Below are 144,179 nucleotides of genomic sequence, written 5' to 3'. Positions count from 1 at the left end.
GGATATTCTATGGTTTGGTTGATCGATGTTAAAGTTTGTTTTAAAAGCAGCTCCACTTATTTTGAAACATGTTGCCGTGTACAATAGTAGACAACACAACTAATTTAATTAAAATAATTTGAAATTATAATAAGTACATAAACAAAAGGGGAAGAACGTTTAGGCTGGTTGTGCATTACGATAAAATCTCTTAACATAAGCAATGCTCGTTGTTGGTTCTTGTGAAAGGATCAACATGTTCGGCTTAACGAATCTTATTTTAAATATCGAATAACACCACATGCAGTTGAACAAAAAGGATGTGATTACAATAGACTTTTGATATTTTCAATTCTGAACCACCGCAAAAATAAATATTGGAAATCAAAATTCTCCTGAGAGGGATGATGTGGTGGAGGCTCATTCTAATTATTATTGTCGTTCAATTATGGGGATAAATTAAAATTGTTATTGTTCTATACATACTTACTTATTATAATTACCTGTAAATATTGATACAGCACAATTCAAGTATTTAAATATCAAATAGCAAACATAGATATGGTCAGTGTTCAGACAGACTGAATCAAGTGTTTTTTTTAATCGAGTAAGAAAAATGTACCCCAAACATGTGAAACATCAAAATAGTATAGATATTTACTGTAATAATGAAACTTATCTATTTGATGATACATTTGTATCAAAATAACATGGAAGATTTAAAATTGATGGAGTTCTTTACGTATCCTTAGAGCTCCAAAATTCATCTAGTCTGGTCTGTCTAAACACCGACCATATGATCCTCAAAAACTCATGAGAATGGTATTTTACTCTTTGAACTGTTATTCAATTTGGAAGTGCTTAAAAGATTTATAAATTAAATTTATTATTGATGTTACGAGCTTTGTCTGCAGTGAAACTTAATGCTTCACAAGAAATATATTTGAATCAGAGTATTTTTATAAGGTACAGTGGGGGAAGTGTATCAGTGGGGTAAGTGGATCATTCATTAATATTAAGCATAAATACTTGAATATATTGAATGTTTTCGCACCATTGCTTCGTTTTAGGTTATATTCTTACGCCCACACTGATACTATTGTAAAACTGGTACTACACGTACACTAACACAAGCAAACTTGTTAGCTGCAAAAAATAATTAATTTCAAAATTGTTTTCCATCAATCAAAAATCCATTGTATTTCTGTCTAAAATCGAATACTATTAGTTTTTTCAACACATGGTGAGCATTTCAGTTCTGATTGAATGAATCACAATGAGAAATATGTGATTTTTATGAATAAATACAGATATAGTGTACATGGTACACTTACCCCTACTTTTTAATAGGGTGGGGTAAGTGGATCAAGTATTATTATCGTTTATTGGCAGACTGCTTACTAGAATTTGAATAAGTTTTAATATCCGCAGATGTTGTTTTCCTTTAATTTTCTTCTTTCTTTGCTTGAATTTATCAAATTGACCATAGAGAATTTGAATTAATCCACCTAAAAATTTGTTAAACTATATAAAAAAAATAATTTCAAAACTCACACGAAATTTTTCGTGGTTTATCTAAGCTGAGTTGCAAAAAAAATATACTAATTCTCCAATTGAAATCATATTATCGTGTCTTTTTTGACCATATAAACTATTCTAGACAGATGATACAAACATATTCATAAATAGAATAAAAAGATTTAAGTTTGTTATTCAAAAATAAATGTTACTAATCTTTGAAACCACGAGTGTTTATTGAAAACACCGTTAGGAATAATCGTACAATATTTCTGTATAACGTTTTTGTATAAATGGATGAAGTTTCTCCAAATTATTCTAGTTTCAATGTTTTTTGTAGTTCGAATTAGTGTAAACTAATATATACATGTTTTTCAATATATTTTGATTAAATAAAGATACTTTTTAATTTTAAAGTGTTAACATGTACCATTACTAGCACTAATAACAAGAACGAGAGTAATATCATTCTTACTATACATAATTACAGCACATTTGTTTTGAGAACAGATTTTTTCTATTGGTGATCCACTTACCCCACCATGGTGGGGCAGGTGGATCATTTGGCGCAAATATTTAAGTCTCTCATACTCAATACATAACAATCAGAAAAATCGAAATAATCGATGATTTGAAGTATATTAGTCCCTCATTTGTTATCCACAGAAAAAAGTTTGAATTACATTATTCACGTTAGCTGTACATAACAAAGAAGTTGACTATTGATTTTTCTGTATCCACTTACCCCACGGTACCTTATATAAATCATATGAAAAAAAAATTGTTCCAGAAATTACTCTAGAATTCTTTGGCAGCGTCTCCCGGGATTCTTCCTTAAATCACTCATGAATCCTTCAAATCCTCGCTGGGATTGTTCTGAAAATCTTGAGATTATTTCCGAATTTTCTTCCAGATATCGCTTTGATATTCATCCAAAAAAAAACGTTACCATTCCGGTATTACTTCTGAGATTCTTCCGGATATCCCATTGCGATTATTCTGGACATCTTTTTGGATTTTTTTGCAGAACTCTGTATGTGATTTAGGATTACTTTTGAAATCCAGGAAATTAAATTCTATGAAATTCTTGAAAATTGTTTTCGAAATACTATGGAAGATTTTACCATAAATCCTGATGCAATTCATTTGGATATTTAAAGAGGATTTTATCAAAAAATGTACGACTCTACTTGAAATTCTTCGAGAATTCCTCCGAAAATAACTCTAGATTTTTTTCCGGAAATACTTCTGGTATTCTTATGAGAATGCCTCTGATATTCTTCCGAAAATGACTTGAGATGTTTTCGGAAATCTTTCTGAAATTCTTCAAGAAATTCCACTGAGATTTTTACGCCAATATCTTTGAAATACTCCTGGGACTCATACAAAAATCCTGTTGGAGTTTTTTTTTCGGATATCTTTCTATTCTAAATTTTTCAATAAATTTTGCTGGGATTGTGCTGTAAAACCTGCTAAGATTCATCCAAAAATACGACTGTCATTCTTCCGGATATCATTCAAGAATTCCACCGGAAGTTTTCGTGAGATTCAACCGTAAATCGTTCTGGTATTTTTCAGAAATTCCATTGAGATTCTTAAAAATATCCTTCTGAAAAATTTTCTGAGAATTGTTTTGGGATTATAGAAGGATTTCCAGAAGAATTCCAAGGCGATTCACAGAAACATCACTTCTGTATGAAGGATTTTCGTTAATATCTGAAATAATCCCATGAGAATCCTAAATCCAAATTACAGTGATATTCAAAAGAATCCCAGAAGTTATTTCGCCAGAATCCCTGAAAGATTTAAAGGATATTCACAGACATCCAGAAGATTTCATGAATATTTTCCAGAATAATTGCGATATCCAGATGAACTGTAGAAAGATTCATGGAATAATTTCAAACGGGATTTTCGGAATCATTTGAAAGTAACTTTTAGAAGATTCTCAGAAAAAGAAATCAGTAATCAAAGTAATCGAAAAAATCTCATTATTTCAAGCAATGCTCGTTGGTTCATGTCGAAGGATCAACATGGTCGGCTTAACGAATCTTATTTTAAATATTGAATGACACCACATACAATTAAACTAGTATGTGATTACAATTCTGAATCACCGCAAAAAAAAGATATTGAGAATCACAATCCTTCTGAGAGGGATGATGTGGTGGATGCACATTCTAATTAAAATTGTCGTTCAATTATGGCGATAAATTAAAATTGTTACTGTTCCATAAATACTTGTTTATTATAATTACTTGTAAATATTGATACCGCATATAAAAAGACATTGGTCCAGAAATTACTCCAGAATTCTATGGAATTTCCCTCCTGGGATTCTTCCTTAAATCACTTATGAATCCTTCAAAACCTCTCTGGGATTGTTCTGGAAATCTTGAGATTACTTCTGATTTTTCTCTAAGTTCTTCTGGAAATCACAGAATACTTCCAGATATCGCTTTTGGACTCATCTAAAAAAAATTGTTAGCATTCCGGTACTATATCTGAGATTCTTTCGGATATCCTTTGTGATTCTTCTGGACATTTTATTGGAATATTTGCATAAATCTGTATGTGAGTTTGCGTTTATCTCCTTAAGGATTACTTTTGAAATCCTGGAAATCAAATTCGAATCGAAATTTTCGAAGATTCTTTCGGAAATTCAATGGAAGATTCTAACAAAAATCCTGATGCAATTCTTCTGGATATTTTTAGAGCATTTTGCCAAAAAATGTACTACGACTCTACTACAAATTCGTCGAGAATTCCTCCGAAAATAACTCTGGCCTTTTTCCGGAAATACTTCTGGGATTATTATGAGAATACCTCTGGTATTCTTCCGGAAATCACCTGAGATGCTTTTGGAATCCCTTTAGAATACTTTCGAGGATGCTTCCGAAAATCTTTCTGAAATTATTCTAGAAATGCCACTGAGATTTTTACGTCCATATTCTTGAAATTTGTCTGGGACTCTTCCAAAAATCCTGTAGGAAATCTTCCAGATATCTTTCTAGCATTCTTTCGGGAAGCCTTCTGGGATACTTTCGAAAATCTTTCTGAGGATCCTTCAAATGCTTCTGTTAAGGATTCTTGCAGAAATTCTCCCCGAATTACCTCTAGACTCTGGGAGTTTCCTGAATTTTTCAAGAAAACTGTTATTATTTCGACTATCTCTCTAGGATTCTTTCGGAAATTCTTCTACAATACCCCCAGATTTCTTTCTGTTATCCTGCTGGAGGACTTCCAAACATCTTTCAAATATTCTTCCAGAAATTTTACTGGAATTTTTCCACCTGCCGAAATTCATCCGGAAATACGACTGGAATTCTGCTTGAATGATAAGCATTCAAGAATTCTACCGGAAGTTTTTGTGGGATTCAACCGTAAATTGTTCTGGTATTTTGTTTAATTACATTGAGATTCTTAGGGAAAAATATACAGGATTCTTAAAAATATCCTTCTGAAAATTTTTCTGGAAATTGCTTTGGAATTAAAGGAGGGTTTCCGGAAGAATCCCAGGTCGATTTACAGAAGAACCATAGAGAAATCACTAAAATATTATCAGGGAGATTTCTAAAGGAATTATTTTAAGGATTCTCGTAAATTCCTGAAACAATCTCAGGAGAATTTCGGATGGATTTTGAATGTTTTTTTTACAGTGATATCCAAAAGAATCCCAGAAGTTATTTCGCAAGAACCCCTGAAGATTCAATGAAAAGTCACAGACATCCAGACGATTTCATGAATATTTTCCAGAATAATTACGATGTCCAGAAGAGCTCCAGAAAGATTTACGGAATAATTTCAAATGGAATTTCCAGAACCATTTAAAAGTCACTTTCAAAAGATGCTCAGAAAAAGAAATCAGTAATCAAAGAATCTCATAGGTATTTTTTTAAAGTCCCAGTGGCTGTCCGGTAGTTTTCTTGGAGGATTTCCATTTGAAGTCAAGAGGGATTTTCAGAAAATTCTGCCAAGGATTTAAGAAAATTTTCAAGGAAAATCAATGATAAATCACGAAAAAAAATCAAAAACACTTCCTTATGAATTTCCAGAAGAATCTCAGAGTTTTTTTTCTCAAAAAATCTTAGAAAAAAATTCTAAAGAATCACGAAGGAATTTTCGGAAAAATTCTGGATATACAAAATTATCTCAGGCAGAAACAATAAAATCAATAGCAATAAATCTGTAAGAATATAAGAAGGATTTCTGTAAGAATATAAGGAGGATTTACAAACAATTACAGAGGAATTTTCGGATGATTTCCATAAATAAAGATTTAAAAAAATCCCCGTCATCTGGAAGATTCTTAGCAGGATTTTCGGAAGTATTCCACAGGGATTTCTAGGAGAATTCCATTGGGATTTACAAAAGAATTCCAGAGGAATTTCCGAAAGAATCCCAAAAATTTGCACGGAAGAAAGTGAAGTGAAATAATAGATTTTTTTGATTATAGTCTCAGGCGTCTTTCCGAGAGTATTCTAGAATAATAGGTATAATCTAAGACATTTTTCGGAAAGAATCTCAAAGGGATTTTGAAGAACTTTCAAAGAGTTTCACGGAAGAAATACTGAAGAATTACGAGGAAAATATCAGAATTTAAATAATAATTTCGATTGGATTTCCAGAAGAAATTCCGAGAAATTTTGTGAGAATCCCCGAACCCAGATTTTTAAAATAGATTCCATTACACTGGAAAGCAATCATTAAATCATTTTCGGCAGAATTCCAGAATTTTACGGCAGAATTCCAGAATTTTACAGCAGAATCCTGAAAGGGTTTCCATAATAACCCAAGATGGGTTTCTGGGATAGTCCAATAGGAAGTCCCAAGGAGGTTATTGGAAAAATCAGAGCGATCAAAGAAATAACTACATATAATAATTTCAGAAGGGTTTCTGAAAGAATCTCAGTGAATTTTCAAGATGTCCTCTAGCACCACAACTAATATATACTAATATATACAACTCAATACTTAATTATAAATTGCGTTAAGCTGAGTGTACGCCATCCAGTTTGGGGGCGGATTGACGGTATCGAAGTGGATTAAAAACAATTATAGGAGAACGTGTGGAAAATACATATGAACTGCGCAGAATACATCAGACCGATTTACCATTGCTGACAATGATCATCAGTTGATTTTCCGCTATTGTTTTTTTTAAATCACAATTGTTATTTCTTTCCGTGCACGCGCTCGGGAAATGAATCTGGCCATGGTGCAACAACCGCGCTACACTCGATGAATCCTATGCGACAAAAATTGTCGGCGCTATCCGTCAAATTCGCTCACCAAAGCTATTTTGGTGACTTTAACATCACAGCTATGATCATGTGAGCGAAACCGTCATAAAAACGGGGGGAAAATTGAGGGAGAATCAGTGAGAGAGCAAAATGTCCTACATACCGCTCAACGTTTCCCCTCCTTGTGTTGTTACATAGGACACATAGGCAGAGCGGAAGAAGTGACGTCGTGGGATTGAATGAATCAAAACAAAACACAGCTGGTGTCTCCGATTAGCACACCGCAACAAAATGTCGATATTTTCAGTGTCGCTCTGCCTCGCAATATTGAATACGCTCAAATATTAATATTAATATTAATATTAATATTAATAACAAAAAGAGAACGAGGTACACAAAACTGTATTTTGGCACGGCAGCAACACGAGCAACGTGCATGCGCGACTTGCGCACATATATTTGCAGAGCAATCATTCACCGAAGAGCGGAGAAGCTGTATGTATTTGTTTGGCATTGGTTTCCTACAACACAATCGACGGCACCGTCATCGTCATCATTTCCCACCGCTATTTCTTGTTTGCGCCGACGGCTGGTGCCGAATGAACACAGTCGTCACCACCCGTCGTGCATTGGGTAACTCACACACGAACAAGTGTGGGTGAAACCAGCATTGAAACGGGGGGAAGATTGAAAGAGAAACAGCGAGAAAGCAAAAAGTCCCATGTACAGCTCAACGTTTCCCCTCCTTCTGTTGTTACATAGGATACATAGAAGGAGGGGAAAAAGTGACGGCGTGGCATTGAATGAATCAAATTGTTGTGGTTTGTGAGGGACTTTAACCCGAAGGTCATTCGTTCCTTCTTCAAATGAATCAAAACAAAGCACAGCTGGTGCCTGCGATTATCACACTACAACAAAATGAGCAGTTCAATTTGCATGTTAAAGCAGTTCAACGCACGTGGATACAAAATGAAATAAAACATGCTTGCTGTGTGCTCAAATCAAAATGTCCGATGTTACTATAACTGAAACAAAATGACCGAAGTGAATTTCCAATGTAACAATTGTTGAAACAGAACGACCTATGTGATTTATCCTATGTACATATTTTTGGTCAAAACGTCCTATCTGATGTTTTTATAGATTTCAGTGTAATTTCCAAATAAATTGACAAAATTTCATTTCTTACGTTGAACTCTATTACACTGCTTCCCTCTACAAGCAACACAGTGGGGAAAAATTGTTTCATTTTGATACAGTTTCAAAATATATTTTCACAACCTTCAAGCTCGATTTACTCGAAATGTGTGAATTGTTAGATAGGCCGTTTTGAAAAGTTACGCGAGAATGATTCTCTAGTCTGCGGTAGAACTTTGACAGCTGCGGTCGAACTTGGCGGCTACCGCAGAACGGAAAATTTTCAAAAGAACCGCAATACCACAAACAGTTGTTTTGATGTAATACAACATGGATCTCAAAACACATTATTATTTGAAACTGTTTAAGCGACCCATACCAAACATTAACAGAATACCATACTGTTCAGAATCCGTTCAACAATTTGGAGATGTCATTCTAAAAGAAATGGTGGAAATATTTCGCTACCATTTGGCAAATGGGTTTTGTTTTAATTTGTGCAACATACTAACACATGTACATTTTACTTTATTTTACCAATGCTCAACAATTTGGCCGATAGTTACATATGGTATTTGTTGAACGATGTAGATTTACAAATTATCTTCGTCTCATAATAACTCTAAATAAATGTTCTTGAATTCAAGGGTTCACTCTGGTAATTAAAAAAATTCTATTCTGTACATCTTAACCAAAAGAGCTAAACAACCTGGGCGCAGCAATACAAATTTGCAGTAGTTACACTTTTTAATCGATAGAGGAAAATTTTTTTTTCACTTATATGTGAAATTCCAACCACAGTGTGAAGCTTCTTGAGCGTGTAATGTTTACGTGAGTTTTTTTTTTGTTTTGTTTTCTTTGCCAATGTGAAATAGATTCAGAAGTCCAGTAGAAGTTAAACAAGTTAAGTTCGTTTAAGACAGATGCACCAAGCAATCCAGTTAACGGAAATATTCCAGCAGCACCTCGAAGCACACCCTACCCTCACCCCCAGAGGATGATTCCTGAAATTCCTCCTGTGTCGAACGTGACGGCTCGCCTTCAAACTTTCCTCCTGTTGAATGTCGATCCGGAAGCGCCACTAGGATTTTCCCGTTATGTTTCAATACCAACCACATGCCCGGCGGGTGGCGTCCAGTAGCAGATGTTTTCGAGCGGCGAAGTGCGGCATCCGTTGGGATGCCGGCGAAAGAAAAGAGGATTACTCGGAAGCCCTTTCGAAGTTCCAGATTAACCACTAATCGACCGATGGATAGTGAATGGTGTATAAGTGTACAGCAGTAGAAAATATAATGGTACAGTATGAAGTGGACTCGTAATGAAGTGTGTTAATAAATAATTTGTTTTAACTGATCAAAAGAGAAGAAAAATAAAGAAAATCGTAGCCATAATAGACCATTTCCGTCAGACCTTACCCCCTATTTTTATATTTTTTTTCGAAAGACGATTATTTTTAATGATTATTGACGCTTTCAGATCTAATTTATATGCACTCCTGATTTTATTGTAAATTTTTGAAAATTCGAGAATTCACCACGTTTTGAGTAGTGCGGCACAGTTGTTTCAACCCTGTGGGTAAACAAAGTGGAGATTTTCCCACAACTTTCAATCTCACCCCTGCGCTGAGTGTTTGTAGATATGACGAAATGTCAATGTCAAATCAAGCACACGAGACGACACCACTGACTAAACTGACGTGGTGGCTAGAGCATTTTGCTTCATGAATAATAGCCAAATATTTGAATGAAAATACGTTGGAACACTAACTCCACCTGGTGGTTTTTGTAAAGAAACACTTTGACGGACAAATCTTTAGCAATCCGAGGAAAAACTACACATGTTCGGGTAAAAATACGAGGAATATATTTAATCATATTTGGGAAATAGAGAATACAAAAATCTAAGCTTTCCTTTACGAAATAAAATTTTCTTGACTCAAATATATTGCTTTAGAATCAGACTCACATGATTGTCGATAGTTTTGACAAAACTAAAATGCATCATACGAAATTGATTTAGTTTATTTTAGATTTAGTATTTTACTCATACCTTACTAGTTTGAAACCAGTGTGTATTGTTTGGTTTGACTGATGAAGATGCTCGTTGTATAAATGTCACCTTCGTACTATTGACGTATGCATCAGTTTGACATTTGCGACCACTCATCATTTGAATTGACCGTTGCATATTTTCGGTTACCGTCTGCAATCGAGAGTCCCGTCAGTTTAGTCAGTGACGACACGACAAAATGGAGAAATCTGAGATTCAGAACGGCCAGCCATTAGGGTAAATAGGTATAATGCGCCCCAACCGGGCAATACGCCCCACTTCATTTTCAAGGGATTGAGGCTTCTTTAACACGTAAATATGATTACATATCTTAAATATCCGCAAAAAAAATGATGTTGCGCATATAAGATCTTTGGGAAGTATAAACATCCAATAGAAATACCAAAAATATTGAAAATCAGCTTTTTGGCGTAAAATTTTGGGTCCGATGGACAAGCCTCGTTGTAAATGAAGCCCATCCTTTACTATTGTACTTGTAACAAAAACTTTTACCAGAAGACGACTGCTAATAGACCGTTTTAAGCTTAGCAAGTGGTAGAATTCTCCTTGGAAGCATTTTTACAACGCTGCGGAACGTTTTCTACAAGAGGGGCATATTGCCCGGTTTGTTTTGATTGGTTTGGTTTGTTTTGTTAGGTAAATAACACTTTGACACCAAAAACTGTATAAGTAATGGATTTGCCACTGCGATAGAGCAGTTTTTCCTTAGAGGGGGGGGGGGGTATTATACCTGTTTACCCTACCGTTTGATATCTGCTGCTTATGTCGTCTGATGGAATATGCAATGCTGTTTCCTCTCCGTGCAGTATTCGGTGAGTGGTAACCAAGGTGGCAACCCTGAATGCTACCCACTGCACCGTCGAGCGAGCGCGCCAAAAGCGCATCATTGAGAAGGAGAAGGCAAAGCAACAGTGCAAAGTACAGTTGATTTTTTCATTCATTCGTTACTATTCAACCCGAACAGAAGTGTATTAAAGTTTATCTCGTTTCATTCACACAAGTGTTTCATTCCAAGCCCGGTTCCTTTTCTTCGGTGTTTCGCTTCCGTTGTGCCGTGTCCACCTCTGCCCAACAGGTTATGGGCCCAGAGGAAATCCGAAAGACAATTTCCGGATAGCGTAGGAAGAAAGTGTGAGAAACTGTTTTCCTGTCTCGGGTGTTCGCGCCGCGTGTGATTGGATTTTGTTTCCTGCTGTGGTGATTCAGTTCGGAAAACAAAATGGCGGAGCAGAACAAGTTTGCGTTTGCCAGGTTGAGCAACCACAACTGGCAAATCTGGAAGTTCCGGATGGAGATGCTTCTGACCAGGGAGGAGCTCTGGTATGTGGTGGGCGATGTGAAGCCGGAGCCGGTTACCGATCAGTGGACGAAAGACGACCGGAAAGCTCGTGCCACCATCGGTTTATGTATCGAGGACAATCAGTTCGATTTAGTGAAAAACGCGAACAGTGCGAAAGCTTTCTGGGATGAGTTAAAAGCATACCACGAAAAGAACACGGTTACGTCGCGTGTGTCTTTATTGAAGAAACTATGCAGTGTGAATCTCGCAGAAGATGGTGATCTCGAGTGCCATTTGGTAGTGTTAGAAGATTTATTCGGCCGTTTGTCGAATGCGGGGCAACCGCTGGAAGAGTCGCTGCGGATCGCGATGATCCTGCGCAGCTTGCCCGACTCCTACGGAACTTTGGTGACGGCCCTAGAGAGTCGTGCCGATGCCGATATCACCATGCAACTGGTAAAATCGAAGCTACTGGATGAATTCGAGAGGCGGAAGGAACGATCCGGTGATTCGTTTGATATGAAAGCGATGAAAAGTGCAATGCAAAGTGTGGGTGGTGTTTCACAACGAGTGTGCTATTTCTGCAACAAGCCTGGCCATGTGCGTCGGAATTGCCGGCTTTATCTGGCGAAGCAGAAAAGCGGCGAAGACGAGAAGAAGCCAGAAGAAAAATCGAGCGGCAGGCAAAATGCGAAGAAAGTGAAAAATGAAACCTGCAGTGCCGGTGTGTGCTTCATGGTGGCTGATGATGGACAGCGTGAATGCTGGTTTATAGACAGTGGAGCGAGCTGCCACATGACAAGTGACAAGAAATTTTTCACGACGTTCGAGGAGAAGGCTGGTCCAAATGTGATTTTGGCCGACGGCAAAGTTGCTGCCACAGCTGGATGCGGTGATGGTGTAGTGTTGTGTGTAGGTGGAGATGGAAATACAATTGAAGTAAAGTTGCGCGATGTGTTGTATGTTCCCTCCCTTACCAGTGGACTTGTATCTGTGGACAAGTTAACCGCGAAAGGATTTGTGGTGAAATTCCGAAAGGATGGCTGTTCCATTTGCGATGTCAGCGGTAAGGTGATTGTTGCCGGAGAGCAGACTGGATCCCTGTACAAGCTGAAGCTGGCGGAAGTCGCAAGGAAAGTGGAAGGTAAGATGCACAATCATAATTGGGTCCTAAAATGTTTGATAAAATCTTGTTTTTATTCAACAACACGAAAGAGCATGTTACTTCAATTACTTTAGCAATTTTTCCCGCTCAAATAACGGCTATATCATGTTTAAACATTAAATTTAAAATTGGGTTCATAAATGAACCTTGACACTTGAGATCATGTTTGACGTTCGCTTAGTCGACAAAAACACCACAGGGGTTTTAGTTTTACCACTGGGGTTATTCCTATCTGACATTTCGGAAGGGACACGGAAAACAAAATACACCCAAAATTTGAGTTTAAGCCAAGGAGTGTGACAAAATCTAAAAAAATGTTTTTTGAACTCAAACCAACGAAAAACATTAGAAAATTGAGTAAACATGTGTTATTGGCCTAAACTTAAGCGTTTGGCACTAAAATTGGGACAGGGCTTTAGGACCCTATTGTCAACATCAGTGGCATAAGCGTTTCGGGCACAGAGACCCGGCAGTATTGTCGAAGATTGTCGATGGCAAATTGGGCGTAGGCGTGAAGGTCACGGATTGCGGCATCAGACAAACTTGCGAGCCATGTTTGGAGGGTAGGTTGTCGCGGAATCCGATTCCGAAAGTAGCGGAAAGAAAGTCAAAGCGTGTTTTGGAGTTGGTCCACACAGATCTCTGTGGTCCAATGCGAACGACGACGCCTGGTGGAAAGCGATTTATGATGACGATGATCGACGATTTCAGTTGATACACGGTCGTTTATTTACTGGAGAAGAAATCGGAGGCTGCTGGTAAGATAAAGGAGTATGTCAGGTATGTGGAGAACTTGTTTGGACGGAAACCACAAGCGATCAGATCTGACGGCGGTGGTGAATACGCCAACGAAGAGTTGCGACGATTCTTTGCTGACGAAGGTATTAAGGCACAGTATACGACTGCGTATACGCCTCAGCAAAACGGAGTGGCGGAAAGGAAGAACAGATCGCTACAGGAGATGGCTACAACGATGCTGTTGGATGTTGGTTTGGATAAGCGTTACTGGGGAGAAGCTTGCGTTGCTGCTGCATACTTGCAGAACAGGCTTCCGTCCCGGTCAGTGGATACGACACCGTACGAAAAGTGGTGTGGTCGAAAGCCTGAGCTGGGGCATCTGAAGGCATACGGGTGTCCGGCATATGTTCATGTTCCAGGAGTGAAACGTGGCAAGTTCGAAAGCAAGGCGAGGAACCGAAAAGCTAAACATTACATATAATTTGCAATTGGATTAGATGGACAAATTGATGTGAAGATTTGCGAAAAAGTTACACGTCTTCTCAGTGAGAATCGAACTCACGACTCCCCGATCTCTAGTTGGGGCGCGTTAACCACTACGCCATGAGAGGACTCATGAACGCAGAAGTTAACCTGAATTCGATTTCAGCTCAATAATCACGTGGTCCTCTTTCGCAAAGTGCACCTCTTTCGGAAGAATTAGATGCCCATCCAAACACAACGCTTTCTATATATATCCAATGCCTAGCCCGAGAGCGCATTGTTTTTTAGATATAGGAATAGCACACTACACTAACCAGCAACTGCGCTGGCTGAGGTTTCTATTGTGTGGGCTTCCAATGGGTCGCGACGTTCTCAAACGACCGGTTACGGAACATGAGTCCGTTGCTCGATAAATACTTGTTTTAATTATGAATCGTGGTTTACGGCCAACCAGCCGAGTGGAAGTTTAACAACTACCGAAAAGCTAAACATTACATATAATTTGCAATTGGATTAGATGGACAAATTGATGTGAAGATTTGCGAAAAAGTTACACGTCTTCTCAGTGAGAATCGAACTCACGACTCCCCGATCTCTAGTTGGGGCGCGTTAACCACTACGCCATGAGAGGACTCATGAACGCAGAAGTTAACCTGAATTCGATTTCAGCTCAATAATCACGTGGTCCTCTTTCTTCTGCGTTCATGAGTCCTCTCATGGCGTAGTGGTTAACGCGCCCCAACTAGAGATCGGGGAGTCGTGAGTTCGATTCTCACTGAGAAGACGTGTAACTTTTTCGCAAATCTTCACATCAATTTGTCCATCTAATCCAATTGCAAATTATATGTAATGTTTAGCTTTTCGGTAGTTGTTAAACTTCCACTCGGCTGGTTGGCCGTAAACCACGATTCATAATTAAAACAAGTATTTATCGAGCAACGGACTCATGTTCCGTAACCGGTCGTTTGAGAACGTCGCGACCCATTGGAAGCCCACACAATAGAAACCTCAGCCAGCGCAGTTGCTGGTTAGTGTAGTGTGCTATTCCTATATCTAAAAAACAATGCGCTCTCGGGCTAGGCATTGGATATATATAGAAAGCGTTGTGTTTGGATGGGCATCTAATTCTTCCGAAAGAGGTGCACTTTGCGAAAGAGGACCACGTGATTATTGAGCTGAAATCGAATTCAGGTTAACTTCTGCGTTCATGAGTCCTCTCATGGCGTAGTGGTTAACGCGCCCCAACTAGAGATCGGGGAGTCGTGAGTTCGATTCTCACTGAGAAGACGTGTAACTTTTTCGCAAATCTTCACATCAATTTGTCCATCTAATCCAATTGCAAATTATATGTAATGTTTAGCTTTTCGGTAGTTGTTAAACTTCCACTCGGCTGGTTGGCCGTAAACCACGATTCATAATTAAAACAAGGCGAGGAAGTTAACGTTCATCGGTTATTCGGAAAAGCATAAAGGCTACCGGTTCGTGGATACTAGAACGGATATGGTGACGATAAGCCGAGATGCAAAATTCTTGGAAATGCAGGATCCGAAGTGTTCATCACGGGAGAAAGTGAATGAAGGTAGTGAAGTTGAGTGGTTCTCGGGGGCACAGCCTACCGAAATGGACAATTTCGATGGATCAGAGTTGGACAGAAGTGAAGAAGAAGACTATTTTGATTTGGACGATACGAAAGAAGAACAAGATCCGTTGCAAGTGAAAGAAGAAATTCAAGATTCGAGTACGGACGAAAATCCTGAAAACACGCGTCGATCCAGGAGGAGTAATCGGGGTGTTCCACCCGGTCATCTGTCGGAATACGTTGTTGGCATAGCAAGAGCCGACGGCAGGAGCGCAAGAAGGCAGAAGAGCAAGAAGTCAGGAGGAGATATTCCGAGGAATGCAGCGAGGATCAGCATTGAGGAGGAGTGATGGAATATGCAATGCTGTTTCCTCTCCGTGCAGTATTCGGTGAGTGGTAACCAAGGTGGCAACCCTGAATGCTACCCACTGCACCGTCGAGCGAGCGCGCCAAAAACGCATCATTGAGAAGGAGAAGGCAAAGCAACAGTGCAAAGTACAGTTGATTTTTTCATTCATTCGTTACTATTCAACCCGAACAGAAGTGTATTAAAGTTTATCTCGTTTCATTCACACAAGTGTTTCATTCCAAGCCCGGTTCCTTTTCTTCGGTGTTTCGCTTCTGTTGTGCCGTGTCCACCTCTGCCCAACATCGTCAAGCTGTTCCGGAACCATATGACCAATGAATTATCCATGCTTCTCCATTTTACCACTCTCGTAGGTCTCCCCGAAAAATCCTCCACGTCCACAACATATGTCCCCTTCATCTTCTTGCCGGAAGCCTCTGCCAAGTTCCGCGATAGTTCTCGAAAAGGGTTCTGATCCCCTTCGGTTCTGTGCCCGGTGGCAATCTGGGGACGAAGATTTCATCGTGCGACGGCGTACTGTTTCAATTACTCGATTCCAATGAAAGCTGCTGGAATCCTAAGAGAATGATGTGCCAAACAAGAATCTCTTGCAATTTAGAAAAGGCGATCTTCCGGATGTCAGCAAAATCTTCGCAACCCTCAGCCAACCACAAAACCGAGCAGGAGCAAGCAGAGCACCACAGTAGCCACAGGCGATGGAAATGAAAATAATTCCTGCCGTTGTCATGAAAGATTCCATCGTGCCCGATCTGTTCTACCATCAAATTAGTAGAACTACGACGATGGGAAGTGCTCGAGCAGTCTCGACACAAATAAAAACGGGGCAATTATAATTGCGCACACAATTACCCTTCAAATTCCGGTGGGGGAACCAAAGTTAAAACATTGACGCCCAGCAGCAGCACCAAGATGGTTTCCGGGATGGGTTTGTTGATTTCAGCCACGGTGGAAGTGGCGGATAAAAACATAATTAAAGGTATTATGATTGACTCGAATCAGATGATCAAATATTCACCACAACGTGGAGACAAAATTCATAGGAGAAAAAGGGGTCGAATCCAGCTTTTTACGCTAGCTATAAAACAGCAAGGGGTGATTCGGATTTGACATTTTTTGGCAACAGATTTTATAGTTTGGTCTTAGTAGGCAAACTTTTGCGTTTGTTGATTGAAATGTCAAAAATTTTCATACGAATGTTGTGATGTGTTTTTCGTAATTTGATTTTTATATACTTATTACATATATTCGTTTAAAATGGTTCCTATCTCATTTTAGGTACCTAGTTCAGAGAATCTTCTTCCTTATGAGCGCAATAAGGCAAATGTTTGACGCAGCGATGGAATTTTTAATATGTATCTGAAAATATTGGACGATTCCAGCAGATTAATTATTTACTATTGGGTCAATGGAGAGCTTCGTCAAAAAATGAGTTGACAAAATTGCTTTTTAAACAAGCTTTTGAAAAAAATGTTGTGAAAAGGTCGTATTGACTAGACACATTCTTACTAAAACTAACGAGAGGGAGGATAGAATTCATAAAATCCTGAGCATGAACCTACCTCAATACTGAGAGGAATCCTTGAAGAGGAGGAAGAAGTCTCGCAATGTCTTGGGAAGGATTTTTACGCAAAAGTAGGCAGAATTCTATGACAATATAGAACAGGAGTCTTTGTAGCACCATAATTCGACACAAAAATCAAGTAAAAAATCAAGATCTTACAAAATTTTGCGCTGAACTTTTACAAAACTCTAGATTTATGTAGTTCTACGAAAATGTTGATAAAGCCGAATTGCTCATACACTCAATTTGTTTATCCATCCGACAACATTCTTCTAAAGTTTTTACTGCGATTCGAAAACGTTTGGCAGGCTTGTCCTGGCTACTTACTGAATTGGCTTTTGCGAAGTTCAAGGCTAATCATACCATTTGAAGGACATTGTAACATTGAAGGACATTGATTTGTAGCATGGAATATTAATTTAAAACAATTCATCCATTAGTAATGGCTAAATGATGCTATGCATTGAGTTGCTGAGGGGCTACTGCCGAGTGAAATCTTAATCTGAAATCAATTACTTAATTTGTCTTCATCTAATTTCAGTTTAGATCGGCATTCCAGTTAGTTAGGCACCTATTCCCGCTTCATGTTAACCTAAAATAGATAGAAAAAGTATTAGAAAAATTGGTAGTAATTTTGGTTTTCAGACAACAAGAGTGGAAAAACTCTGACATCACATCGTCAACATTAGAAATTTTCAATTTCCCGTAGCTTACTAAGATTGAGCTATAAAAATTGTAGTGTATGCTAGACATGTCAGAAAGGGGTGTTCCAAATATTATAGCAGGCTAGCGTAAAAAGCTGGATAAAAATCGGAGAAAAATAAATTGTAGGGGACCGTGGGGCGTATTGTTGTGCCGCAAGTTTTTCATTGTTTTTCAATAGTTAGGGGCTTCAAAACATATGGGTTCCTTGGGAAAGTTTATTCAGTAAATAGACCATTTCCGTCAAATCTTACCCCCTATTTTTATATTTTTCTTCGAAAGTCGATTATTTTTAATGATTATTGACGCTTTTAGAACTAATTTATATGAACTCCTTATTTTATTATAATTTTTTGAAAACTTGGATATTCACCACTTTTTTATGTGGAAACTGTCGTGCGGCACAGTTGTTTCAACCCTGTGGGTATACAAAGTGGAGATTTTTCCACAAATTCCGATCTCACCCCTGCGTTGAGTGTTTGTAGACATAATGAAATGTCAGTGTCAAATCTGATACACGATAGAAACGGAGAAATTCATGTTCTGAATCAGCTCAGGTGACGAAGACCATGGATACGTGCCACTAGTTTTCTTTTTTATTCTTCCGCTATGCTTATGCTGAGCAATTAGTGACGTCACTGTTCGCTCTGCACAAGTGAAAGAATAAAAGAGAGAAATAGTGACACGCAACCATTATCTTTGACACCTGAATAAATCCAGAACATTGCGAAGAAATTGGTGGCAAGCTCAGAAGTATTTATGTGGCCAAACGGTCGCCGGAACTATAAGGCCGCATCCCCGTTTATTTACTGGGACTATAGGCGCTTCCCTATTTGACTTACTTCTTTAATAAATCTCCCTAAAGAAATGTAATTTTCGCAGTTGTACAATCTGGTGGTCCTCCGTCACCACGAAATTCTTCACCAGCAAAACAAAAATCCTCTTCATCTCCCCGCCCGCAGCTGCTGCGGTGCTCCACGATTGTTCATAAAAATGGTTCTGCTCTCCGGCGAAATTGTGATAGAGACGAAGATTTCTCCTCCCAATCGAGGACCTCTTGCAGTCTTCCGGTTTTCCAGTTTGGATAAACCAGCTTCAAAAACAGTATACTGTTGTATTACGCCGTGAATTCCTCATCGCCATCGACCACAAACCGGAAGAGAGCGGAACTCCTTTTATAAATATCCAAGGAGCATCACAGCAGCCCCAGGCGAAGGAGATGGTGGTTGCAAAATGTTTCTTCGTGATCTTTCCCTTTCACTATCATCAAACCAAAACGGCATCCAAAAAATAATAATAAAGTTGTGACTGCACAGGAACAGCTTCTCTTTCCTCTTGGTGAAGCTGCTGCTTGTGATCAGATGATGCCAAAAAAACAAACGCTTCTATCTGTCATGATTGATCCAAACCAGCTGATCAATATTCACCACGATGAGGAGAAAAAATCATAGGGAAAAATGGGGTCGGATAAAAATCGGAGAGAAATAAAATGTAGGAGACCGAGGGGTAAACTAACGTGCTGCCAGTTTTTCGTTGTTTTCCAATGCTTAGAGGCTTCAAAACATATCGGTTCCTTAGGAAAGTTGATTCAGTAAATTGACAGAAAGCATATAAGCCAATAAAAAAAATTCACGGAAATGGTCTATTGGCAGAAAGCATATAAGCCATTAAAAATTTTTTACGGAAATGGTCTATTCAGCTTCCGAAAAATCCAACTAGAAACCAGCTGTGGGAAGAGAATGGGAATAATCAAATTTTACATTGTGTGTTTTAATTGTATCTTTTATATTGAGGATTTTGCCCTCTAATAGACTCACACCTAAATAATTTTGTCACACCAAAATATTCTCCCACCATGTTTGCCATATATTGGATGGTGTCGTAGCTAACAAAACTAACAAGTAACGCACATGTAATGCATTATGTTGGATTGTACATTGAATGCAAGGTGCGTGCTTCTACAAGGGGGAGGTCACTCTACGCACTTCATTCGGCACAGCTGTGCCTTTCAGAGTGCCGAGGTGCGCCAAGCGCGCCGAACCTGCTATAACATTACATGCCATAAAACTCATAGAACTGAAATTATGGAAAAACTTGCTTAGCAAGCATTGACATTCTTGTTCGCCACTTGTTATACAAATGTAAAATGCGTTGAATCTTGTAGGTATTACTTTCCCGTCATGTTTATGTAAAACTTCAAATGGGAAGGTTTGAGAGACGGCGTACACTAATTCCAAGATAATACGGGAACTACGGAGCGTCAACGGTTTTGTACGGGAGCGTGATGGAAAGGAACGGGGTACGAAAAATTTGGAGAACATTACGATGGAAACACAGAGAAACAGACGAATCAGCTAGAACAATAATCAGTTTTGGTTTATTACAATTCCGAATCGCAAACATTAACACCCAATAATAAAAATAATGTAACGCCACAGACAAACAGACGTCACACTCTGATCGCTGTCCATCGACCAACTTTTTAACGATCGATTCGAATATCTGGTAGGTGGTCAATCGACCACCCGCAGCGCTTGCGTCGTTTTTGTTCGTGTTTGGCGTTTACACACTACCTCCACCTGTTGGTCCATCGGCCAACTACAGTGTTTTTAGCATTGGGCGTACATGTTTTCGCGACTATGTTTTTGATCGCGATTTGTTCTAAGTGTTACTTCTGTTTCTCTGTGGTAACGCGTTTTCTAGACAAAGTAATCGATTGAAGAAGATTCCTTTTATCTAAGTTTAGTTTATCGAAAAAAAAACCAAACATTTGTGAATACGGTCAAAAAGAATTTTCAACCCTAAATCATGTTTCAAAACACTTTTCATTTCTAAAGCGGACCACTGTGGAGGGTACGGACATTCTGCAGCCATTCCGCTGTCAGGACTTTAATCTTAGGTATATGAGAGGCTGCATAACCTTCAGAAATAACCTTTTCTTTCTTAAGTTTCTTAAGATATTAAAACTTTTTGCCCTAACGGTTCTTCGTTTTGAAGCTCGAGTAAGGAGTGACATTGATTCTCATATTTTTTTATTCGCTCAGATTCCCCTACATTTTTTCACTCGTTTCTGCGCCTTAGAGTTTGCTTTGAGCTGACAACAAGTTCGACGTTGATTTTGAATTATTCAATATTGAGCATGAAGCAAAGCTGATTCCATCATCTTCAGTTCGGTTCTGCTGGTTTGGTGCCACTCTATAGATTCATTCTGAAATAAAATAAAATATAAATGTAGAGCCAACATGTTGAATAGTGTTGGGAAATTCCTGCAGATGCCAACGTGAAAATTTCGCGAATTCATGTTTGACATATAGCAAACAACTCAGGTAACTCAATGGTTGCTGAGATGGAAATTTCAGTTCACTGTCATTTTATAGCAACCCACATAAGAAAGGTGTGCCAGTCAGTGTGCCGAAATGTGCCATAGCTGCGCAAGGCACATTGCGTAGAGTGACCACCCCCTTGTGCTTCTATGAAAGTGCCATATAAACTGACGTGTGAGTATTTATTTTTTCACGTTGAAAATGTGCACGAGAATCTATTCCTTAACTAAACGAACAATAAGAAACAATGAAACAAGGAAAAAGTGTTCACATACTTCCTTGTTTCATTTTTGTCTTGTTTATTCAATTGGCTTGTTTAGGGGTATCAATTTTCTCACATATTCTGAATCTACGTTAAAAATTAAACTAGAATCCAAAGTTTCACAATTTTCCGTTGCCTGGAACTATTTTTAAAACACATTTGAAATTAGTATGGAAATCACTTTTGAATCACCCCTCGGCAAATTTTACTTCGGGACGAACTGTCATTGTGTAAATTGAAATGTCATTGATTCGACGGATTGAAATTTTGTTTAATCATTTATAATATCAACATTGAGATATTGAAGTGCAATAAAATCGTGTTATACTTAGAAAGATGAGCTCTTTCGATCAAGCTGGAACAAACAGTGAATTTTTCTTCACTAAACAACCCAATTTGATTCGCATATTCATTTCTTATAATATAATCACAACATGACAATACAGTTTAGTGTAAAAATACATTAAAGAACCGTAACCTAATAATTACTCATACGTTATTTGTTTTTCTAATAAATATATCTCGCATAACCTGTGACCTCGCCCTAAAAGCCATTGGTAACCGAGTGTGTAGCTGCTTGTTTCTAAGCAAATGATGAATTTAGCAAAAAATGGATAATAAAGCTACCGTTTGCAAAATTGTCGAAAATCGAAGATTCTGAATGGTTACATAACTTAACCGCCTATTCCCCACATTGTTATTTTCCTATTTACTGTTTGCCGAATTGTGAAAACCGTTTTCCGTAGGGTGGATAACAATATTCAGCAAATTAAACGAAATGGTTCAGATACTATTGAATATGGTTTAGGAAGCTATGGGAAACAGTACTGATACGGTTTATATTTATTAGGGAGGTCACACAAATTTGGATTATCCGACGGAAGAGCCGAATTGTGTCAAAAGAAATTAAAGTTGGGTTGATTTGTGGCTCCGTGTAATAAAAATATTCTCGAAAACTTAATCATACAGACTCAAGTCAAAAAAGTATACAAACTTACTTTATCGATCCTACACGGAGAACTTAGAAAATACTAATTAGGGTGTTAATTATTACAGTAGTTGCATTTTTTAGTTTTATGCATTGCCCAGCATATGAAATATGCACCATCCACATATGTTTTATACTTCGCCATGCATTTTAGAAAATTATTATTTGCGATGCTTTTCGACTATTATAAGCAACACATGGGACTTGGCCATTTTCTTTAACAGTTTCAACTCGTGCTGCTCGTGTCGAAAACAAAATGTGGCTACTTATTCGAGATTTTTTCGTAGAATCGTTGGTGATACGATACATTGATGATTCTACATACTCCAGGGTCCCACAAGTAAGTAAGAAAAACTACAGTAAATAATAAGAGACCATGTAGGAAGCATTGGATTCATTTCAGGCTTCCGGATGTGATCCCCAAGCCAGACGAAGCAGACGCTCCCGAGGATGTTAGCGGATTTTATCTTCTACTCTGCAAATCATCCTTGACTGGCAAATTAAACTAATTGGCGAATCCAGATGAAGGTCTACCAACGCCCTTGTATACCGGGAAGCGAGCCGGAAGGTATTGAATACTCACCGGGACTCAGTCAAGGATTCCGTTCTGATTACACCTAGGATACACACACGCAACTGTGGGTTCAATATATGTAACGTCGGAACACTGCATTGTCGTTGGACTCAAAAAGCGATAGTGTACTGTTATTTAACGAAATAAATATGTTTTTTATCAATCTTATTTTCACTTGATGTGATTTTTATATTCCTGGCTTTCGGTTTTAAATGTAAACAAAAATAGCGGCAACTAAATTATATTGCCCCATTATGCATTACCATTCTTAAATATCGTTTATACTTTGAAAGAATAAAGGAAAGATATGCATCTCATGGGGTGAATGGACCGAATATGATTTTAGTATGAGTTTTAAGCATTTCAGTATTTTTTTATTTAAGCGTGTACGTGTTAAGCAGGCGGAATTCTACACGTACCGCTCTGTACCAACTCAACTTTTCACTTTTAGAACGTTTAATTTCCGGATTTACAAAACGACGAAAGTAAGATTTTCAACTTTCGCAACCTAACCACTACTTTCGCCGCCCGCTGTATGGAGAGACAAAATTACTTAACCACGAATCAAAACAAAACACTACTTGTGTCAATTTTACACTGGTAGAAAAACGTCGCAAGTAACTGAATAAAATGGCTTATCATTTTGTCATAAAATTCTTGTGTGAAATAATAGGAACTCCATAGTTTTTAAACGCGAGCTCATTGTATGCAAAATTTAAGAAATGTACACGTCGAAAAAATGTTAAAAAGGTGATTTATTTTAAAAGAAGACAGGTTGTAATTCTTCCGAATTAATTTTCTCAAAACCGTATGAAAGTTACTTACGTCGATTTGAAAAAGTAATCGAATATTATTGTCACGCGCCCACCAAATCGGAACGCGCGTGTAAGACACGCGACGTGTGACTCGTTCCCGACATAACTGTCATAATGACATGTGTGGCGCTGCATTCTTACGATGTTTATGAACACAGCGCACTATTCGATTACTAGTCGCGACGTTTGGAGATTGAGAAAAAATATATTTAAAAAAATGTTTGTCCTTATTTCTGTCGGATCCATAATAGTATGAGAGCGCTGTTCTCACAAAACTGATTTTAATTATTATGACCTTAAATTATGGTTTTTTATTGTTTGTTCAATACCATGTCATTGTTTTCATTTTTATAATTAATTTGACACTTTGAGGCTTGGTACTCACGCTGTCAGTTCGTGGCAAACTATTGACTGGTGCGCTGGATATGATACACCGCGCGGCTGTTGTAAAGTTTCCAAAAACGCGCATTTGCCCAAAATTCCACGTGGCGAATGGTCCAGGCAAGGAACAACCGCGTTTGATGAAATACCGCAATGTTATCTGCCATAAGAATGAAGTAAAAAGGAAGCAAAACCGCGATCGTTCCTTTCCTTAGGGGAACGCCGCGTGTCCTTTTGAGCAAATGCGCTATTGCGGCGCTTGTATTAAATCCACATCCAGCGGCGGCGGTAACGCACAGAATATATGCGCGCAATTCAAACGCAATGTCAAAATTCAAGTAGGCTTGGATTTTTTCGTCCTTCAAGGACACAAATGTTTCAAATTTGCCCAATCTGCAACATTTGGTGATTTTCATTATCACTGCGACGGTATATCGACATTTTCAGATAATCACATTACGTTGATTTATCTTGCAGAGCACCCAAGCCTACACGCTAAGAAAATAAAATACTAGATAAATTAAATACCACTCTAAAACCATATTCGGCAAGGGGTGGATCACTCCTGATGCATCTGATATTTCGAAAAAATTGGATGCATTCAAATGCATTTAACTGCCCACTTCCAGTAAATTTACAAATCATGGCTTGCTCAAAGGTTTGACTGTTGTTGTTGTCAATGTGTCAAACCTATCATTTTACAAACACGAGAAGAGCTGCTACCTCATCCCAAAAATGTTCAAATACAGGTTTTGAAGCACTTCCAGATTATAGGTATTTGAATTATAACTGTTAATACTTGGAAAACGATGTTTCTTATTACTTTGTAGACAGTTGAAAGGCTGAGAACGTGTGGATGGAGGAGCGCGAGTGTCTAAACTATGAAAACTGCTAGAGTAGTGGAATTATTCATTGACTTATCCAACGGGGAATTGGTCCAAGAATTTTCGTCCCCGCGTACCTAAAATGTAATTACTTTTTCTAGATAGTGACAATGACAGTGATCCTCATCTTGGCCTATTCAAGTGAATCTGAAGACCCGGTATCGTCAACTCTCGTCAATCTGATGGTTGGCCATACACTTATTCCAGTCAAGGATCTTATCCGCTGACCAAAACAATTCATGAGGCAAGTTCGAGACAAAGTTTGGTACGGAGAGGTCATAATAAACCCTGGTGCAAAAGGAATAGATTGTGTTGTGGGCATGAAGCAATATGTAGATCTATACACATTCTGTAAAAAAAAAGTTCTATCCGCCTCACGATCATATCTTCAGGTGAAGAAAACGATAAATAAAAACTTTAGCTTTAGTATCCCTCGTTTTTTTAACTACCATTGAAACAAATAAAATTATTTATTTAGCCAAAAAAATCTAATTTTGTGTCTTGTTCTTTTCCATCCACCTGAATGTGATTTCTATAGTATGAAACTCGATAAAATAAAGCTGTTGAATTCAGACCTCTTTCGGTGAGGCGAAGTCGCTTTACAAATAGACCATTTCCGTCAGACCTTACCCCCTATTTTTATATTTTTCTTCGAAAGACGATTATTTTTAATGATTATTGACGCTTTCAGATCTAATTTATATGCACTCCTGATTTTATTGTAAATTTTTGAAAATTCGAGAATTTACCACATTTTGAGTAGTGCGGCACAGTTGTTTCAACCCTGTGGGTAAACAAAGTGGAGATTTTCCCACAACTTTCAAAACCCCTGCGCTGAGTGTTTGTAGATATGACGAAATGTCAATGTCAAATCAAGCACACGAGACGACACGACAAAATGGAGAAATCTGAGAGAAATCTGAGGTCCGATGGGCAAGCTTCGTTGTAAATGAAGCCCATCCTTTACTATTGTACTTATAACAAAAACTTTTACCGGAAGACGACTGCTAATAGACCGTTTTAAGCTTAGCAAGTGATGGAATTCTCCTTGGAAGCATTTCTGCAACGCTGCGGAACGTTTTCTACAAGAGGGGCATATTGGCCGGTTTGTTTTGAAACGTCAAGAATTGGACCGTTTGCAGATTTTTCGGGGAGACCTACGAGAGTGGTAAAATGGGGACGTATGTATAATCCATTGGTCATATGGTTCCGGAACAGCTTGACGACATAAGCAGCAGATATCAAACGGTAGGGTAAACAGGTATAGGCCCCCCTAAGGAAAAACTGCTCTATCGCAGTGGCAAATCCATTACTTATACAGTTTTTGGTGTCAAAGTGTTATTTACTTAGTTAATCATGCTTTGCATGCAACTTTCTCTTGCCAGGTAGCTTCTAAAGCGATTACAAGACGTTATCTGCAAACGGTCCAATTCTTGACGTTTCAAAACAAACCGGCCAAAATGCCCCTCTTGTAGAAAACGTTCCGCAGCGTTGCAGAAATGCTTCCAAGGAGAATTCCATCACTTGCTAAGCTTAAAACGGTCTATTAGCAGTCGTCTTCCGGTAAAAGTTTTTGTTATAAGTACAATAGTAAAGGATGGGCTTCATTTACAACGAAGCTTGCCCATCGGACCTCAGATTTCTCTCAGATTTCTCCATTTTGTCGTGTCGTCTCGTGTGCTTGATTTGACATTGACATTTCGTCATATCTACAAACACTCAGCGCAGGGGTTTTGAAAGTTGTGGGAAAATCTCCACTTTGTTTACCCACAGGGTTGAAACAACTGTGCCGCACTACTCAAAATGTGGTAAATTCTCGAATTTTCAAAAATTTACAATAAAATCAGGAGTGCATATAAATTAGATCTGAAAGCGTCAATAATCATTAAAAATAATCGTCTTTCGAAGAAAAATATAAGAATAGGGGGTAAGGTCTGACGGAAATGGTCTATTGCGGGCATTCCGAGAAGAAGTTTTGAACTACTCCAGCTTGCAGGTAGTTTCGTTTCTGACAAAAATCAGAACAAGAAAGGTGATTACTAAACGAAACCAAACTTTGAATTTCCAAGTGCATAAGTCTGAAAAATCTGACAATCGTTCGCGTTGAAAATCGATAAACATTCTTGCTTGTTGGTGGTAACCAATTGGATAAATTTTCAACGCGGAGCGGTCGGTTCTCGAGACTTGTGCTCTTGGTTTCGTTCTTTAATCATCTAAGACAAAAGTATTCTTTAACTCTATGCCCCGGAGATCCAGTTAAAATAATTACTCGATCATCTGAAACAAATAACAATTAGACAATGAATAAGGTAAATAAGTAGGAACAAACGATTTTGAACATTCACAACAAATAAATACACGTTGCTATAGGACGATTGGTTGATAAGGTGGTGTTGTTAACGCCAAAGCTAAGTTGATGCGAATGTTGAAAAAATGCATTTGATGCAAATTGATGTACATTCGATGTGCATTGAACAAGTGATCCACCCCTTGATATTCGGTCTATTCACTCATTGTGATGCATTTTAAAGCATTAAGCATTGGCTAGTATAAACGGGATTTATATCGCCAAATGATTTTTTGGAAATTATACATTCAATGCATAAAGATCAAAAATCCTATACATTGATTACAATTATCCATTTTATTTGATTTGTGAAAACAAAAACAAAAGAAAAATGAAAGAAAAAAAGTTTTTGGTTTGGGGCGCATTTATTTTATTTGAATAATATTCGGGTCTGTTTAACAGTTCAAAATAAATTGCCGTTGCTGTTCACCGTTGATGTTCATCAAGTTTTGTGCCGCTTCAAACAACATCAATTCTCCTCATGCTTGTATCATTTTGCCACAGTTTTTTTTCCTAATTTGCTAACGACAAGCGCAATGAAGCCCTCCCATATAATAAACTGGAAAAAGATTGCCATTGAGATCAAATTTCAAGAGGCGTTGGACAAACGAGCTTACCTTCATATTCATTAGTATCCGTCTCAATTTTTCACCATCAAATGCGTTTTTTGTCACTTCCACATTTCCAGATTGGCGGGAGGTGGCGTTTTCCCACATTTCTTGTTTTCTAGGGTTTTTACTCAAGTGCGGTATATGATCAGGTTGAAGTTGAAACAACTCAAACTCTTTAAAATTCGTATTGTTTGTGAAAACGCTGAAGACTGTCGAAAGAACGCGTTTCGATTTGATCTGAATAAAGAAAAATATATTTTGTACAAGTGCCAAGACTGGCATTATTTCTTTCATATGCACGGCAAAAAATATATCGTGGAAAAGCATAACAAAGTATAAAATGTATCAGTTCCGTGATTATTTTTTAAGATTCTCAACGAATAATGAAGGATAATGTTGACAAAATATTAAACCATACACTAACTAGTATAATTGATTTTCTCCGTGTACTTGAATTTTGACGTTGCGTTAATAATAGATGTTGGTAACACGAACAGCAGCGACATTAGCATTCTTAAGGCTGGTCCACAATGGTGTGAGCGGCAGGTTTTGACAGAAAATGTATGGGTTAACTCAGAGTCTATATACAGAGAGTTGCGCGAAGAGACTTCTTTGAATGATTGTTCTTCTTTGTCTTCGAAAATAGCCCCTATCTGTTTTGCTGGTCTGCTCGATAGGTAGACAATTTGACAGTTCGATAGGTAGATTTGGTTTCACTCTTCGCGCAACTCTTCATTCATAGACTCTGGGTTAACTGTCAAATCTTGCCGCGCCGCGTTGCCGCTCACATCATTGTAGCTCAGCCTTTAGGATAATGCTTCTACTCTCCGTGTAGCATATTCCCACTTGGTCTAATTTTTGAACGTCACACGACACACCCCTGCCGAAGCGACGCCACCTGCTGTCAGATTTTAGCCCACTTTTGACAACTTGTGACGTGCGTTGTCTGATGCGTCGCGATCAGACGAGTGAAAAAATAAAGAAGAAAATCGCTCGCGACGTCGTCAAAAGGTGTGTGTGGAAAAAAAACCTCTCTACCACTAATCGAAACGGGTCATTCGAGGAAAGAAAAAATGTTTCAATCCATCGCGACGAGCTGGAATCGGTTTTAGGAAGTTCCGTTCAAGTACTGGCCAACCCGTCGGGAGTTCCGTTTGCGTGCGTAATCGTGGTTCGGGGGTTTTGAACGGCTTTCCGGAAGTTTTGAGGAGTTTGAGGCTGTGAGTTGCAACTTTTTTTTTTTTCTTTTCTTTCTCTTCGTTCCATTTGTGGAGAGTGTAGTGAAAACGCAAAGAAAAACCGCTCCCCAGGGCCTCCTCTGATCGCGTCTCTGCTGCTGCAAGACGGATCATTTTGGGAGTCTTTTCTCGGTGGTGAAACAGCTAGTGAATGAAACGCGAATAGAGAAGAAAAAACGGTGAAGAGCCGCAGAAGCCAACATCTGAGAGTCCCACTGTGTGTTTTTGGTGCGTCAGCAGCGATTCTTCGCTGCTGCTTTTCCTCCCGCTTGCTTCTGCTGCTGGCTGCTGGCCTGTTTCCGTGCTGAGCTTCTTTTTCTTCCCATCACCCCTCCCCCCATTTCGGAACAATACTGTGCATTTTTCGGGGGAGGCAATCTTCGGAAGGATTCGAACATCTTGTAAGGAATTTTGTGGATTACCCTGCCAGGAATTCCTGCATCCACCACGAACACAATGGAAATCCTCAACTCGTCGACGACGTCGCAAGTCAACGGAATAACCGCAACGACACCCCGAAAGAAGGATATCGATCCGAAGGAGAACCTCTGGTAAGTGATGATGATGAATCAACAACAATCTGCAGCAGCATCTTGCTGAATTGATAATCGCAATCTCAGAAAATAAGGGGAAATTGAGCACCATATGTCAAACGTATAATTAGTGATGAATGTTGCATTCCTTTGAATACCTACAGTTGTGTTCAGAATAATAGTAGTGAAAGCCGATTTTCATACAAAATGCTCAACTTTGGCATGCTGTAACTTTGTTTCCATATGAGCAATCGGCATGAAATTTTGGCAGTGAACTACAAATATTCTCAATTTCATTATCACAAAATTTGAAAATTTTCACACTACCGGCTAAAAATTTAAGCACCAGGTGAAATCGCTCAAAATAATAGTAGTTTTTCTTTTGTAAATTTTTGTTCAGCAACAATTTTGTAAAAAAATGTATTGTTTATACATTTGAAGCTTGGGTGGAAATGGTTGAAACAATGAGTAAAGAAAAATTCAAAAACTCAAAATACAGCAGATATTGAAATTATTAAAACTACTTGTTCCCGAAGGGAAACCAAAATTTTCCAGAAGCAGCTGACTGGTTTTCAGCAATGCTCAAACTAAAATTTATTAAATTTCATTTAGTTAATTTCTATTAATCTAATCTACATCTACTCACAATAAATTGGTTTCGTCTTGCCGTTCAATTTCTTTCGATCCGTGGTATTGGTGTCCAACTATGGTCCAACTACCCTAACTGTTTAAGCGGATTTCAATCGGTATTTTTGCTGTTAAATTTTATCATGAATGAAACTATAATACTGAAATTTTTCTTAATTCACTGATTTCAATTCTACTTACAGTCTAATTTGCAAAAACGGCAGTTTTAGCACGGGTTTTCGTGGTGGACAATTTGGTTTCACCGAGCCTGCAGGAAAATACGATAAACGTTACATATCATTTCTCACTCATTTCAACTTTCTTTTTCAGGTTGCACTCACGGATTCCCCTTTGCACTCTAACCGTCGATTTATCCAACTTAGACACTATTTAATTTTTGAAAATACTAAGTTTTTGGAAAATAAAACTTTCTTCGCAAATAATCTGCTTTTCCTTCAATTTGCAATGGCGAGATTCTTCTATTTACCTATGCTCTTTATTTACTTTCTACCATCGACAGGTTTGTTCGCCATCTCTCTCCTTCGCCTACCACTACAACTATGCGAACTGTCATGTTGCGGTTATGCTCGCTACTAGACCAGTTCATTTCTTAGGCTGGTCCAAAACGCGTCGCAACACCCCGGCCCGTAACATCCGGCATTCCCGGATTTACCTTACCTCCAGCGTCGCCAGGTTTACTACGCCCCGTCTCTGTACCTTACCGTCAGCCATCCTCACGTCCGCTTGCCGGACTCGGCCATCCGAGCCCTTGATCACCGCTTCGACGATGCCCCGTCTCCAGGACTTCCGATTCTTTCCGTCGACTACGAAGACCAAATCGCCCACTTCGAGCGGTTTCTGATCGTCGAACCATTTCGACCGCTGGTTGATCGTCGGAAGGTACTCCTTCGTCCATCTCTCCCACATTCGGTCTGCTAGGAACATCGACCGCTTGTATACGTTCCGCAGAGCCTCTGCGGGAGCCGTTGATCCTCCGTCCACCTTCAGGTCTGCACCAGACACCGTTCCTCGTAGGAAGTGGTTCGGCGTCAGTGCTTCGCATTCGCTCGAATCCTGTGGCAAGTAGGTCAACGGACGCGTGTTGATCATGTCTTCCGCTTCAGCCAGAGTTGTCACCAGGATCTCATCGGTCAACTTTCGTCCGTCGTCGAGTGCCCGCATCGCTTCTTTCACCGACCGTACCATCCGCTCCCAGACACCACCCATATGTGGGGTTCCAGGCGGAATAAAGTGCCATGCGGTAGTTGAACTGCAGACAGCTTCTGCGCATTCCTGGTTTATCTTCTCCATTCTTATCATCTCGTTACTCGCTCCTCTGAAGCAAGTGGCATTGTCAGAGAATATTTGCTGTGGCTTTCCATACTTGCTACTGAAGCGCGTGATCGCCATCCGGCACGATTCCGTGGTAAGGCTGTGCACGACCTCGAGGTGCACCGCGCGCACCGACAAACAGGTAAAAACTGCCACCCAACGCTTCTCTTTTCGACGCCCCACCGTGACTTCCACCGGACCAAGGTAATCCAGACCGATGGAACTAAAGGGCCGATGTTGAGTGGTGACTCGTTCGACGGGAAGGGGAGCCATTCTCGGTGATCTCGGTCGACACTTGTTGACTTTGCACCAGATGCAATGTTTCACCACCTGCTGGATCGCCGGACGCATTTTCGGAATTTGAAACCGCTGCCTCATCTCGTTGAACACGGTTTCCGAATTGGCGTGTCCGAACTCTTCGTGGTAGTGCTGTATCAACCTTTGTGTGATTTCGTGAGCCCGCGACAGAATAATTGGATGCTTCTTGTCGAAGGAGCTCTCATCCGAATTGGCAAGTCTGCCATCCATGCGCAGCACTCCGTCGTCGTCCAGTACCGGAGAACTTTTGTAGATCGGGCTACTCTTCTTGATGTTCTCCACCGGTTTGCCCGGCTGGCGCTTGAGGTTGTTGGTGAGCGCGCTCATCTCGTCGGGAAAGCTGTCCCACTGTGCCTGACGCCAGAGCAAGGTTTCTGCTCGCTGAAGCTCTTCTCGCTGCAGTGGTGCTTGCAGCGCCGCGTAATTCGCAGCTGTCGCCTCGATCATCTGCCGCTGCTTTGCCGTAGCACGTGTAGCAATGATCGGCTCTCCTCTTTTCTTCCGCCGGCAGTTGGCGATGAAGCGCACTACGCTGGCTGTGACCCGCAACAACTTCGTCCAGCGTGATATCGGTTCGACGTCGATCACTCCGTGGAACAATACAACGCCTCTCGCTTCCTCGTTGGTCTCTTCGATCGTCGCTTCTTGTGTTGGCCACTGCTCTTCCGGCCGGTACAGGAACAATGGTCCGTTGAACCACTCGCCGTCATTTTGCAGTGGAGGGCCTTGTCCCCACTTCGTCAGCACGTCCGCAACGTTGAGCTTCGTTGGTATCCACCGCCAATCCGTTACGTTTGTCCGCTCTTGGATCTCGCCGACGCGAAAGGCAACAAATTGTTTGTAGCGGTGTTGATCGGAGTGCAGCCAACTATAAACAGTGCGGGAATCCGTCCAGAAGACAGTACGGCAAATCCGGTACGAATGCATGTCGAGTACAGTTTGGCTTATTCGCGCCCCCAGGACCGCGCCCATCAGTTCCAGCCGGGGAATCGACTGTCGTTTTATTGGCGCCACCTTCGCCCGAGACATCATCAAACTGCAGTGGACCGCTCCGTTGATAACCGCTCGCAAATATGCCACACATCCGTATCCATGTTCGCTGGCATCGGTGAAGATGTGGAGTTCCAGCGAATCAACATCGGCAGATTTAGCGCCACCGATGTAACAGCGGGGAATCCGGATAGCTTCAACTACCGGTAACAGGGCTGTCCACCGCTTCCACAGCTGCCAGGAGTCGGGATCGATCTCTTGGTCCCAATCGCAGCCGGATCGCCACAGATACTGTATGACGATTTTTCCGTGGATGGTAAACGGCGACAGCAGTCCCAGCGGATCGAAAAACCCCATCACGCAGCTGGCGACAAGTCGTTTCGTCGGCCGTTTGCCTTCATAGAGGTACGGCAATAACTCCTGGCGGTGGGTCGTTGAAAAGGCAAACTGGTCCATGTCCGGATCCCAGATGACTCCCAACACTCTCTCATTCGACGTTTGCTTGTCACGGCCGAAATGCACCGGCGCCGCCGGTTTCTCCTCTCCCAGACTCCGCAGCACTTCTGGTGAATTCGACACCCAGTTCCGGATCTCGAATCCTCCTTTTTGGTGGACCAGTCGTACCTCCTGAGCTCGCTTGACAGCTTCTTCCTCCGTATCCACGCTATCGAAGTAGTCGTCGACGTAGTGTCGGTGAATGATCGCCGCCGATGCTTCTGGGTATTGTGAGGCGAATTCTTCAGCGTTTCGATTCTTCACGAATTGAGCCGAGCAAGGAGAGCTCGTCGACCCGAACGTCGCTACGTCCATGACGTAGATACTCGGTGGGTCCTCCGAATGTTTCCGGAAAATGAACCGCTGCTTTTGTTTGTCTTCGGCGCGAATCTTCAGCTGGTGGAACATTTCCTTCAAGTCGCCGCCGAAAGCGATGCTCCATTCGCGGAAACCAGCAAGAACTTTTACCAGCGGAACTAGCATGTCCGGTCCTGCTAGCAGTTGCGAGTTCAGGGAAATTCCTTGTACCGTAGCCGCGGCGTCCCATACGAGGCGAACCTTTTCCGGTTTCTTTGGATTTTGGACGACGTTGAGCGGGAGGTACCAGACCTGATCGGAGGCAGTACCGTTCAGCTCTTCCGCGGTGGCGAGGTGTGCATACCCCTTTTGCTGGTACTCATCGATCTGTCTGCAGACGTTTTCTCGCAACTTGTCGTTTTTCTCGAGTCGCTTCTCTAGCTGCATCATCCTCCGCAAAGCCATTGGGTAACTGTCCGGGAATCGTGGGTCATCCGTTTTCCACAGCAATCCAGTCTCAAAGCGATCGCCAACGCGTTTGGTGGTGCGCTCCAATATTTCCCGGGCACGTTTCTCCTCCGCTGTTTCCTGCGGAATCGCCACGACGGACTCTTCCAACGCGTAGTGGCTTTTCAGCAGCTCGTGCAGATCATCGTTGGTGATTCTCTGGTGGTAACCAAGAAAGTTGCCCGATGCAACCGTGGTGCTTTGCCTCGGCCCGTACACCGTCCATCCGAGGTTAGTTCGGACTGCGATTGGCTCCATTGTAGTGCCTATCTTTGCCTCCATCGGAGCAAACGAATGGATGTTATTCGCACCGATGAGCAATTGCGGCTGTCCGTCGTAGGATTCGATAGGCAAGCCTCGCATGTGCCCGTATTCAGCGGCGAGCTCCTCGCTGTCCAGCTTCTGACGTGGTAGCATCAATTTACCAACCGTATGAACCGTGTGCAGGAGCATCTTGTCGTTGGCACCGGCGTTTGTGCTCGATATCCACAAGCTGGTTCTGCGGGTTTCCTCCACTCTCGATACGTTTCCCGTCCACCTGATGGTGAGTCGCTCTTGTATTCCGAAAGCACCCAGGCGATCGGCGAGCTTTTTCTCCACCAGCGTGACGGAGGCACCTTCGTCGAGAAATGCGAGCACCGTAGCGGTTTTTCCACCGCAGTGGAGTTGTACCGGTACGATTCGGAATAGAACCGTGCAGTTGGTCCTGATGTGTGCACTTAATCCGACCGTGTTTTCGACCGGGTGCATCAGCGGGTTGTGCGGTTCTCTGCATTCGCCGACATTACAGCGAATTCTAAATTTGCACTGCCCGTCGTGCTCGTTGAGGCAAACATGGCACAGCTTCTCTCGAGTCACCAGTCTCAACCGGTTAACGTATCGCAGCTTCTTGAAGTCCGCACAGTGTCGCAATCGGTGATTGGTTCCCTGACACATTTTGCACGGTTTGAGCTTTTTCACTTCGCTGGACGTAGCGGCTGGATTACTGGCTTCGTTGTGGAGGTATAGTCCACCCTTCTCCTTGTGCAGCTTCTTCCCGGATTGGGGAACTGCCTTCGGCTGCTGCAGCGGCTTGAATTCGACGTCAACGTTGGCCTCGCAAGCATCTGCCACGATGTCCATCAAAAAGTCCGTCAGCGTCCGCAACGTCGTTTCGCCACGGCCTCTTCGGAAGTGGATCCACTCACGCTTCTCGCGATCCGGCAGCTTATCGACCAGTGACTTGATCAGCAGTGGGTTGACAAGGTGTTGATGAAGTTCCGCGGCCTCCAGATGACTACAGAGTTGCTCCACCGTGTTTCCGAATGGAACGAAGCTCCGGAGATTATCCGCCTTCGGAGATTGCAGACGATTCACCTTATCCAGCAGACTCTCGAGTAGTTGTTCTGGGCGGCCGAAATGCCGACGCAGCTTCTCGATGACCCTCGGGATTGATTGAGGGAGCAGTAATTGCCCGGAAACTAGCTCGAGGGCATCGCCTTCCAGCGCTTCATGCAGTCGCATAAGGTTTTCGTGGTTCATGTAACCACAGGCCTCGTTAGAAGCTTTGTAGGCGGCGTAGAACAGAGGCCACTGCGCTGGTTTGCCCGAGAATTTTGGGAGTTTGTAGGTTAGTCCCTTCCTCGCGGCTAGCTGCGCCTTGGTCGGTCCAGTCCGCTGTTGCTCCTGCCCGTTTTGGCTCATTTCATCCACCTTCTCCATGCCTTTCCGCTTGAGGTGCCTAGATGGCGGAATGGGACATTCCTCGTCCGACGATTCGGAAGATTGGCTCGACACTTCGGATTCTTCGTCGTCCTCGCTATCCTCGTCCAAGTCATCGTCGTCTGCCGCTAGCTTCTTGACGTTCTCCTTGCTCAGCTTCAACACCTTTTCGTTGACTTTGCTGGCACGACCGTCGCCACCGAGTTTTGACGCCGATGTTGGCCCCTTTTGGATCGAAAACTCCGCCAACTGTTTATCCATGGCCGCCATCTTCTTCTCGAACGACTCCTGGTTCGCCTTCATCCGCTCGATCTGTTCCGCCTTCTTTCGGAGCATTTCCGCTTGCCAAGCCCTTTGCTCCTCTTCTTCTTCGGCACGCATCTGCAGCTCCAACTCCATCTTCTTTCGCTCGAAGGCACGCTGCATCTCCCTTTCTCTTTTCCGCAGCTGCAGCTCCGCTTCCATCTCCTCATACTGCCGCTTTTGACGTTCCTCTAGCGCTCGGACCTTTGCTTCGACGCTAGATGCGCCTAAGCGGGAGTTGACGCTGGATTTGTCCGACTCGTCGACTTCCTTGCGGCTGCGCTGCTGCTTCCTGGCTTCTCGTTGCTTCCGGTACTCCTCAGCTTTCACCTGGCAGTCTGCGTTTTGGCAGAACCACTTTTTCGGCAACTTTCCGGACACCACATTGACACAACGGGAATGAAACCACGCGGAACAACCATCACAACCAATCATTTCTTCGTCCTGAGTCGACGGACCGCAGATACCGCACGGAGTTTCCGTGAAATCAAGGACGCGTTGGTTGACGGAATCGGAATCGGAAGCCATATTTGGGGCAAGATTGGCTTCTCACAAGGACACAATCGTATGTCAATTTATTTTTGAGAATGTTCCCGAAGGGAAACCAAAATTTTCCAGAAGCAGCTGACTGGTTTTCAGCAATGCTCAAACTAAAATTTATTAAATTTCATTTAGTTAATTTCTATTAATCTAATCTACATCTACTCACAATAAATTGGTTTCGTCTTGCCGTTCAATTTCTTTCGATCCGTGGTATTGGTGTCCAACTATGGTCCAACTACCCTAAGTTTCACCGGATTTCAAATGGTGTTTTTGAGTTTATATAATTGCAGAACTACAGTCTTAGCACGGGTTTTCGTCGACAATTTTTGGTTTTACCAAACGGATTCCCTGTTCAAACTCTAACCGTCGATTTATCCAACTTAGACACTATTTAATTTTTGAAAATACTAAGTTTTTGGAAAATAAAACTTTCTTCGCAAATAATCTGCTTTTCCTTCAATTTGCAATGGCGAGATTCTTCTATTTACCTATGCTCTTTATTTACTTTCTACCATCGACAGGTTTGTTCGCCATCTCTCTCCTTCGCCTACCACTACAACTATGCGAACTGTCATGTTGCGGTTATGCTCGCTACTAGACCAGTTCATTTCTTAGGCTGGTCCAAAACGCGTCGCAACACTACTATTATTTTGAGCGATTTCACCTGGTGCTTAAATTTTTAGCCGGTAGTGTGAAAATTTTCAAATTTTGTGATAATGAAATTGAGCATATTTGTAGTTCACTGACAAAATTTCATGCCGATTGCACATATGGAAACAAAGTAACAGCATGCCAAAGTTGAGCATTTTGTATGAAAATCGGCTTTCACTACTATTATTCTGAACACAACTGTACGTATCAAAATCGCATACCGAACTGTCAACGGTGGTGGTAGATCGGCCACCGAATGCAACCTGAATAAATAGATGAAAGAAGGCAGAAGATAGGGGCACTTTTGCATAATTAATTCCCACCCGTGCCATTTTTGCTGGTCTCTGGTATGACCAGAGGTGTAGCCAGAAAATCGCTCTGGAGGGATTTTTTTTTAATTCTTGCGTAACAATTCATAAAGGCTTTTACTCAGATTGTTGGTTCTGAGCAGGAAGGGAGAAACTGATACAAAATTTGTGTACGTCAAAGTGAGCCAAGATTCCGCTGTCACAAACTGTCAGGGCGAGCCTCCTAAAATGATGCACTAACATGATAGAAGCGCGTAATTGAAAGTGACAAAAAGCAGATAAGATTTAGTTTAATCTTTGATTTAAATTAAAAAATAGTTAAACACGCATCTTTTCACTCTTTTTTTGATAAAATTTAAAATTAAATGCCAAGAGAAATGTGACCCTTTTTCAAAATTTGTCCTGAAAAATAGAAGTTGCACAACTAAACGAAACTAGTGATTTTCACCAATCCTTGATTGCCGTTGGCTAGCTGAAACTATCTTGAAGTTTGTTTCATATTTCGTGTGTATTATCGGTTGCTCCCTCCCAGGTTCTGAGAAAATTCGAACATTGTATTGAATATTGTTCACCACATTTTCAATTCCTGTTTCTCAGTATGTTAATCAATCAATGTGATTTCTTGCTCGTCGGGGGCTGTCCATTAACACACAAATTTTTGAAGGAACTACTGGAAGTATTACTGAAGGAACTCATGGAGGAATCCCTGAAAGAACTCCTCGAGGAATTTCTGGAGTTATTCCTGAACGAACTTCAAGAGAAATTCCTTGAAGAATCCCTAAGTAACTGCATGAGGAATTCCTGAAGGGACTCCTGGAGCAATTCCTTAAACATTTCCTAGTGGAACTCCTGTAGGAATTTCTGAAGGAACTCCTGGATGAATTTCTGAAGGAACTCCTGGAGCAATTCCTGAAGGAACTTCTGGAGGAATTCATGATGATACTCCTGGAACAATTCCTTAAGTAACTCCTACAGAAATTCTTGAAGGAAGTTTTGGGGGAATTCCTAAAGAATCTCCTGGTTGGATTCCTGGAGGAACTCTTGAAGGAATCTCTAAAGGAATTCATTAAAGAATCCCTAGAATAATTCCCTTACAAATCGTTGAAAAAATTCCTTCAAGAATCCCTGGAGTAATTCCTTGAAGAATCCATAGATAAACTTCTGGAGGAATCTCTAAGGAAACTTCTGGAGGAATCTCTAAAGAAACTCTTGGAGGAATACCTAAAGGATCTTCCAAAGGAACACCTGGAGGAACTCTTGTAGAAATTTATAACTCTGTTAGTCTTAATCACATTTTTTTTAAATTACTACCAGAAATCGAGACGCCAAAGGGCTGCCAGATTCGGTAAACCCGCAGCTAATCTCAAAACTACCCGTGGCATCTACATTCTCAGTGAATTTACAAGAATCAGCCCAGCAAGTCACTGTTTATCCATGAAATTCTCCAACAACCTGAATTTCCAGTACGGGTGATACATATACCCAAACTTTTACCACCAACTATAACGGCCTTCAAGAGTATTTCTGAAGAACATCTAGAAATATTTCTAAAGGATATTTATTTGATGAGTGGTTTTTGAAATTTTTTTGGAGAATACCTGTTTATGACGGGAACTCTGGGAATGTTCCTTGGAAAATAAGTTAAACCATGCTAAATTTCGATGGGAAATTCCACAAGAGCAAGTGGAAGAATTTATGATATATATTTTAATAAATACAGAGCTCCCATTTGACTTTGCTAGTGAAATACAGAAGGTTTTCTTGGATAAATCATCCGGAAAACACCTCTGGGAACACCGGGAGTATCTGTGTGCTTTTTTTCTAGTAATTCTGGAGACATTTCTTTATGGAATTATTGGAGTAATGTGTAATATCCCAAAATGATCCGGTGGCCGTATGCCACACTGAACTTGATTCCTGAAAATGATGCAAAATGTTTGCATACAAATTTCAAGCGCAGTGTCCACACTGTAGATGAAATCGATTGCGCGCAAATTTTGAACAGTTGTCTGTGATCCCAAATAGACCCGAAAAAACTTTGATGTGGTTGGATTTAATCAAATTTGCGCACTAGTGCTCATAAAACCAAGGAATACTACACTCGCAGCTGGCTTTGTTCCAGTTAGTGATCCTTTGTAACAGAGATACGCGGAAGTAAAATGGAATGATTTGGCAACAGTCCGGTCTGTTCGTTTGGAGCAAGTGTGCCATAGGACCAGTTTGGTTAAAATCTACACCATTTGGGGCAAGTGTGTCACCTATTTGGTAAACGGAAATTGTTGAAGTGAAATTTTTAAAAATGTAAACATCATCAACAAAATCATAATAATAAACCAAAATTAGGCACCAGTAGTGGTTTCTGAAGTGTAGAAGTTGAATAGCTGACATTATTGCTCCCAAAGTGATTTTTTTTCTACAAATATTCAATAACAACATGTGTTTCGGCGTATAAAGTACTGTTTTACTTATCTACATCGATATTTCACCGTTAATTAGTGCTGATCTATTGTAATAACTTACGTATCCGCCGGAATAAAAGTATAATGATGATGATGATGATGATTTGGTTCTACCATCTATTGTAGCAAGGCATCTGCCTATAGCACTGGAATAATCTGAAAAGCGATTTGATCAAGATTATGCTGTTGTTCGTAAGCAGTCAGTCTCCTGTATGAAGGGCCAAAAACGGATGTGCGGACCTGCAAGCAGAGACACTTGCACGAAACCCGCGGCAGGGAAAAAGAATCTCCTTCCAGAAGAAAGTTTTCACGAACAATTGTACAATCAAGCCCTCGATTGACAGAATACTCCCAATAGATGGGGTCGAAGAGCTCGCCCTCAATCCACGAAATGTTAACAACAGGGAGGAGGCAGTCCCAAGCTCCCTGTCCAAGTCGCTTCATTCGGGTGCCCTGGTGTTCCCTCCCAACCCAGTTATATATCGTCCCCTTAATGCTACAACTAGATAACTCGAAAATTAAAATTTTGAGAAGTGCAACTTTGAAAATATAACCGCTTTACAAAGTAATGGTTAATCGCAGAGAATATGATTGGAAAATAAACTTTAACTTATGTTTTTTTTAATCATACGCTTATGAGCTGTAGATATTTTGCAGATCTAATTGAGAATAATGTTTTGAGAATAATGTTTTGAAGTCAAATATATCAAATTCCGAGTTATCTAATTGTAGCATCAAGGGGACGATATGATATAAAAAGATAAATAAATACAATATAAATTAGAACAATCTCACCAAGTTAGTTGGAATCCCATGCAGATTTGTAACACTTGATGAACTGGATGAACTCTCCGATGATCAATGATGGTTTGATTTTTCTTAAGGTTTCCAATTTACACTATAAGCTATACTGCACTCGCGAAACATTTAATTAATGATTGTGTTTACTTCACGCAAAATTTAATAAGATTTCCGCCGGAATAAAAGTATAATAAGCATATATCGTATTGCATGGGTGGCACACTTGCCCCATAGTGTTGAAAAATAGGTTGTTTTGCATGATTTGAAAAGCTCCATAACTAATACTTTTTGAAGTTATTTTCTTTTTAAATGGCATAGTGCTTATGATGAGAAACTAACTTTTTGAGGCTAAATTGGTGGGTTTTATAAGCTGTAGACAAAATCAGAGAACAATTTTCTTAAGGTGGCACACTTTTTCCAAATTCCGCTACTGTGCAAAAGGATAGGACAAGACACGGTCAAGGAATGATTCCGCAATCGAAATTACTAGCTGTACGCTGCTGAGAAGTAGAGCTAATTTCATAACGTCGATAACGCCTGCCGTACAACTCAAAAGGAGCTATCACTTTTCCGTACGGAAAATATGTCGCTCAATTATTCCGCAAGTAAAAGTGACACTTTGCTCATACTGGATCAGCTGTCAAAATTACTTTCGTAAAAAGAGAAATTTTACTTGAGTGGTTTACGTTTCAGGTGCATACCTCGCATAAGACGTTAGCGATCATGAGAGCTCATTGTACGTATAAACAATGAGCTTGGAATTTCACTAGGCAACCCCAAAGATTATGACTATCACAACCACGGTATACAATATTAAGAAGATGATTTGATGATATGGTACTACCATCTATTGTAGCAATGCATATGTCTATAGCACTGGAATAATCTGAAAAGCGATTTGATCAAGATTGTACTATTGTTTGTGAGCATTCAATCTCCTGTATGGGGGGCCAGATAGCCGTAGTGGTAAACGCGCAGCTATTCAGCATGACCATGCTGAGGGTCGTGGGTTCGAATCCCGCTGTTCGAGGATCTTTTCGTAAAGGAAATTTCCTCGATTCCCAGGGCATAGAGTATCTTCGTACCTGCCACACGATATACACATGCAAATATGGTCAATCGGCAAAGAAAGCTCTCAGTTAATAACTGTGGAAGTGCTCATAAGAACACTAATCTGAGAAGCAGGCTTTGTCCCAGTTGGGACGTAACGCCAGAAAGAAGAAGAATGAAGGGCCAAAAATGGATATGCGGACCCGCAAGCAGAGACACTTGCACGAAACCCGCTGCTTTCTCCTTCCAGAAGAAAGTTTCCACGAACAACTGTAAAATCAAGCCTTCGATTGATAAAATACTCCCAATAGATGGGGTCGAAGAGTCCGCCCTGAATACATGAAATGTTAACAACAGGGCGGAGGCAGTCCCAGGCTCCCTATCCAAATCGCTTCTATCGGTGCCTTGTCCCTCCGTTGCACCGTTATTTATAGTATTTTTGTATGTAATATGCGATAAATTACAATTCATATTATCTTTATTTGTGTACCTCACGTACACCACCAAGGAAATTAGAGGATAGGCAAATTTGAAAATCTATGTAATATTTTCACTACAAAAAATAATAGCTAATAAAAAACACACTTCAATGAATAACTTATAGTTGAATGCAAAATGAAGAAGAAATCTATTAGCACCACTCCAATAAATTTGGACACCCCCTACTACTAATTTACTCTGACACTTCCTATTTTCCTTCTTGAACTTTTCACCTCGTTTCCGTTACGCTCCCTGTTTAGGGTGACTCCTCCTGTGCAACGATCGTTGAAACTTCATTGGCTTCCTCACCTTACTTGATTCTTACTCGATTTGCACAGTAGACTCCAACTTTCATTTCTCAGATTGGCCGCACTCACATTTCTATAACCATCCAGGCTGCAACTACACTTCACGACTCAGATCTAGCTTATCTTCCTTCCTCTATCCAATTTTTACGGTTACCGCAAATCAAAATGCTTAGAATCACCTGCCGCTAGCTCGACGCTATCAGCTCCGATTTATTCAATTTATTTTTACAATTCTTTATTTCCGGAAAAAATAGACCATATTTTTCTCCACTTACTTATTTTTCTTGATGGAGTATCGCGAATAGCTAATGAAAATGATCTATTTTATTTTATTTTTTTTTCATTAAACTTGATATATATTTGTCTGGTAATACCCCATTCAACCAATACTTTAATTTAACATGCCACAATGAGCTTCTGGTCAAAATTTCAGTCAATTCGGAGTAAATTTTTGTCTGCTTTAAATCAATTATGTATTTTTAGGCTATTTTCAAGCTTTAAAAAATCATAACTACCGAAAGGAACAACAAAACTTATCGGAAATACCTGTACACAGTAGTTTATCCAATCCTACAAACTTTTGTCGAACACGATTTTATGATTGGAGCATGTTTGAACATAGTTTAATTGAAGTTTGTGTTCTTGAAAATTTCTATTTTTGGGGAGTGTTTTCTCTGAAAAGCATACCTGTATGAAAATTTCGGATTTTTAATTTCCAGACATGATGAATATGCAGCATATCAAAAAGTCAATTTCGTTCAAAGTTACCATTTCGAAAATAAATTGAAAAAATAGTTAATTATGAAGCACATATGTAAATCCGCTAAGAGTGAGCCAAAAGCACCACCGGGAGCTTCAAAGAATATAAAAAACTGAACACGTTAGCACTGTCTTTTCTCAGTCGATGATGATGATTGTTTTCAAATCGTTCTAAATGGTCAGTGAAATGCGATCAAAACAATCATCACTTGGAAAAAGCAATGCTAACTTGTTCAATTAATTCATTTGTCGGTACCGCAAGGACGCCATTCATCGCTAATTGAATTATTTAATCTGAATAACTTTTCGCAATAAAACTCATCAGCATTTATTAGTATACCAAAATGGATTGTATCAGAATGAAATTCATATGATTTTATATTATATACTATTTATAAAAAACAATTTTAGGCTGTTTAATACGGTAAACATGAGTTGAACAATGGTTTTATTATGGCAGATCGAAAAATGCTTTTTAGCTTCCACGGTTTATTATGTTGTCGTACTATAGTGAGCAATTCTCGCTGAAACTAGGCCGCCATCGGCACCCATCGTTAGAATTCCAATTTTATGTCACTGATCGCTAGTTTTCGATAAAACTTAAGGGTGGTCCTTTCTGTTTTCTCGAATTGGTGGACCCCTGTACGCCAGCTAGCTGAACAGTTTGCGAAAAAGTCCATTTTTTGATAAATCTTGGGTATTTCTTCACGGGATATGTCTCATATTTCGCTTGGAACATTTGAATTTGGCGGCCTGGAACGCCAAAATTTGGCGGGCATTTTGAATTTGGCCGCCATCTTGAATTTTGTTAGAAAAATCGATTTTTCACCATTAGCGCACCGCTAGTTTTGAATTCTGAGATCACCATCAGAAAGCTGAGGAAAAATTGCGTAAGATAGGCTACAAAAACTAGGTGAGCAATGGTATTTACCCTATGATATGAACGATTTTCTAAATCATGTTCTACTATTTTGACGTATATGGCGGGTGTAATCAATGCAAACATAATTTTTTGTACAACAAAGAAACAAGTTTTCAATTGTTGGTGTATTATTTGAGACAAATGAAGAATAGGAGTATTAATTTGAGTGAAAAAATTTGGCGGCCATCTTGGATTTTGACGCCATCTTGGTTTTAAGTAGTAGAATGAGTTTTCACCTTGTTAGCACTCAACATGTTGAATTTCAATGCTACCGTTACACTTATTCTTCTTCTTGTTCTTCTTTTTCCTCACGTTACGTCCCTACTGGAACAGAGCCAGCCCTTCAGCTTAACTAGTTTTAAAAACAAATTATCAAATAGGATTTTTTAACGCTTATTTGCTACCTGAATGATTCTTCTGCATATCTTTGAGTTGTAAAATAGCATTATTTCTTTCATTTATTTGGTCTAAAACCATTGATACAAATGAACAATCTGTTGAACAGCTGAGATAAGATAAGAAAGATAGAATCTGATTGTTTTTTTTTTAACGGAGGCCTTATAATTCAACATGATGAGCACTGAGATAGTAAAAAATCATGCAACTGCTAAAAACCAAGATGGCGTCGAAAGCCAAGATGGCCGCCAGTTTTTCTAACATCGAAATTATACACCTGCCTTTCGGCATTACGTCCACATTAGAACAAAACCTGCTTCTCATCATTCAATTTCGCTATTTTTCACATGCATGTTGGGCGGTACTAAAAACGATACTTTATGACTTAGAAATTCAAGGATGTTTTTTGCTTCAAAATTTAAGACTTTCATTATAAATTAATGCACTTTTGTCAATGTTTTACGTTAGAACTACAGATATTACTACAAGGCTTACTAATGTCCCGACACGCAATCTATAAACTTCATACAATGAACAACAATACATAGGGTAAAAAAATGTTTGTTTAATACAATCAATGTTTTTTGACGGTTTTCGTTTATTGAATTTATTTATTCATTATTACTGAATTCAAAGATATGTCGAAGAATTATTCTGTTGTCAGAAATCGCATTAAAAAAGAAAATTCCTGTTTAAGAACCTGGATTTATAACTAATAAAGCTGAGTATCAGGCTCGGTTCCAGTAGCGACGTAACGTCAGAAAAATTAAGAATAATAATAAATTCGACATGCTGAGTGCTATTAAGGTGAAACATTATTTCTACTACCTAAAATAAAGATGGCGTCAAAATCCAAGATGGCCGCCAGATTTTTTCACTAAAAATAAAGTTCTTATTCTTTACTCGACTCGAATAAAACACCAAAGGTTGAAAACTTGTCTCTTTGTTGTACAGAAAATTATGTTTGTATTGATTGCACTCGCCATATACGTCAAAATTGTATAACATGATTTAGAAAATCGTTCATATCATAGGGTAAATACCATTGCTCACCTAGTTTCTGTAGCCTATCTTGCGCAATTTTTCCTCAGCTTTCTAATGGTGATCTCAGAATCCAAAACTAGCGGTGCGCTAATGGTGAAAAATCGATTTTTCTAACAAAATTCAAGATGGCGGCCAAATTCAAAATGGCCGCCAAATTTTTTTTAAATTTAAATGAAAGCTATATCCTTTCTTTATACGATGCCACTAAGTTTGCTATGTGTTCCAAGCGAAATATGAGACATATCCCGTGAAGAAATACCCAAGATTTATCAAAAAATGGGCTTTTTCGCAAACTGTTCAGCTAGCTAGCGTACGAGGGGTCCACCAATTTGAGAAAACAGAAAGGACCACCCTTAAGTTTTATCGAAAACTAGCGATCAGTGACATAAAATTGGAATTCTAACGATGGGTGCCGATGGCGGCCTGGTTTCAGCGAGAATTGCTCAGTACAAAGATAATAACCAGCTAATGAAAGAAAATTCATTCCAACTAGTGGTGTATAGAGCTTCATACTTAGGATGAGCGGTGTATGGCGCCCTACACAAGTATCATTGGCATACATATTATTCGGCACCGTTGTACGTTATTCACATTTCAACTTGTTTCCTACAAAAACAAATGTTTTATCTTGTGTATAGCACAAAAAGTTGCGAAAATATCGAAAAAACGATTTTTGACAGATTTTAACATGTTGAAATGCTGTTAAATGAGCGGTGAATGGCGTCCTTACGGTACATGTGTCAAGCACGATTCAACTTTCATCAGGTTGCGTGTGTGTTTTCTATACCATATATTGAGAAAACTGTGATTTCTGAGTACTGTGGCCAACAAATCTGAATCAAACAATGTACAACTCAATTTAATCTTATTAGCGTCTTCAACAAACTTTAACAGAATAAAATTAACTTTCAAATAGTGGTAAGAGCAAGTTTTTTTGATTTCCCACATGTTAGTTATGATTTTTCAAACCTTAAAATAAGCCCAAAATACATTTTTAACTTGAAGCATAACGTAATCTTTATCAAATGAGCTGGAAATTTGACAAGACGTTGTTCTTAGCATGAGAGTTCAGAATAGTGCTTGAGCGGAAGATTTACAGACATTTTTTTCAAACAGGTCTAATACAGAGCTATGTTGTAGTCTATGTTGATAAATTATAGCACAAATGTCATCTCTAAGCATCTTTTGATATCATTGTTAATGTTAAGAAAATGTTAATTTTATAGACTGCAATCGAATATCAAAATGATAGCGATTCGATGGATGATCCTTTTTCCCGAATGAACGTTATTGAAGTGAAAAACATGAAATGTCCTTTCACCTATACGCGAACAAGAACTATCCGAAGTGCCTCGTAATTTTTCGGGTTTTGTATGTCAAGTGTTTTATTCGTTTATGCTATTGTGCAAGAGAAATCCACGGAATGCGTTTATCTGAAAATCTCGATATACCGTCGCAGAAATAATAAAAATCATCAAGATGTGGCAAATTTGAAAACATTTGAGTTCTTGCAGAACGGAACAATCCAAGCCTACTTGAAATTTTACGTTGCGTTTGAAATGCGCGCATATTATCTGCGCGTTACCGCCGCCGCTGGATGTGGATTTTAAATGAGCACCGCAATACTAGTCTGAAAAGTGATGTGTAATATTATATGAATCAATTCCAAAATATGAGTCAAGTGTTTGGTTTTAAAAAGTCTTATCTTCCGAAGGTCGTGCTGGAATGCTAATCAATACAATACTTTTCTAGGAGAGATGACTGTCTATGTTGCCATCTTGTAGTACCGAATCCAAGTTGTAGATAATAAATATGAGAAGAAGTATCCAATCTAAATGTACTGTAAATATGTTTTTGCAATTTCTTATCGTAATAGGCTGTTTTTCATCATTCCGATATGATTTCTGATACCCTCAAGTAGTCTTTTACGAAATTGCAAAAAATATTGTACGTAACTCGTTGCAGAACTTGATTTTTACAGCACTCGGCAAGCCTCGTAAGATACATTTACGACTCGTGCTGTAAAAACCATCATTCTGCAACTTGTTCCGTAAACTACTATTGGTTACCTCAGTTTAATGTTAATACGATCCGTGTCCGTACTGATCTATGTGGTTCGGCTCCTACCACGAAGTTTGATACATACGATAGATTATTTGCTTACTCGTGATGGTGTTGCTGTTAGTTGCACATGAAAAGAAAGAAAGATAGCTTTTAGTATTAGAATTAAACAGGAATTAGTGAGTTATTATTGAATTACGTTTGATAACATCGCTGATTATAGTCAACGACATCGGAAACTTTGTGGTCAGTATTACTATAGGTCCTTTTTAACATGTTTATTAGTACTCGAACAAGTTGAATGTTTTAAGTTCACTATTTTTGCCAAGTTGGTCAATAATTGTTTTGATCAGTTCGTTTTATATAACTATTTATATTTAAATCTGGTCTCGTTTGTTTTCATTTAGAATCGTCGTAAACGAATTTCTATGTGTTAGAAACTATACTAGAGATAAGAAAGAAATAGAAAGTCATTTATTTTTGTCCGGATCCACTTTTCGGTGACAAAATAAAGGTTCATCGCGCCTAAGCCCTATCTATTTATTTTTTTATTATAATTTTGCAAGAATGAAGTGGTTGTAGTTTTATGATTCCAACATAATAAATGTGGTTTTTTATTATGATTCTAATAAGAGAAGCATAACAAATTAACATTTGTCTCACATTCTACTAGATGTATCCTTAGTCATTCTCCTTATTAGTCAAGATTATAATCATACTAACAAAATCTAACCTATCTGCATCTAAGCGTGGCTTCTGTTGCCCCGAAGCCTGGTAACAGGATAACCGTTGGATCACATCCGTAAGATTGATGCGTCTATGCCAGATGGTCGATAACGCGGAATTGAACAAATATATCCTGATGTGATACCACTACGACTGGACATGTCTTTGGTTCCCTTGTAAGCGCTAATTGGGTAAGCCCTCCCATCGCGTTAAGATTACACGTCCTAGGGGAGGGGGTTCTTCAGTGCTAGGATTATGGATCAAAACGGTATTTGGCGTGACACAGTTTGTGTGCCATCCCTAATCCTAAAAGGCTATGAGAAGTATTTTTTTTCAAAATTTGGACGGGATGTCATACCAATAGTAGTTTGTTTCAACATTTTTGACTCTGGTGAGGGTTTAATCGTAAACCACCCCTCCCCCTGGCTACACGACTGTAACCAGTGCATACCATACGGCCAGCCACATGCATATCGGTGACCAGGCACGCAGACAGCTTCAGCCGTTTTTCGCGATCACAATTCAATTGAATTTCTCTCTCACCTTGCCACACATTAATCTGATCGTTTGGCGTTCCGATTGAATTTATATCTAAAGGTGAAAATTGTAATTTGTTGTGCAAGCAACACGATTGGATCTGTAACAGTGGTGTGACCATACAACACACTGAAGCGTGTAATCGAATAGCGTGCTGGTGTAGGTCACACGATGAATCATTGCTTGTTCACGACAAATTTGCACGATATCCTCCACCACCCTTTCCTCCCCCTTTCACGTGTTGAGCTGGGGTTTGCCCTACAGTTGCGCAGGAACAGCTGCTTTGTTGATCGATGCTGCGAACAAGTGTGATGATAACTAGTATGTAGGTATAGATAGGAGGATGGCCATCGCTTAAATTAAAAGATGCTATTAAACTGGTATTAGTAATAAGTGCAATGCGTAAACATTTTTGTGTTTATAGTTCATGGTATGCTGTTTTGTTTCAATCGGAAAATTGATGGGACATATTATTATATCACTCTATTCGGTAAAATTTGCTTGGTTTTTGAACTACCGAAAATGTCAGCAAAGTAAGACAAATTTTCAAAAAATGAAAAACTGATATTTTATGATAATTTGCGAAAAGCGATTTCTTTCTATATCATTTACCGATATAAAATAAAACACGATAACAAGAGCCATTCAATTACGCGTGGTGATAATTTTCATTTCATTTTCTCGGTAGTCGGTTGTACAATTTTACCGACACCAGTAATCTAATCTAACTGTGTAGCGTTGATCCATGGCGCCCTTGGCGAATCTCCATTTATGCTCCCTCTAGACGAAGTCAATGGTTATCTTCGTTCGTCTTTTCGTGGAACAAGTTTGCGTTAAGGTGAAGATGGATCGAAGTCAAACCTCAAATTTTCAAGAGCACAAATTCTTCTTCTTTCTGACGTTACGTCCCCACTGGGACAGAGCCTGCTTCTCAGCTTAGTGTTCTAATGAGCACTTCCACAGTTATTAACTGAGAGCTTACTATGCCAATGACCATTTTTGCATGTGTATATCGTGTGGAAGGTACGAAGTTACTCTATGCCCTGGGAAGTCGAGAAAATTTCCAACCCGAAAAAATCCTCGACCGGTGGGATTCGAACCCACGACCCTCAACTTGGTCTTGCTGAATAGCTGCGCGTTTACCGCTACGGCTATCTGGGCCCCATACTTAGAGTGCAAGAGCACAAATCTAGAGAACCAAACATCCATTTAAGCTGAAAACTTAACCGATTGGTCTTTTGCTGGTGGTGACCAATCGATTAAGTTTTCAGCTCAAGCGGGTTTCGGCTCTCCAGATTTGTGCTCTTGAAAATTTGAAGTTTGGCTTCGATTCAACTTCACCTTAAACACCTTAAAATGATTCTTTTTGAACTTCTATAACAATTTCAATCAGAGCTCGCCACCCATATTCTCAAAAAATTTCGCTCAAAAGCTCAAATATTTATTAAAATTTACGCTTAACTACCTACTGGTAGAAATGTTTGTTCCAAATTTCAGTAAAACGCATTGAACAAAAATAAAACACTAAAAAAAATCATTATCGTTTTTGACTACCTGTGGGGTAACTTGCAACAGCAAGTTAAATCTCAATTGCTTGATTTTTCTTGCCTCTTGTCATTAAGAACACATGGAAAAGTAAAATTGTTTGTACAATCAAATTGAAATTATATCAAAATCAATTGACTATATGCCAGCTGAGATGTACCCAGACAAGCTGAAGTTGATCGAAGATAAAAAATGAGACACACAAAAATGATCACCAAAAATTCTTTTTAAACCGGATAGTTCCAAAATTTGCAGGGACCACATTAACGCCCTTCGCTTCGTACCAATTCATAACAGGCTTGGCGTAATGGCATGAAACGAGATCTGGCCAGAGCAGCGTGAGACCACAGTGAGAGCGGAGGAAGGGCAGCAAGCGCTTCTGCAAGCATTCCTCTCGATAAATCTACCCGATTTTGGTGCCGGTTGTAACGAACGGCTTGCTTTACCGTCCGCAATCGCAGATCGTCTGCCACAACAGGTACTGCTTCAGAACCTTCATGCGGGACGTACCGACAAAAAACTCGAGGCCGGAGATTTGTTTGGTGTCGTCCATGACGAGACAGCCAGAATTGCGACCAGCCACTCGCGGTACAGCTTCCGCGCACGAAATTTGGCCACCGTGTTTTGCTTGTCAGTCCGCTGGACGACCAACTTCGACCAACTTCTTAAAGTATTGCCTTATATTCCACACCTTCTCTGGGTATTACGTTTTCGGTTTCGGCCGCTTCCAGCGTGCCGCTCGATAGTCTTCGTCTCCTGGAACATCTTCACAACGCGGGCCACGGTGGAATGGTAGATGCCAAGCTTTTTTCCGATCCATCTGTGCGACTGACCAGGATTATCGATCACCGCGCCCAAGATTTGCTGGCGTAACTCTTCTTTTTTCGAATGCATCTTGAAAACTACTTGACAGATCGCGATTTTGCACACATAGACACTCCAAACTAGTATTACCCAAAATTTCGTTCATTTTTACCCATGCGATAAAAAGTTACACCCAAAACAAGGTGTCACATTTTTAGTCCAATCTTTATCTGTGCAAGCTCCTGAAGAGCTACTTCATATCGTACAATCTTGGTGTACGAAACAAATGAAGGGGAAAAACCAATGCAAGTGACAGCGGGCATCCCTCAACGCTGGAGAGAAGTGGAGATGTCGGTGATGGAAAAAATTATCGAGGCATGGATGAGCGAAGTCAAACTGCAGATAGCTCACCACAAAACAGAGATTGCACCGAAGCGCGTATTGAAGCATCTGGGAGTAATGATCGACGAATGGATGAATATTAACAGCCACGTTGATTACGCTGCGAAAAGTCCGAGAAGGCAATGAACGCAATAGGGAGAATCATACCAAACCTTAGCGGATCAGGCAGCAGTACGGGGCGTCTGCTAGTTAACGTCTCGTCATCGATACTGAGGTATGGATTTGTTGCTTGGGGCATGGTACTAGAAACAAAGCGGATCCGCGCTAAGTTGAACAGAGCTTTTCGGCTGATAGTAGTACGAATCACGACTGCGTTTGACATTTTGACGGAGGGTATCGAGTGTTACCAACGAAGTGACATCAGAAACTTACGGCAGATGGTCAGAGTCGGATCTATGGCTAGGTGGCAGAATGTGGAACTTCGCGGAGAAAGTTAGATGGACCTACTGGCTCCCAAACCTGCCGACGTGGATGAATAGTAAGCATGAAGAAGTGAACTTCTACCTGACACAGTTGCTATCAGGTCATGGATGTTTCAGAAAGTGTCCCTATAGATCCGGGCACACAGAGTCGCCACACTGCCCAGACTGCCCAAACATCGCAAACACGGCTCGGAAGTAGCGACGGAGATTTAAATCCCGGAAACATCGTGTAGAAAATGTGTCTACAAGTAAGTACGTGGCACGCGGTGAACAGATCGATAACGCATATCATGTCGTCGCTGTAACAGAAATGTCGAGAAGACTAGAGGGCGTCGGGTCGCGATCGGGGTAGGCTAGATCCTCCGTCGGGAACTTGCCCGAGTAGTTCGAGCCTAGGGGGTGCGAACTAGAATATTTGAATTGTTCAAATTGAACACAATCTTTTCCGCAAGTGCTAAACGTTGTTTGTATGCGTGTCTCGCAGGAAACCACGTCCAAAGTGCACTTTTAAAATGCTTCACACAAAGTATCATCAATTCAATGCTGACGATTTTCCCAATGAACAGACTTGATCAAAAAGTTTCTGGCCATGTGTTAAAAAGAAACATATTTAAGAAAAGTTGTAAAAGAGTTCTGCATAACTTGAACCAAGCACAACTTTTTTTTAACAGTTGGCAGTCTTTGTGTAATATAAATTACATAACATTTGTTAGCGTGACGAAATCATGACCGAACATTCCTGGGCATACTCGGATCATTTTTACGAAAAGTTTTGTTTGATAGCAGCCTGGCTGCTTGTTGATTTTCAATTCGCATCCCACGTAGTATCGTCGTAGCGCCAGTGAACCGGAAGCCATCCTCCAACCGGAATCGCTGGGACGACTTCGGCACTCTATCGGCCAACAACGGAGTAAGAGCAACATGTAACATTACCGGTTTCGGGAGATATTCCTCCGTCGGGAAACTCTCCATCGGAATAGGCTAGCTTCACGGTTGGGAGCTACGCCGATTAGTATCAATCACGACGAATCGTCGGCTTTGGGTCGTCAGGGCGCTTTCGTACCAGAAGTCACCCCTCACCGGTAAGCTGGGGGATTTGAGATATCTTAAGTGCCATACAATTTATTTTTTAGAGAGGGGCGTATATATGTCCATCAAATTTACATAGAAAAATCTTTTATGCCATGTTATATAAGAAAAAGGAGAGGTTTCTGCAACTCTCTTAAGTACGTTTTCAACTAATCACAAATTCCAGTTGTTGCTAGGACGTGGCCAGAACAACTCTCGATTGTTGAAGGATGGGCCAATCTTGTCCAACAGACCATGCTAAGTTTGAAAAGTCCAATTTTATAATTGCATAAGAAGGAGTTAAACTTTATTGAATCATACATGACTTGACATCTACCATATATCGTAGATGCTAAATATTAACAAAATGTCGAAAATTCAATTCTGAGGCTATTAAAAAGCATTTCGATTTCTTCAAAATATGTATATAGTTTATATTCGAAACATTTTGAAAATTTAAAAAAATCAATTTTTGTGTGTTGATAAAAACGGAATAATTTGTTGACGAAATCGGAACGTGACAAAATCGGAACGTGATAGAAACGGAACATACCTGTAATAACATGAGCGGAACATACCGGGAGAACATCGGACTTGTGGCCCAAGCAAAATAAAAGTGGCCAAACAGCCAGACGTCCACTCTTCTTCTTATTCTTTTTCTTCTTGAAATTAACGTCTTCACTGGGACAGAGCCTGTTTCTCAGCTTAGTGTTCTTATGAGCACTTCCACAGTTGTTAACTGAGAGCTTTCATTGCCAAAGTTGCCATTTTCGCATTCGTATATCGTTTGGCAGGTGCTAGGGAAGTCAAGGAAATTTGCGTTACGAAAAGATTCTGGACCGCCCGGATAAAGATAAATTATTCATAAACGGTAAGAACAAGAAAGTGCTTCTTGTTATATATATGTGTAGTGGCACATCGTCGAAAAGAGCCTCGAGCGTAGCCGTGTGAGTCATAGAGAACGCACCAGACATCGGCATTAAGCACATCCATAGAAGATGACTCAATTTTGATTGTATTGTTCTCACTTCGCCCTTTTGCCACCACACAATACATCCATATGCCAATATTGGTCGAATAACTATTATGCGAAACTATTTGATACACTTGGGTATGAGGCCCCAAGTTTTACCAAAGGTTCGCCGGCACTGACCGAAAGCCATCCAAGCTTTCTGGGTTCTGAATTCAATGTGAGGTGTCCAAGAAAGTTTAGAATCTAGAACGACTCCGACATAACCTGATCAGTTACATTAATCTCAGTGCCCAAAAGACCTAATGGTCGAATGCCATCGCGTTTTCGTCTTTCCGTAAAAAGAACAATAGATGTTTTATTCAGGTTAACCGAAAGGACATGTTGGCGACACCAATTATCGACTACCTGAAGACGAATAGGGTGCCTATGCACATACCAACTATCAATGCTAGATAGTCGTCGGCAAATCCATAAGTTGGAAAACCGCTATTATTGAGTTGCCTCAATAGCGTATCTGCCACGAGATTTCACAAAAGTGGTGATAGACTCCCACTTGGGGGCATCCGCAAACGCTCCTTTTTGCGAATCGCAGCCTGACGCAATGTCGAGAAGAGATGTCGGTTTCTGAGCATTTGATCAATCCAATTGGTAATCATTGTAGGTAGCCCATGGTTTCGTACGGCTTCCAATATGGCATCGAAAGACACGTTCTCAAAGGCACCCTCAATATCCAAGAAAACACCCAAGCAGGATTGCTTCTGAGCGAATGCTTTCTCGATATCGTATATAACTTTTTATAAAAGAGTCACAGTGGACTTTCCAGATTGATAAGCATGTTGATTCACATGAAGAGGATTCACATGATCACGGATGTGATGATCGATAAAGCGTTCCAGACATTTCATAAGAAAAGAAGTCAGACTGATTGGTCTAAAACTCTTCGCTTCCTCATACGACGCACGTCCTCCTTTCGGGATAAACTTTACAGTAATATCACGCCAGGATCTGGGAATATACCCGGTAGTAAAACTGCATACAAGTAGCTTTTTCAAAACATGTTTGATAAACTCAAATCCCTTCTGGAGCAGAACAGGATAAATCCCATCTGCTCCTGGAGATTTGAAAGGAGCAAAACTATTGAGTGCCCATTGAATCGATTCAGTAGTTACGATACTACGTGTATTGAATAAACATTCTAAAACTTCTTCATCAGAAGAAGTTAAGTCACCATTAGGTAAGCGGATTTCGTTCACTTGGAAATCCTTAGATTTTGCAAGGATTTTGTTCAGCAGACTAACTTCACTCAAGCTGGAAACATTTGTACAAAGGTTTTTCCAGCCGGATCGTTCAGCAGAACGAAGAGCCTTCTTGTAAGCCTTGCGAGCCGACTTGAACGGCTCTGATTCAGCTGAACGGCATTTGTTCCAACTCCTTCTACATTGTTTCCTGAGCCAAAACTAAGCAGGACTAAGGTTTTTGCATTCCCAGCACGCAAAAGACCAGCAACGAAAACACCAGATCGGTATCTATTAAAAGTCGCCAAAGACAATAAAGCACAGAATACACTGTGTAAAACGCATAATGCGAATAGTTGTTAATTCAAACTAAATAACAACGTATTCATAATCCCATCTTTATTTAGCCTCAGGCTCAGAGAGACTGAAGAAGGGGAGCCGATTATCTCGGAGGAACACAATGCTCCGGGCCACAATACTGTGGAGGGCGCCTTGGTATTTCACATGTTCCGTTAGCGGTTAGGTTTTATTTAGATCCCTTCAACGCTAACCATAACCATTCATTCCTAGGCACGGTACGCATCACACCACCTTTTACCACCGGAACAGGTTAATTCTCAGCCAATTGAAATAATCGCTAACGACACTACGCTGCTAATCAAGGCTGATCGGGAAAAGGAGGTTAATATTGCTGGATAACTCCTGACGTGCCCAACTAGCCAAGAACAGAACGATATGGACAGATGCCGCCAGGAACCGAGCATTGTGGCCCTCAATTGTTGATTCAGTATTGTTGTAGTGTTGATTATTCAAATGCCCGAATTCAATTAGCTTCAAACATGAGTCCAATATTCTAAAGGAACTCATTTGGTCAGCCTATGACAGACCATTATCAAGGAACGTGCAAAGGTAGTCGTTAAAAGCAGCATTTCTGAACCGTTATCAGTTCTACTGGGTTACTAATTCACTTCAGAAACAATTTATATTTACAAACGCTCCGCTCAGACGAGATTAAGCGTGATCTTTGTCGTTAAGCTGCCCACTGTATGAACACGAGTCTGCCTACTGTACAAAATGTTATGATCTCAGAGCTGCGTCTGGTCATCAGGTGAGAGGAACAAGCTTGTCTACCTGAGATAATTTATTCGACGAAGTTTTTACAGCCCCCCAATCGATCGGGGCACGCGTTCCAATAATTTCACGTGCATGACGTAATGCTTGCTCCTTTGCTAGCCCGTATTATTCATCCGCATCTGTGCTTTGGCTTACCCGCATAATTATGAACTATACTTGTACTGTTTCCGAAACTGTTATGAACCACTTCGAACAATATCTGAATAATTTCGAAAAACATCCATATTAACAATAAACGCACCGTACCATAGTTGGTTTTGACAGTTTGGCAAATAGTAATCGAAGAAATAACAATGTGGGGAATAGGCGGTTAAGTTATGTAACCATACAAAAAAGCCGATTTTGTCAAACAAAATTTTTCGTTTACCGTTTACAAGATGGTAGATATATTATCCATTTTTTTCACAATCCACCTTACGAGAAACAGTTACAGAACAGTATAACAATATGTTGAGAACAATACACGTTCACTCTTTGTGTAATTATTTAATTATGGTTTCAAATGGTTCCACAACCGCATGCGATACTGTACATTCGTGATTAAAAAAATGAAGACACAAACAAAACAAATAAAATATTTTAGCATTACATGTATTTAAACGATCTAAAGTCAACATTTTAACAGCCAAGCAAAATGAAACAAAATTATTTCAGCTGGGCTCGTCTCATTCAGCGGCAAGGTTTCCTATCTCCGGAACTTTATTGCGTCGAATGAGCCTCACCAAAAACATCACTGCTCAACTGCTGGAAGCTGCGAATCGGTCTAAAATCAAGTTCAGCGATCCATTTTTTGCTCTAAGGCCCAGCATCGATAGACGTAATAATGTCCCCGCAGAGTTTTGTGGCATTGTTGTATCGTATTTATGGAATTCTGAAAAGAACAAATGAAAATTTGTCAACTCTTATCCCAGCAAAAAATGAAAATTTAACTCACCTGAGAATATTTTGCAACAGCTTGCTGGAGTCAAGTAATGTTCCGGCACCCATAAAAACACAGAAAACAAATTAAGAACGTTATTTAGACGCAATATAGGATGAAATATCTCACCAGGGACTCCCGAAATGCTTTTCGAAGAAATGAAAACAAATATGACAACGGACTGGTGAAAAAATTTCACCGAACTAGCCAAACGCACACAAGTGCCACATAACCATACCACTTACGGTATGTTTAATCTGAAACCATAAAATGTTCAATGTATGTGTGGCAACTGTTTCAGTTTTGTGAACAGTATGTAACCATCCATGAATGTTTTCCCAAAATGTTACCATTTGTGATACAACCCACATATGTTTTTATATGATCGATTTGTTCATAATTTTCAAATGTGGATTATATAAAACTAATTGATAACATCAAGCTGTACGTTAACCGGTAATGGAATAGTAGATGTAGGGTGGGATACAGTAAATAACTGACAAATATTTATAGTCAAACAAATAGGCTACAATAACGGAAACAGTTAACGTATAACTTATGTTTTACATATTGTTTGGACAACCTATCAAAGCGTTTTTAGCTATGCGGGTATCTTTTAGCTACGAATGTCTTGGCATTGAAATGCTCCTCCAATGTAGCTGGCGACAGTCCAACAATTTCTGCGAGCGACAAATCATATTCACAGAATGAATTGGTCGGCGTTGCGGTACCGTATTGCATTTTAGTTGTTTGGTTTGGTGCGAATTGATTCTACTTGAGAAATTTGAATTTAATGGCGGCACCTTGCTTGTCGCCTAATTCGCGTATAGAGTCAACTTACGGTACCCAGTTGCAATTTTCGCGACACTTGGCATGGGTGGAGTGGTTGACAAAATGACATCATTTTTGCTTTGGATTCTCGCTCTCGCGAGTATAATGGGTACATTGAACAAACATCGCAAACATCAGCTGTGCAGCAAAAAAGCTTCGATTTTTTTGAGTGATGATAGTGGTGCTCAATATTAGGGTAAGGATTGGCAAGATGGGTCACCTAAGAAATGGATTCCCATGACTTTTCTCATACAAATCGGATTGATCTTTTTCTCAGACTTTTTCGCACATAGGGTAAAAGTTCCATATGGGGGCCAGGCGGTAAACTCGCAGCTATTCATCAAGACCAAGCTAAGGCTAAGGTTGGCGGGTTCGAATCGAATTCAACCGATCGAAGATCTTATTGTAATGGAAATTTTCTTGAATTCCCAGATCATAATGTATTCTTAGTGCTTGTCATACGATATACCCATAAAATAGTCAATTGGCAAAAAAGCTCTCAGTTAATTACTGTTGAAATGCTCATAAGAACACTAAGAAGCTGAGAAGCATGTTCTGTTCCAGTTAGGACGTAATGCCAGAAAAGGAAGAAGAAGTAGGCTGTATCGTTTTGTCTCATATTCCGAACCTTGACTTTTTATTTCAGATTTTCAAGTTTCTGCCAGATGGTCAATTCCTCTTTGATTCACGTCCTCTATAATTAAAAGTTGTGAAACTATTAATTCTTATATTTGAAATTGCCACCGTTCGGAATTCGAGACAAAACGGTACATCTTAAAAAAAAATATTTCGTTAAAATAATCCTAAGAACTTACATAAAAAGCTTTGCTTCAACGATGAATGTCACAGAACAGAGGTTCAGCAGAAAATAAAACATTTCAAAAATATTACTAAAATTCATATAGAAATATGGTAACGTATCCTGGTTCATTTTCCAATTTCGTGTTTCAAAGCATCAAAACGCGCTTCTTTTTATTTCTTTATTATTATGGTAAAATTATTATCAAAGCGGAAAATGCACCTGTTTTTCTAAATAGAGATACTAAAAGAAACTTTTGCCGCTAATTCCAATCAGCCAAAAAGGCATTGTTCCTAATTCAACTCACATAACAACAATTTCCATCCGTACTGTATATTTAGATGGACGAAAACAGGGCGATTCTCTATAAGAGTTACCCACTTTTGCGTGAGATATTGTTTGCCTGAACCGGACAAAGTAACTTCCTTAGTGGGGATTATTCGAACAGTTGTCAGATAGAATATTTGTCCAGGTTTTTGTTTTCCAAATCTGCATGCTATCCTTCCACAACAAAATATGTATGATTCAAAAACAGCAACCCAATGTTTTGGCAGTGCACTAGGAACTCGAACTGAAATTTCCGGATGAAATTCTAGAAGCAAGTTAATCCATTTGAGACCAGGAAATACTTAATGCATCACGCATGCCTAAGTATTTGTGTTATTCTCTCTCTTTCCCATGGTAGCACAGGTGATCCACCGATTTACGACGAATGCTAGACAAATCGTTAGCTCAATAATGATTGGAATACATTTATGCGCTCATTTGTCTCATCAAACATCGAAATAAGTGACCTGAGGGTCAAACTATTGAAAACAATCAACTACCTCTTGAAAAACAATTAAAAAAAATTATAATGATTTTGAACAATTTAGCTGATTTGCAATGACTTTTGTCCCATCACTTTTTTTTTAGAAATGCCATTGTGATTTTTAGAAACGACAAATTTTCGAACTAAGCTGTGGGAAAGAAAGGGTTAAGAAATCCCTTCCTTGCATTTTCCAGCCATCAATGAACACCTCGTTCCTCTTCCTCCTTTTTCAGAAGTGTTTAGTTCTTCCGATTAGGTTTATAATTCTGTGATTCTCCAGATTAAGTTGGAATATTTTTTTGATCACCGTTCAATTGGCAATTCCGTAGAGTTTTGCCGTTTCCCAAAAGAACATCCAGCTTTCATCTGTTGCACAAATGTAAATTGTCTTTTTTCGTGAACCGGTTTGAAAGAAAAAATACAGTGCCTTAGACCTAACTTGATTTTCATTTTTTACTAGTTTCTACATACATTTTTTACTAGTTTCTTCTTACATGAATTGAAAAGTAATACCATTAAGGTAAAGCTAATGTTTTGACGACTTTTAAAAATTGACATAAAAATATTGAAGCTTCATAGTATTTTCTGCAAACTTTAACATTTAGACAAGATTATGTCTTCAAGACTTTTTTTTGTGTAGGACCAGGACCGCATTTATGAGGCCACCACTAATTTTATTTCACTTATTTAATCTTCTATTAATATCTTTACACCGCGAGACAAAAATGCAAAACTACTTTTTAGAAAGAGTCACATTTTTCCACCTTATCCATGGATGACATCACTGATCATAGGTGATTCTTTTTCCCCCTTACTAAGGCGGCATCCACAAATTACGTAACGCTCGAAGAGGGGAGGGGGTAGGCTCGAACGTTAGACTCATACAAAAATTGTAAAATTTCCATACAAAAAGCGTTACGGAGGGGGGAGGGGGTCGAAAATTTCCAATTTTAGCGTTACGTAATAAATGGATGCCGCCTAATCAACACCCTTCCCATGGTGATTGTAAAGATGCAGAGGTATTCTCGGTCTCTAGAAGCAACGTTCAGTACACACTAACATTTCTTCTCCATCCCAGCTAACTGTAAGGATTTGGCCGTCGCCGTTATTGATCAATAATATGATATCTACTAAAATATTCACTTGAAGAATAAGCGAACAGTGCCAACCCTTATTCATTTGGATCGGAGCGAAATTTTACTAGCTCCAAATTAATCACGGCGTTGCAACCAATCAGCCTATGCTATGCTATGTAACAAAGGCTTTTTAAGACAATTCACACGGCTTTCAAACTTTGGTTAACAGCGAATAGAAGGATTTTCCTTTCAAAATAGCAGTATGATGTTACGTTTGATGAATGGGCCCAGAGTATAAATCTTGAAACATGTTAAATCTACTATAATTTTAAATACATGCACAACCATAATCTTTTCCTAAAATCAAACACCATTGCATTCAAAGTTTTGAAATTTTATGATTCATTAATATCTAAAAGCAACTATTTTTTTTTTTTACTTCTGAGCTCAAATTAAACTGATTTGTGGTAGGATAACCAATATATTTTGGACCCCTTGGGCCATTTTCCTGCAAACTTCCTAGTTTAAATCGAGAGACCAACTCAATTTGCATGTCATTTGGAAAGATAGGACTATCCCGCACTTGCATCAACCGTTTGTACATTGAAAATGTGTTTATTTTATCTGAAATTAATTTAACTTAATCCATGCAACCGTTACAACACGTTACACACAGAAATTGAAGCTATCTATCTAACTATCTTTTAGTCTATTTTACAGCAAAATAGATATCTGAAAAGGCCCTCGCAAATGTCTGGCCCCAGAGCCCCACATTTGTAAATCTCGGCCCTATGTAGGACATACATATTTTGAGATAAATCGTTCATAATTTCTCGCCAAAAACTTCACTTTTTAACACGTAAATGGAAGCATGACCTCAACATATATGCTGAAATTCAAATTTCTTATGATCAGCAGAACTTTGCGAGTAACAAAAAAAAAATTTACGAGTAAGAAACGCATAAATAAATAAAACTAAAATGCAGCTCTCGTCATCTACCAAAATTATCTATGACACCAAAAATATAAAATGCGTTTCATAATGGCTCTGACCAATTTTCCCCCTGATTCATCTTGTACCTTCTTATCCTATACTTTATTTAGCAAATAATGATTTTTTTTTCTAATTTTCTTTCCTCCAGGTCGGCAATTCTCAGTGAAGTACAAACACAGAGTAGTACCAAACTTCCCTCAAACAAATCAGTGCTCGTGTTGGGTGACAATGCGAGCGGCAAAACGACACTGATTGCAAAGCTCCAGGGCGTTGAGGATCCGAAAAAGGGTTCCGGCCTTGAGTACGCCTACATAGACGTCCGGGACGAATACCGAGATGGTAAGTTGTTTTGCACCAATGCACCTTTCCTGTCAGTAATATCTGATCCGTTCCGTTATACTGCAGACGTCACCCGGCTCGGAGTGTGGATATTGGATGGCGATCCCGGGCACACCAACCTGCTCAAGTATGCACTAAACGAGACCAACTACGCACACACACTGGTCATTCTGACGTTATCGATGACGACGCCGTGGAGCTGGGTGGACCAGCTGGAACACTGGATCAAGATGCTGGACGACCACATAGCGGGGCTGAAAATCGACCCGGGTGAGTGACGGTCATACACGTTCGTTGAAACATTAGATCGTTGGTCTAAACGTTTCGTAAACCTTCCAACGTTTGTCTAAACAAGTTGGATCATATTTCAAATTTGTTAGGTTTCACATTTCGGTTTCGTTTGTTACGGGCACTGTTCACTTAAAATGTGTTTTAGGTACACTTCAGCTTCTTCTTACAACGGTTCCTTTCTCGGGTAGAGGAGAATGGCAAATAGTTATCAGATCCCACCATTAAAATAGAACGTTTCAATGTTAAACATTTGTTCATTTGTTTCAAATAAGCGTTAAAATAACATATATAGCTGGAATATATGCTATGCATATATAATAACTCAGCTGACAGAGGCGAATGACACAAGTTAAAACCTGTATAATAAATAATAATAATATAAATAACTCAGTTTGTATGGCATAAAATCTCAAGAACAATTTATTTTGCCATTGCGATAACGAGCCAAAAGCAAAAAAGAGACAAAATAACAGTGATTAAAAAATAATAACTACCTAAATGAGTTCTTCAATTGAAAATCGAGTTAAGAGTAAATTTAGCTATTTATTTTTACTCGTCGGTATAAATACACTACCCGTCATAAATACGGACTCACTGAAATAAGTATTGCAACACTCAGCTGAATAATGAATCACCCCCGAAAAGTTTAGCATCACCTCAAAACAGTTAATTCACATTGCTATATCTCGAGATCCTTACGACTTGCAAAGAAGCGATCTTCAGCAAAGTTGTTCATGGGATCAAGGACATCCGGAAAGCGAACAGTTTAGTTCGCGATTTTGCCGCTAGGTGGCGCTAGTGAGCATGTAAAATTGAGCATTTTGAACTAGTTCTAGCTTGTGATCCATAAGAGATAGAAAGTTCGGGTCTTCGGCAAAGTTGCTCAGGAGTTCAAGGACATCCAGAAAGTGAACATTTTAGTTTGCGATTTTACCGCTAGGTGGTGTTAGTGAGCATGTAAAATTGAGCATTTTAAACTTGTTGCGAAGCAATTTCGCGACTTAGTAGGAACAAAGCTTCCTGTCAAACCTTTTTGTAATAAGAGGAAGAACAAGTTAGAGAAACGACTAAAAGTCACTTAAAGTCGACAGTGAAGAAAATATCATAGGGAAAAGAAGTCTAGTAAAGTTGAATTGAAATCATATTATCTACCTTAAACGAATTTAAGTAAGTACTAATCCTTAAAACAATTATGTAATTTGTGACGCATCTATTACATCGGCAGACACTACAAGATCCAGCAAAGCTGAAGCCATTCGATGTTTGTCGAAAGATAAGGGAATAGAATAGAAGGTCGCACTGAGAAATTGTAAGGAAGTGAGTTTGGAATTGCACAGAATTGGAACTAATAAATCTTGTTTTAGCTTTAGCTCATCCACTAAACAAAACACCTTTGATTTGCTGAAAGAAGCTCAGCCTCCGACTCTACGCCCTATCGTTCGGCAACAAAACTAGTTCTAGCTTGTGATCCATAAAAGATAAATTGTTCGAGTCTTCTGTGAAGTTGTTGAGAAGGCCAAGTACATCCGGAAGACAAACAGTTAGGTTGTAGATTTCCCCGCTAGGTGGCGCTAGTGAGCATGCAGAATTGAGCATTTCAAACTAGTTCTAGCTTTTGATCCACATGAGATAGAAAGTTCGAGAAGTGTAGAACTAGCCCTCGTGCGTTAAAATACACTCAAATAAAGATTTAAAAAAAAAAAAAAAAAAAAAAAAAAAAAAAAAAAAAAAAAAAAAAAAAAAAAGAAAGTTCGAGTCTTCGGCAAAGTTGTTCAGAAAGTCAAGGACTTCCGGAAGACAGATAGTTTGGTTCGAGATTTTGCCGCTAGGTGGCGCTAGTGAGCATGTAAAACTGAGCATTTTGAACTAGTTCTAGCTTGTGATCCACAAGAGATAGAAAGTTCGAGTCTTCGGTAAGTAAAGAACAGAAATAAAGTAAAGGACATCCAAATATCAATTTTTTTGGTTCCTAATTTTGCCACTAGGTTGCACTAGTACGCATATTCAACTTAATATATGAAACAAATTCTATCTTTCGAGCCAGATGAGATAGAAAGTTTGAGTCTTCCGCAAAGTTGTTCGGAAAGTCAAGGGCATCCAGGAAACAGTTTACTCTGGAGGGATGACTGTACCTTAACATTATGAGTTTGATAAGATAGAATTTCCAGAACGCTGTTCAGAAATCCTTTGACATTTGGAAGTTGAAGTGATTAGGGATGGAATCATATTAAATTAAAGTGATTAAGTAATTGAGTGATGTATATTCAAGTGTATCATATCTGATTCATATTCTAGTGATTCTGGTATGACTTACTCCATGTGCGAGTGACTTAGTCAGGACTGTTCCCTTTCCGTATGTCCTTGAACCCCCGAGCAACTTTGCCGAAGACTCGAACTTTCTATCTCTTATGGATCAAAAGCTAGAACTAGTTTGAAATGCTCAATTTTGCATGCTCACTAGCGCCGCCTAGCGGAAAAATCGCACTAAACTGTTCCTTTTCCGTATGTCCTTGAACCCCCGAGCAACTTTGCCGAAGACTCGAACTTTCTATCTCTTATGGATCACAAGCTAGAACTAGTTTGAAATGCTCAATTTTGCATGCTCACTAGCGCCACCTAGCGGCAAAATCGCGAACTAAACTGTTCCCTTTCCAGATGTCCTTGAACCCCTGAGCAACTTTGCCGAAGACCCGAACTTTCTATCTCTTATGGATCACAAGTTAGGACTTGTTTGAAATGCTCAATTTTGCATGCTCACTAGCGCCACCTAGCGGCAAAATCGTGAACTAAACTGTTTCCTTTCCGGATGTCCTTGAACCCCTGAGCAACTTTGCCGAAGACCCGAACTTTCTATCTCTTATGGATCACAAGCTAGAACTAGTTCAAAATGCTCAATTTTACATCCTCACTAGCGCCACCTAGCGGCAAAATTGCGAACTAAACTGTTCGCTTTCCGGATGTCCTTGATCCCCTGAACAACTTTGCTGAAGATCGCTTTTTTGCAAGTCGTAAGGATCTCGAGACATAGCAATGTGAATTAACTGTTTTGAGGTGATGCTAAACTTTTCAGGGTGATTCAATATTCAGCTGAGTGTTGCAATACTTATTTTAGTGAGTCCGTATTTATGACGGGTAGTGTATGTCTTCTTGCACAAAAAAAAATATATGCCCTGGGAAGTCGGGAAAATCGGGAGAATCAGATTGATATAAGTGACCGCTTCTTTTAGACCCGGAGAAATTTCCATAATACTCTGATGAGTATCCATAGTGACAAAATATTTTCGATATGTAGGTACTCGCAAGTCCATTCTAGGAAGCCATTAGACCATACTTTAACTTTTCCTATATTTTGGATATGTGATTATAATATCAATATAATAAGCTCATTTCTCTCCTTTCAGAGGAACGACAGCAGTGCCGCCAGAGGCTGGTAACGGTGTGGCAGAGCTATTGCGACACGATCGACGAACTGGACCCCGGGTCCCCCATCAAGCGAACCAATCGTCTCTCGTCGGTGGACGACGACCTGGATGCGCTTCCCCTTCCCGAAGGTGTACTAACGACCAATTTGGGCTTAGATGTAGTAGTTGTTGTGACGAAAGTACGTGTCCCTCTATTTTCTTCCTCATCCATTTTTTCGATCTATGAAAGTGCCACTAATAGCATTGAATGCTTGATTGTGCCGATAAAATCCAAACTTGTCTTCTAATTTGTACTATCCTATTTTACTTCTTCGCTGATTGCATCAGACCGACTACATGACCACCCTGGAGAAGGAGCTCGACTACCGAGATGAGCACTTTGACTTCATGCAGCAGTGGATCCGACGGTTTTGTCTGGTGTACGGTGCGTCGCTGTTCTACACCAGCGTGAAGGAAGACAAAAACTGCGACCTGCTCTACAAATACCTAACGCATCGAATCTACGGGTTACCGTTCCGTACACCGGCACTCATCGTCGAGAAGGATGCCGTTCTAATGTTAGTGCTTTCTCTCTCTTATAATCCTTTTACGTACCTATTTCAAATCGATATTTTCCCCCCTATTTTCAGACCCGCTGGCTGGGACAATATGAAGAAGATTAACATATTGTACGAAAACATGCAATCGTGTAAACCGGATGATTACTACAATGATATTATTGCACAACCGCCTTCTAGAAAGGTAGCTTCATCAATCACCTTTCCACGAAGGCATGACCTCATTCTAATCATCCTCACCATTCCAGACTGTGTCCAATCGAGAGATTGAAGTTCAGACCGAGGAGGAGCAGGCATTCCTCAGCCGGCAGTTGCAACTGCTGCAGCAGGGCCAGACGCCGACGCGCGGTGAGTCGCCGATGCGGTCGCAGAACAGTGCGAGCAAAACGTCCCCACGGACGCCGGGGTCGGCCGGTGCGCAAGGATCTCCCAAAAAGGTACGGCTCATTAGATTGGGTTTTTGATGTTGTTTTTTCTTGAGCGTCACAAGTTACAAGCTTACGTATTGTATAGACACCAAAACACGTCTGATTTCAATGGTGTTCTAAATAACGATCTTTTATTCCAAACCTCTTATGTCACTCTCAACATCCATGGCCTACTCTTAACAGTACGATACTACATCTCTCCTTTTTTCTATAATTTTAAAATAATTTAATCTAATGCATAGACCTGAGATTATAAACTAGAGAATAAGGTGAACTTTTTTTCTTTAAACTTATTACGGATGTTTGATGGTACGACCGTGTTGAGCAAATCATCCACGAGGTCTTCATTCTTGTACTGTTGTTGTCTCTATGCTATTGTAAGTATCCCGCCACACGATCTCCTGTCTCTAAATAAAAGGAAATCAATTAGTAAAAACATATCATCAATATTTACAGTACCGATACGTCATCATTTATACTTAGCTTCATTCAGATACCTTTCTCTCCTCTTTAATCGCTAAATGATGTGCCCTTTTTTTCAATCATTACCGATTGTACTTTTGTTTCCATTGAAATAAACATTTTTCTTGCCCATTTTTCATTCTTGAAAATCGTTTGTCGTATAACAGTATTTTCCAAAATTTATTCAAATATTTCGTGCCGCACCTAAACTACGAGAAATGTATAAAACATATAAAATTAATGTTTAAACGCATTTTATGTGAAGTTCCCTTTTGCATAAGGGGAAAGGATCAAATTTAATACCAATAAACTCTAGTTGTGGGTTTGATCACCAGTTATCCTACAACTGGATGTTTTCCTTTTTTTATGGAAAATTTAGATGTACTTATCGTACATTTTATATCTCATGAACAACAGGACAGCCAGAAGGACTGACATGAATCTTAGTTTGCAGACTGAAACTTTGTATTTCCTTTGCATAACTTTACAAATTTCTTTTTTTCCAAGAAATTAACCAAATGATACGTTTTCAAGTTCTTTTCCAGAAATGGACCAGAATTATTTAATCCGCTTCATTTCTTAAGGAGAAGTAGACCAGAATCAATAAAAATGTTCTCTTTACTCTCTGCTAGTTGACTAATAGTGAATTGGAAATTTGGTATTATTTTTCTTTATATATATTATTATGACTATTTCGAATCGCTCCACTTCTATGTTTTTTTTTTTCACAGAAACGGACCAGGATTTTTTTTCCTCTTCGTTTCAAATGGAGAAGTTTTCCATGTTCTCTCGAACATTTTTTTTTTTTTTTTCAAGAAACGGACCGGATGATATGTGTTATTCCTACTGTATAGATTTTAACAGGACCGAATTTTCACATTCTCCCTACGTTCTTTTTCCAGAAATGGACCAGGATTATCTTTTCCTCTTCATTTCTAATGGAGAAGTAGACCAGAATCTTTCTAGATGTTCTCTTTACTCTCTACATATTGACTAAGAGCGGGCCGGACGATTTATGTTATTCCTTCATTTCTTTCTAGAATGGACCGAATTTTCATAAACTCCCTACGTTCTTGTTACAGAAACGGACCAGGTTTTCTATCCTCTTCGTTTCTTTTGGAGAAGTAGACCGGAATTGCTTTTAGTATTCCCTTTACTCTCTACTATATATTAACAATCTGGAAATCCTTTCATTTCACACCAGAAATGGACAGAATTGTTTCATCTGCCTTCCTCTCATTTGCAGATACTAACAAGGGCTCTAGTACATTTGTAGACCGCGATTACTTTACGAGTTCTTTTCATCTATATTTGATTAATGTATGTATGTTTATTTATTTTTAATGATAACCTATTAATTTTAAACTTTTTACAAGGTCAAGGAAGCATTATTCATTATAATTTTCAATCTATACTCTCATCTGTACTAGCTCCAAGTTATTTTTTTTATATGATTATGATTTACCGTAAAATGGGGTGTTAAGGACTCATGGGGTTTTAAGGGATTGAACTTCTCAATCAAGTTCGACAAATCACAGAAACCTAGAAAGTCGATATATAAGTCATCTGAAATGCTAGATTTGTTCAGAGGATTGTGAACTGCATTATGTAATAGGAGCCGTCTATTAATATTAAGTATTGTGGTTTCTAGAAATTGAAAACCTGTCAAAACATTTTTGTTTGAATTTTATGGTCTAAATACATTTATCTTCAAAACCATGAAATATATTTGAGAAAAATTCGCGAGTAAGGTAGAAGATAAGGAAATTTAATTGAGATCATAGTACAGACAAAAACTTCTTAAAATTATGTCTGGGTTTCGATTTTTAGAAACTTTTATGAAAAAAGTCCCGTTTTGAAAATAAGTGGGGTGTTAAGGAATTATCTATTCTAACTTTTCTAAGTAACTAAACTCATTAAATTTATGCCGTAATATATTTCAATATAGTTTTGAGTTGTTCCGTGAAGATGAACTGCAATGTAAAGTTAAGGGATCTATTTAGTAAGTCAATAAATATCTCCAAAAATGACTTTTTTCAAAATTTGGTAAAATTGGTATGTAAAATGTAGATAAAAACTGATTAATGTGAATATGGGATTTCATGATAATATTTTCAAAAGTTGTTCACATAGCTGTAAAGTTTGCATATAGGAATGATTTTCTTATTTGGGATGGTTTTGGAGCTATTAATTCTTTTAAGTATTTCCTAAGTCGTAGATAAACAATTATAATATAAGGTTATTTCCGAGCTCTTTTTGGAAAATATATAGTGTGCGGTATAGTGTGAGCGATTTCAACTCTATATTGGAAACTTTTTGTTAGGATTTTTCCCGATCATGCCACTGGGTGTTACATGCAAATCCGTTATTTGGTGCAGAGTTGCTCGCTGTCACTATCAACGCTCAACATTTGCTGATTTGTACAGGCCGACTGCGATACAATTCGGATCATTCCATATCACATCAACATCATGCTGTTTACTCCACACCAGTGCATTGATGGGTTAAGTTTGGGCTTAAATTAGGCAAATAAAATAGCAATTTATCAGTATGATTTTTTTACACCACTCTGATTTGGTGTGGTGCTCTATTTCAAAGGCAAATTGGACACTTACCCTCAGGGTTGGGAAAAAATCTGAAATTAACTCTACAGTAGCCAAACAAAGCCAATCACAGTCAGCGCTGTCAGTGAAACTCACGCCCATCGCTGCTGCAGACAATAGCCTTGAAAATTGCAAAATACATGTTGCTAAGGGCAACCTAAAATTACTGTAGAAATTTGTTCTATTTCCCGCATTTAGAGCCTTCAATGACACTAACGATTTAGAAGATTCATTCACCCAACATACGCTACTTGATGAGATTCGCGTTTTTGAACTACTGTACTGGGAAGAGCCACGTGATTTTCGCGAAATTCAAGCCTACTACTATTACCATTCCCAGCACTGCTTACCCTATTCACATTTAAAGCTTGTTGAAATTTTCCTTCTTTTGACAAGTCATGACCAGAGTTGCTTAATATCAATCATATCAGCTGATGGCTGATGGTCTAAAACTATCAATATCACTTGCGAGCTATCAATATCAATTTGATTTGACAACCAACAGCAGTGATGCGACATCGCACTCTAGATTAAAATCACTGCAGAATGAGTGATCACGTGGTCATTATCAATGCTACTAATGTTTTTCAGTGACCAACACATAGTTTCAATCTATCTGCAACACTGTCGAAAATATCGTACTGATAAATTGCCATTTTATCTGCTTAATTTAAAGCTAAACTTAACCCATCAGTGATATCCATAGTCTATCGCCTTCAATGCACTGGTGATGGAGTAGACAGCATGATGTTGATGTGATATGGAATGATCCGATTTGTATCGCAGTCGGCCTGTACAAATCAACAAATTTTAAGCATTGATAGTGACATCGAGCAACTCTGGTCATGACAAGATTGCTCTGCACTGTTTTAGGTAACGAATACTGCATATAAGTATAAAAATCTTTTCAAGACAATTGTGCGATGCACTGATAGCTTGCTTGAAAATAGAATCAATAGGTATGAGAGACTTAGCAGTTAAAATAAAACGGTTAGCGTTTCATGAGCTCCAACTTAAATTATATTGAAGTAATATCACCTTTAAATTGAATAAGACCTTAACAGTTGAAGAGACACATCAACGATGTTGACCAAAATAATATTTTTTTTTGCTGTTGGCAAAATATAGTTTTATATACAAAGCTCAAATTCCTTAACACCCCCTTTTGCATTTTCGTCAAAAAGCACACTTTTTTATGATTATCTCAGAAATCTGCCGCTCGATAATATTCGCATCTTTGTGCACTTGATACAACTCGTGATTCATGCGTCTGCGCCACACACCATTTTCGAGTTTCCCACCAAGCATTGTCCTCTGCATTTTACGCTCGAAAACACCGAAAGCTTTCCGGTCTGCCTCTTTCAACGTCCACTCTTCGTGCCCGTAGAGAGCCATCGGAAGAATCAATGTTTTATACAGGGTGAATTTTGTTTCCGTTTGCAAGCTGCGGGACCTAAGCTGGTTACGTAGTCCGTAAAAGCCCCTATTCGCAGCCGCAACACGTCTTTTCAACTTCGCCGGAAACGTCTTGTCACATGTCACAAGTGTTCCAAGGTAAACAAATTCCTCAACAACTTCAAACACATCCCCATCAAACACTACCTCAGCACCTACACCACCAGGCCTGACTCTATCTACCTTGTGATAATAGCGTCATTTCTCTGCACGAACGACATCTCGTCTGCCATCCGAACACTTGACTTCGAACCATCCAGCGTAGCACGTATCAGCCTAATTAGTTCCGCCGGAAAACCATGTTCAGACATTATCTGCCACAGCTCATTTCTTTTCACTGAGCCGTATGCCGCCTTGAAATCAATAAACAGATGGTGAGTCTGCAAGTTATACTCCCGGAATTTATCTAGGATCATTCGCAAGGTAAACATCTGGACCGTTGTCGAACGGCCCTCACGAAAACCAGCTTGGTATTCGAGCGGTCTCAGTCTGTTAAACAGGATGCGCGACAGAATTTTGTACGCTGAATTCAGCAGGGTAATTCCTCTGTAATTGGTACACTTCAGTCTGTGCCCTTTCTTGTAGATTGGGCGTATGAGGCCATCCAACCATCCGGTGGGCAATTCTTCGTCCTCCCATACCTTCAGAAGTACTCGGTGGATCGACTGATAAAGCTGCTCACTTCCGTGCTTGAGAAGCTCGACCGGGATCTCGTCCTTCCCAGCAGCCTTACAGTTCTTCAGCTCGCTGATAACCTTTTTAACCTCTTCTATGGTTGGTGGGTCCACAGCTTGATCGTCATCACCAATGTTCATCCTGTTCCACGCTACATTTTCATTTCCACCGTTCAACAATTGCTGAAAGTGCTCCTTCCACCTGGCAGCCACCGCCTATGACATCTGAGAAATGTCGCCCATCAACCAGCACGTGGTCTATTTGGGAGCATGCATCGCCACTCGGGTGTCGCCAGGTGTGTTTGCGGATATTCTTTCGTGCGAAGTAGGTACTGCTGATTGACATCCCTCTAGCAGCAGCGAAGGTTACTAGCCGCAGGCCATTATCATTAGTAACGGAATGGAGGCTTTCCGTTCCAATGACGGGTCGGAAGACATATTTTTTCCCGATCTGCGCATTTGCGTCGCCGATGACTCTCTTGACACCTTGTTTTGGGCACTCTCCGTAGGCCTTATCCAGGCTCTCAGAGAACTCGTCGCTCATGTCATCGGACTTATCGTTCGTTGGCGCATATATGCTGATCAGGCTGTAGTTGACGAACTTGCCCTTCATTCTCAACACACAGATTCGGTCGCTTACCGGTTTCCACCGAATAATTCGCTTCATCTGCTTCCCAATCACTATGAAGCCAACTCCACGTTCTGCTCTGTCGCCACCGCTGTAGTAGATGTGGTACTTGAATGAAATGTTGGTGATGGGGTTCACCGCTCGGAATTCACGTTCTCCGGTTCTCGGCCAGCGTATTTCCTGAACGTGGCACGCCGACAATCCGCAGTTCACGAGCCAGGATACCAACACGCGCGGGTTCATTCAAAGTTCTCACGTTCCAAGATCCAACTTTCCAATCGTTGTCCTTTATTCGTTGCCGGGTCTGTTGCCGTAAAATCAATCCCTTTGCTCTATTTTTGTCTTTCTTGGTTGGTGAAGAGTCTTCGATAGGCTACCTAACCAGGGTTGCGCTACCTACATCGTGCTAGAAGGGCTGCCTCCTTGGTGCTGACACGATACAGCAATGTCCGTTTGTTCTTTACATGATGACCACGGTCATAGCCATCACAACCATCCACCTTTATCAGGGCTTTGGACCTGTAGCTCTGGTTCTCAATAGTTTCAAGTTCTTTCGGACATGCTACTATGGTGAGTCGTCATACGCTAGCGATTATTAAAAAAAGATTTCAATCCATCGACTCAATGACATTTCAATTTACAGTGACCCCACGCAGTTGAATCACCCACAATTTATGAATCAGCTGATTTCAAAAGACAAAATTATTATCAAACTTGTCACAAAACATCACAGAATTATTTCTACACATAGTTTCTTATCAGTAAAAATAATTCTGTGATGTTTTGTAACAAGTTTGATAATAATTTTGTCTTTTGAAGTCAGCTGATTCATAAATTGTGGGTGATTCAACTGCGTGGGGTGACTGTACATAATGACAGCTTGTTCCGAAGTAAAATTTTCCGAGGGGTGATTCAAAAGTGATTTCCATACTAATTTCAAACGTGTTTTAAAAATGGTTCCAGGTCACGTAAAATTGTGAATCTTTAGATTCTAGTTTAATTTTTACCGTACATTCAGAATATGTACGCATCTTGATAGCCCTAAACAAGCCAATTTGAAATCGTATGAAATGATTGAATTTGACAAAAAACCTTTTTTCTTTGGAATAATGCAGTGATGCCTTGTACTTACTCCGTTGGTGCATTTTACACCTATTTCTCGTATCATGTTTAATGGAATTGTTAGAATATTACAAATCCTTCCTTGGAATAAACCTTAAGAAGGGCTAAGCTTAAGAGCATACCTTAAGAAGAGCTAGCTTGCTAATGAATTTCGAAGATTCCACCATACGTTCAGCACTTTTATCGACTATCCCTTAAGGCGGTCAACCAGCCCCACTTTCCCCTATATTTGAAGTGTCCCGGGGAATTCGAAAATTGTCACTTGTAGGATGAATCAAATGCAGCACACATGGTTATCCAATTTAATCGTTTCCCAAAAAGATCAAACTGATGTGTTTTTTTAATTGTTCGATATATTGGCCACAATATAGTCAATTCCGGAAACCATGTGAACTAAACTTTGGCTACATACAGTGGCACACAACGACTCCCCGAAGAAATACCGTATGGTGGTTCCGGGGAGATAAGGGTCTGAGGCCAAGGGTAATGTCGATGCACTGTTCACCACTTGAGCAATTCTAAAAGAATTGCTCAAGCACAGTGCATAGACTAGTTTTAGCGGGTCGCCGTTGGTGCGTCATCCCCGCATTCCCTGAGTTACCTTCTCAGGGGCAGTGTTGTTCAGACTCATTTCCCCGAAAATAACATTTTCCGAACTACGAAGCCACGAACTACTACAACCATGCTCTATCCTCCTAAGATAGAAAAGCAGATGGTTAAGCTTGAGTACTGCACACAAAATCGATCAATTTTGATCCCAGAGAGCCACAATTCAAGTTTCGGTGAAATGAAATGAGTGAGTGAGTGAGTGCGAATCATTTCACCGAAACTTGAATTGCGGCCCACCGAGATCGAAACTGTCGGATCCCATGTGCAACACTCAAGCCCAACCACCTCCCCCTCCATCTCAGGAATACAACGCACAGTTATAACAGTTCATGGCTTCACAATTCGAATTTCGGGGAAATGAGTCTGTTCAACACTGCTCAGGGGATCTGTTTGCAGATTTCCCCCTTGTAAAAAACAAAAAAAGGGGCACACAACGGGAAGCGGGTCATTTGCTATAAGGTTGCTTGGCATAACCATAATTATACCCCTTCTTTTTAAAGATGCCTGTTATTCATGAAAAAGTGTTATGCCAAGTGACGTTGTGCCAAATGACCAGACCCCACAAAACCACAGCACCCTTCTCACCCAACCTGACCCAGTGACCCACCGGAGTAACTCTCGAGTTCCTGTGGCCACTATTAGAAAGTAGTGCCACCATTTGAAAGAAAAGAAGAAACCATTTTTTATAAAAGTTATAGCCTAAACTTATTTTCAAATTCCCATTTTTCCTTTCAGGTCGATGGCAAGCTCAACCCAGGCACTCCCAGCGGCGAGGGCGTGCTGGCCAACTTCTTCAACTCGTTGCTGCATAAAAAGTCCGGCTCGCCAGCCGCTGCCAGCTTAGCGGGTACCGGGGTATCTCCGAGGGCGACCAACGGCGGCGATATGGTGACGGCCAGCGAGAAAATTTCCATGCGAACTGACGCTGCCATGGAGTTGGACCGTTTGGCGCGAAGCGTCAAGAAGGACCTCGACTTTCCAGCACAGACCGATTGTTAAGTTGTAGAGCAGCGAAATGAAACCGAAAACTGTGGATAACCTTCTATGAAACCACACATACACATACACACACATTCACCCACGTGGTAACATACGGTGATATAAATGTCAAGCCTTTTGCGCTAGGGTTTGCGAAATCCTTATCAGAGTGGGGGGAAGATCTGTGCACGTCGTGTGATATTTTGCTTTGATTGGCTTGAAATCGTACGAAGCAGTGGGATGTGGTATCGTTACAGCATGCAAGGAAGGACGGATAGCGGAATGGACGGGATTGAAACGGGAACTGGAATGGATGAAAGAGTTGGTTAGGATTTGATAAGGCCGAGTTGGAGTGCGTATCGATTCTATACTCGCTCTCTCTCTTGAGTGAGCAAAAGTAGCGTATGTGTGTGTTTGGGGGGGAAATGCTTATCAAAAACCACTTTTAGTAGTAAGATAGGCCGAGCAAGTGTAGCGAGATTAAGTTGATAGAGAAAGTTAAATAAAACAAACTAAACAGAACACTGGATGAATGTCTCTTTCTGCTTCCGCTTGTTGGTGCTCTCACAGAAGACATCTTATTTCCCAAGTGATGTGGATGTACCAAAGTTTGGGCTTTCATGAGTTGTGGATGAACAAATTTGATCTTTTCCGAAATGATTGGCTTTCAAAAGCTTATTGCACGCTTCCAGTTGATTTTAAGCTAGTGGCATTAACTTGTGGGCAGCAGAAAGAGAAAGTATCCTCGAGAAAGAATGCGTAACGCAAGTGAGAGTAATACATTACTATTAATTAAAAAAAAGAAAAACTAACTTATATCGAATTGATAATAATTTGCAGCTTAGAGATGGTTAAACAATTAAAAATAACTTAACTTATAGAACAAGCAACATTTATCCATTGTAATTCCTCATTGAACAAAATCAAAAAAAAAAGAACGATAATGCAAATCAAGCTAATCGCGAGAAGCGTCTTTCCTAATTTTGTCCATTCGTTGTTATCTAATGTGTACCAATCCAAGGGACAAAATCTTTTTTGTAATAATCCGTTTCACACTGTTTTTTTTAATCATTGATTCCGTTGGAACTCAATCGTACTCCCTAATTATTTCGAGACCCAGTACCAAGATTTTTAGTTGTTGTAGGAGAAGTTGGGGAAACCATTTGTGCAGTATTTATAAATGTTACACTAGCGAATCGTGAGAGTAAACCCCCCATTATACTGTCCATTATTTTTTACGGAAGCAATTTTCGCCGGCGTGGTTTTGTTGTAAAAATTTCCAATTAGCTCAAGGATGAAGGATTCGTTTATATTAATTTAGAGCAGAGTATTTTTATCGATTTTTTGTTGAAAACAAAAAAATACGTTTAAAAGATCCGACACACTGCTAGGGCGGAGCAGTCGTACCGATTGTTCTTATTTATGTGACTTTACAGCTTAAATGGAAATTAGTGCTAACTTATACTGAGGAGAGCTCATGCTAATAACTCACAAACAGACGTAGCATTGTAACACACTGTTTTCCTAATAGGAAAACGTATCTATTAGTAAACTCTACTACCATACTGCATCAAGAGCAACGCAGCGAAGGGAACCAATTGGTCTTACATAGAAAAATAAATCCAAGAACACTACTAAGGTCGTGTAAAATGAATTATTGCAAAAAAGGGAACAGAAATCTGCGTTCAGCTGTGGTCATTTGTCCGAAAGCTCCATTTTCTAAAAAAAGCGATGACTGTTTGGAAATTATGTGAATTCAAATATTTGGGTCTATTCTACTAGTGGCGTGAAGTGACAATGGGTTACATGCATGCCCTGGTTCGCTACTCGCCACATAGTAACACACTTGCGCTAGTGTCTATGCACGAAAAATCGCTAAAAGGTAACGCGAAAAATATTTGTATGGCGAAATTCATCTAACGAATTATTTCTCAAAATTGGGAACTACAGTCATCCCTCCATGAGTCGATGTTCCACTACTCGATATCGACTCATGGAACCATACTAAAAACATAAAATCATGGTTACTATGATGGTCCCTTCAAACGGCTTTCCATAGCATTGCTGTTCCATGCAAGGTTACTGATACTCGCCTCGTGCGACTCGAAATCGCTTGCCGCTTATGAACGCGTTCGGAAAAACGAGAGCAAAGCATTATTCCCGAATGAATGAACCGATAGCATCGTCGGGAGGCTTGTGAGAGCCTTCTGCGGGGAGAGTGTTTGCGCATTTTGCCACTCAGTCTGGCTCGATTCTAACAACTCTTCGGAGAATGTGGCGATCGGGGAAGAGTGCAAGCAGCAATGAAAGCTCACTGCGAGTTTTGACTAACGCTCGCCGCGAGTCGTTGGGGACCGGCTCGTAGGATCTTGGAAAGAAAAAATGTTGCTGCCGTGGAATGAAGGATAGCGCGTTGCGCACGTTGCGTGTGGGTAGAAATGCTAATTTGTGATTAAACGTGCGGGATTACGCCTAGTCGGATTTGGTGTCTTCACCGCACTTGTTCAACATGAGATGACAAATAAGTACGGTGAGGAAACCAACCGATGCGATCCCGCAATTTTATCAACTCCGCAAGCTATGTCTAAACCGTTCGATTATAAAAATCGAACGTACATCGGGTTTTTTTTCTCACTAGAGCACAGTGTTTGGGTTGTATTTTCATAATCAAAAGGTTTTAAAATATTCCACTGGTGTTTTTTTTTACTTTTTAGTGATTTTTCATGCTAAACCCCATGGAAATCCTGTTTTTAGACGCATTTCAGCCCATACAAAATGAATGGAAACAACATTACCGATAGAATATTTTGAAACCTTCCTATCGTGAAAATATAGACCAAATACTGATCTCTAGCGAGAAAAAATTCGATGTACATTAGATTTTTATAATCGTCTGACTCAGACATAGCGTGCTCCGCACTCTATAATATTATAATGTTAGCCTCTAAAACTCCAATTTGTTCAACAGGTTCTGCTAAACAAATGTCTGAATTTAATCAGTGCACAGCACACCGTTTCAACGATGTAGCGGAGAGAAGTCAGCATTATGTTAAACCAGTATGAGGCATACTGAGTCCTACAGAAGGCAAAATATATAATTTAAACAGTAAAAGACGGACCGCCAAAAATATTGCAACATAAAGAAACTTAAAACATCGAATGTGATGTTTAAAACCATTGGAGTAGCTGAAGTTATCGGTTTCTTTCATTTTTGCTAATAAACTGGACAGGTAAATTTGTCACCATTATTTCAAAAAAAAGTTAAATAAAGACCACAATTTATTCATAATGCATTGGGAAATCCAACAATCGACTGTGCTTCGAGTGATTATCCAAAGAGAAAATCGGTTAAGTCTTTTCGATCACTACAGTTACGATATACGAATACAATACTGAATGTGATAAAAGAAGGAATGTGTATAATTAAAATATTTAACAAAATCCGACCATAATGTTTGCAGCATAACAGCTCGAGAGAACAATTTATGTTTGTTTGAAATGAAAAAAATCAGATTAAAACCTTCCATAGCTATAATTACGAGGACAGTTTACACGTAGATAAATAGTTTACCTAAATTTTGATTATACGTTACCCAAAATTAAGTATATCGATGATACTTAAACCTAAAATTCTCTTTCTTCCAATAGGGATACTTTGGCCCAGTAAGCCAAATTTGAGCAAAGCAAACTTTTTTCAAGCTTGGGTTGTAAAAACTCAATTTTGCGGTAAATTAACACTAAATTGAGAATATTTTTCTAATGGAATTGGCCAAAACTGAGTAATTGGGCTCAACTACGGAATTGCGTTGAAACAACCCAAAATTGAGTTGAGTCCTATCTCCGTGCATACTAAATAAGTCGAAGCATACCTTAGATAATTTTAGAGAATAGGATTGTGAGATAAGGTATCTTTTTTGTACCAATTCATACCAAAATAAGCCTGAAATCGTCAGTGGAGTTCAAGAGAAACGTGGAAATGAATTCTACATAAAAAAACTGTTTTTTTAGACTCTTTACGCCAGTGGTCACCAAACTGCGGCCCGCGGGCCGCATGCGGCCCTCGAGAAGGTTTTGTGCGGCCCCCGAATGGATTTTGAATGTTAATGTGATGCGGCCCGCATGTTATAATTTTTGTGTAAATTTTGAAATTTATTATTGCTTTTAATTCGTAAAAGAAAATAAAAGTTACAAATATATGTTAAAATTCAAGATATGTTGAAATTCGATATGAATCGATCCATAAAAAAATAGAGAAAAACCTCTAAAGTAGACCATTTTGTATTATTAATCGATTTTACTGATCATTTTTGATTTGAGTATATTAATAAAGCTCTGTTTCTAGCTTTAAAAAACTTTTTCAATGTGAGTTTTTTCGTCATGAATTCTTTTGTATTAGCTAACATAGTTTATTAAACAAGGCATTTTTTCTGTCACTTATATCTTTGCTTCCAAACCCCTTTGCTTCCCAGAAATGTATTATCCGTTCTCATAGAAATAGTGATTCAAAGTGAGCTGTTAAAATTAATCATTATAAATCTTGCGGCCCGCGACTGATTTTGAAAGAGTTAAGATGGCCCGTGTAATCGGTTAGGCTGAGGACCACTGCTTTACGCCAAACGACTATGTGTGTGTGTGTGTGATCCATCTAACCCCCACTGTCCGGCAGTGGTATTATGGAAAAAAGTTTTCAGCAAAAATGTAGTACATTTTTGCAAAAAGCTTCAGTCCGGGAGTTAGAAGGTGATAGCTCTATTGCAGATCCAGTGACCCATTTCAGAATGGCTGGAGAGACACGTCCATTCAGAAGCTACTTTCACTAACAACAAGCCCCGCATGTATGTATAACCGTTATCAAATGGATAGTGATAATACATACACACTTCCTGTTTCGAAGATGTTTACTTCGAAACTGGCGTGTATTTAATTTTTAAGTAGCAATAAATATGTAATCAGAACAATCTCACCAAAATCCATCCAAGGCGGCGGTGTCATCAAATCCAATCAGCAATCGAATTCTTCTTCTTCTTTTTCCTCTGGGTGGCATCCATTTCCTTCTCCTTGTGACGCATATACCATTTGTCGTTGCCAGATCACATTTCGAACATGTTTTATCACCACCATTTCTAATTCTTACTTTCACTTATTTTATATAACGTAACCACTTAACATCATTTGTTTTTATTCTCGGACCATCTGTCCTTGAGACGTAGTGCCGTCGGCCGCGATACAAGCGCGACGGCAAAAAAAAAACACGAGGGTGCACAATGTTAACAAACCCAGTAAGAATCAGCCAAATAACATCACTCTGAACGTGCCTGGAAGGATTATTAACGTTGTTTTTCCAATATATACTTCCGAATTGAATCCGGATGGCGTGGCACCAGCCAAATCATTGGCCAAACCGCAGGAAAAAAAACGAGAGCACGAAAAATAACGCGGAGCAAAACAAAACACGACCGTTCGCGGGTAACGCCTACTGCGATCTCCACTGCTTTACGCCAAACGACTATTGACCTTTATTCCAATATGCTTCATGGCATATGGCCTTATACCAAACGACATCAGGCCAAATGACTTACCACCAATTTTGAGAATGTACTTTATATCTAGGGAATACAGTAAACCGAGCGGTTTCGATCTTGGCAAGAAAAACGGCGGTAACGAATGTAATGTATGTAATTCGACGGTATCGGTTGTTCAAATCAATATAAGTTGGCGTGAGAAGCGTGTGTTCTAACCACTATATCAGGTCCGTCCCCTTACCACCCCACATTGTCACTTCACTGCTATAAGTGTATAACGAAACCAATTTTGTGGAACTGTTGCTGAAAAAAAATTTTCAAAACGGAAACGAATTCACCTGGCGTTTTATTTCCCGACCCTTCTATCTTCAAGGTATAACAAAATTTACCATGAAATGTGTTGTTCTGTGATAAAAATTTCATCCCAATTTTCTACTAACAAATTTACAGCATATCATACAGATATCATTTGGTTGACTTCTTATTTAACGCTTCAAACCTATAACCATTCGAACGACCAGCCGCATCGCAGTGAACGCTCGTCGCGAGTGGTAAATTGCACTCTTGACAAACGGAACTCTTCCATAAGGAGTCATCGGGTAGATCGGTCATAGTAAAAATCATGCAATAACGAGCAGCACGCTGAGTGACGCATGTTCGGTTCGCCAACGGCGGTAACTCAAAGAGCAGCGGGAGAATGTGAAAGATGCAAAAAACAGAATGATGGTTTCCCTTTCGCGAGAGAGAAGCTCTTGCGTACGAAAATAGAACTGCTACCTTGTAGTACTTCTCCATCTCCGACGATGGAGCAACACAGCGATTTTCGCTTCGTTGTGATGATACGCAACCTTGGTTCCATGACTCGATATTTCCATGAGTCGATGGTCCCTTCAATATCGACTCATGGAGGTTTGACTGTATTTTCAAAAAAATATTTGGTACCGGTTGTGCGCAACGTTGATGGCTATCACGTCTACCAAATATTTTTTCGATTAATGCTTTCATTTACGAGTTATTTAAAGTTAGATGCCTTTCCCCATACAACATGAAACGAGAAAACTTCTGCTGATCAACTGTGGGCAAGAGCAAAGCAGGTAATCCATTGTCGGTCTCGTAAAGCGAGGTGACTATACTCGACTCGAGTGAAGTGACTTGCCGTGCAAATCAAATCAAATCCTATTCATCCACGTCGATAGATTAGAGATGAGCCGGTGGGTCCATCTTCTTTTGTCCGTGCAGTCCCACTCGTGCTGGCACCTCGCAATAGATCCGACTCTGGCCGTCTTCAATACATTTCTGACGTCTCTTCGTTGGTAGCATTCGATATCCTCCGCCAAACTGATGCAAATTGAGATCATACCGGCTATAACGCATACAGCATCTGACAATATCGTTCTATACGCACTCGCGACTCGCAGTGCCATCAGCCGAAACGCTCTGCTCAGCTTTTTGCGGTTCCGCTTTGTTTCTAGTGCCTTGCACCAAACAGGAACTCCACACCTCAGTATCGATGACGAGACGTTAGCTAGCGAACGCCTAGTGCTGCTGCTTGGACCGCCCAAGTTTGGCATAATTCTCCCTCATTGCCTTCTCGGACCTTTCACATGCATACTTAATCAACGTGGCTGTTGAAATTCAGCTGATCGTCGAGCATTGCTCCCAGGTGCGCGCTTTGGTGCAATTACATACCTTCCGACGTTGACCTCCATCTGCTGAATCGCCTTGCAGTTGCTAACCAGCAGTACCTCTGTTTGTAGTGAGCTATCTGCAGTTTGACTTCGCTCATCCAGCTCTCGATTGCGACAATTGTTTCCATCACTGACATCTCCACTTCTTTCAGCGTCTCGGCCATTACCTGTAACAAACGGTATCATCATCCGCAAAATCAACAATCTCCACCTTCCTGGTTAGTGGTTAGCCGCAGTGTCAAAACTCCGTCGTACATCCCGTTCCAAAGAGTTGGACCGATAATGGAACCTTGAGGGACGCTCGCTGTCACTTGCATGAACTTCAGCTCTTCATTTGTTTCGTACACCAGGATTGCTCTGGAAGTAGCTCTTCAGGATCTTGCACAGATAGTCGAGATCCCGCATTCTGTGCAGTGCTGTGGCGATGGCCTCCCAGCTGGCGCTGTTGAATGCGTTTTTCACATCTATCGTGACCACGGCGCAGTATCGATCTCCTCTTCGTCGGGTCTTTTTTTTTCTTAGCAATGGGGGGATAATCTGCTCAACAGACACCCGGGCCCTGAAGATCCAGGTGTGTGGGGTTGTGTGGGATTACTACATGCAAAGCAGCACGACAGGACTACATCCCCGACCCACTAAACCATTCCCATTGCCGCCTAACCGTTCGTCTCTCCGGGACCACCAAGAAGGCATTGCTTCGAAGAGTGGCTATTGCACATCGCAACCTCAAGGTTAGCTACGTAGCCATGCAGTTGCTGCATGAACATCGATGACACGCTTAGGGGGGGTCCACCAAGGTAGCATGCTAGCGCTTTGCCAGCTTCCCGGGTGGTCCTTACCACTCCCATTGTCCTCTGAAGGCGGGCAGGGTCAACCACAACGCCCGCGCCCAGCTGTTCTGCAAGTATCAAGACTGATACTGCGTGCTCCGCTATTTGACCTGTTGGCCATATCAGCTAGTACCAGTTGGGATTGCTGACGAAGGGGGCCTCCACCTGCCCCGACCCTTATGAACAACCAAAGGCTCGGATCCAACCCAGTAGACCGGCGTCACGACAGCAACGCTACCAGGATGTTCTCCCCGTGACCACTTAATCGCTGTAAGGGTCGATTTCGACCGTAGGGCACCGGTATGACCTACGTAGCCGACTGCGAATCCTTGGACCACCTGTTGTTTAGCGTCTGCATTAGCCACTCCTCGAGTCCACTCGCCACCTTCTTTGTAGTTCCAAGACGATGTGGGTGATAGCCGATGAAACGGCATTCCAGCCAAGCTCGTCTTTACACATCCTCTGAACCAGATTGTCTGGTGTGGCGTCCCCACCGCATGTGGCAAGTATGTGGTCACGCATTGTGCGGAAACGCGGGCACACGAACAAAACGTATTCCGCCGTTTCCTCTAAACCTGCACAAACTGGCAGTGTTGTGAAAAACTCAATTTCTCACAACTCACGCTTGAGATTTTTCATGCGTAAGTTGTCAATCACGCAACTCAGCAGTCAAAAAATCATGGATGAGTTGGCTCACCTTTTTAGCTCATTGTCTCGTATTTCCACAGTTTACTCACACACGGCAATAATTTTTTGTTAGTCTGATAAAATTATAGTAATCCTTTCTAACGTAAACAACAACATTCGGGTTTCATGAGTTTTTGCCGGGTTTTGCGATGGAATCATTTTTTACGGTTTGAGTTGATTGAGTTAATTTTGCATCAAAATCTCAAGCGTGAGATTTACGAAGTAGATCTCTAATGAGTTTCCCCTGACGGGAGAGCGTATTGATTGAGATTTGAGTGTGAGTCTATCAACACTGCAAACTGGACATTCGGGAGAACCCGCATGACCGAAACGGTGTAAATACTGTCTAAAGCAACCATGGCCCGAAAGGGCCTGTGTCAGGTGGAATATTAGTTCCCCATGGCGCCTATTGACCCAGATATCTACCCTCGGAATCATCATGTGGGTCCACCTTCCTTTGGTGGAACTGTCCCACGCACGCTGCCATTTGACCATAGAGGCCAGTCTAGCAGTCCTGCGTATGCCTCTTGTGCCGCGCATTTCGAAGCACTCTATGTCCTCCATGATGAGGATATCAATAGGCACAATACCAGTGATGACGCAGACGACACTGGTCAGAAGCTTACGCTTACTGGCGTACACCGCAGAGCTATTGGACATCATCCGGGACAGTACCACAATAGCTGTGGAGGCTCTCTTGCAGGCATAATCGACGTGGCTACCGAAGGTAAGCTTATCGTCGATCATCACCCCCAAGTGTTTGACGAAGCGCTTCGAAGTGATCATGCAGTCGCCTACACTGATCACCGCTTGCTGCACCGATTTTCGGTTGTTAACAACAACCACCTCAGTGTTGTGGTGAGACAATTCCAGTTTCCTGGAGATAACCACTCCTCCACAATTGCGATCGAGTGAGCTGCAGTCAATTCCACTTTTTCGATCGATTCACCGTAGACCTCCAGCGTAATATCGTCGGCAAAGCCAACAATGACCACACCCCCTGGGAATCTTAATCTCAACACATTGTCGTACATGACATTCCATAACACCGGACCCAGGATGGAACCTTGAGGGACTCCTGAGGTTATGTGAAAGCACTTCCGACCCACCTCTGCGTCGTAGACTAGTACCCGATTCTGGAAGTAACTCCCGAGAATCTTATACAGGTACAGTCCAATTTCGTTCGTTGCACTATCTTTAAGTGGGCTACGTCTCAATTGGGCTCCCGTTAGTTGGGCTATAGCCCACCTAAAACGAAGGCAAACGTCACTTTCTGACATAAGGCGCAATTTATCAATGTTGGTAGCTCTGTTTTTCTTTTGTTCTATGTTATTTGACAGCTCGAAACTCAGCCCGATTAGTGAAAGTCTTTCACTAAGTGGGCTACAAGTTTAGTGCAACGAACGAAAGTTGACTGTACTCGGGTATCCCCAGACGCAGGAGCGCATCAGCAATAGCCGCCCAACTAGCACTATTAAATGCGTTCCTTACACCCAGAGTCACTACTGCGCAGTAGCGAATCCCCGTCCTCTTACGCTGGAGTGCTATCTCAGCGGCTTTTTTTTAATCGTCAAAATAGCATCTACGGTCGACCTCCCTTTCCGGAAGCCGAACTGGTTGCTTGAGAGACCATTTACACCCTCGGTGCACCTCAACAGTCTGGATGATCTTCTCGAGCACATTCCCCGCCGTGTCGATCAAGCATATTGGTCTATACGCCGACAGGTCACCGGGTGGTTTTCCCGCCTTTGGCAATAGTACCAGGCTCTGCCTCTTCCACACATCTGGAAATACTCCCTCGTCCAGGCATATCTGCATAGCAGATCTGAACATCCCGGGAGCCTCCAAGATTGCGATTTTAAGGGCCAGGTTTGGAACTCCGTCCAGGCCTGGTGCCTTACCTATTCTAAGGGATTTTGCGATCCCTGCAAGTTCCTCATCGGTTACCCTCTCCTCATCACCAGCCCTAGTCTCCAGCTGTCCTACGAAAGGAGGCCAAGGACTAGGGTTATGGCGCGGAAAATGCCCCTCGATGATCCCCTCCAGCATCTCTGGAGATTGCCATAACGATCCTGTAGGCATCGCCCCACGGATTCGCAAAGCAGGCCTTTTTGCTTGCCCTTATCTCGGACTTCAGCGCGACTTTGGCAGCAGTGAATACCACCCGTCGTTCATCTCGCTCCTCCTCAGTACGTGCTCGCTGCATCCGCCTCCTGGACCGTAGGCAGGCTCGGCGCAGGTTCGCAATCGCTTGAGTCCACCAGTACGCCGGTGGTCTCCCATTCCTAGGGTGGACTTGCCTAGGCATGGTCGCATCGCATGCACGTGAGAGCACCGCTACCAGCTCGTCCCCGCCTCAGCCGAGTAGGTTACGCTCACGGCGGAGCGCTTCTCCAAATACTTCGTCATTGAAATACGATGTCTTCCACATACGAGGGCTTGGCCTTGATCTAGCCTCCGCTTCCTCTACACACTGCCTGCTGTTGTTGTTGTCGATACTGTAGCGAACCGCCAGGTGGTCACTGTGAGTGTAGGCATCGTCTACTCAACAGGTCGAACTACTTGTTAGGCCAGGACTACAAAGAGTAACGTCGATAATCGACTCCGCTCCGTTTCGGATAAAGGTACTTTTAGTACCAACATTAGCCAAATCGACATCTAGCACGACCAGTGCCTCTAGCGGGATCTGACCCCGTTGGTTCGTGAGACGGCTTCCCCATTCCACGGCCCAGGCATTGAAGTCACCCGCTATTACCACTGACCTTCGCCCTGTCAGCACGGTCGTCATACAGTCCAGCATCTGCGTGAACTGCTCGATCGACCAACGCGGATAGCAGCTACAGAAGAAGACCCCGTTTACCTTGGCGATCACGAAGCCCTCGTAAGTAGTAGACACCAACTCCTGGACGGGGTATTTACCCGTCGTCCATATCGCCGCCATTTTTCCGGATCCATCCGCGACCCAGTTGCCGTTACCATATGATGGCGATATCCATCCCCCACTCAGCAACTGCCTGATACAGCAATTGCTGAGCTGCATCACTGTGGTTCAGGTTCAGCTGCGTTACCTGCACTGTGACTTTTCAGCTATGGCTCTTTTGAAGGTCGGGCACCTTGAGCTTCCCGTTGGATGCTTGTTGTTCACAGACTTCCCGGAACAAATCAAACACTTGGGAGGATTTTTGCAGCCTCGTGCCTTATGACCTTCCTCACCACATCGCCTACATAACTTGGTCCTATCAGGGCCTTTACCGCCCCAGGACTTGTGTCCCGGTTTCCTACATCTGAAGCAGATCACCGGTTGCTCGTGTATGGTCAATGAGCACCCAACTTAATCTTCCCTACCTTAGCGGACTTATTATCATCCGCCACAGGTAGCTGTACTAAGACCACCTGAGTTCCTGCCGGACCTTTCCGTAGCCGAACGGCTGCGGTAGGCACCTGTACCTCGCACTGTTGCCGCAGTGCCGTGACGAGCTCTTCTGCGTCAGTGATCTCTTCTAGATTCATCACCTTCAGAGTCACTGCCGGTGTTAGAGCCCTCACCTCGACACACAGACACACCTGTACGAGTGCGTCTAACACTGCGTACGTCGACTCCTAGATGTACGAGCTTCGCGTCGCTGCGCATCGCCTTCAAGACTTCCGAGTACTTGGACTCTTCCGTCTTGATGATGATCGCATCACCCTTTTCGCGCTTGATACCTACCCTTCTACCTTTCTTTGGCCTGGTATCCCTACGCTCCTGCACTTCATGCTTCTTCTTTCTCGTCTTTCGCTCCACAGTTGTCCATGGGGCGTCCTCCCCCTGATCCGCCCTAACCTGTGGTGTTTGAGAACCTCTCAATGGTCGCAACCCCCTATTTCCTTCAATCCGTAGGGGGCCAGCCTTTTCAGGCCCACCCTTCCCAGCTTTCCGGGACGCCTGGCTGGGGTCCGACTTTCCGGCACTACTGCCGACTTTCGGGGTTAGTAGCCGCCTAGCCTTGCGAGCGCCGCCTGGTAGCTCCTCACCTGACGGCTGCCTCACACGCTTCTGCGATTGCTTGTTGTAAGCATTCGCTTCTGCACTTTTAGGGCTACCCGCAAAAACGCAGGGCTCCGTCTGGGTAGACTTCGGAACCTTCAATTGGGTCCTAAAATGTTTAATGAATTCTTGTTTTTATTTAATAATATGAAAGAGCATGTTCTTGCAACTACTTTAGCCATTTTTCTAGCTCAAATAACGGTCATAACATTTTTAAACTTTAATTTTAAAAATGGTTCCAAATATGTACCTTGACACTTGTGATCATGTTTGACATTCACTGTTTCGACAAAAATGCCACAGGGCTTATAGTTTTAACACTGGGGTTGTTCCTATCTGACATTTCGGAAGGGACACGGAAAACAAAATATACCCAATATTTGAGTGTAAACCAAGGGGTGAGACAAAATCTCAAAAATCATAAAAAAATGTTTTTTGGACTTAAACAAATGAAAATCATTTAAAAATTGAGTAAACATGTGTTTTTGCCCTAAATTTAAGCGTTTGATACTAAAATTGGGAGAGGGCTTTAGGACCCTATTCCACGGGTTCTGCCGCTGCCACAGTCGCCATGGGTTTAGCATGGTTCTGCTTGGCCACCATCAACGACTTACGAAGTCTCATCAGGGCCTGCTTGAGGTCCTTACTGATGTTGGACTTCGAGGACGCAAAGTCAATGATGGAGTCAAGCTGCTGTGCAGCCACTTCCATCGTAGAGAGCCCATATCTGCTTCTATTGATGGCCCTCATCAACCACGCTCTATCCATAACCTCACCCGATAAGTTAGCCGGGGATGAAATATGGTGTCCAACATTGGCACTATGTGCGCAGCTGCCTCCTCCTGCTTCCGTTCTCCTCAACGGAGACCTAGCTAACCCAATTCTTGCGAAGGGGTTCACTTCTCTATTACCGCTACCTACGATACTACTGTTGTTTTGATTTACGTTTGTACTCATTTAGAATCCCACGAGTTGCACGGGAAAAGAGGTCCACCACGCCAGAGCCCTGCGTTAACGCGGTAAGGGACAAATTACTGTGAGGGGTGCCCAGGTACCCCACAGGCTCCGTAAACCATCGAGCATCTTTTTCACCCCCTCGACCACTCATTCCTTGGCACGGGTCGCTTGACAGCTTGAATTGGGGTTACCCTCTGGCCACGTCCTAGCAACAATGGGAATTTGTGATTAGTTGAATACGTACCGTAATTTCGGGTGAAATTGATCATTTATCACGATTTTTCTAGTCTGTTTTCTACAATGTTGACAATGTCAACCAACTAAATGCAAGAAAACAAGTACGAAGTACGCTTCCTTGGTTGAATTTTTCTTACAAATGTCACTTTAGTGCTAAGAAACATATCTAAAATAAAAAAAAATGGGGGGATCTCATTTCAGGGTGAAATTTATCACTGTCAATGGGATGAATATTACTTTTCAAAGCAACTCCACATAATAAATTTGAGCTTACTGCATCCGAATATGTTTGCTAAATTATTAACAATACAATATTCATAGATATAATGAATAGTTAAATTGCTATGCTGAAATTGCTCAAACTCGATGGCATTGCACAAATTATAGCAAACAGCGATTGATTAGATCCTGTTCCAAGATGTAGGGAAAGAGGTCCAGCAAAACTAAGCACTGTATACAAAATTTTGGAATCTCCATATAATTAGTTGGCATCGAAGAAGAGGACAATTTGAGAAAGTTTTGATACTGGACGTTCCCACGTCACGCACGTTGCCATCCAAAATTTACTGGGATCTTGATCTTTTAGCAGGCATGAACTCCTTCCCCACATAAAGACTAAAAGGTTAATTTGGAGTCTTATAGCAACAGCCATATGCTTATTCATAAAACTTTACAAAAGAGTTTCTTACTAAAAAGTTCTAATTTGGTGATGCTTGTTCTAGATTTTGTACAGTTTTGTGTTTTTGTTGAACTACTATATAAATAAAAATGGAATAGTGTAAGTGTTTCACGAAATGGCTTAAAAAAGGGCTAAGTCAAGTGTTGGTCAAGTGTTCTGACGTATTTGAGTGAAGTTAACGATTTGGAAAATACTCTGGAATAACTGGAAAAACAATTGAAAACTAATCTGTCGTTTTGTATGGGAAATTGCATGCCATTTTCCAGCAGCTTACTTGATGGCAAAACGAAAACGGGACTACTAGTATTAAACATTATTTTTACTAAACAAAAACTAGAACTTTAGGTTAGTTTATTGCCAGTCTATTCGTGATCTAACGTAAAGCTAAAAGGCGATGGTGACGCTGTTCTAGATTGGCAATTAGTGCATCCTTGTCGATGTTGGTAGTAATAACTTTAGAAGAAATATCATCACAATAATTTTATTGGTAAGATTTTGACAATTCAAAGCACAGGAAATTGTGAATATTCGTTTCAATTTGCAAAAGTTTCGAAACTTAATTCCACATTTAATCGCCAATCGCCAAAAATGCAAAAAATGTATTGTTGGTTTAGTTGAGGAATAGATTCTCGTGCACATTTTCAACGTGGAAAAATAAATACTCACACGTCAGTTTATATGGCACTTTCATAGAAGCACGCACCTTGCATTCAATGTACAATCCAACATAACGCGTTACATGTGCGTTACTTGTTGGTTTTGTTAGCTACGACGCCATCCAATATATGGCAAACATGGTGGGAGAATATTTTGGTGGGACAAAATTATTTAGGTGTGAGTCTATTGGAGGGCAAAATCCTCAATACCTTGACAAAAAAAGCTCTCAATTGATAAGTGTTTATAAAAACACTAAGCTGAGAAGAAGGCTGTTTCTTAGTTGAGATGTAATGCCATAAAGAAGAAGAAGCAAAAGGATGAGGATGACCTATAAACAAGAAAATTTATGATTTATTACAAAATCATATTGATTGATAGGAGTCTGCAATCAACGCTCGTTACAAACCTATAAGAATGGACAATCTAAGTACGCCTCACAACACCTAAACATAAATACTGTGCATTTATATGATGAAAATGTGTATTATCCTGACAAAACTGCAATTTTCTTTTCAAATTTGTAAAATATTTTGTCTAAGAAAATTATTCCGTTTTTGTCACGGTTCCGTTTTTGTCAACTGAAAATTGCCGATCGTGTTGATAAAAACGGAACATACCTGTAGAATATTGGTGGTAAGCTTCATCGAAGTCAATACGCCGATCGCGTATTATCCTCGATTTTATTATAGTAAAATCGAGGATAATACGCAATTGGCGTATTAACTTCGATGGAGTTTACCACCATATGAGCATTGATGACCATACAATTCGTAGTTGCTACCGTGATCGGCCAGAATATTCAAAATTAAACAAGGAATCGACAGACTGAGCTCGGAAGTAGCTCACAAGGGAAGGTCACGATGGTGTTACACGGGGTTTTCAATCGGACTATTTTTGTTGGATTCTACATGTCGAAATATGAAAAACCCCAAAGCCTTTCGGGTGATGGACCAGTGGTGTAGCCAGGAGGGGCTCTGAAAGGGTCGATTTTGTACGAATATAATATTATTGAGTCGATTGACAATTTTTCAAAAAGATTTTTCTCAGTATTTATTACGATAGTAATGAACAGAAATGACATTAATGTATGTTTATAATGTATTTTTATGCCGTTGGCGTAACTAACATGGAATATGGATACCAAAACAAATTTGGTTTTATTAGAATAGTATACCAATGAGAAACTCATCCCGATTGCGCCTATGACATGGAAACAATACATTTTAAACATACATTAATGTAAATTCTGGTCTCTACCATCACAATAAATACAAAAAAAATATTTTTGTCAAATTTCAAATTAGCTTAATAATATAATATACGTACAAAATTGCTCCTTTTAGAGCCCCTCCTGGCTACACCACTGGTCCATCACCCGAAAGGCTTTGGGGTTTTTCATATTTCGACATGTAGAATCTAACAAAAATAGTCCGGTTGAAAACCCCGTGTAACACCATCGTGACCTTCCCTTGTCAGCATTCTCAATACCGTTTTGATTCATATTACGGACACTTAAGGCCTCAGTGAAGTATAACCCAGCATGGACCATACAAAATAAATCATTCTGTATGATTTTTTAGCGTTATCGAGCGTCGGAAGCCCTTAACTTTCGGATGGTGGGTAAAGAATACGCATCCGCATCTTGAATAATTTTAAATAAATCAAAACGTGTGGCCTTTTCATGATTCTTATTCCGGACGTTCCCTCACTTTTGCCTCATATTCCGGACGCTTTGATTCGAATTACGGACAGCTCATGATAATCATTAATGGAACAGTCAAATCATCAATTGAAATCGTTCAACCACTTAAGGTGAAACATCTCAGAATCCAAAAATGGCCGACACAATGGCCGACTTGTGCCCCTACTCACGATTTCAAAGGCACAAAACTGGAGAAATAGTTGGCAAACGTTTCTGATCTTCTTATTTTAAGCTTTCTGCTAGTGCATAAAGCCAAAATAAAAAGTGCACGGTTGTTGGATGCTTTCTTTGCGAGATTTGTGCCTTTGAAGTTTTAGTGCAATCTTAAAAGTTGATTCAAAACTGTTTCACCTTAAGAGACGTCTAAGGTAGTTGGCCATTATAAATTTGCAATGATATTTATTGCGATTTTTTTCACCACTTAGACTTTAGTGATCTGAATTTCGTCTTTCTCAGATTTCGCCTTCGATTTCGCTGCCCCTTTTCGATCACCGCCGCCCATGCAATTATCCAATAGAGGTAATAAACTATAGAGGAAGAATGTCGCTGGCGTCACTGTCGGAACATCTCTTGCTGGCGGAGATAGGCGGGGCTATAAATGTCAACGCGAAAATATATGCAGTTTGACATTTATGTACCCGACATGTTTCTGAGCGAGAACAAAGGGAACACCAGCGACATTCGTCCTCTATAGTTTTCTATCTCTATTAATTATCCTGATATTCATGACAGTTTTCTCCGGCCAGCTCAGTGTTTACCATTTCTGGAGCTCGATTTGAAAAGGTCGTAAGTAACAAAAGTAAATAAATCATGCTAATTTCACCATTAGGTAGATTCTACTCAGCTTAATATGTGGTTAAAATATCATTTCGATATGATATTTCTTCAAAAATAAATTAAAAGTTAACACTTCGACGTAATTAACGAAAACTAGAAACAGTGCAAATTTGTTCATTCGTCCTATTGCGCATAAGGTCGAAAGTAGCAAAAATGACTAAACCCGAAAAATCGTGTATTCGACCTTTTGTCGACAAAGGTCCCATGAGCGACAGCTGTCAAAATAAATGGAAAAGTTTATACGACGCACCTGTAATATTGATTCTGCCTCGTTTAACAGTTTTTTTGCACCATGTTAATCCACCCATTCATTGCTTGGTAAGTTTCTCATAAATAAAACATTGTTTCAGTGTAATAATGTTTCTTTTACAGATGCTGCGATTCTCCGAAAACAAACCGTTTGGTTTGCCTATGGAAAGACCTCAACTGAAGACCCGCCAGATCGCAGCTTTGTTATCTCTTCACTTGATGGTTCCAGTGGAGAAACAGCATCGGGATCGATTCCATGGATGAGAATGAGCATCCATTCGCCATCCAACCTTCAAGCGAATCAGTGTATTCCATGGCAAAATCGGTCCGCACCGGCTTGGCACCTGGAAACATCAATGGATCATTCTTCCCATGCCAATCAATCCCTTCGTCTTTCCTGACACGTCTTCATTCGTTGAATCACCAGCTTCGTCAGACGATAGCCCAGGCCTTGAAACCGAGTCCATAAAAACGAGTTATGGAGAGTTGACTGTTGTACTAAATTCGGTTTTTGTTTACTAACTACTAAACAGCTCGAAGATTTATTATCAAAAACTATTTTTTGAAATGTGTTAACTTATTTCTAGAGGGCCGATAGTCTCTTCTATTTTCTGTTTCATATTCCGAAAGCTTGCAGTCAAACCTCTGTAAGTCGATATTGAAAGAACAATAGACTCATGGAGCAGTGGTATTCTATGGGAAGCTGTTTGAAGGAACCATCATAGTAACCATGATTCTTTTGGTTTCACGATTCGGTATCGACTCATGGAGGTTTGGCTGTTTGGTCTCATCGTTCATGAGGGATTCATTTTTCTTTCGGTTTCTAATCGAGCGGATATCAACGATGCATAACTTTTGATGTCCCCCAAAAGATCCTCCCTCGATGGATCCACAACTACTCCATGGAGTTGGTGCAGTAACTGGCAGACTTCGATGTATGGTACGCGAATTCGACATAGTAGCGTTCCACAAGGCGAACAGCAAACGTTTAACATGGCAAAAGCGAAATGCGTTGTGCTAACTGCAAATTAATCGGAGAAATTCACTATTATATTGAGATGAGAATACAACGGTGGCCGGTGGGTCGTATGTGCTTCACTGGCCATCATTCAGTCCGATCGTATTTTGACGTATGGACATTTTCAGATGTCAAACGTCTGAACGTGTCCGTACGATGTGCAATGGTGACAAGCGTTAGGTCGCATCGATTAGGTCGAATGAACTTCAAACAATCTCAGATAGACGGAAAACTTTTTTATGCACGTAAATAAAAAAATGAGTGTATTTTTATCATTTTGTTCAATGGTTTAATAGAAGGGATTACGTTTTGTGTCTTGATACGTATATTATGTACTTTTTAGCTTTTTGTTTAAAATAGGAATTGAATTTCGTTTGAAAAACTTCGTGGTGAGTTATCTCAGATAGTCAAAAATGTCACATTCGACCTTTTTGAATCAAGCTCCAGAATTTTCTCTTTGTTCTCGACTCACCAGCTGGTCTTATTTACACAACAAAACCAGCTGGCCTTCCGATGTTTACAGTCGTCGTCATTGTTCTCATGCTCCAGCTGATCATGTTCTCATGTCAAAACCAGCTGGTAGTGGCTGAAATCAAGGATGAAAGGTATATGGTGTTTGAAAATGTACCATCAGTACATTATTGGCAGCTTCTCAATTTCGTCATGAAAGTCTAATCATTCGTGAAAATCACAATATGGAAAAAAAACCTAATAAAACGAGCCTCGAAAATGAGAACTTTTGGACGGCGAAAATTGAAACATTTCGTGTGAAATGTTTCCCATACAAACGAGAGTGTCCGGAATTTGAAGCTGTCCGTAATATGAATCAAAACGGTATATAAGTTTGTGCTTCGAATTTTCAATAACAGCGCCAGCCACGTCCTTACGGCCATCGGGAAGGAAAGGAATGTTAGTGTGACATCCATTGTTATTAAAGACCGAGTATACCACTGCTTATTCATGGTTGTCACGGGAAGGAGTTTTTATTTTTTTTTACTTAACTCGTTTATTTGAAGGAGTTTTTATTAGCGGGCAGAATTAAGAAGCTAGATTCACCTTCTGGTAAGTGATGCGATTCATGTAACATCAATTAAAAAAAGTCATTTATTTGCCAGAAGAGTATCCAACGGAATATCAAGTCCATAAGCATTTCAACATGGTTCAATCACAAATTGAAGGATAGGGGACCTGGCCCCGCAGCCTACTTATGCCAATGAACAGCATTGAACAAAAGAACCCCAAACAGGCGAACACCTACTATCGCACTATCGCTACTGTTTACCTTCGACTGAAGAGTTCAAGCGTTGCTTCCCTGACGTGACGAACACTCGCTTAACGACCACTAGACGGTGACAACTGATAAGACCGATAAACAGATAACGCTCATTCGGTCGGTTGTCGTTATAGACAAAAAGCCTAGTTCCAGCTCCAGGTACGTGCCAATCGCAGGGCTGGTAGCAGGTCTCTTTCTAGAGACTTGTTCTCTATTTCAGTGTCGTAAAAATTCAGCCGAATGATACCCGATCAGTGCGAAAACGAACAAAAACAAACTCCGCTAGCAAGAAGCCAATCTGACTTCGAGTGCGAATGCGACGAGAAAGAGAGTGGGTGCAACACACGCACACATTCAGTTTCACCCACTGTTGGTGTCATTTCAAAATTCAATTTCACCTAGAGGCACTGAAATTGAAAATTGAATATAAAAAATTACAAATGAATTTTATATTACTGGTGTAAGGAAACGGCAATGTGATGCCTCCAGTTGATGAATCATGATTGTCTTTTAATAAAAAAAAAATACAACTTTTGCAATTTGCGGATGTTTTTGTGGGGTATTCTGACGGAAATGAATTTTTTCACTAGCGAAATTGAATTTGCTGCCAACGAATGTCAGTAGGTGGATGATAATCAGTGTAGAAAAAGTAATTGAAAACTGAATGCACGTTCTACCAGATTCGTGCATGTATTGTCAAAAAAACATTCACACAAAGAAGAATTCAACGATGACGGATCTTACTGAGGATCGGCATTGTTGACTGTATATTGAAATATGCAGACACTGCTCTATTTTAATGCAAGGCTTCAAAAAGTCTCTATTTTTAATGGAAGATCGTTAAAGTCTCATTTTATTCTAAATCGTCTTTATACTAATTTTTTTAAGTGCACTTTGGAAGCCCAAGCCCAAGCGGTTTCGTGTTTTCACCACCGGAGTGGACGTTTGTTTGTTTTTCGGTTTTCGCGTTTTGCTGGGCAGTACGGAGTGCTCCATGAAAGCCCAAGCGTTAGTGTTTTTTTGTCATCTGAGCGATTTTTTTTAATGAAAAGTAAAAGTGTTATTTTTATCGCGTGTTCAGAGTGATTTTTTTTTTCTCAGGTTCCTTTACTTTGATTTTTGTAATTAAAAAAAAGTTGAATGGTTCGACAATATAAGTGTAGACTTGCAAAAGGTTCACATTATACAACAAACTTTGAAAGTGTCGTGACTGTAAGTGTCGGCATGAAAGGGTTCTGTGATGGACCATCAAGTATTTTTCTTTTCATATGATTATCATTTTTAATATGATAGCATATGCTTTCATCGTGACAGCTGTAAGAATGTTGCGTTTAGCTATTGTGCATTCAGATTAACTTTAGACCGAAGTTCATTAGATAAATGGAATATCACGAACAAAAGTTCTAACGAAGTGCTACGACGACAAAAGCTTTCTTTAAGCGTCGGCGAAGCACTAAATTAGAATACCGACGCCGAACTTTGCCGAAGTTTTGGCTGCCGAATTTTTAATTGTCACTCAAATTGTCAATATTCGTTCAACGAACTTTGAATGGTTCGTCACTTCAAGTGTCGACTTGGGAATTTTTCATATCAATTGAAAATATTATATTTATAAGCATGATTATATCAACACAAAGCCATGCTGAAGGTGTCTGGGTTCGATTCCCGGTCGGTGCAGGATCTTTTCGTAATGAAAATTTCCTTGACTTCCCTGGGCATAGAGTATCATCGTACCTGCCACACGATATACGAATGCGAAAATGGCAACTTTGGCAAAGAAAACTCTCAGTTAATAAATGTGGAAGTGCTCATAAGAACACTAAGCTGAGAAGCAGGCTCTGTCCCCGTGAGGACGTCAATGCCAAGAAGAAGACGAAGCATGATTATATCTCAAAATAATTATTCATCATAGTCCAATCGCTTATCAAAGTGAATCCTGTGACCCAACGATCCTTCCTATTAACAAACATCCCTCCCAGTAACCTTTCAGAAGATGCAGAGGTAAATACGATCTCCAAATAGCAACAACACACTAACATTCCTTCCCCCAATCCCACCTGACTGCAAGGACGTGGCCGTCGCCGTTATTGACCCTGTATAAATAGAGGCACACTGAAGAAGATTATGGCCAATCCCAGCCGAACTTCTGGTTGATTCTTTGTGCATCTTCCCTGACTTCGGTCAAAGTCTAAGCTAAGCTGAACTTCCAAATCCGAAATTGATTTCCCTAACTTTCCTTGTTTTCCAGATAGTCAACACCCGGCGAGGTGAGGTCTCTAAAGCTCCCATTTCACAGCCACTCAGTGCGTACCAGCCCTGTAACCGCGATACGACGCTGCAGATGACGAGGGATGTGTTGGTGGCTGCCTCATTCCGCCATAGGCCTGAAACCTTACTCGCGCTCTGAATGCATCCAACACTTGGCATACCGTCGTGCTCGAAAGACAACGACGTACATCGTGTCTTCGTCTTCGCGATAATGATGGCCTGCAATACGGTCCCTAGCCAGTGCTCGTCGAACGGTTTATCTGGGCTACGCGCGCGTGCGGAAGTGCTACATATTACTAATCGGAACCCATTCTCGACGTACGAGTCCCAATCACTGAAGTTCGACCTCCCAAAAACAACCGGAACACCGATTGCCGTCTCCGAGTTCGGTTGCGTTTCGTTCGTTATGTAACTAGTTGGGAGTAGATGTGTTGGGATCGTGAACGCGTGACTTCGTGCGTACAGATTTACAGATCTCTGACGACGCAAAATGGAAGCCTTCATCAACGAGATGGTAGAGCCGAGGGTGCTAGATTTGCTTGTACTGATTCTGCCCAAATGGAAGCTACTGGTGTACATATTCATGATGAATGTAAGAATGAGTCCATCGTTCATAATTTCTTGTGATTTTGCCGAAACCATCTATGGGCTCATGTTGTTGACAAGTTAGCGTGAAGATTGTATAGATAAGAGAGACTATGTCTCAATCAAATGTGCTTATTCTGCGCGGCGTGTGAGTCGAGACGAGTCGCTCTCACCTCGAGTGACGTGAGACGACTAATGTTAATCAAATGGGAGCGAGTCGACAATTGTCACCTCATTCGACTCGTCTCACCTCACACGCCGCGCAGAATAAGCACAAAAGTTAAATGTTTGCTCACGCTGGCGACAAATGTGTATAGAACTTTGATTCATAACTAGGGTGTTTAGCCCATTGTTGGGGAATCAATTAATGAAACGCTGCATCTTGTTAGCAGGAGCTGCAAGCTGAAATGTATTATTGAATAAATACTATCAATGATGGGCTCAACTAACAATTTCAGTCCTTATATATCAATTCAAACGATGATGTTATCTTCGATTGAGTTATGTTTTAGGCTACGAATAAACAGTTGAAATAGTAATGATGGTAATTTAAGTAATAACTGATGCTCACTTCTTACTGAACGGGGTTATTTTAATTCCCACGAAACGATTCTCATAGAGTGAAAAATAGGTTAGCTATCTTCGGAGTTGGACGGTCCAGTATAGGATCTAAAATATGATATAGAGGTGTGATTTTCATTGAAACTATTGGGCAGAGGATAGAGAAACACGTCTTGTCTCGCGTGTGGACGGAATTAAAAAGAAGTTTATTTTACAAAATCTTATTCTAGTTTACTAGTCATAGCCCGGTCAACCAGCCAGTGATTTTCGCTAGCGATCTATATCGATTCGTTTTGAATCGTTGGCGATCGTCATCGCTGGATAAAAATCTATAAAGAAATTGTAACACTGGTTGATCGGGATGTTGCTTCGTATTCTGCTTCAATATTCCTCCTCAATCTACTGACTCTGGATTCTCATAGCCGCTCGCTGAAGTTCGATCTTCGGTTTCGGAAGCGGCTTCTTCAAGCAGTCCGTCAGTGTTTATCGGTACTGATATAAACGATGTCTACATCACCACGCTGCACAACATCCCGAATAAAACAATGACGGATGTCAATATGCTTGGTCCTTGGATAGTACCCGCCGTTTTTAGCAACTGCAATAGTGCTTTGATTATCGCAATTGATCTTCACGGCTTCATCGATGTCGTACCTTGCTCTCAGACGGTTCCACCAAAGCGCTTCTTGGACGGCTGCCGAGTGTGCCATATACTCGGCTTCACATGTCGAAAGTGCCACTGTCTGCTGACGTTTGCAGCACCATAAAATTGCCCCATTGTAAGTCAAAAGGAATTTCGGAGTACCTCGCAAGTACCTCAGAAGATGCTTGACGGCATTCCAGTGCTTTTCGGGATTCTCATTGAATCGGCACAGAACATTGACGGCATGGCAGATGTCGGGACGTGTACACTGCGCTAGGTACATAAGACATCCTACAGCCTCCTTGTACGGAACTTGTCTCATTCGCACGGTCCTATGACCTCTGTCGACGAGTTTACTCACCGAGAGCAAATTGACGGCCAGTTCCGGTGTTAGTGGCACTTCGTTGACGTCGATCGATGATTCCGAACACCTTGGATGCAATGCACACCCTTGTTCGCAGCGAAAATTTGTCCATCGGCCTTGTGTACGTCGCTTAGCAACGACTCATTCCTTAGCTGTGATGTTAAAGTCACCAAAATAGCTTTGGTGAGCGAATTTGACGGATAGCGCCGACAATTTTTGTCGCATAGGATTCATCGAATGTAGCGCGGTTGTTGCACCATGGCCAGATTCATTTCCCGAGCGCGTGCACAGAAAGAAATAACAATTGGGTCCTAAAGCCCTGTCCCAATTTTAGTGCCAAACGCTTAAGTTTAGGCCAAAAACACATGTTTACTCAATTTTCTAATGTTTTCCGTTGATTTAAGCCCAAAAACATTTTTATTAGATTTTGTCACATTCTTTGGCTTAAACTCAAATTTTGGGTGTATTTTGTTTTCCGTGTCCCTTACGAAATGTCAGATAGGAACAACCCCAGTGGTCGAACTAAAACCCCTGTGGTGTTTTTGTCGACTAAGCGAACGTCAAACATGATCAAAAGTGTCAAGGTTCATTTATGGACCAAATTTTTAAATTAATGTTTAAACATGATATAGCCATTATTAGAGCGGGAAAAATTGCTAAAGTAATTACAGTAACATGCTTTTTCGTGTTATTAAATAAAAACAAGATTTCATTACAAATTTTAGGACCCAATTGTGATTTAAAAAAAAAAACAGTAGCGGAAAATCAACTGATGATCATTGTCGTTCTACTATTATCGAACATTTTAATAAAAATAAAATGCTTTTAGAAGTGCGCAGCAATGCTAAATCGGTCTGATGTATTCTGCGCAGTTCATATGTATTTTCCACACGTTCTCCTATAATTGTTTTTAATCCACTTCGATACCGTCAATCCGCCCCCAAACTGGATGGCGTACACTCAGCTTAAGGTGATTATAAAACGAAGCCAAACAAGGGCACAAGACTGGAGAATCTGACAACAGTTTGCGTTGAAAACCAATCAATCTGCTTGCTTGCTGGTGGTGACTAATGGGATAAATTTTCTGTTGGGATCAATCTGATCACCTTTAGTTGAGTGTGTAACTTACATTACCTGAATTCATACACACCTTGAACCGTTTTGATATTATGTATTTTACCGTGTAATAAAACCATTCCAATCTGAAAGTCAAACTATACAGACGTGTTTGTGTTTTACTCCGCTCGTATCCCTGACTCAATCATCTCAGGTTATGGGCCCAGCGCTACGCCCTGCCGGCGGGAAGTTTCTTTGAAACCGCGTGTGTGCGATCGTCAGAAGAAAACGTGTGCGAACGTGTTTCGTCGGATCGAAGTGAAGGGATTTTGTTTTTTTTTTTTCGGTCGAGTGAGAGTTTTTCCACGATGGAAGTGGACAGAAAGGTGTATCTGTTCGACGGGAGCAATTTTGCTAATTGGAGCTTCCGGATGGAGGTCCATTTGGAGGAGCTCGGGCTTCTCTCGTGTATCGAACAGCCAGCGGAAGATGTGCCGGAATATCGTGTTGTTGCGACCGACGCAATTGAGGTTAAGTTGGAGAAGGAAAGGTTGCTGGCGGAAAGAAGAGTGAATGACGTGAAGTGCAAATCGGTCTTGATTCGGAACATAGCGGACTCGCAGCTTGAGTACGTCAAGCAGAAGCGAACGCCGGTGGAAATCTGGAGGGCCTTGCAAAGTGCATTCGCTCGGAAAGGAATTTCGGGCCAGTTCTTTCTGCTCAAAAAGTTGTCGGCAATGAAATACGATGAGTGCGGTTCGTTGGAAGAGCATCTGTTTGTGTTTGACAGAATTGTGCGCGATTTGCAATCAGCGGGTATTAACTTGGAGGAGCGGTTGATCGTTTTCTACCTGTTACAAACGATGCCGCGGTCTTACGGTCAGTTGGTGACAGTGCTCGAGACGCTTTCGGATAATCAGTGTACGCTAGATTTCGTGCGGGCGCGGTTGCTGAACGAAAGTGTGAAACGTGCGAACAGTGACGATGCACAGGCAGAAAACGAATCTGCTGCATTCGCTGGGAAATCGTTTCCGAAAAGTGATTATCGAGGCAAGAGCAAGTTGAAGTGTTTCTCCTGTGGAAAGCTCGGACACAAACGATCCGAGTGTCCGGATCGAAAGGATCAGGTGTCGGAAAAGGAGAAGAAGAAGAATGTGTACAAGGGAAAAGCTCACGTGAGCGAAAAAGAAGTGGCTTTCGTTAGCAGTCTGATTGGTGGTAGTTCGGGTGGCAGTGCAAATGATTCGCCGAACAGTGCCGTTACGTGGATTTTGGACTCGGGGGCGTCCGACCATATGGTTGGAACGGCAGAGTGGTTGCGCGATGTAAAGAAGCTCGATGAGCCCGTGTTTATAAAAGTTGCGTCCGGGCAAGTGCTCGAGAGTAAATACAGTGGAACAGTGAACATGGTTGCACGAATTGGCAAGAAGCAACAGAAGTGCGTTGTGAGAGATGTTCTTTATGTTCCCGGACTGCGGTACAACTTGTTCTCGATACGACGGGTTGGTCTGTTGGGAATGGAAGTTGTGTTCGAGAAGAACAGCGCAGTGATAAAGCGCGACGGTGAGATCGTTTGCATTGCCAAACGAGAAGACTGCCTTTACGAACTGGACTCGGACGTGCGGAAAGTGAAGAAATCGAAAGCCCTACTGAGTGAAAAGACGATGAGTGATGAAGAATTGTGGCATCGGCGGTATGGCCACATAGGAAAAAGTGGACTCATGAAATTGATAAATGAGGATATGGTGAAAGGCTTAGTGCTGAAGAAAAGTGAAGTGCCAGAAAGCAAGCTGTGTGAACCCTGCTTGAAGGGAAAGCAGACTCGGCGGCCCTTCATCGAGACGCCCTTGCCTAGGAGTACACGACCGCTGGAGCTGATTCACAGCGACGTGTGTGGAGGTATGAAACCCGCAGCATGGAACGGTAAGCGATACTACGTTTCTTTTACTGATGATTATACCCATTTTTCGGCGGTGTATATTTTGCACTCCAAAGACGAGGTTCACGATGCATTTGTGACATTTGCGGCCATGGCAGAGTCGCACTTTGACAGCAGAATTTCGCGCCTCAGGTGCGATAATGGAGGCGAGTATGTGGGAGAGAAGTTTCGCGATTTCTGCCGGGTAAAGGGTATACAGTTGGAGTACACCGTTCCGTACACGCCGCAGCAAAATGGCGTAAGCGAGCGGCTTAACCGGACCATTATGGACAAGGCAAGGGCGATGATAGAGGATGCAGGGATGGACAAAAATATGTGGTGCGAGGCGGTCTTGACAGCAGTCTTCATTATCAACCGGAGCCCAACAGCAGCGTTGCCTAGCGGAAAAACACCCTACGAGATGTGGTACGGCCATAAGCCCGACGTTTCTAAGTTCCGGATTTTCGGTAGTCGAGCTTTCAGTTTTATACCGAAGGAAAAGCGGAACAAGTTGGAGTCGCGTAGTAAGCCTTGCTTCTTCGTCGGATACGGTGTTAATGGGTATCGGCTGTGGGACGGGCGGAAAATCTTCATTGCCCGTGATGTTGCTGTTGAAGAATCTGCTAAGTTGTTGCGTGAGGAAAGCGAAAATGTTGGGGATGAGGGTTCCGAAACTGTGGAGTTAGCTGGACCACTGCGGGCGTCGACAACGGAAGCTGAGGCTACTGCGTTGAACAAACCTGGACCGGTCGGCGTGAATCCGGAGGTAGCTGCGGAAGACGGTTATGATCGTCCGCTGGAGATGCTTGACGTCAGCCAAGATGAGGTATTCGATGACTGCGAAGAAAACGACCCTGAAGAGAGAGATCCCCTAGAAATCCGTCGAAGTGAACGAGTTCGCAAACCACCAACGAGAATGGAAGACTATTCTTGCGTGGCTTTCGCTCTCAACGCAGAAAGCTACGTGGACAACTTACCAGCCACAATCGAGGAACTACGAAAACGGGATGATTGGCCCGATTGGAAAGTAGCCGTAGACGAGGAACTCAAGTCTTTGGCTGATAATGAGACGTGGGAACTGGTCGACCTTCCAAAAGGTCGAAAACCAGTGGACTGTAAGTGGGTATTCCGCTTGAAAACCAACCCTGATGGTTCAATTCACAAAAGGAAGGCTAGGTTGGTCGCAAAGGGATTTACCCAGCGTTATGGGTACGATTTCCATGAAACGTACGCCCCTGTCATCAAGATGTCAACTGTGCGAATGATGCTGGCCTTGGCAAATCATCACGGCTTCGTTGTCCACCAAATGGACGTCAAGGCAGCATTTCTCAACGGCGTCCTCACTGAAGACATATACATGCGTCAGCCCGAAGGATTTGAGGAGGGGGAGAAAGTGTGCAAGCTTCGCAAATCAATCTATGGGCTGAAGCAATCTTCCAAGACCTGGAACGATAGATTCGACGAATTCGTGAAGAAGATTGGATTCCGGCGCTGTGTGGAAGATAGTTGTCTGTATGTTCGCCAAGGGAAGTTCGGTCCCGTTTATCTCGTGTTGTACGTCGATGATGCTCTTATTATGTCGAAGAATCTGCAGGAAGTCGAGACGGTCAAACGATTGCTGTTAAGAGAATTTCGCATGGAGGATTTGGGCGAAGCTCAAATGTTTTTGGGCATCCGGATCGAGCGAGATATCAAGAAGGGAGAAATGAAGTTGAGTCAGCCAAGCTACACCGAGGCGATCCTTAAGCGTTTCGGTATGGAAGCATGCAAGCCGGCCTCAACGCCAATGGCCACGAACTTGCAGCTACAGAAGTCATCGGAGGTAGAAAAGCTCGAGAAACCCTACCGTGAGTTAATAGGTTGCCTCACATACCTGATGGTAACCACACGTCCTGATATAAGTGCGGCTGTTTCATACTTCAGCCAATTTCAGTGCAATCCTTCTCAGGAACACTGGACATATGCCAAAAGAATACTACGATTCTTGAAAGGAACGATGCAGCATGGCTTGGTGTATAAAAGACAGGAATCGGCAAAGCAGATCACTGGTTTCGCAGACGCAAATTGGGCAACCGATCCCAATGATCGCCACTCTGTTTCGGGGTACGTATTTCAGACGTATGGAGCTACTACTTCCTGGAGTACTCGTAAGCAACGAACTATCGCTTTGTCATCTACGGAGTCAGAATGTAGCGCCTTATCCGACTGTATTTGTGAATCACTATGGATTTCAAAGTTATTCAAGGAGCTGAACATACTGGATAATGATACCGTTGTTATATTTGAGGATAACCAGTCGGCCATTGCGATTGCTCAATCAGAGGGTCCTTCGAAGAAGCTCAAGCACACAGACGTGAAATTGCAGTTTATCAAGGAGTGTGTTATGAAGCGAAAAGTGACAATCCAGTATATGCAGAGCAGCGAGCAACCGGCGGATATGTTGACGAAAGGTCTGCCTCCCGCCTCCTTCAACAAGCACTGTTCTACTTTGGGGATTAAGAAGTGATAAGTTTGAGGAGGGGTGTTGGGATCAATCTGATCACCTTTAGTTGAGTGTGTAACTTACATTACCTGAATTCATACACACCTTGAACCGTTTTGATATTATGTATTTTACCGTGTAATAAAACCATTCCAATCTGAAAGTCAAACTATACAGACGTGTTTGTGTTTTACTCCGCTCGTATCCCTGACTCAATCATCTCATTTTCAACGGTGAGAGCTGTTTGGTTCTCAAGTCTTGTGCTTTTGAAAATTTGAGGTGTGGCTTTGTTCTATAATCACCTTAACGCAATTTATAATTAAGTATTGAGTTGTAAATATTAGTATATATTAGTTGTGTTGCTAGAGGACATCTTGAAAATTCACTGAGATTCTTTCAGAAACCCTTCTGAAATTATTATATATAGTTATTTCTTTGATCGCTCTGATTTTTCCAATAACCTCCTTGAGACTTCCTATTGGACTATCCCAGAAACCCATCTTGGGTTATTATGGAAATCCTTTCAGGATTCTGCTGTAAAATTCTGGAATTCTGCCGTAAAATTCTGGAATTCTGCCGAAAATGATTTAATGATTGCTTTCCAGTGTAATGCCCTGGCCACGATCACAGGGTTTGACGGTGCCAAAGTAGAAGGTGCACCATAATAATACCCGTCTGTGAAACATATCACTTTCCCAATACTTTGGCACACCTCTAACGGTTCATGATTTATCATGAAACGGCTGCATTCAGGCGGAGGATCTGTTAATATGTTTCGGCATATTATCAGGTCCTCTTCGAACGGAGGGACCGCCAGGGCTCATTAGTTACTTATAAACCAGTACTGGTTGTTGATGGGTCAGTTCGTTTACCACGAGCTGTAGCATCCTTTGTACTAATCAGTAATGGTTGTTAAGTTTCGAAGCTAACGTGTGATCAATCGTTTTATAATGCAACATAAGAATGGGTGTTTGGTGGAACTGCGCGTAACACTTGTTGTTATTAAATTTAGTGATTGTGTTGGTGCTAATAGTATGTTTATAATAAAATATATGGTGATGAAAATTTGAAAATGAAATTGGAAGTGATTCTGATAGCTTTGTTAGAAATATAATAATGATGATGTATAATTATGTGAACTCTACTAATTTAATAAAGGCCATAATACATTTTGCAATCATTTCTCTGAATATAACATTATTGCCTAGTTCTTCAAACATGCATGATAAAAGTGTTAATAATGACAGCGAGTGAAAAATGGATCGAAGTGATTTTGTTTTACTGTAACTTTGTTGATAGTGCTAAATTGTAGTTTGAATAGTAATGATTCTACAGCAAGAAAAATAATGAAACATTTAAATTGAAATTCTTTTAATTACTTGGTAATGCTCACAGATGGTAAATGCTAATAACAATGAATTTATATGAAAATGGTGTGACGTGAAAAGTGATATAATGGAAAGTATATCTGAAGTGTATTACGAAAGTTGATGAGTGGTAATCGGTGATAAACGTGATAGTGTCGAAAATAAAAATGACGATAGTGAGTGATGAAATGAAATGGGGAATGAGGACCTTTTAATAAAACTATTTCGTTCTTCACTTTAACCACTCTAGTAGCATTTCAGGCCTTATCATAGTTTGATAGTAGTCTAAAGTACTAGACTACAAAACTACGGTAAGGGCTGATTGCTGCTAGGGTACACAGTGACCATTTGAGCAACATTGCTTAGGAACGTCTGTGTGATGAACGCAATAGAGGCTTATAAAAGCAAATGCTGGGAAGGAGCTTAGGGCAGATTAAGAGTGCCAGTACTACCCCTATCGCTACCGACAAAAAAAAAAATGATTGCTTTCCAGTGTAATGGAATCTATTTTAAAAATCTGGGTTCGGGGATTTTCACAAAATTTCTCGGGATTTCTTCTGGAAATATAAACGAAATTATTATTTAAATTCTGATATTTTCCTCGTAATTCTTCAGTATTTCTTCCGTAAAACTCTTTGAAAGTTCTTCAAAATCCCTTTGAGATTCTTTCCGAAAAATGTCTTAGATTATACCTATTATTCTAGAATACTCTCGGAAAGACGCCTGAGACTATAATCAAAAAAATCTATTATTTCACTTCACTTTCTTCCGTGTAAATTCTTGGGATTCTTTCGGAAATTCCTCTGGAATTCTTTTGTAAATCCCAATGGAATTCTCCCAGAAATCCCTGTGGAATACTTCCGAAAATCCTGCTAAGAATCTTCCAGATGACGGGGATTTTTTTAAATCTTTATTTATGGAAATCATCCGAAAATTCCTCTGTAATTGTTTGTAAATCCTCCTTATAAATCCTTCTTATATTCTTACAGATTTATTGCTATTGATTTTATTGTTTCTGCCTGAGATAATTTTGTATATCCAGAATTATTCCGAAAATTCCTTCGTGATTCTTTAGAATTTTTTTCTAAGATATTTTGAGAAAAAAAAACTCTGTGATTCTTCTGGAAATTCATAAGGAAGTGTTTTTGATTTTTTTTCGTGATTTATCATTGATTTTCCTTGAAAATTTTCTTAAATCCTTGGCAGAATTTTCTGAAAATCCCTCTTGACTTCAAATGGAAATCCTCCAAGAAAACTACCGGACAGTCACTGGGACTTTAAAAAAATACCTATGAGATTCTTTGATTACTGATTTCTTTTTCTGAGCATCTTTTGAAAGTGACTTTTAAATGGTTCTGGAAATTCAATTTGAAATTATTCCGTAAATCTTTTTGGAGCTCTTCTGGACATCGTAATTATTCTGGAAAATATTCATGAAATCGTCTGGATGTCTGTGACTTTTCATTGAATCTTCAGGGGTTCTTGCGAAATAACTTCTGGGATTCTTTTGGATATCACTGTAAAAAACATTCAAAATCCATTCGAAATTCTCCTGAGATTATTTCAGGAATTTACGAGAATCCTTAAAATAATTCCTTTAGAAATCTCCCTGATAATATTTTAGTGATTTCTCTGTGGTTCTTCTGTAAATCGACCTGGGATTCTTCCGGAAATCCTCCTTTAATTCCAAAGCAATTTCCAGAAGAATTTTCAGAAGGATATTTTTAAGAATCCTGTATATTTTTCCCTAAGAATCTCAATGTATTTAAACAAAATACCAGGACAATTTACGGTTCAATCCCACAAAAACTTCCGGTGGAATTCTTGAATGCTTATCATTCAAGCAGAATTCCAGTCGTATTTCCGGATGAATTTCGGCAGGTTTTACGGAAGAATCCCAGCAGAATTTCTTGAAAAATTCCAGTAAAATTTCTGGAAAAATCATTGAAAGATGTTTTGAAGTCCTCCAGGAGGATAACAGAAAGAAATCTGGGGGTATTGTAGAAGAATTTCCGTAATAATCCTAGAGAGATAGTCGAAATAATAACAGTTTTCTTGAAAAATTTAGGAAACTCCCAGAGTCTAGAGGTAGAAGAATTTCTGCAAGAATCCTTAACAGAAGGATTTGAAGGATCCTCAGAAAGATTTTCGAAAGTATCCCAGAAGGCTTCCCAAAAGAATACTAGAAAGATATCTGGAAGATTTCCTACAGAATTTTTGGAAGAGTCCCAGACAAATTTCAAGAATATGGACGTAAAAATCTCAGTGGCATTTTTAGAATAATTTCAGAAAGATTTTCGGAAGCATCCTCGAAAGTATTCTAAAGGGATTCCGAAAGCATCTCAGGTGATTTCCGGAAGAATACCAGAGGTATTCTCATAATAATCCCAGAAGTATTTCCGGAAAAAGACCAGAGTTATTTTCGGAGGAATTCTCGACGAATTTGTAGTAGAGTCGTAGTACATTTTTTGGAAAAATCCTCTAAAAATATCCAGAAGAATTGCATCAGGATTTTTATTAGAATCTTCCATTGAATTTCCGAAAGAATCTTCGAGAATTTCGATTCGAATTTGATTTCCATTATTTGAATCACAAAGGATATCCGAAAGAATCTCAGATATAGTACCGGAATGCTAACGATTTTTTTAGATGAGTTCAAAAGCGATATCTGTAAGTATTCTGTGATTTCCAGAAGAACTTAGAGAAAAATCAGAAATAATCTTTAGATTTCCAGAACAATCCCAGAGAGGTTTTAAAGGATTCATAAGTGATTTAAGGAAGAATCCCAGGAGGGAAATTCCATAGAATTCTTAAGTAATTTCTGGACCAATGTCTTTTTATATGCTGTATCAATATTTACAAGTAATTATAATAAACAAGTATTTATTTCATTTTCATTTTCATTTTCATTTTGCAGCGTTTGGTGGGGCAATGAGAGCGCAAGTCAGTCCAAAGCCGGGGGAAGGGATAGGTAATGGCCGTAATAGTCTATGCGGACCACTTGAACACCATCGGAAAGGATAAGAAGGGTTGGGGTAGGGTATAGGGAATTGGAGAAGACTTGACACAGTAATGCGATTAATGCTGCAAAATGTAAATGTGCTGAAAGCAATTTAATTTGAGTTTTGAAGTTTGATTTGACTTATTAAAATTCCAAATAGATCGGCCATTGTACAAGTAAGAAAGAATATGCTGATCGCTTTCTAGAAATTTTATAAACAACAAAATAGTTACAATATGAGAGTGATGCTAAGGGCTGCTGATGGCACGATGCGACGCTTTAGGAGATTTTGATACTGATTGCACATTACTATAAAGAGCGCAATTCAATCGATGGTGATAACTTTACAAACTTTATCTGTTTTTGCACTGATTGACGATGCTGATTTATATAAAAATATTTGATATTATTAGTTCATTTGTTTGAGTGATCTATGAGTTAATGGAAAAATTTTACATACCTTTGATGATGATACTTCCCTGACCAGAAATATTCTATGTTGAGCATCTTTTTCGAAGCTATTCTATCCAGGTATCCATGTACTGCTTTCAATCCTGAAATTATTCTTATTGTGCATGCTCATGCATTATATTAGTGATGCTCATAATCATGCAACAGACAAGAAGGAGAGAAAAAGAGAATATAGGAACAGTGATTAGTAATGAGTTAATTATGTAGTTTTGTTAGAATTATAAACAATTAAACAGTAATAATGAATAGCTTACAAAATGACTTTGCAGCATAGCTGAGCCTTTCGGATCGTAAGACCGATGTATAAACATAATTTGTTTCGAAATTGTCCGCGTGGTCTTCTAGTGCCCCTATTAGATAAGAATCATTCATAGACATACATACCGAATGCTCGCCATGACCCTATGACCAACATTTGTATATGTATAGCCTTAGCTGATGTGGCTTTTCTAATAGGTAGTTCTTTCACTCATTTATTGTCTTCAAAACCTTGCAAAGTATAGAAAATTGATTTTATTTCATTTATTACTATATTGAAGCTACATTGTACTTATTAAGTATTAGGTATTATTTTATGTTTTTATCACTATTGATATTATCAAGGCCAGAATTCCCAGTGAGTGAAGAATTTTATAGTACTAGAACACCATAGAAGATCGCTAAACATTACCTAATCATGGAACGGCTTTTTGCTCTATTATTTTAGGTAGATGCTATTGATCTCCCTTTGCTCCTATCCGCAACCTGGTGCACGCGCCCTGTTGGTTTTCGAAAACCTCGTAGAAGATTACAAACCGTCAATGGCATTCCCAATTACTACCCCACATTGCACATTCAAGGGTCTAATTGTGCTCCTAACCCACCCTCAGTATGTAATCTTCTCGCCAGTTTAGAATTATATTTTCCCGAAGTGAAAGCAATTTTGATGAGTGATAGCGCAGTGCAGCCCAACTGCATAGTACAGTAGTTTAACCAGAATCTTTAGGTCAGAAAATAAAATCTAAATTTTGTAATAAAAAGGTTGCCATTGCTTTGAAATTTACCCAACATCTAATCAAAACTACTGACAACAGCGATCAATTATCAAAATTCATCGCTCCCTGGAAAATATAATTCCAAGCCCAGGGAAGTAATTATAATAAACAAGTATTTATGGAACAATAACAATTTTAATTTATCGCTATAATTGAACGACAATTTTAATTAGAATGTGCATCCACCACATCATCCCTCTCAGAAGGATTATGATTCTAAATATTTTTTTTTGCGGTGATTCAGAATTGTAATCACATACTAGTTTAATTGTATGTGGTGTCATTCAATATTTAAAATAAGATTCGTTAAGCCGAACATGTTGATCCTTCGACATGAACCAACGAGCATTGCTTGAAATAATGAGATGTTTTCGATTACTTTGATTACTGATTTCTTTTTTCTGAGGATCTTCTAAAAGTTACTTTCAAATGATTCCGAAAATCCCGTTTGAAATTATTCCATGAATCTTTCTGCAGTTCATCTGGACATCGGAATTATTCTGGAAAATATTCATGAAATCTTCTGGATGTCTGTGAATATCCTTTAAATCTTTCAGGGATTCTGGCGAAATAACTTCTGGGATTCTTTTGAATATCACTGTAATTTGGATTTAGAATTCTCATGGGATTATTTCAGTTATTAACGATAATCCTTCATACAGAAGTTATGTTTCTGTGAATCGCCTTGGAATTCTTCTGGAAATCCTTCTATAATCCCAAAACAATTCTCAGAAAATTTTTCAGAAGGATATTTTTAAGAATCTCTATTGAATTTCTGAAAAATACCAGAACGATTTACGGTTGAATCTCACGGAAACTTCCGGTGAAATTCTTGAATGATATCCGGAAGAATGACAGTCGTATTTTTGGATGAATCTTAGCAGGTTTTACAGCACAATCCCAGCAAAATTTATTGAAAAATTTAGAATAGAAAGATATCCAAAAAAAAACTCCAACAGGATTTTTGTACGAGTCCCAGGAGTATTTCAAAGATATTGGCGTAAAAATCTCAGTGGAATTTCTTGAAGAATTTCAGAAAGATTTCCGAAAGCATCTCAAGTCATTTTTGGAAGAATACCAGAGGCATTCTCATAAGAATACAAGAAGTATTTCCGGATAAAAATCTAGAGTTATTTTCGGAGGAATTCTCGAAGAATTTCTAGTAGAGTCGTACATTTTTTGATAAAATCCTCTTTAAATATCCAAATGGATTGCATCAGGATTTATGGTAAAATCTTCCATAGTATTGCGAAAACAATTTTCAAGAATTTCAAAGAATTTAATTTCCTGGATTTCAAAAGTAATCCTTAAGGAGATAAACGCAAAATCACATACAGAGTTCTGCAAAAAAATCCAAAAAGATGTCCAGAATAATCGCAATGGGATATCCGAAAGAATCTCAGAAGTAATATCGGAATGGTAACGTTTTTTTTGGATGAATCCCAAAGCGATATCTGGAAAAAAAATTCAGAAATAATCTCAAGATTTTCAGCAGAACAATCCCAGAGAGGATTTGAAGGATTCATGAATGATTTAAGGAAGAATCCCGGGAGACGCTCCCAAAGAATTCTAGAGTACTTTCTGGAACATTTTTTTTCATATGATTTATATATAAAAATACTTTGATTCAAATATATTTCTTGTGTAGCATTAAGTTTAACTACAGACATAGCTCGTAACATCAATAATAAATTAAATTTATAAATCTTTTAAACACATCCCAGACAACCAGAAATCGCATGAATGTTCACGTTATAACTCGTTTATTCATACTAATTACATCAAACCCGCAAAACACCGTGGATAAACTCGTCAAATTGATGTGTTTCCTCGCATAAAACAATTTTTTCTGAGTTCGTTTGTACATTTTGTTTCGTCCCGTACACTCGTACAAAGTAAGTCGAATCAATCCGTAGCAGCTGTCAAATCAACATTTGTTATCATAAGTTAAGTCGCATAGGATAACAGGTTAGTTCGGGAGAAAATATATACACTCGCATTGTATGTTATTAATCATCACATAATATATGCACGCATATCGCCTCCACTTTTGTACGTAGAAGGCCTTTTCGCGACATCTTATAAGTGAAATTATGCACATACAAAGCCTCCAGGTAATTTCGTTATGCGTACATTTTGGTTGTCTGGGATCCAAATTAAGTAACAGCTCAAAGAGTAAAATACCATTCTCATGAGTTTTTGAGAATCATATGGTCGGTGTTTAGACAGACCAGACTAGATGAATTTTGGAGCTCTAAGGATACGTAAAGAACTCCATCAATTTTAAATCTTCCATGTTATTTTGATACAAATGTATCATCAAATAGATAAGTTCCATTATTACAGTAAATATCTATAATATTTTGATGTTTCACATGTTTGGGGTACATTTTTCTTACTCGATTGAAAAAAAAAACACTTGCTTCAGTCTGTCTGAACACCGACCATATCTATGTTTGCTATTTGATATTTAAATACTCGAATTGTGCTGTATCAATATTTACAGGTAATTATAATAAATAAGTATGTATAGAACAATAACAATTTTAATTTATCCCCATAATTGAACGACAATATTAATTAGAATGAGCCTCCCCCACATCATCCCTCTCAGGAGAATTTTGATTCCCCATATTTTTTTTTTTGCGGTGGTTCAGAATTGAAAATATCAAAAGTCTATTGTAATCACATCCTTTTTGTTCAATTGCATGTGGTGTTATTCTATATTTAAAATAAGATTCGTTAAGCCGAACATGTTGATCCTTCCACAAGAACCAACAACAAGCATTGCTTATGTTAAGAGATTTTATCGTAATGCACAACCAGCCTAAACGTTCTTCCCCTTTTGTATATGTACTAATTATAATTTCAAATTATTTTAATTAAATTAGTTGTGTTGTCTACTATTGTACACGGCAATATGTTTCAAAATAAGTGGAGCTGCTTTTAAAACAAACTTTAACATCGATCAACCAAACCATAGAATATCCAATAGCGAAAAAATAATAATAACAACCGATCATTGCAAATCGAGCCGAACTGGCGCTCTTTCCGTGCGCACGCGCTTTCTGCAGAGCTGTCAAACAGACTTTTGTGCCTTCCTTCTTTCGCTCTCCTTCAACTCAACAACTCAGCACGATCCACCTCGCGGTGGATTGGTGAGCTGTCTGGTTGTTGCAGATGAACACTTATCGTGTAGCGTGACATCATCATTGACAGTAAGCGTGCAACTCACCAGACAAACGATAGGTGTAATTAACAACTGCGCTCTTGTGAGATGACGACAGGATCCCGAATTGAAGTACCAGTCTGCGGCTTCTTCCATCGCAGCAACCGACAAAATTGTGCAAATAGCGTCACCCTTTTTGACACCTTTCTTCGTTGACTCCTTCGAAGGGCAAAATCAAGGTATCTAGAAGGAAGTTAGTCCAGTGTGTCAGATTTCCCATTCCGCCATTTTGATATGCCAAGTGACAGTGACAGTTTGTTTTGGTTCTTTGGATACCAGGTGCATGGCGTGACAAAGTAGGTAAAGAATATTTCTTTTACACCCATATCTGTGTGGAATACGCGGCAAAGTATCTGAATTCCTTTACTGTGTAATGCACTGATAGTAGAATGACTATGAACTTACGAGTTAAAGTTACAAGAACACAACCGTCACCGTCAGACGGCAACACCGTGGCACATCCTCTCTTTCATCGGTGGACCGTCGGTGGTGGGTGGCTCTCACCCGCAGAACTATTCGAAATTTTCACATTTACATACATTACATGCAATTGGTAACCAACTACAGTGGGGATTCACTCGTTGGGGGTCCGCTACATGGAATGGCTCGATGATTGGATGTTCGCTGGTAGGAAAATATTCCAACTAAAAAGCACTCAAATGTCAAACTGACTTTGACGTTTGAGTACCGTCGCATTGAATTCTCCATATATAGAACAAATGCGTATGTATATGTGCGTTTCGTGACGATTTGCTCTCCAGATGCGTTAGTGTGGAGCATTTTCACCAGCTGTCAGTCGTTCCAACTAACGGGTCGCATTCACTTGATGAAAGGCAGTCGTGTTCCAACCAGCGAATCCCCGCTGTATTCAAATTGGTAATCAACTTTTCTGCGACTCAAAACACCGGGATTCCGCGGAATACTACATTAACGACGGAAGTTTGATACGCGACAAAACAGCTCTTCAATGCTGGAGCCGATTTTCACTTCACTGTATTTATATTTGTTGGAGTAAACATTCCCTAACAGCCCTATAGAAACAGTAGAGTGAAAAACAGTGTACACAAAACCGCCAGCTAACCAATTCGCCAGCTGTTACTTTCACTTTCCCCGTAGCTAACCCCACCGCGCACCCACTGACTGCTTAGATCGGTGAACCTGTCATTATAAAAACCTTTGCCAAAATCGAGCGATATGCCCGAATCTTCCACAGCAACGGCATTCCGGACCCTTCAACGAGAAATTTTCAGATCCGCTATGCTTGCTTCTTTCTGGCCCCTTGGACACGAACGTTGGATCAACAGTTGTCGATGACTGCTGAACCTCCTGCAATAGCTTCGTTTTCACTACATCGCCAGTTATCGCAACTCCAGAGTTCTCTAATGCCATAATCATTGGCCTGTAGGTTCCACATCCGCGGCTGTCCAGGTTGGTCGTAATCAGCTTGTGTAGAAGTCCCCATTTTTGCGTGAGGCCGCTGTCTTCGAATACCTTTCCAGCTTTTCCAAGCTTCACATGCCGTTTTTGTGTCAAGAACATGGACGTACAGCGTTGGATCCAGGCCAAGAATGATTTTTCCTCGAGCTTTTCTGTCCTTGGCGGCGTTGACTGCTGGTATGTTTCCTTGCTCATCCGGAGTAGGTTCCACGGCTTCACACAGCTCTTCAATTTCTAAAAATGTCCACAGCGCAAACTTCCAGGTATGCCAGTTTTTGTGGCCTACGAGCCGTTCGATTGCTGGAAGTCCGGAAGTAGCATGTCCGTTACCACCTCCGTTCATCTTTAGTTGAAAAAATCTATAGTTCTGGAAGCATCGAATTTTCAACCTCTTACCACTGCTGGCCCATAACCTATTGGGCAGAGGATAGAGATACTTTGACAGGTACTTGCACCATTGTTATCAGATTTCCCGAAGGAGGGAAAGAGATCGACTTTTTTATGAAATCACCGTGCAATGAGCAATAGCGGCGCTTTCGAGGATGATGTCTAACAGCTTTGCTGTAATTGCTATCAAACGCAAGCTCCTGGTAAGCGTGGCCTTATCCAGTAGCTCGGATGAATGCTCTTGGGACATCATGGCACCTCTGGTCTTTAGCCTTTATCGCCCTGTTGGCGTCATCAGATAGACTCGAGTTGGCACTTTGGCATAAGTTATCGATAGCCACTGATTAATTCTCCAGGTCCATCTATTCAGATCTGATGCCATTCTAACTAACCAGTCGTTTTTTTGCTCTTGAGATGTTGATAGACATCATTACCAGAGTAGATGCAGATTGGCTTCCATCTCCGTTTTCTAGACCCTCATCTCATTGCTTGAGCTTTTAGAACCATTCAAGTGTTCATCGAAGTGCTGCTTCCATCTTTCGATCATCTTACGTTCGCTCGCCGAGATGCTCTCATCCTTGTCCCTGCACATCTCGAATCATTTTTTTAACCGACGCAGCTGCTCCCTGTATCACTTCACATTCCGCTTTCTCCAGGCTGCGTTTTAAGTCCTGAAAAAGACGGTTCTGATACTCCCATTTTCATCTATAACGTTTCACATTCTGTGAGGTCTCTTGTGTTGGCAAGCAGAGTTCTCACAGAGCACAAGCGGACACACACGTACGTCTTTTACGAGCAAGGACGAACTATATTTACATACAATGGCGATATGTTGTCGTCTTCTTTAAAAACATAAACATGAACAGTGCTGCCAGAAGGGCCAACAATAAATAGGGGTAAGAATGCCAAAACTAAAAGACGTAGTGAGGGGTGAGACATTGCCATATACCATCACTCCTCCTCAATGGTTGGACACCTTACCTCGACTCGGTCGTCCATCAACCAAACCCAACTGCTCGGAAAACTGTTGAGGTTTAACGAAGCCCAGTGGCTTCGTCAGGACGTCAGCTGGCATCTGGTCCGTTGGGCAGTATTGAAGCACCATCTCGCCTTTGTCACACAGGTCTCGGACAAAATGGTGATTGGTCTCGATATGCTTTGAGCGTTTGCTGGATCTTTTGGAACGGGCGAAGCTCAGGCATCCTTGGTTGTCCTCGTATACCAGTGTAGAGTCTAACTGTTCCTCACCGAAATCTTCAAGCAGTCGCCGCAGCCACACAACTTCCTGGAACGCTCCGGCCAGGGCAAGGTACTCGGCCTCCATCGTCGATAGCGTAACACAACTCTACCGACGACTAACCCAGCAAACTGCTCCTCCACCATAGAACACTACGTAGCCGGTTTTGACCTACGCGTATTCTGATCTCCAGCCCAATCCGAATCAGAAAATGCCACTAGCTCTTCCTTCTTCTTTCGTCCAAGCAGCAGTTTCCAATCTCTGGTACCCTTCAGGTACCGCACCACACGCTTCGCAGCTGTCCAGTCTATCTCTATTGGGGCGTTGAACTTCCTTCTTAGTATTCCAACACTCGTCGAGATATCTGGCCGCGCATACACCGCCACATAGAGAAGCGCACCAACCACACTCCTGTACTTCGTGCCATCTTCGAACGGTTTGTCCGTCGCTCTCCTTCTGAACTTTCAGACCTAGGAAGTGTTTAACGTCACCTAGATCAACTATTTCGAAATGCTGACCCAGCTGTTTCCGAACGCGAGTCAACTCTTCTTCGCTCACAGATCCGACGAGTAAATCATCCACGTACACGATCAGGTACACTCTCTTGCCGTTTCTGGTTACCACGAATAGACATGGATCCGCAGAACTTGTTTGGAATCCAAGATTTGTCAGTTTTCTCCACGGACCGCGATGGAAGTCGGTTCTGCAAATAAGCAGCCGTAACCACGGCCTCGCCCCAATATCGCTTGGGTAGACCAGCATCGAGGAGCATCGTCGTCGCCATCTCCTGCAGCGATCGATTTTTCCGTTCGGCTGCACCGTTTTGTTGTGGTGCATACGCTGTTGTGAACTGCGCTTTGATGCCCTCCTTAGCAAAGAAGTCGCGCAACTCCTTGTTCGCGTACTCGCCTCCGCCATCCGAGCGGACAATACGCGGCTTTCGGTTGAAAAGATTTTCAGCATACCGAACGTACTTTTTCACTTTCTCCGGCGCTTCTGACTTCTTTTCTAGCAGGTAAACGACGGTGAAGTGGCTGAAGTCATCAATCATCGTCATCAAGAACCGCTTCCCGCCAGGCGTCGTTGTTCGCTCAGCTGTCTTGGGAATCGGATTCCTCGCCAACTTCCCCTCCAGACACGGTTCGCAGCATTCACGGATGTCACAGTCCTCCTCGCGAATTCGCCAAATAACATCGGGGTGCCTATGCCCGAAACGTCGGTGCCACTGATGCTGACAATTAAGGGTGTGTGTCTTACCTTCAACTTTCTTCGACGATTATGCTAGCTTCAGCCGGTATAGGCAGCCAAAACGCTCTCCTACTACCGTCAATGAGCCGGTAGCGTCACGGATCTCACATCCATCGTCCTTGAAAACGGCCGTGAAACCATTCGCTGTCAATTTGTCCACCAAAATCGGTCCATTTGTCAACGATGGAACGTACAACTGCATCACCGTCGCTGTTCACACCGAGCACTGTACCTTCACCGTATCCGGCCGTTTTAACCATTTTTCCATCGGCCAGGAACACATTTGGGCCATTCTTCTTTTTCAAAGTTGAGAAAAAGCTCTCATCACACGTCATGTGACAACTTGCCCCACTATCTATGAACCACGACCCGCGTGGAACACTTCCGGCCATGAAACACACACCACTGCCAGTATTGTCGCACCGCCACCAAACCGGATCGCGCCAGTGAGACTCGCGACGCGCCTCAACTCGCGCGATTTTGAAATCAGTTTTTTAGTGTGGCGCTGCATTCTTACGATTTTTATGAACACCTAGGGTAAGCAATATATTTTGGACCCCCTGGGACATTTTCCTGCAAATTTCCCAGTTTAAATCGAAAGACCAACTCAATTCGCATGCCATTTGGAAAGATAGTGATGGGGATAATCTAACCACTTTGTATTCAGTGTGTAATAATACCAAAACAAACCACCTTGTAGTAAACTCTTGATCTCGTGAATAAATATCATTCTTCAGTTAAGAGACTGCGCGTGTTTTACTTTTCTCTCAGGTTATTGGCCCGGACTACGCCCTAACCTCAAAAAGTGCACGTTTTTTTTTCGGTGCGAGTAAGACTGTTCGGAGCGAGCGGAGTTGACCGTCGCGGAAAGTACACGTTTTTCGTCGTTTGTTCTCGTTTGCGGGTGCGTGGAACTCGGCGGAGATGGAAGAGGACCGAAAAATTTACCTCTTCGATGGCTCCAACTATGCGAACTGGAGTTTTCGCATGGAGGTCCACCTGGAGGAGTTGAATATGCTCGAGTGCATTCAGCAAGAGGCAATTGACGTGCCGCAGTACCAAGTGGCGGCGACCGATTCCGCGGATATACGCAAGCAGAAGGCGGATAAATTGGCAGATCGACAGAAGCTGGATGTGAAATGCAAGTCGGTGCTTATCCGGAACATCGCGGATTCCCAGCTTGAGTGCATCAAGGGGAAGCGTTCTCCGGTGGAAATTTGGACGACGTTGCGGAACACATATGCTCGGAAAGGGATCTCTGGTCAATTTTACCTTCTCAAGAAGCTATCGACAATGAAGTTCGACGAGTCCGGATCGTTGCAGGCGCATTTGATGCTCTTCGATCGGATGGTGAGCGACCTCGACTCCGCTGGAATCAAGCTGCAGGAAAAGCTGGTAGTGTTTTACTTGCTTCAGACGATGCCTTCGTCCTACAGCCAGTTAGTGACAGTGTTGGAAACGCTTGCCGCTGATCAGTGCACGCTCGACTTCGTTCGTGCGCGATTATTGAACGAAAGCGTGAAACGAGATCACACCCACGAATGTGAAGGCGGTGGTGCATCGACAGCGTTCGCGGGGAAGAGCGGAAATTTCAGCGGAAAGAAGATCAAGTGTTTCTCTTGTGGGAGGATCGGCCACAAGCGGTCCGATTGCCCGTCTCGGAAGGATGTGGAGTCGGGAAGAGACTCGAAGAAAAATGGGAAGAAGAAGCAAAATGCTCACTGTAGTGAAACAGAAGTGACATTTGTAAGCGATTCGCTCCGTGGAAACGATGGTGACAGTGCGAGATTAAAATGGATCCTTGACTCCGGTGCGTCTGACCATATGGTCTGTGCGAAAGATTGGTTACGTGATGTCCAGAAACTTGAAGAGCCAGTAATCATAAAAGTCGCATCGGGTCAAACCCTGCAGTGCCGCTACGTCGGCAAAGTGATTATGGTTGCGAAGATCGGTGAACGGGAGCTAAAATGCACAGTGGAAAGAGTGCTTTACGTTCCGGAACTGAGCTATAACTTGTTTTCCATTCGGCGCGTGAGTGAGCTGGACATGCAGGTAGTGTTTGACAAGGACAAGGCGTTAATCAAGCGCGAAGGTCGTGTACTGTGTACCGGTAGTCGTCACGATCGACTGTACGAACTGAACGTGAGAATCCAGAAAGTTTCGCAATCGGAAGTGTTTGTTGCTGAGAAGTCAATGGATGGTGAAGAGCTTTGGCACCGCAGATTCGGCCACATCGGCGGTACCGGTTTGAAGAAGATTTTGATTGCGGGTATGGTGAAAGGAATGGATCTGGAGCAGAAAGCGGTGCGTGGTGACCATGTATGTGAACCATGTATGATTGGAAAGCAGACTCGGATGCCGTTCGTCGAGATGCCGCTGCCCAGAAGTACCCGACCCCTCGAGCTCATCCACAGCGACGTCTGCGGAGCGATGACACCTGCGGCGTGGAACGGTAAGCGTTATTTTCTAAGTTTCACGGATGATTATACGCATTTTTCCGCGGTGTATTTCCTAAACACCAAGGACGAGGTATTGGAAATGTTCAAAACGTACGTCGCTATGGCAGAAAACCATTTCGATAGCCGCATATCGCGTTTACGCTGCGATAACGGAGGTGAGTACGTTGGCCACAAATTTCGAGATTTCTGTAAGGTCAAGGGGATTCAGATCGAATTCACAGTCCCATACTCCCCGCAACAGAATGGGGTCAGTGAAAGACTGAACCGTACCGTCATGGATAAAGCTCGGGCGATGATTGCTGACGCCGGTATGAGTAAGAAAATGTGGTGTGAAGCGGTCCTCACTGCGGTTTATTTGATTAACCGTAGTCCGACGGCAGCGCTTACAGAAAATCGAACCCCCTATTAAATGTGGTATGGCCATAAGCCGGATGTCTCAAAATTGCGGATTTTTGGCAGCAAGGCGTTCTGCTTGGTCCCAAAGGAGAAGCGTAATAAACTGGATTCCCGTAGCGAGATTTGTCACTTCGTTGGGTACGGGGTGAATGGGTACCGTCTATGGGATGGCCGGAAGATCGTAGTAGCGAGGGACGTCGTGGTCCAGGAAGTGGCATGGCAGCAATCAAACGGTGGTCGAAGCTGTACATCGAATTCGGAGCAACAAAGCGTGGATTGTCGTCGTTTGGCGGGACCGTTCGGTGAAGTTCAAGCGAGAGTTCAAGAACCGGAGGTGCTGCAGCCCGATCCACAAGCGGAAATCGAAGAAGAAGAAGCCTTGGTGGACCCAATGGTAGACCAGGAAGCGGAAGCAACACGACGAAGCCAGCGTACCCGAAACCCACCGGCAAGACTGAACGATTACTTGTGCGTCGTGGCGTACGCGCTGAACACGGAGTGCTTTGTGGAGGATGTTCCGGAAAGTATTGAGGAGCTGCAGAAGTTGGAAGACTGGCCGGAATGGAAGGTGGCTGTTAAAGAGGAGTTGCGATCGCTGGCGGAGAACGATACATGGGAGTTGGTGGACCTCCCTAAAGGGAGAAAGGTTGTGGATAACAAGTAGGTGTTCCGACTAAAACTCAACCCAGACGGAACTATCCAGAGGCGGAAGGCACGACTGGTCGCTAAAGGCTTCACTCAGCGATACGGCTTCGACTATCATGAGACGTAATCGCCAGTTGTGAAGATCTCGACCGTAAGAATGATGCTAGCCTTCGCCAATCAGCACAACTACGCTGTTCACCAAATGGATGTTACCGCCGCATTCCTTAATGGCACCTTGTCTGAAGACGTCTACATGCGTCAGCCCAGAGGATTTGAAGAGGGGGATAAGGTTTGCAAGCTTCGCAAATCCCTCTACGGGCTGAAGCAAGCCTCTAAATCGTGGAACGATCGCTTCAATGTCTTCGCCGAAAGGATTGGATTCCGCCGTAGTGAGGAAGATACCTGCCTGTACGTGCGCAACGGAAAAGCGGGGCCAGTATATCTGTTGCTGTACGTTGACGATGTATTAATTATGACCAAGGATGTTCAAGAAATCGAGGTCGTCAAGCGGCTGCTGCAACAGAAGTTTAAGATGCAAGACCTAGGAGAAGCGGAGATGTTCCTCGGTCTGCGAATAGAGCGTGATATGGCGGCCGGTACCATGAAACTCAGCCAGCAGGGATACGTTGAAGCAGTTTTGAAGCGTTTCGGGATGGAACTGTGTAAACCGGCGTCCACTCCGATGGAAGCTGGACTGCAACTACCAAAGGGGAGTGAAAGCGGCCATCTGGACAAGCCTTACAGGGAATTGATTGGTTGCCTAACGTACTTGATGACAACCTGTCGTCCCGATCTGAGTGCCGCTGTAGCGTATTTCAGTCAGTATCAGTGTAATCCAACTGATGAGCACTGGATTCACTCCAAGCGGATCCTTCGTTACTTGAGCGGCACAAAATCGCGTGGCTTGGTGTACAAAAGAATGGATGTGATCGACCGGCAGATTGTGGGATTTGCTGATGCGAATTGGGCGACCGACGTGAACGACCGTCGTTCCGTTTCCGGATATATTTTCCGGATTTACGATGCTACAACTTCGTGGACAACCAGAAAGCAGCGAACCATTGCACTGTCGTCGACCGAGGCCGAGTGTTCGGCACTTGCGGATTGTATTTGTGAAGCGATTTGGATATGCAAGCTGTTTGAAGAACTCAAGATACGAGACCAGAATCCAGTGGAGATCTATGAGGATAACCAATCGGCTATCGCCATAGCCGAATCTGAAGCACCATCGAAGAAGCTGAAGCACACAGCAGTGAAACTGGAATTCATCAAGGAGTGCGTTGCAGAGCAGAAAGTGTCTGTGAAGTACCTTCCAACCGGAGATCAGCCAGCTGATATGCTAACGAAGGGACTATCACCTGTTGCCTTTAAGAAGCATTGCATTAATTTGGGAATACTAGAGTGATCAGCTTAAAGAGGGGTGTTGGGGATAATCTAACCACTTTGTATTCAGTGTGTAATAATACCAAAACAAACCACCTTGTAGTAAACTCTTGATCTCGTGAATAAATATCATTCTTCAGTTAAACGTCAAAGAGACTGCGCGTGTTTTACTTTTCTCTCAGATAGGACTATTCCGCACTTGCATCAAGCGTTTGTACATAGCAAATATGTTTATTCTATCTGAAATCAATTAAATTTGATCGGTTCATCCATGCAACCGTTACAACACGTTACACACAGAAATCGAAGCCGTCAGAAATTTTTCAAATGTAAACAAAAACTTTTTTCAAATATATGAACTGAAAGCGTAGAATTTCTTCGGTTTTCCATTGTCAATCAATTGATTAGACTATGGGCAAGCATATTATACAACCAGTGTCGTGGACTTTGTCGCCAAACGATAAAAAATGCCAGGGGTCCAAAATATATACTTTGAGGGTCCAAAATGTATTGGTGTGTCCAAAATAATGACAGCCAGTGCTTCAAAATTCAATTATTTTCGACGTTTTTCGGATCCTACATGACTGTATGGGCATTTTTATCTCGTAGAAGAACTTTTTGCTACATTTTGGCATGTTCTTTGACTTGGTTACGCTGTGCAATTTATTAATTGGAACAAAAAACTAAAATCACTTCCTTAGGGGGTCCAAAATACGACCGTTACCCTATTAGCTGCGACGCACGGGGCCCGAGAAAACAATAATTTTAATAAATGTTGGTCTTGATTTCTACCGGATACATAATATTCTTCGCCTGCTTAGCACTTTGCTTCTCTTCGGGCCTCTTCCGTTCTTCGTCACCTTTCTTCTGCCTCGCAAGTATTCGGCAATCTCGCTGAAAGTGACCCGACTTTCCTCAGTGGAAACACTTCCTGATCTGTACCGTACCACTTTGCTTCCCGTTCTTCGTTGAACTTTTCATCGCGCTTGCATCACTTTGCGAACCACCACTCTTCTCCTTTCTTCGCTCGAATTCGTCGAGCAACTTCGACTTCATCAATTGCATGGTTAAGTCGGCATCCGGCCGACCCTCCAAAGCTGTCACTAGCCCGCCATAGGAGTCCGGAAAACTTCGGAGAATCATGGCAATACTAAGTGGCTCTTCCAAGTTTATACCGGTCGTCGACAACCGATCGTACAGTTCTTCAATTTCTAGGAGGTGTTTCTCCATATCACCACCCTCGCACAAGTTCAACGAACACCGTTTCTTCAGCAGAGACACTCGGGAAGTCATCGTCGACTTTTCGTGGTACGCGCGCAATTTATCCCAAAATTCTTTCACGGTTGTGGCCAAGGTATCTAAAAGGGAGGTAGTCCAATGTGTCAGATTTCCCATTCCGCCATTTTGAAATGCCAAGTGACAGCTGGCGAGCTTGTTTTGGTTGTTTAAATATCAGATGCATGGCGTGACATAGTAGGAATAGAATGTTTCTTTTAAACCCACATCTGTGCGGTATTCACGGCAAAGTATCTGAATTTACTTCACTGTGTAATGTACTGATAGTAGAATGACTTAACTTACGATATAAAGTTATATGAATACAACCATCATCGTCAGACGTTGACACCGTGGTGCATCCTCTCTATCATCGTAGACCATCGGTGGTGGGTGGCTCTCACCCGCTGCACTATTCGAAATTTCCACATTTACATGCATTACATGCAATAGACCATTTCCGTCAGACCTTACCCCCTATTTTTATATTTTTCTTCGAAAGACGATTATTTTTAATGATTATTGACGCTTTCAGATCTAATTTATATGCACTCCTGATTTTATTGTAAATTTTTGAAAATTCGAGAATTTACCACATTTTGAGTAGTGCGGCACAGTTGTTTCAACCCTGTGGGTAAACAAAGTGGAGATTTTCCCACAACTTTCAAACCCCCTGCGCTGAGTGTTTGTAGATATGACGAAATGTCAATGTCAAATCAAGCACACGAGACGACACGACAAAATGGAGAAATCTGAGAGAAATCTGAGGTCCGATGGGCAAGCTTCGTTGTAAATGAAGCCCATCCTTTACTATTGTACTTATAACAAAAACTTTTACCGGAAGACGACTGCTAATAGACCGTTTTAAGCTTAGCAAGTGATGGAATTCTCCTTGGAAGCATTTCTGCAACGCTGCGGAACGTTTTCTACAAGAGGGGCATATTGGCCGGTTTGTTTTGAAACGTCAAGAATTGGACCGTTTGCAGATTTTTCGGGGAGACCTACGAGAGTGGTAAAATGGGGAAGTATGTATAATCCATTGGTCATATGGTTCCGGAACAGCTTGACGACATAAGCAGCAGATATCAAACAGTAGGGTAAACAGGTATAGGCACCCCTAAGGAAAAACTGCTCTATCGCAGTGGCAAATCCATTACTTATACAGTTTTTGGTGTCAAAGTGTTATTTACTTAGTTAATCATGCTTTGCATGCAACTTTCTCTTGCCAGGTAGCTTCTAAAGCGAGTACAAGACGTTATCTGCAAACGGTCCAATTCTTGACGTTTCAAAACAAACCGGCCAATATGCCCCTCTTGTAGAAAACGTTCCGCAGCGTTGCAGAAATGCTTCCAAGGAGAATTCCATCACTTGCTAAGCTTAAAACGGTCTATTAGCAGTCGTCTTCCGGTAAAAGTTTTTGTTATAAGTACAATAGTAAAGGATGGGCTTCATTTACAACGAAGCTTGCCCATCGGACCACAGATTTCTCCATTTTGTCGTGTCGTCTCGTGTGCTTGATTTGACATTGACATTTCGTCATATCTACAAACACTCAGCGCAGGGGTTTTGAAAGTTGTGGGAAAATCTCCACTTTGTTTACCCACAGGGTTGAAACAACTGTGCCGCACTACTCAAAATTGGTAAATTCTCGAATTTTCAAAAATTTACAATAAAATCAGGAGTGCATATAAATTAGATCTGAAAGCGTCAATAATCATTAAAATTAATCGTCTTTCGAAGAAAAATATAAAAATAGGGGGTAAGGTCTGACGGAAATGGTCTATTGTAAACCAATTTTTCAAGTAATCTGTGTTTCTTCGACACAAAACACCGGAATACTACCAGGTCCGTCGCACTCGGGCTCAGATTGGGTACCACCAGGTCCGTCTCACTCGGGCTCAGATTGGGTACCACTTCTAGTACTGCATTTCGTCCCTCGGTAGTGCAAAAGGTACCCAAGTTTGACAGATCGCAGTACACTTTTCACGGCATTCTAGATTACCTTATGAGCCATAAAATTTTGGGCAACTGCAAGGGACATGGAGGTCTTTAATTTGTCTTTGGTACCACTTCTAGTACTGCATTCGGTCCCTCGGTAGTGCAAAAGGTACCCAAGTTTGACACATCGCAGTACATTTTTCACGGCATTCTAGATTACCTTATGAGCCATAAAATTTTGGGCATTTGCAAGGGACATGAAGGTCTTTAATTTGTCTTTGATACTACATTAAAGACGAAAATTTGATTCGCTACAAAATGCTGGAGAAAATTTTCACTTCACTGTGTTTATGTTTGTTGGAGTAAACATTCCCTAACAACCCCATAGAAACGGTTGAGTACACAAACCCGCCAGCTAGCCAACTCGCCAACTGTCACTTCCGATTTCCCCGCAGCTCACCACACCGCGCACCCAGTGACTACTAAGATCGGTAAACCTGTCATTATAATAATCTTGGTTGTGGCACTTTTTACCAGGCTAAACTGGCTATCTTCCACACACAAGCCGATAGTTGCACGGGCTTTTTGTTCATCTTTCGTCCACCGTGCAGTCACCGGCTGCGGCTTAAATCCCCATGCACAATGTGAGCGGCAGCGCGGTACAACGGCATAACGGCAAGCCCATCTTGAGCTACACTCTTGTCAAGTCAATGTTGAAAAAAATTAAGTAAACATGGGATTGATAAGTAAAGTGTAGATCAAGATGCGCTTGTCGTTATGCCGTTGTACCGCGCTGCCGCTCACATTGTGCTTGGGGCCTAACTTCGGTAAGCACATACCATAGTTCTTCCCGCATCAACAACATTTCCAAACGGAATTTCCAACTTTGCCAGTTGGTGTTGTTTAGCCGCGCAAACGAAAGTTTGCCTAAATCAGCCATTTTCACACACACAAGAGGCACACTCACGACGGGGGAAAAACAAGCCGGTACGCGGGATCACTTTTCTCACTATTTTCACCTTCCGGACTTCGCTCTGGGCCAATAACCTGCTGGCAAGCAGAGTTCTCACAGAGCACAAGCGGGAACACACGTACTGGTCTCAGAAGGATGAAATAAAACGGAATAAACGCCGCGATACTAGGTATTACAAGCAAGGACGAACTATATGTACATACAATGGTGGTATCGAATGCACTAAAGGCTAAAAATATAACTTTGTTGTTGTCGTCTTCTTTGAAAGTATAAACATGAACAGTGCTGCCAGAAGGGCCAAAAATAAACAGGGATAAGGGGGCGTCCACAAATTACGTAACGCTCTAGGGGTAGGGGGGGAGTAGACTCAAGCGTTACGGCTCATATAAAATTTTGAAACTTTTCATACAAAAAGCGTTACGGACGGGGGGGGGGGGAGGTGGTCGAAAATTTCCAAATTTAGCGTTACGTAAGAAATGGACGCTGCCTAAGAATGTCAAAACTAAAAGACGTAGTAAGGGGTGAGACATTGCCATATCCCATCATCTTGCTGTAGCATGACCGCCTAGGCTGCATTCTTAATCGACAAACTGGTCTTTGATCTTCAACCAAAGACAAATTAAAGACCTCCATGTCTCTTGCAGTTGCCCAAAAATTTATGGCTCATAAGGTAATCTAGAATGCCGTGAAAAGTGTACTGCGATCTGTCAAACTTGGGTACCTTTTGCACTACCGAGGGACCAAATGCAGTACTAGAAGTGGTACCCAAACTGAGCCCGAGTGGGACGGACCTGCTTCAACTGCATAACTCTTCCGTTGATTGGCAGCCACCCAAACGCGTGCCTCTGCATATCGCCCATCACTTTATAGGCTGTCCCCAGCACGTGTATGGTTGCCTCTGAACGTTTGTACCACGCCTAAGTAGTACGTAGTACTTCCTGTATGCCTAAGCAATAGACGTCACGGCCATGAAGTCCATAAACTCGCTGTCAAACTAATATTTCTTGTAAACCATTCACTTACAGGTCATAATATTTTCGCCCATCTACTTTTTCGGTGTGATCCTCATCGACAACGTCGAACTACAGTTGATCTGCCCTTCGGCATTGCTGTACGGCTTCAACCTCATCCATCGGGCCCTGTTCGTCCGGCATAATCTCAACAATACCCGCTCGATGCTGGGGGGTATCGGACTTCTGTGCGTCGGAGTCTCGTCCAGCGGCCTGGTCGCCATGTATAGTGACGATCGAGGGACCAACCAGGCGATCGTGCTACTCTACAGTGTAGTAGGAGGTCAGATTAGATCCAGTTCTTGTTTAGTTCAGTTTATACCGCAAATAATAACATTCTCGCTTTCCACAGGTTACGGCTATCACCTGGTATTCTCCAAAATGTGGAAAGTCCTAGCAAAGATCTTCAACGCCAAAACGGAAATGTTCGTCATCAAATTCCTGCATTCATTCGGGCAAGCCATGACCTCGATGTTTCTGCTTGTTATTTTCCATTGCCCGTGGAAGGACTACATCTTCGGGGCACTGCTTGCACTACTCGGAGGAGTTCTACTCAATCTCGTTCCCATTGCCATCCTTATCGAGAAAGAGAAGAATTTTCTGAAGCTTGATCAGGACTCGTTTGTTAAAATTACAGAAAAGGGTAACGAATCGTTCTACAACGACGTGGCAAAGAACTTTACCGGCTTTGAAGCCGCTTTTCCGGTTCAAACAACCACTGAAGCCGAACAAATGTCTATGATGAGTTGGAAAAATCCAGCCAATTATAGTCGACATGAAGAACTTGAAATTCCTGTATTGTTGGAGGGGGATTGCGATGACGATCTGCTAAACCGAGAAGGCAAATGCTACAATCACGATGGGGTAGAGATACTGGAAATTATCATTGAAGAGGAAGAGGACAGCGTCTCGGAGATTGGAGAGGTCATCGTGAACGTGCAACCTGTCAAGGCAGCTGATAAGACAAAGTGGCTCACATTGAGCCAGATACTTATAGCAATCGCCAAGCTGTATCACGGCATTCAAATGCGCCAAAACTTTAACGCAAGAATCGTGAAGTCATTGCGCTACTCGGTGAAGGAGATTAGGTTCTACAGTTGTTTGCTGCTTAAATCCACTGATATGTGCATCTTTGTGCTTTTCCTGACGGTGTTGCCGAGATTTATGTCCCACCATTACTACTCTCGGGGAAAGCCGCGGCAAATGCTACTATTATCGCTCGTCATTATCTCATCTTCGTGGGCGACGTTTTCGCTGTTGCTGCTCTGGTGCGACATCAAGCTTCGCAAACAGCAAGATAAGCTACTCATATTCAGCATTCTCTTCAAAGCTTTTGGTTATTTCTGCGTATACTCGACCAAGTCCAGCTTCTGGACGGTGTCCGGATGTATTCTGATAGGCGTAGGCCACGCAATCGCTTGTTCCTATCAGGATCTAGTCATCAAACGGAAGTTCAACGCCCGCCAGTGGAGTCTGGTGAAGGGATCGCTCTGTTTGCTGAGTGGATTGTTAGTGGTAGCGACAGCTAGTTTAACTAATGTAGCATACATATACTGTAGGATAGATAACGTACTGCTGACGCTGTTGCTTTTGTACTGCTTCAGTGGGAGTGTTTGGTTGGTGTGCAATTTTAGGATAATATTTCGATAGATCTAAGTCAATAAACGAAACGAACGAAAAACGTGACTCTATTATCAATCTTTTGTCTGTTGTCTGGGGTCAATATGAATCGCGTTTCTACGAGTTTGTTTTCTTTTTGCGGACGGACTTTTGTCAATTATCTTGAAAAAAAAAACGGTTTTCTAGAGTAATAATCACGCTTTTCTCAATTTGCGTAGTTTGCATAAATTTTATTTGTTTGTGGTTTGTTTGTCTCATATCGCTGCACACCAGTGATATTTATAAATATCATTTTTCACTACGGAAATTTTATATCCTGCAAATAAAGAATAAAATAATATGTTAATCAGTCCACAGTCCGGGAAGTCTCCTCTTCTGCGCTTACGGCAGCCAGTATTTATAGCTCAGAAATCACGTAGGTACGATCAAGTAAAAGGTACCAGAGTCATAAGGAGATAGGTAGACATGACAGTCCTTTCCCCTTTAGAATGCCACCTTCACGGTATAACAACTCATACAACGAAGAATCGGAAATACACCTAAAAAATTTCACAATTGTATGTTCATAGTACTTATTTCATGACAAACAAACATTGGATTCATATTGCTCAACATTACATATGACAACTTCGTCAACACTAAAGAACAATTTCGTTCATCTCGATATAATATCTCGCTTCACAAAAGAACAACTATGTTCACAATGTGCGACAATTTCGTCAGCTCTAAAAAACAATTTAGTTCAACTCAAATTGGCGATTTCACTATACTCAAATAAATAAAATTGGCAAACTCGCCACCTCAAAGAAAAACGATAATCGCCAACACACGTTTCCATGATCCTCGTCGCCACTTTTATATCCTGCAAATAAAGAATAAAATAATATGTTAATCAGTCCACAGTCCGGGAAGTCTCCTCTTCTGCGCTTACGGCAGCCAGTATTTATAGCTCAGAAATCACGTAGGTACGATCAAGTAAAAGGTACCAGAGTCATAAGGAGATAGGTAGACATGACAGGAAAATATTAATACTTCGTCTTATACAGGTAGAAAAAGTTCCTTCAATAATTCTCCTAGAAAAGTCACGAAAAATATCGCCCTTCTGATTCTTCCACAAACTTTCCAGGTGTTCAACTTAAGACTGGACTCAGAAAAAATGACACACAAAAATGATCAAATAACTACCATATTTGCTATGTTTTGGAAAAAAATATTTTTTGAATTTCCACCCACAAGCTGAATGCTCGTACATTTTTCTTAACACTGCTCATGAGATCATGGGCGAGGCTTTGCTAATCTATCTTACACAATTTCTCCCAGTTTTTCTTCGAAACTTGATCAGTTTTGAATAAGTAGCCGAAAAAACCGAATTTAGTACAATACCATTTAATTCCACTAGAGTTTGTATCCTTTGACAGATACGCGTATTTTGACCTCAACTGTAAGGCCGTCTTCAGTGTCGTGTGTGAAGACGGCCTTACAGTTGAGGTCGAAATACGCGTATCTGTCAAAGGATACAAACTCTAGTGGAATTAAATGGTATAAGCATAAGCAAGCATAAGCATTGACGACCGTACTATTCGTAGTTGCTACTCCGTGATTGACTAGAATAATCGAAGTTGCACAAGGAACCAACAGATGTAGCTTGGGAGTAGCTTTCCATCTTCAATGTACACTTTCGAGAACTCCAAACATTATGAAGTCAATAACGGCGCCGGCCACGTCCTTACGGTCATCGGGGAAAAGAAGGATAATGGGTGTGACATCCATTGTTACTAGAGACCGAGATCACCTCTGCATCTCCATGGGTGTCACGGGAAGGAGTATGTTAGTGGGGAGGATTATAAGCTACATGATCAGGATTCACCTTGGTAAGTGATGCGATTCATGCAACCTCAGTAAAAAATCATCCATCAGTCTTCGAAGGCAACGTGAACCTATAGTAAGTCGACACTTTTAGTGTCGAACTATACAAAGGTTTGTTTTTTAATAACAAAAAATAGGTGGAAGAAAAGGGGTGTTACATAAAACATGATCAGTAGATTATGTCGACACTTTCAGTGACGAACCATTCATATTTAGTAGAACAAATATATAATAGTAGAGTAACCTTCCTACTGTTGTCGTGATAAAAATTCATTCAATGCGCGTGAAACAAAAATTGAATAAAACCTGTGGATGTATTTCGATAGTCCATCTGAAAGAGTGTGCGATTCACAATTGTGTTTATTCCTCGAGTGGCGTGAGGGGAGAATAGTCGTCTCACTTTGAGTGAGCGATTCCGACACTCGAATGCAGTGAGAATGGTCACTATGAATGAACTCAAGTGCGTGGTTATTCCTCGAGTGGAGTGAGAGGAATCGAGAATGGTCACTTCGCTCTCGAATGAACTTCTTGTTGCGATTCCGAAAGTCGACTCGAATGAGGTGAGAAGTTCATTTCCATTCGAGCGACGAAGTGAACCTCACGTTTAGATGTGTTCATCAGAAGAAACGTCAATCATAATAAGCTGCATTACTTGCGATTAGGGCGGAACCCTATTTGTAAACATTGAGGGTTTAAGTCTAGTATCTTGTAAACCATTCATCTTTTGCAGAGATTGATCGATGTATAATTTAATACCTATCGAATCAAATCTAATTGCAACATGTTTTCGAAAACAGTTTCAAATAACTACGAATTAATGTTTTGTTGTCGGTGAAGATTATACCTAATTCGCCCTAATCGCATGTTATGCTGTTTATGTTTCTGTATATAATCGAGAATCGATCTGAGTGTTATTCAACTAAACTTTCTCACGGACTTGATTTGTGGACTTGTGGTAAGCGCTTTTCTTGGCTACTTTTGATCACATTATTACTTTTCTAATACTTTATAGGAACAAAATCAAAATTGTATGCACACATTATGGAACCGACGCTAAAAGGCCACCTCAAATCAACTAGTGCTTCCTCCAGCAAGTCTCCCAACAATTCAGTGGTACTTCAAGAGATGCGTTGTGGAATTTCTTCAGAATTTGTTCCAGGAAATGCTTGAGCTTCTTCTGTTACTACAGATTGCTGTTAAAATTTTTCCAGAGACTATAGCACCGTTTCTTCAAAAGATTTTGAAAGGTTCAGTTATCACTCCAGGCATTTCCGTATGGTTTGCTTTAAGCATTTACCCCAGAAATTGCTCTATAAAATCCTCCAGTGATTATCCAGGGAATCAATCTGGGCGTGCGGGGACAAATCACCATGATCCAGCTGGGTATGACCCGGGGCGAGGCGTTCATCTACGACGTGGCGTCCTGCCCGGACATGGTGCCGCACGGTGGCATCAAGGAGGTGCTCTAGTCGGAGAAGGTGATCAAGGTGATACACGACTGCCGGAACGATTCGGTGAATCTGTTCAACCAGTTCCGGATACTGCTGAAGAATGTGTTCGATACGCAGTCGGCCCACGCCGTGCTCCAGTTCCAGGACCAGGGCAAGCAGGTCTACAAACGTCTCGCTGAACACCCTGTGCGACATGTGCACTGCCACCGTCAACCCGATGAAGGACCAGCTCAAGAACGTGTACCGACGGGACCAAACGTACTGGGCCCGGAGGCCGCTGACTCACGACATGCTTCTGTACGCCGCCGGAGACGTGCTGATATTGATCAACGAGCAGCTGTACCTCAACATGGCCACATCGATCAAGGCGGAATTCCGTGAGCTGCTCGCGGAGCTGAGCACTGAGCAGATTTGAATGCTAATCCGCCCAGCGGACGTCAAGATGCGCAAGAAGTAATGCAAGGTCAGCTCGGAGATCCAGAACCTTAAGGTGAAGCTAAAGGGTGCCAGAAAGAACGTGTAACGATGGACGAAATCCTGTCCAAAACCACCATGGACCGGATGGCCAAACAAGCTGGAAGCGATCCTGTCGGCTGCGTCCCTTCTACCGAACGATCAGCCGGAGAAGAAGTAGGAGCCTAAGGGACGAACGCCAAAGTCCTCCTCCGTAATGGTAGGACCCTCAATGGGTGACTCCATCAAACCTTCCCGCCATCAGTCACAACACGGTGCAACTCCAACCCCGCCACAGCAGCCCAAGGCCGAAATGAAGGAATATAGGCGACACAGCATATAGACAGCAAAATCACATTCGAAAGTAGAGAAGTATCTAAGAAGGAGAACTAACTAAGCAAGGCGAGCATTATTAACCTGTGGAGTAAACTGTGTGTGAACTTTGAAGCGATAGACCATACAAGAATAATACATCTTAATTCCTAACGATACTTTACATAGCGAAGGAGAAGAAGGTTGGAAACACGGAAATGAAATATTCTAACAATAAAATGTATTATTCAATCTAATATATTAATTAAATATATTAATTCGACCTGGGATTTCTCATGACGTCCACCTTGAATATTAATTAGTGATTTCTACAACATTCCATACTAAGATCACTCCTGCAGTTTTTCCAAACGATTTCTCGGGTTTTTCTTAAGTAACACGTTATGGCTTCTTTGAAAGTTAATTTAATGTTTTATATAAGCCAATACTACAGTAATTTCTCCGACCATGCCGACGCAGGATATTATCCCGAGATTTAATTGCAATGTTTTCAATTTTCTAAGCCATTTTTTTTCACGAAATCCTCTATAACTTCCTCAGCAATCTTGTTGCTTATGTTGCTTAAGAATATTCTACTGAAGTAATTCTCATATTTTTTCTTTTCGATATTTCCAAAGGAAGCTTTTAATATGCCACCAGTACACCAGATTCCGATTAAGGGAAGTTATGTGTTCAAATGTTTATTATAAAATAACTTTTATGTCGATCAGGTAATCAGCGGCAAAATAAAAATCATTTGAAAAACTTTTATAAAATTTTTTAATTGCATTTGTTTCAGCATCTAAGTGTTCCTATTTCCGCTCACGGTAAACAGATTTCGTGACGAACTTACTGAAAAATGCAAACTTCGTTATTTATCCTGATATTTTTATGGTCAAACCATAGCTACTACTGCAATAAAGAAGGCAGTATACTAAAAACGGAATTTCTTGAAAAATTTGTTCAATTTTTTGCATGAGCAGTTATTGGAGACACAAAAATACCTTCTTCTTCTTCTTTCTGGCGTTACGTCCCAACTGGGACAAAGCCTGCTTCTCAGATTAGTGTTCTTATGAGCACTTCCACAGTTATTAACTGAGAGCTTTCTTTGCCGATTGACCTTTTTTGCATGCGTATATCGTATGGCAGGTACGAAGATACTCTATGCCCTGGGAATCGAGAAAATTTCCTTTACGAAAAGATCCTCGACCAGCGGGATTTGAACCCACGACCCTCAGCATGGTCACGCTGAATAGCTGCGCGTTTACCGCTACGGCTATCTGGGCCCCCGAAAAAATACCTAGTGACCCAATAACCGTGTTTTCAATATAAAGAATTATTTTATCAAATGAAAATAATGTCAGACAACTTCATTTGAAAGTTGTTAGTATTGCTAGAATATATCCGTGCGAAAAATGGTGGGTTTTGACACGAAAAATCAATTTCTACACTAGTGAGCGAAAATAGGGGCACGAGCGGATACAGGTGTACTCATGGTATTTCTTCTAACGTTTATTTATCTTGTGATACTTCGTAACAATGGATTCGTTTCTCAAAACATAGTAACGCGTAGTGCTATTATCCATGCACGAAAAATTACTAAAACGTACCCTAAAAATGTTTGTATGGAGGAATGCAAAAAAAAAAATCCAAAAATAAAAACAATTTAAAAAAAATAAGATTTGAGGGACCCAAATAGGCCCGACATATTCGCATAACAGTCACATGTTCTATGATATTTTTTATGTACATGGGACTATTATGCGAATATGACCAGACAACCCATTCCCGCTAAAATTCTTCTAAAATTCAACCAGTAATTTATATAAGGATACCTCAAGAGTGTTTTTTATGCAGAAATTGTCCAAACAATTGTTTGATGAATTTCTCCATGGACCTATGCACGAGTTCATTATTTGACGTTTGAGCGTTGCCGTGTTATTTATGTGACTATGGAAATCAGTGAATCCGGCATCGCACAAACGTCAAATTAGTGAACTCGTGCATCGGTCCATAGTATTTATAAAATAATTTCTCTATAAATTCATCAAGTGTTTTATTGACCGTTTTGCTCCAAGATATTCGAGGAATTTCTCTAAGCGGGAATTTATTTATGAAGAAACTCAACTATGAAAAAAGAAATTTCACATAAAAAAATCAATTCTTTTTCCGAATTTCTTTAGCATATCCATCAAGATTTCTCCTAAATTTTGATAAATTATTTAACATAACAAAAATTAACTTCATGTTAATTTCATGGTAAAATTATCCAGAAATTTCTCAAAAACACGTAGGGAAGGACGGGGCAAGATGAGCACTCCTTAATTTGGAAACTGATTAAATTAATTTTATAATAATGTGTTATACACTGTTGAATTGAGGTTCATCAATACTACAGTCAACTCTCCCTAACTCGATATTGAAGGGACCATCGAGTTAGGGAGGTATCGAGTTACAGAATACAAAACCAGTGCAACTGCGATCCAAGGGACCATCGAGTTAGCCATGAAAACCATTTCTTACTATGGTTCTCTAAGTCGATATCGAGATACGGAACATCGAGTAAGGGAGAGTTAACTGTACTATCCTTCAAAACAGTTATTAGAAATAACATGAATTTGAAAATATGAGTAACTTACCATTGAGTTTTTTATAACACATGACCAGTACAAAATAAGACTTTTGTCTTCTAATAATATTTTGCCCGAATTTCTGATTCTCAGTCAACATTTCATAAATTTTGAAGAATCTTTTAGTATATAAAAAAAAGATCATCAAAAAAACTTTACAACACCCCTTACGGAAATGAGAATTTTTGTCGAAATAATTCAAATACTATTACATCTGTTGGTTAGCCTGTATTCATAAAATTGAGCCGTTATACAGTCGTTTTTCATCGTTTCCTTCCATTTCTAGTAAAATAAAATAAGGTACCGCGGGGCAAGTGGGTAAATGGGGTAAGTGAAAATAATTGGTATATTTTACTGACTATGTGATTTGATGTTTTAAACTCATGCGTAAACCTTTGAGGCTATTGAGAACATTACGATAGGTAAGAGATTTCTGAGATTTTTCAGACATAATTGCATAATAGAGCGAAAGATTGTTAACCTGCCAACTATCACTCCGTAACAAGTTGGCGACGTGCATATTATTTTAATATTTTCAGCGGAAAAAAGTTGCGGAAAATAATTTTCTGTACCACTTTTAAGTTGTCCCCTCTGACAGTTTTAAACCGCAATAAAAAAAAGTTTAAGAAATAATTCGACATAGACCTAAAAATAACTAAATTGAAACACCATCAATTTTCTAATCACGTGGGGCAAGTGAAAAGTTTCTCATAAGAGATTGCATTGTGTTTTCTCTTTAGGTAGCTATAAGTATACAAGGTTCGCAATTATCATAGAACAACAGAACGTGCAGATAATTCAAGAAAAAATATACTCAAAGCGTTAAAAGCTATTATCATGGCCAAATCATGGAACTTCTCTAAAAAAAGGTTGCCAAATATTACAATAATAATATGTTTACTTCGGACAGCCGCTTAAAAGGAAGACGGAATGTCTATGTAAAGCTAATTCAAAACATAAAAAATGTTGTGTAGGTTTATCCACATAAAAAAGTTTCTAAATACATTATTGATGGATCCCGTTTGATTTCTCTCGAAGAGTTATCCGACGTCATATCCGATTTTCTAAAAAAACAAATAACGAGCGGTGGAAATTCTACAAAGCAGAAATGCAATTTCTGTCCCATGATGTAAGAATCAACATTGGAAATGTTGCAGTTATAATGTTGTCGATTTATTTCAACAAACATAACTGAACAGAAGAAAATTCAAGTAACAAGTAATTCTTTGTTTACATGTTACTTATGTTCATTGGGACGCCTTAAAATGTGAAAGGTAATAGAAATCGTGAATATAACTGTTAGTTTTTGAATTTATTGTTCAAAACGATAAACTTTTCACTTACCCCACTTATGGGGCAAGTGAAAAGTAAGGAGACGTTTTCCAAAAACTTTTTCTGTACTCTTTTCTTCAATTTTATATAAAAATCAATTTTAGCATACTGCTTATATTTGGTGGGAGTCAAGCTAAAAAATATATACGTCCTCATTTGTTTTAATTTAAGGTCTCTAGAATTTGAATAATCCCAACTATGCGAAATCCATTACCCACTTGCCCCACGGTACCTTATGTAATTTATTTGTATTTCCAAATTATGAAATTATTCAGGAATTTTCTGCTCAAACAAAAATAAAAATGTATAGCTTGATGCAGAATATACAATGAATACCGTAAAATGGGGTGTTAAGGACTCGTGGGGTTTTAAGGGATTGAACTTCTCAATCAAGTTCGACAAATCACAGAAACCTTGAAAATCGATATATAAGTCATCTGAAATGCTCGATTTGTTCAGAGGATTGTGAACTGCATTATGTAATAGGAGCTGTCTATTAATATGAAGTATTGTGGTTTCTAGAATTTGAAAACCTTTCAAAACATTTTTGTTCAAATTTTATGGGCTAAATACATTTATCTACAAAACCATGAAATATATCTGAGAAAAATTCGCCAGTAAGGTAGAAGATAAGGAAATTTAATTGAGATCATAGTACGGACAAAAACTTCATAAAATTATGTCTGGGTTTCAATTTTCAGAAACTTTTGTGAAAAAAGTCTCGTTTTGAAAATAAGTGGGGTGTTAAGGAATTATCTATTCTAACTTTTCTAAGTAACTAAACTCATTAAATTTATGCCGTAATATATTTGAATATAGTTTTGAGTTGTTCCGTCAAGTTGAACTACAATGTAAAGTTAAGGGATCTATATAGTAAGTCACTAAATATCTCAAAAAATGACTTATTTCAAAATTTGGCAGGAAAATCTAAATAAAAATTGATTAATGTGAATATGATTTTTTTATGATGATATTTTCATAAGTTGTTCCATCACATTGGAGAAAAGTTTGCATATAGGAATGATTAACTTATTTGAAATTGTTTCTATGCTATTAATTCTTTTAAGTTTTGAGATTTATTGGCGTAATTTCGGTCCACGGGTTACATTAATAAACAATCGTTTTGATTAAAGCCGACGTTTCGAGCATTTATTTGCTCATCTTTAGGGCAAACTACAATTTACAAAAATATATACTATTTGTCTGGTCAAGTCCGAAACATTAATTAATACTACTTACATCATTGATTTGTTTTTAAGTCAAGTGGGTTTGGACAAACATTGATTGAACGGCTAACAACATTACACTGCAATTACAAATAAACTTAGGACATAATAACATAACTCACATAATTTTAATTTTAACGGAGCACAAACTTACACAGCTTTCACTCAAGCACATCTAAACAGGTTTGACCTAAATTACGCCACTAAATCTCAAAATCAGTCTAGACGGTCGATATTCCATCAAATTTTTTTAAGTATAACCTAGGTCCTAGATAAACAATTATAGTATAAGGTTATTTCCGAGCTTTTTTTTGGAAAATATATAGTGTGCGGTATAGTGTGAGCGATTCCGCTCTGTATTGGAAACATTTCGTTAGGATTTTTCCCGATCATGCCACTGGGTGTTACATGCAAATCCGTTATTTGATGTGGTGCTTTATTTAAAAGGCAAATTGGACACTTACCCTATTCACACTTAAAGCTTGTTGAAATTATCCATCTTTTGACAAGTCATGAGAAGATTGCTCTGCACTGTTCTAGAATACGAATACTGCATATAAGTATAAAAATCTTTTCAAGACAATTGTGCGATGCACTGTTAGCTTTCTTGAAAATAGAATCAATAGGTATGAGAGATTTAGCAGTTAAAATAAAATGATTAGCGTTTTCAGGAGCTCCAACTTGAATTATATTGAAGTAATATCATCTTTAGATTTAACAAGACCTTTGGAGTTGAAGGGACACATCAACGATGTTGACCAAAATAATATTTGTTTGCTGTTGGCAAAATATAGTTTTATGTACAAAACTTCAAATTCCTTAACACACCATTTTGCATTTTCGTCAAAAATCACACATTTTTATGATTATCTCAGAAATCTGCCATAGGATCGTCTTCATTGTAATTGGCTTTTGATATACACGTTGGGAGAATGGTAGGACTGTATTTTGTTCAATTATTGGCATACTAGAAGTTTCTCGAATTTTAAGTGGAATTTTTTTTTCATTCCTTAACACCCCATTTTACGGTAATCAGAAACCATTGATAGTCTACTTCATATTCTTTTTGACATTACGTCCTCATTGGGACAGAGCCTTATGAGCACTTCCACAGTTATTAACTAAGAGCTTTCTTTGCCAAAGTTGCCATTTTCGCATTCGTATATCGTGTGGAAGGTAGGATTATACTCTATGCCCAGGGAGGTCAAGAAAATTCTCATTACGAAAAGATCCTGGACCGACCGGGAATCGAACCCAGACACCTTCAGCATGGCTTTGCTTTGTAGCCGCGGGCTCTACCACTCGGCTAAGGAAGGCTTATAAGCGGTTTCTTCAAAACCTTAGTTTAAACATATGGGTAAAGGTGGTTTAGACAAAGACAAATTAAAGACCTCCATGTCCCTTGTAGTTGCCCAAAATTGTATGGCTCATAAGGTAATCTAGAATGCCGTGAAAAGTGTACTGCGATCTGTCAAACCTGGGTAGGTACCTTTTGTACTACCGAGGGATCAAATGCAGTACTAGAAGTGGTACCCAATCTGAGCCCGAGTGTTAAACCTGGATTTAGAGCTTAAGCGAAGGTGAAGAATTCGGCCCTTAGAGCCAATTTCTTCACAGGGATAGTACACAAATTATGTCACGCTTAATTTCAACATTTTTGACCCCCTCCCCCTATGTCACGTTTTTTGTATGAGTCCTCCGAAATTTTTCCAATACTAAATACATACACATGTGACACATTCGTAGACCTCTCCATCCTCCAAATGATGGACGTCATTTTTGAATGATACCTAATAAGAATCCCATAAGAGTCAAGTAAATGGGATGAGAAAAGTATGGGGGCAAATAGCCGTAGCGTTTAACGCGCACCTATTTATCAAGACCAAGCTGAGTGTCATGAGTTCGAATCGAATCCCACCGGCCAAGAATCTGTTCGTGAAGGAAATTTTCTCAAATTTCCAGGGCATTTGTGATTTCCACATGATATACACATGCAAAAAAGGTCAATTGGCTATGAAAGCTTTCAGTGAACAATTGTCGAAGTGCTCATTAGAACACCAAGCTGAGAAGCATGCTCTGTCCCAGTTGGGACGTTGAGCCAGAAAGAAGAAATGTGCAGCGCGTCGTCCCCTCAGTGAGAGGCCACGTGAAATTTTGGGCGAATACTCCAATAGATTTACCTACTTGATAATGCACATGCCTGAATTCAAAATTTTTTGATGAAAATTGCTTTTCCACATCCATTTCTTAGTCAGTCGATAGATCAGGACGTTACGACTCTCGTCGGGATGGAAAAGTCACGAGACAACGACCACAGTCGATAAACACCGACTCTCGGAATACAGCGAGAGTTCACTCGAGTTCATTCCTAGTGACCATTCTCACTGCATTCGACTGTCGGAATCGCTCACTCTAAGTGAGACGACTATTCTCCCCTCACGCCAGTCGTGGAATAAACACAGTGAACTCTCGCTGTATTCCGAGAGTCGGTGTTTATCGACTGTGGTCGTTGTCTCGTGACTTTTCCATCCCGACGAGAGTCGTAACGTCCTGGTCTATCGACTGACTAAGAAATGGATGTGAAGAAGCAAGTTTCATCAAAAAGTTTTGAATTCAGGCAAGTATTTATCAAGTAGGTAAATCTATTGGAGTATTCGGCCAAAATTTCACGTGCCTCCCCCCCCCTGAGGGGACGACGCGCTGCACGTTTCTTCTTTCTGGCGCTACATCCCAACTGGGCCTGCTTTTTAGCTAGGTGTTCTAATGAGTACTTCGACAATTGTTCACTGAAAGCTATCATAGCCAATTGACCATTTTTGCATGTGTATTTCATGTGGAAATCACAAATGCCCTGCAAGTTTCAGAAAATGTCCTTCGCGAACAGATACTTGACCGGTGGGATTCGATTCGAACTCATGACACTCAGCTTGGTCTTGATAAATAGGTGCGCGTTAAACGCTACGGCTATTTGCCCCCCACACTTTTCTCATCCCATTTACTTGATTCTTATTGGGTACCATTCAAAAATGACGTCCGTTATTTGGGGGATGAGGAGGTCTACGAATGTGTCACATGTGCGTGTATTTAGTATTGGAAAAATTTCGGAGGACTCATACAAAAAACGTAACATAGGTGGGGGAGGGGTCAAAAATGTTGAAATTTAGCGTGACATAATTTGTGTACTATCCCTGTAAAGAAATTGGCTCTAAGGGCCGATTTCTTCACCTTCGCTTAAGCTGTAAACCACGTTTACCCATATGTTTAAATTAGGTTTAAACAAAGATTTTGAAGAAACCGCTTATAAGGAAGGTTAATGATCATTTTTTGACTATCAATGGGGCCATCCTTAGCCGAGTGGTTAGAGTCCGCGGCTTCAAAGCAAAGCCATGCTGAAGGTGTCTGGGTTCGATTCCCGGTCGGTCCAGGATCTTTTCGTAATGAGAATTTCCTTGATTTCCCTGGGCATAGAGTATAATCAATATACGAATATATGAATGCGAAAATGGCAACTTTAGCAAAGAAAGCTTTCAGTTAATAACTGTGGAAGTGCTAATAAGAACACTAAGCTGAGAAGCAGGCTCTGTCC

General features: G+C 40.7%; 2 protein-coding genes and 3 long non-coding RNA genes across 5 annotated transcripts; 4 read left to right on the top strand and 1 right to left on the bottom strand.

Moving 5' to 3' along the window:
* The first annotated feature begins 28,958 nt into the window (after positions 1 to 28,958).
* On the top strand, positions 28,959 to 77,640 carry LOC5574245 (cytoplasmic dynein 1 light intermediate chain 1). The gene is made up of 8 exons (XM_001661248.2): positions 28,959 to 29,795; positions 62,554 to 62,744; positions 62,811 to 63,014; positions 66,437 to 66,636; positions 66,785 to 67,014; positions 67,087 to 67,198; positions 67,263 to 67,451; positions 75,731 to 77,640. Exons 1-8 carry the CDS (start codon positions 29,701 to 29,703, stop codon positions 75,992 to 75,994), a joined length of 1,485 nt encoding a protein of 494 aa, XP_001661298.1. The 5' UTR covers positions 28,959 to 29,700; the 3' UTR covers positions 75,995 to 77,640.
* On the bottom strand, positions 57,551 to 59,044 carry LOC110675314. The gene is made up of 3 exons (XR_002499363.1): positions 58,024 to 59,044; positions 57,910 to 57,933; positions 57,551 to 57,846 (listed from the first exon to the last, which is right to left on the bottom strand). It is a non-coding gene; the product is annotated as an uncharacterized LOC110675314 (long non-coding RNA).
* A 15,885-nt stretch (positions 77,641 to 93,525) lies between the features above and the next one.
* LOC110675309 lies at positions 93,526 to 94,631 on the top strand. Its single transcript, XR_002499358.1, has 2 exons — positions 93,526 to 94,114; positions 94,169 to 94,631. It is a non-coding gene; the product is annotated as an uncharacterized LOC110675309 (long non-coding RNA).
* Positions 94,632 to 98,742: 4,111 nt separating this feature from the next.
* LOC5566746 lies at positions 98,743 to 131,389 on the top strand. Its single transcript, XM_021839823.1, has 3 exons — positions 98,743 to 99,196; positions 129,719 to 129,986; positions 130,056 to 131,389. The coding sequence occupies exons 1-3, from the start codon at positions 99,095 to 99,097 to the stop codon at positions 131,351 to 131,353; spliced, it is 1,668 nt and encodes a 555-aa protein (XP_021695515.1). The 5' UTR covers positions 98,743 to 99,094; the 3' UTR covers positions 131,354 to 131,389.
* Positions 131,390 to 133,074: 1,685 nt separating this feature from the next.
* LOC110675305 lies at positions 133,075 to 135,724 on the top strand. The gene is made up of 2 exons (XR_002499355.1): positions 133,075 to 134,144; positions 134,202 to 135,724. It is a non-coding gene; the product is annotated as an uncharacterized LOC110675305 (long non-coding RNA).
* Positions 135,725 to 144,179: the final 8,455 nt, after the last annotated feature.

Source organism: Aedes aegypti, chromosome 1, assembly GCF_002204515.2.
Source record: "Aedes aegypti strain LVP_AGWG chromosome 1, AaegL5.0 Primary Assembly, whole genome shotgun sequence".
Classification (NCBI taxonomy): domain Eukaryota; kingdom Metazoa; phylum Arthropoda; class Insecta; order Diptera; family Culicidae; genus Aedes; species Aedes aegypti.
The sequence above is the reverse complement of the archived record's forward strand: the minus strand, read 5'-3'. Positions and strand labels throughout refer to the sequence as shown.

Bases quoted from the DNA above. Each gene is read 5' to 3' on its own strand.
- LOC5574245 (XM_001661248.2), top strand. From the start codon at position 29,701: ATGGAAATCCTCAACTCGTCGACGACGTCGCAAGTCAACGGAATAACC. The intron at 63,015-66,436 runs GTGAGTGACGGT...CTCTCCTTTCAG, and splicing joins GGGGCTGAAAATCGACCCGG to AGGAACGACAGCAGTGCCGC. The intron at 67,452-75,730 runs GTACGGCTCATT...TTTTCCTTTCAG, and splicing joins CGCAAGGATCTCCCAAAAAG to GTCGATGGCAAGCTCAACCC.
- LOC5566746 (XM_021839823.1), top strand. From the start codon at position 99,095: ATGGAAGCCTTCATCAACGAGATGGTAGAGCCGAGGGTGCTAGATTTG. The intron at 99,197-129,718 runs GTAAGAATGAGT...ATTCACTTACAG, and splicing joins TGTACATATTCATGATGAAT to GTCATAATATTTTCGCCCAT. The intron at 129,987-130,055 runs GTCAGATTAGAT...CGCTTTCCACAG, and splicing joins ACTCTACAGTGTAGTAGGAG to GTTACGGCTATCACCTGGTA.